Raw genomic sequence first — 144,179 nt, 5'->3', positions numbered from 1 at the left:
ATAATAATAATAATAACAGGACACCACTGGCTGCTCCCCCTGTATAATAATAATAACAGGACACCACAGGCTGCTCCCCCTGTATAATAATAACAACAGGACACCAAAGGCTGCTCCCCCTATATTATAACAGGACACCACTGGCTGCTCCCCCTGTATAATATTAATAACAGGACACCACAGACTTTTCCCCCTGTATAATAATAACAGGACACCACAGGCTGCTCCCCCTGTATAATAATAGTAATAACAGGACACCACAGGCTGCTCCCCCTGTATAATAATAACAGGACACCACAGGCTGCTCCCCCTGTATAATAATAGTAATAATAGGACACCACTGGCTGCTCCCCCTGTATAATATTAATAACAAGACACCACAGACTTCTCCCCCTGTATAATAATAACAGCACTCCACAGGCTGCTCCCCCTGTATAATAATAATAACAACGGGACACCAGAGTCTGCACCCTCTGTATAATAATGACAGGACACCACAGGCTGCTCCCCCTGTATAATAATAGGACACCACAGGCTGCCCCCCCTGTATAATAATAATAACAGGACACCACAGGCTGCTCCCCCTGTATAATAATAACAACAGGACACCACAGGCTGATCCCCCTATATAATAACAGGACACCACAGGCTGCTCCCTCTGTATAATAATAATAACAGAACACCACAGGCTGCTCCCCCTATATAATAACAGGACACCACAGGCTGCTCCCCTGTATAATAATAACAACAGGACACCACAGGCTGCTCCCCCTATATAATAACAGGACACCAGAGGCTGCTCCCCCTGTATAATAATAATAACAGGACACCACAGGCTGCTCCCCCTGTATAATAATAATAACAGGACACCACAGGCTGCTCCCCCTGTATAATAATAACAGGATGCCACAAGCTGCTCCCCCTGTATAATAATAAAAGGACACCACAAGCTGCTCCCCCTGTATAATAATAATAATAACAGGACACCACAAGCTGCTCCCCCTGTATAATAATAATAGGATGCCACAAGCTGCTCCCCCTGTATAATATTAATAACAGGACACCACAGGCTGCTCCCCCTGTATAATAATATTAGGACACCACAAGCTGCTCCCCCTGTATAATAATAACAAGATGCCACAAGCTGCTCCCCCTGTATAATAACAACAGAACACCACAAGCTGCTCCCCCTGTATAATAATAATAATAACAGGACACCACAGGCTGCTCCCCCTGTATAATAATAATAGGACACCACAGGCTGCTCCCCCTGTATAATAATAATAATAATAGGACACCACATGCTGCTCCCCTGTATAATAATAATAGGACACCACAGGCTGCTCCCCCTGTATAATAATAATAATAACAGGACACCACAGACTGCTCCCCTTGTATAATAATAGGACAACACAGGGTGCTCCCTCTGTATAATATAATAATAACACCACAAGTTGCTCCCCCTGTATAATAACAACAGAACACCACAAGCTGCTCCCCCTGTATAATAATAATAATAACAGGACACCACAGGCTGCTCCCCCTGTATAATAATAATAGGACACCACAGGCTGCTCCCCCTGTATAATAATAATAATAATAGGACACCACATGCTGCTCCCCTGTATAATAATAATAGGACACCACAGGCTGCTCCCCCTGTATAATAATAATAACAGGACACCACAGACTGCTCCCCTTGTATAATAATAGGACACCACAGGCTGCTCCCCCTGTATAATAATAATAACATGATACCACAGGCTGCTCTCCCTGTATAATAATAATAATAGGACACCACAGGCTGCTTCCCCTGAATAATAATAACAGGACAAAACAGGCTGCTCCCCATGTATAATAATAATAACAGGATGCCACAGGCTGCTCCCACTGTATAATAATAACAGGACATCACAGGCTGTTCCACCTGTATAATAACAGGACACCTCAGGCTGCTCCCCCAGTATAATTATAAAAGGACACCACAGGCTGCTCCCCCTGTATAATAATAATAACAGGACACCACAGGCTGCTCCCCTTGTATAATAATAATAACAGGACACCACAGGCTACTCCCCCAGTATAATAATAATAATAATAACAGGACACCACAGGCTGCTCCCCCAGTATAATAATAATAACAGGACACCACAGGCTGCTCCTCTTGTATAATAATAATAACAGGACACCACAGGCTGCTCCCCCTGTATAATAATAATAATAACAGGATGCCACAGGCTGCTCCCCCTGTATATTAACAATAATAGGACACCACAAGCTGCTCCCCTTGTATAAACATAATAACAGGATGCCACAGGCTGCTCCCCCTGTATAATAATAATAATAACAGGACACCACAGGCTGCTCCCCTGTATAATAATAATAATAACGACACCACAGGCTGCTCCCCCTGTATAATAATAATAACAGGACACCACAGGCTGCTCCCCCTGTATAATAATAATAATAATAACAATAATAACAGGACACCATAGGCTGCTCCCCCTGTATAATAATAATAATAATAACAGGACACCACAGGCTGCTCCCCCTGTATAATAATAATAACAGGACACCACAGGCTGCTCCTCCTGTATAATAATAATAACAGGACACCACAGGCTGCTCCTCCTGTATAATAATAACAGGATGCCACAGGCTGCTCCCCCTGTATAATAATAATAGGATACCACAGGCTGCTCCCCCTGTATAATAATAATAACAGGACACCACAGTCTGCTCTACCTGTATAATAATAATAACAACAGGATACCACAGGCTGCTCCCCCTGTATAATAATAATAGGACACCACAGGCTGCTCCCTCTGTATAATAATAATAACAGGACACCACTGGCTGCTCCCCCTGTGTAATATTTATTACAGGACACCACAGGCTGCTCCCCCTGTATAACAAAATTAAGAAGACACCTCAGGCTGCTCCCTCTGTATAATAATAACAGGACAACACAGGCTGCTCTCCCTGTATAAAAATAATAACAGGACACCACAGACTGCTCCCCTTGTATAATAATAATAACAGGATACCACAGGCTGCTCCCCCCTGTATGATAATAATAAAGACACCACAGGCTGCTCCCCCTTTGTAATAATAGTAATAACAGGACACCACAGACTGCTCTCCCTGTATAACAATAATAACAGGACACCACAGGCTGCTCCCCCTGTATAATAATAACGACACCACGGACACCACAGGCTGCTCCCTCTGTATAATAATTATAATAACAGGACACCACAGGCTGCTCCCTTGTATAATAATAATAATAACAGGACACCACAGGCTGCTCCCCCTGTATAATAATAACAACAGGACACCACAGGCTGCTCCCCCTATATAATAACAGGACACCACAGGCTGCTCCCCCTGTATAATAAATATAATAACAGGACACCACTGGCTGCTCCCCCTGTATAATAATAATAACAGGACACCACAGGCTGCTCCCCCTGTATAATAATAACAACAGGACACCACAGGCTGCTCCCCCTATATAATAACAGGACACCACTGGCTGCTCCCCATGTATAATAATAATAACAGGATGCCACAGGCTGCTCCCCCTGTATAATAATAACAGGACATCACAGGCTGCTCCACCTGTATAATAACAGGACACCTCAGGCTGCTCCCCCAGTATAATTATAAAAGGACACCACAGGCTGCTCCCCTTGTATAATAATAATAACAGGACACCACAGGCTACTCCCCCTGTATAATAATAATAATAACAGGACACCACAGGCTGCTCCCCCTGTATAATAATAAAAACTGGACACCACAGGCTGCTCCTCTTGTATAATAATAATAACAGGACACCACAGGCTGCTCCCCCTGTATAATAATAATAATAATAATAATAACAGGATGCCACAGGCTGCTCCCCCTGTATATTAACAATAATAGGACACCACAAGCTGCTCCCCCTGTATAATAATAATAACAGGATGCCACAGGCTGCTCCCCCTGTATAATAATAATAACAGGACACCACAGGCTGCTCCCATGTATAATAATAATAACAGGACACCACCGGCTGCTCCCCCTGTATAATAATAATAACAGGACACCACAGGCTGCTCCCCCTGTATAATAATAATAAAAACAGGACACCACAGGCTGCTCCCCCTGTATAATAATAATAACAGGACACCACAGGCTGCTCCTCCTGTATAATAATAATAACAGGACACCACAGGCTGCTCCTCCTGTATAATAATAACAGGATGCCACAGGCTGCTCCCCCTGTATAATAATAATAGGATACCACAGGCTGCTCCCCCTGTATAATAATAATAACAGGATACCACAGGCTGCTCTACCTGTATAATAATAATAATAACAGGATGCCACAGGCTGCTCCCCCTGCGTAATAATAATAACAGGAAACCACAGGTTGCTCCCCCTGTATAATAATAATAACAACAGGATACCACAGGCTGCTCCCACTGTATAATAATAAAAGGACACCACAGGCTGCTCCCCCTGTGTAATATTTATTACAGGACACCACAGGCTGCTCCCCCTGTATAACAAAATTAAGAAGACACCTCAGGCTGCTCCCTCTGTATAATAATAACAGGACAACACAGGCTGCTCTCCCTGTATAAAAATAATAACAGGACACCACAGACTGCTCCCCTTGTATAATAATAATAGGACACCACAGGCTGCTCCCTCTGTATAATATAATAATAACACCACAAGCTGCTCCCCCTGTATAATAATAATAACAGGACACCACAGGCTGCTCCCTGTATAATAATAATAACAGGATACCACAGGCTGCTCCCCCCTGTATGATAATAATAACGACACCACAGGCTGCTCCCCCTGTATGATAATAACGACACCACAGGCTGCTCCCCCTGTATAATAATAACAGGACACCACAGGCAGCTCCACCTATATAATAATAACACCACAGGCTGCTCCCCCTTTGTAATAATAGTAATAACAGGACACCACAGACTGCTCTCCCTGTATAACAATAATAACAGGACACCACAGGCTGCTCCCCCTGTATAATAATAACGACACCACGGACACCACAGGCTGCTCCCTCTTTATAATAATAATAATAACAGGACGCCACAGGCTGCTCCCCCTGTATAATAATAATAACAGGATACCACAGGCTGCTCCTCCTGTATAATAATAATAACAGGACACCACAGGCTGCTCCCCCTGTATAATAATAACAGGATGCCACAGGCTGCTCCCCCTGTATAATAATAATAGGATACCACAGGCTGCTCACCCTGTATAATAATAATAACAGGACACCACAGGCTGCTCTCCCTGTATAATAATAATAACAGGATGCCACAGGCTGCTCCCCCTCTGTAGTAATAATAACAGGACACTACAGGCTGCTCCCCCTGTATAATAATAATAAAACAGGATAGCACAGGCTGCTCCCCCTGTATAATAATAATAGGACACCACAGGCTGCTCCCCCTGTATAATAATAACAACAGGACACCACAGGCTGCTCCCCCTATATAATAACAGGACACCACAGGCTGCTCCCCCTGTATAATAATAATAACAGAACACCACAGGCTGCTCCCCTATATAATAACAGGACACCACAGGCTGCTCCCCTGTATTATAATAACAATAGGACACCACAGGCTGCTCCCCCTATATAATAACAAGACACCACAGGCTGCTCCCCCTGTATAATAATAATAACAGGACACCACAGGCTGCTCCCCCTGTATAATAATAATAATAGAACACCATAGGCTGCTCCCCCTGTATAATAATAACAGGACACCACAGGCTGCTCCCCTGTATAATAATAACAACAGGACACCACAGGCTGCTCCCCCTATATAATAACAGGACACCACAGGCTGCTCCCCCTGTATAATAATAATAACAGGACACCACAGGCAGCTCCCCCTGTATAATAATAATAATAACAGGACACCACAGGCTGCTGCCCCTGTATAATAATAACAGGATGCCACAAGCTGCTCCCCCTGTATAATAATAATAACAGGAAACCACAGGCTGCTCCCCCTGTATAATAATAATAGGACACCACAAGCTGCTCCCCCTGTATAATAATAACAGGATGCCACAGGCTGCTCCCCCTGTATAATAATAATAATAATAACAGGACACCACAGGCTGCTCCCCCTGTATAATAATAATAGGACACCACAGGCTGCTCCCCTGTATAATAATAATAGGACACCACAGGCTGCTCCCCCTGTATAATAATAATAACAGGACACCACAGACTGCTCCCCTTGTATAATAATAGGACAACACAGGCTGCTCCCTCTGTATAATATAATAATAACACCACAAGCTGCTCCCCCTGTATAATAATAATAACATGATACCACAGGCTGCTCTCCCTGTATAATAATAATAATAGGACACCACAGGCTGCTTCTCCTGAATAATAATAACAGGACATAACAGGCTGCTCCCCATGTATAATAATAATAACAGGATGCCACAGGCTGCTCCCCCTGTATAATAATAACAGGACATCACAGGCTGCTCCACCTGTATAATAACAGGACACCTCAGGCTGCTCCCCCAGTATAATTATAAAAGGACACCACAGGCTGCTCCCACTGTATAATAATAATAACAGGACACCACAGGCTGCTCCCCTTGTATAATAATAATAACAGGACACCACAGGCTACTCCCCCTGTATAATAATAATAATAATAACAGGACACCACAGGCTGCTCCCCCTGTATAATAATAATAACAGGACACCACAGGCTGCTCCTCTTGTATAATAATAATAACAGGACACCACAGGCTGCTCCCCCTGTATAATAATAATAATAACAGGATGCCACAGGTTGCTCCCCCTGTATATTAACAATAATAGAACACCACAAGCTGCTCCCCCTGTATAATAATAATAACAGGATGCCACAGGCTGCTCCCGCTGTATAATAATAATAACAGGACACCACAGGCTGCTCCCATGTATAATAATAATAACAGGACACCACAGGCTGCTCCCCCTGTATAAAAATAATAACAGGACACCACAGACTGCTCCCCTTGTATAATAATAATAACAGGATACCACAGGCTGCTCCCCCCTGTATGATAATAATAAAGACACCACAGGCTGCTCCCCCTTTGTAATAATAGTAATAACAGGACACCACAGACTGCTCTCCCTGTATAACAATAATAACAGGACACCACAGGCTGCTCCCCCTGTATAATAATAACGACACCACGGACACCACAGGCTGCTCCCTCTGTATAATAATTATAATAACAGGACACCACAGGCTGCTCCCTTGTATAATAATAATAATAATAACAGGACACCACAGGCTGCTCCCCCTGTATAATAATAACAACAGGACACCACAGGCTGCTCCCCCTATATAATAACAGGACACCACAGGCTGCTCCCCCTGTATAATAAATATAATAACAGGACACCACTGGCTGCTCCCCCTGTATAATAATAATAACAGGACACCACAGGCTGCTCCCCCTGTATAATAATAACAACAGGACACCACAGGCTGCTCCCCCTATATAATAACAGGACATCACTGGCTGCTCCCCCTGTATAATAATAATAACAGGATGCCACAGGCTGCTCCCCCTGTATAATAATAACAGGACATCACAGGCTGCTCCACCTGTATAATAACAGGACACCTCAGGCTGCTCCCCCAGTATAATTATAAAAGGACACCACAGGCTGCTCCCCTTGTATAATAATAATAACAGGACACCACAGGCTACTCCCCCTGTATAATAATAATAATAACAGGACACCACAGGCTGCTCCCCCTGTATAATAATAAAAACTGGACACCACAGGCTGCTCCTCTTGTATAATAATAATAACAGGACACCACAGGCTGCTCCCCCTGTATAATAATAATAATAATAATAACAGGATGCCACAGGCTGCTCCCCCTGTATATTAACAATAATAGGACACCACAAGCTGCTCCCCCTGTATAATAATAATAACAGGATGCCACAGGCTGCTCCCCCTGTATAATAATAATAACAGGACACCACAGGCTGCTCCCATGTATAATAATAATAACAGGACACCACCGGCTGCTCCCCCTGTATAATAATAATAACAGGACACCACAGGCTGCTCCCCCTGTATAATAATAATAATAATAACAATAATAACAGGACACCACAGGCTGCTCCCCCTGTATAATAATAATAAAAACAGGACACCACAGGCTGCTCCCCCTGTATAATAATAATAACAGGACACCACAGGCTGCTCCTCCTGTATAATAATAATAACAGGACACCACAGGCTGCTCCTCCTGTATAATAATAACAGGATGCCACAGGCTGCTCCCCCTGTATAATAATAATAGGATACTACAGGCTGCTCCCCCTGTATAATAATAATAACAGGATACCACAGGCTGCTCTACCTGTATAATAATAATAATAACAGGATGCCACAGGCTGCTCCCCCTGCGTAATAATAATAACAGGAAACCACAGGTTGCTCCCCCTGTATAATAATAATAACAACAGGATACCACAGGCTGCTCCCACTGTATAATAATAAAAGGACACCACAGGCTGCTCCCCCTGTGTAATATTTATTACAGGACACCACAGGCTGCTCCCCCTGTATAACAAAATTAAGAAGACACCTCAGGCTGCTCCCTCTGTATAATAATAACAGGACAACACAGGCTGCTCTCCCTGTATAAAAATAATAACAGGACACCACAGACTGCTCCCCTTGTATAATAATAATAGGACACCACAGGCTGCTCCCTCTGTATAATATAATAACACCACAAGCTGCTCCCCCTGTATAATAATAATAACAGGACACCACAGGCTGCTCCCTGTATAATAATAATAACAGGATACCACAGGCTGCTCCCCCCTGTATGATAATAATAACGACACCACAGGCTGCTCCCCCTGTATGATAATAACGACACCACAGGCTGCTCCCCCTGTATAATAATAACAGGACACCACAGGCAGCTCCACCTATATAATAATAACACCACAGGCTGCTCCCCCTTTGTAATAATAGTAATAACAGGACACCACAGACTGCTCTCCCTGTATAACAATAATAACAGGACACCACAGGCTGCTCCCCCTGTATAATAATAACGACACCACGGACACCACAGGCTGCTCCCTCTTTATAATAATAATAAAAACAGGACGCCACAGGCTGCTCCCCCTGTATAATAATAATAACAGGACACCACAGGCTGCTCCTCCTGTATAATAATAATAACAGGACACCACAGGCTGCTCCCCCTGTATAATAATAACAGGATGCCACAGGCTGCTCCCCCTGTATAATAATAATAGGATACCACAGGCTGCTCACCCTGTATAATAATAATAACAGGACACCACAGGCTGCTCTCCCTGTATAATAATAATAACAGGATGCCACAGGCTGCTCCCCCTCTGTACTAATAATAACAGGACACCACAGGCTGCTCCCCCTGTATAATAATAATAAAACAGGATAGCACAGGCTGCTCCCCCTGTATAATAATAATAGGACACCACAGGCTGCTCCCCCTGTATAATAATAACAACAGGACACCACAGGCTGCTCCCACTATATAATAACAGGACACCACAGGCTGCTCCCCCTGTATAATAATAATAACAGAACACCACAGGCTGCTCCCCTATATAATAACAGGACACCACAGGCTGCTCCCCTGTATAATAATAACAACAGGACACCACAGGCTGCTCCCCCTATATAATAACAAGACACCACAGGCTGCTCCCCCTGTATAATAATAATAATAACAGGACACCACAGGCTGCTCCCCCTGTATAATAATAATAGAACACCACAGGCTGCTCCCCCTGTATAATAATAACAGGACACCACAGGCTGCTCCCCTGTATAATAATAACAACAGGACACCACAGGCTGCTCCCCCTATATAATAACAGGACACCACAGGCTGCTCCCCCTGTATAATAATAATAACAGGACACCACAGGCAGCTCCCCCTGTATAATAATAATAACAGGACACCACAGGCTGCTGCCCCTGTATAATAATAACAGGATGCCACAAGCTGCTCCCCCTGTATAATAATAATAACAGGACACCACAGGCTGCTCCCCCTGTATAATAATAATAGGACACCACAAGCTGCTCCCCCTGTATAATAATAACAGGATGCCACAGGCTGCTCCCCCTGTATAATAATAATAATAACAGGACACCACAGGCTGCTCCCCCTGTATAATAATAATAGGACACCACAGGCTGCTCCCCTGTATAATAATAATAGGACACCACAGGCTGCTCCCCCTGTATAATAATAATAACAGGACACCACAGACTGCTCCCCTTGTATAATAATAGGACAACACAGGCTGCTCCCTCTGTATAATATAATAATAACACCACAAGCTGCTCCCCCTGTATAATAATAATAACATGATACCACAGGCTGCTCTCCCTGTATAATAATAATAATAGGACACCACAGGCTGCTTCTCCTGAATAATAATAACAGGACATAACAGGCTGCTCCCCATGTATAATAATAATAACAGGATGCCACAGGCTGCTCCCCCTGTATAATAATAACAGGACATCACAGGCTGCTCCACCTGTATAATAACAGGACACCTCAGGCTGCTCCCCCAGTATAATTATAAAAGGACACCACAGGCTGCTCCCCCTGTATAATAATAATAACAGGACACCACAGGCTGCTCCCCTTGTATAATAATAATAACAGGACACCACAGGCTACTCCCCCTGTATAATAATAATAATAATAACAGGACACCACAGGCTGCTCCCCCTGTATAATAATAATAACAGGACACCACAGGCTGCTCCTCTTGTATAATAATAATAACAGGACACCACAGGCTGCTCCCCCTGTATAATAATAATAATAATAATAATAACAGGATGCCACAGGTTGCTCCCCCTGTATATTAACAATAATAGAACACCACAAGCTGCTCCCCCTGTATAATAATAATAACAGGATGCCACAGGCTGCTCCCCCTGTATAATAATAATAACAGGACACCACAGGCTGCTCCCATGTATAATAATAATAACAGGACACCACAGGCTGCTCCCCCTGTATAATAATAATAACATGACACCACAGGCTGCTCCCCCTGTATAATAAAAATAATAATAACAATAATAACAGGACACCACAGGCTGCTCCCCCTGTATAATAATAATAATAACAGGACACCACAGGCTGCTCCCCCTGTATAATAATAATAACAGGACACCACAGGCTGCTCCTCCTGTATAATAATAATAACAGGACACCACAGGCTGCTCCTCCTGTATAATAATAACAGGATGCCACAGGCTGCTCCCCGTGTATAATAATAATAGGATACCACAGGCTGCTCCCCCTTTATAATAATAATAACAGGACACCACAGGCTGCTCTACCTGTATAATAATAATAATAACAGGATGCCACAGGCTGCTCCCCCTGCGTAATAATAATAACAGGAAACCACAGGTTGCTCCCCCTGTATAATAATAATAACAACAGGATACCACAGGCTGCTCCCCCTGTATAATAATAATAGGACACCACAGGCTGCTCCCTCTGTATAATAATAATAACAGGACACCACTGGCTGCTCCCCCTGTGTAATATTTATTACAGGACACCACAGGCTGCTCCCCCTGTATAACAAAATTAAGAAGACACCTCAGGCTGCTCCCTCTGTATAATAATAACAGGACAACACAGGCTGCTCTCCCTGTATAAAAATAATAACATGACACCACAGACTGCTCCCCTTGTATAATAATAATAGGACACCACAGGGTGCTCCCTCTGTATAATATAATAATAACACCACAAGCTGCTCCCCCTGTATAATAATAATAACAGGACACCACAGGCTGCTCCCTGTATAATAATAATAACAGGATACCACAGGCTGCTCCACCTTTATGATAATAATAACGACACCACAGGCTGCTCCCCCTGTATGATAATAACGACACCACAGGCTGCTCCCCCTGTATAATAATAACAGGACACCACAGGCTGCTCCACCTATATAATAATAAGACCACAGGCTGCTCCCCCTTTCTAATAATAGTAATAACAGGACACCACAGACTGCTCTCCCTGTATAACAATAATAACAGGACACCACAGGCTGCTCCCGCTGTATAATAATAACGACACCACGGACACCACAGGCTGCTCCCTCTTTATAATAATAATAACAGGACGCCACAGGCTGCTCCCCCTGTATAATAATAATAACAGGACACCACAGGCTGCTCCTCTTGTATAATAATAATAACAGGACACCACAGGCTGCTCCTCCTGTATAATAATAATAACAGGACACCACAGGCTGCTCTCCCTGTATAACAATAATAACAGGATGCCACAGGCTGCTCCCCCTCTGTAATAATAATAACAGGACACCACAGGCTGCTCCCCCTGTATAATAATAATAAAAACAGGATACCACAGGCTGCTCCCCCTGTATAATAATAATAGGACACCACAGGCTGCTCCCCCTGTATAATAATAACAACAGGACACCACAGGCTGCTCCCCCTATATAATAACAGGACACCACAGGCTGCTCCCCCTGTATAATAATAATAACAGAACACCACAGGCTGCTCCCCTATATAATAACAGGACACCACAGGCTGCTCCCCTGTATAATAATAACAACAGGACACCACAGGCTGCTCCCCCTATATAATAACAAGACACCACAGGCTGCTCCCCCTGTATAATAATAATAACAGGACACCACAGGCTGCTCCCCCTGTATAATAATAATAACAGGACACCACAGGCTGCTCATCCTGTATAATAATAACAGGATGCCACAAGCTGCTCCCCCTGTATAATAATAATAACAGCACACCACAAGCTGCTCCCCCTGTATAATAATAATAATAACAGGACACCACAAGCTGCTCCCCCTGTATAATAATAACAGGATGCCACAAGCTGCTCCCCCTGTATAATAATAATAACAGGACACCACAGGCTGCTCCCACTGTATTATAATAATAGGACACCACAAGCTGCTCCCCCTGTATAATAATAACAGGATGCCACAAGCTGCTCCCCCTGTATAATAATAATAATAACAGGACACCACAGGCTGCTCCCCCTGTATAATAATAATAGGACACCACAGGCTGCTCCCCTGTATAATAATAATAGGACACCACAGGCTGCTCCCCCTGTATAATAATAATAACAGGACACCACAGACTGCTCCCCTTGTATAATAATAGGACAACACAGGCTGCTCCCTCTGTATAATATAATAATAACACCACAAGCTGCTCCCCCTGTATAATAATAATAACATGATACCACAGGCTGCTCTCCCTGTATAATAATAATAATAGGACACCACAGGCTGCTTCCCCTGAATAATAATAACAGGACAAAACAGGCTGCTCCCCATGTATAATAATAATAACAGGATGCCACAGGCTGCTCCCCCTGTATAATAATAACAGGACATCACAGGCTGCTCCACCTGTATAATAACAGGACACCTCAGGCTGCTCCCCCAGTATAATTATAAAAGGACACCACAGGCTGCTCCCCCTGTATAATATTAATAACAGGACACCACAGGCTGCTCCCCTTGTATAATAATAATAACAGGACACCACAGGCTACTCCCCCTGTATAATAATAATAATAACAGGACACCACAGGCTGCTCCCCTGTATAATAATAATAACAGGACACCACAGGCTGCTCCTCTTGTATAATAATAATAACAGGACACCACAGGCTGCTCCCCCTGTATAATAATAATAATAACAGGATGCCACAGGTTGCTCCCCATGTATATTAACAATAATAGGACACCACAAGCTGCTCCCCTGTATAATAATAATAACAGGATGTCACAGGCTGCTCCCCCTGTATAATAATAATAACAGGACACCACAGGCTGCTCCCCTGTATAATAATAATAACAGGACACCACAGGCTGCTCCTTCTGTATAATAATAATAACAGGACACCACAGGCTGCTCCCCTTGTATAATAATAATAATAATAATAATAATAATAATAACAGGACACCACAGGCTGCTCCCCCTGTATAATAATAATAATAACAGGACACCACAGGCTGCTCCCCCTGTATAATAATAATAACAGGACACCACAGGCTGCTCCTCCTGTATAATAATAATAACAGGACACCACAGGCTGCTCCTCCTGTATAATAATAACAGGATGCCACAGGCTGCTCCCCCTGTATAATAATAATAGGATACCACAGGCTGCTCCCCCTGTATAATAATAATAACAGGACACCACAGGCTGCTCTACCTGTATAATAATAATAATAACAGGATGCCACAGGCTGCTCCCCCTGCGTAATAATAATAACAGGACACCACAGGTTGCTCCCCCTGTATAATAATAATAAAACAGGATACCACAGGCTGCTCCCCCTGTATAATAATAATAGGACACCACAGGCTGCTCCCTCTGTATAATAATAATAACAGGACACCACTGGCTGCTCCCCCTGTGTAATATTTATTATACGACACCACAGGCTGCTCCCCCTGTATAACAAAATTAAGAAGACACCTCAGGCTGCTCCCTCTGTATAATAATAACAGGACAACACAGGCTGCTCTCCCTGTATAAAAATAATAACAGGACACCACAGACTGCTCCCCTTGTATAATAATAATAGGACACCACAGGCTGCTCCCTCTGTATAATATAATAATAACACCACAAGCTGCTCCCCCTGTATATTAATAATAACAGGACACCACAGGCTGCTCCCTGTATAATAATAATAACAGGATACCACAGGCTGCTCCCCCCTGTATGATAATAATAATGACACCACAGGCTGCTCCCCCTGTATGATAATAACGACACCACAGGCTGCTCCCCCTGTATAATAATAACAGGACACCACAGGCTGCTCCACCTATATAATAATAACACCACAGGCTGCTCCCCCTTTGTAATAATAGTAATAACAGGACACCACAGACTGCTCTCCCTGTATAACAATAATAACAGGACACCACAGGCTGCTCCCCCTGTATAATAATAACGACACCACGGACACCACAGGCTGCTCCCTCTTTATAATAATAATAATAACAGGTCGCCACAGGCTGCTCCCCCTGTATAATAATAATAACAGGACACCACAGACTGCTCCTCCTGTATAATAATAATAACAGGACACCACAGGCTGCTCCCCCTGTATAATAATAACAGGATGCCACAGGCTGCTCCCCCTCTGTAAGAATAATAACAGGACACCACAGACTGCTCCCCTTGTATAATAATAATAGGACACCACAGGCTGCTCCCTCTGTATAATATAATAATAACACCACAAGCTGCTCCCCCTGTATATTAATAATAACAGGACACCACAGGCTGCTCCCTGTATAATAATAATAACAGGATACCACAGGCTGCTCCCACTGTATTATAATAATAGGACACCACAAGCTGCTCCCCCTGTATAATAATAACAGGATGCCACAAGCTGCTCCCCCTGTATAATAATAATAATAACAGGACACCACAGGCTGCTCCCCCTGTATAATAATAATAGGACACCACAGGCTGCTCCCCTGTATAATAATAATAGGACACCACAGGCTGCTCCCCCTGTATAATAATAATAACAGGACACCACAGACTGCTCCCCTTGTATAATAATAGGACAACACAGGCTGCTCCCTCTGTATAATATAATAATAACACCACAAGCTGCTCCCCCTGTATAATAATAATAACATGATACCACAGGCTGCTCTCCCTGTATAATAATAATAATAGGACACCACAGGCTGCTTCCCCTGAATAATAATAACAGGACAAAACAGGCTGCTCCCCATGTATAATAATAATAACAGGATGCCACAGGCTGCTCCCCCTGTATAATAATAACAGGACATCACAGGCTGCTCCACCTGTATAATAACAGGACACCTCAGGCTGCTCCCCCAGTATAATTATAAAAGGACACCACAGGCTGCTCCCCCTGTATAATATTAATAACAGGACACCACAGGCTGCTCCCCTTGTATAATAATAATAACAGGACACCACAGGCTACTCCCCCTGTATAATAATAATAATAACAGGACACCACAGGCTGCTCCCCTGTATAATAATAATAACAGGACACCACAGGCTGCTCCTCTTGTATAATAATAATAACAGGACACCACAGGCTGCTCCCCCTGTATAATAATAATAATAACAGGATGCCACAGGTTGCTCCCCATGTATATTAACAATAATAGGACACCACAAGCTGCTCCCCTGTATAATAATAATAACAGGATGTCACAGGCTGCTCCCCCTGTATAATAATAATAACAGGACACCACAGGCTGCTCCCCTGTATAATAATAATAACAGGACACCACAGGCTGCTCCTTCTGTATAATAATAATAACAGGACACCACAGGCTGCTCCCCTTGTATAATAATAATAATAATAATAATAATAATAATAACAGGACACCACAGGCTGCTCCCCCTGTATAATAATAATAATAACAGGACACCACAGGCTGCTCCCCCTGTATAATAATAATAACAGGACACCACAGGCTGCTCCTCCTGTATAATAATAATAACAGGACACCACAGGCTGCTCCTCCTGTATAATAATAACAGGATGCCACAGGCTGCTCCCCCTGTATAATAATAATAGGATACCACAGGCTGCTCCCCCTGTATAATAATAATAACAGGACACCACAGGCTGCTCTACCTGTATAATAATAATAATAACAGGATGCCACAGGCTGCTCCCCCTGCGTAATAATAATAACAGGACACCACAGGTTGCTCCCCCTGTATAATAATAATAAAACAGGATACCACAGGCTGCTCCCCCTGTATAATAATAATAGGACACCACAGGCTGCTCCCTCTGTATAATAATAATAACAGGACACCACTGGCTGCTCCCCCTGTGTAATATTTATTATACGACACCACAGGCTGCTCCCCCTGTATAACAAAATTAAGAAGACACCTCAGGCTGCTCCCTCTGTATAATAATAACAGGACAACACAGGCTGCTCTCCCTGTATAAAAATAATAACAGGACACCACAGACTGCTCCCCTTGTATAATAATAATAGGACACCACAGGCTGCTCCCTCTGTATAATATAATAATAACACCACAAGCTGCTCCCCCTGTATATTAATAATAACAGGACACCACAGGCTGCTCCCTGTATAATAATAATAACAGGATACCACAGGCTGCTCCCCCCTGTATGATAATAATAATGACACCACAGGCTGCTCCCCCTGTATGATAATAACGACACCACAGGCTGCTCCCCCTGTATAATAATAACAGGACACCACAGGCTGCTCCACCTATATAATAATAACACCACAGGCTGCTCCCCCTTTGTAATAATAGTAATAACAGGACACCACAGACTGCTCTCCCTGTATAACAATAATAACAGGACACCACAGGCTGCTCCCCCTGTATAATAATAACGACACCACGGACACCACAGGCTGCTCCCTCTTTATAATAATAATAATAACAGGTCGCCACAGGCTGCTCCCCCTGTATAATAATAATAACAGGACACCACAGACTGCTCCTCCTGTATAATAATAATAACAGGACACCACAGGCTGCTCCCCCTGTATAATAATAACAGGATGCCACAGGCTGCTCCCCCTCTGTAAGAATAATAACAGGAAACCACAGGCTGCTCTCCCTGTATAATAATAATAAAAACAGGATACCACAGGCTGCTCCCCCTGTATAATAATAATAGGACACCACAGGCTGCTCCCTCTGTATAATAATAATAACAGTACACCACTGGCTGCTCCCCCTGTGTAATATTTATTACACGACACCACAGGCTGCTGCCCCTGTATAACAAAATTAAGAAGACACCTCAGGCTGCTCCCTCTGTATAATAACAGGACAACACAGGCTGCTCTCCCTGTATAAAAATAATAACAGGACACCACAGACTGCTCCCCTTGTATAATAATAATAGGATACCACAGGCTGCTCCCTCTGTATAATATAATAATAACACCACAAGCTGCTCCCCCTGTATAATAATAATAACAGGACACCACAGGCTGCTCCCCCTGTATAATAATAATAACAGGATACCACAGGCTGCTCCCCCCTGTATGATAATAATAACGACACCACAGGCTGCTCCCCCTGTATGATAATAACAGGACACCACAGGCAGCTCCCCCTGTATAATAATAACAGGACACCACAGGCTGCTCCACCTATATAATAATAACACCACAGGCTGCTCCCCCTTTGTAATAATAGTAATAACAGGACACCACAGACTGCTCTCCCTGTATAACAATAATAATAGGACACCACAGGCTGCTCCCCCTGTATAATAATAACAGGACACCACGGACACCACAGGCTGCTCCCTCTGTATAATAATAATAATAACAGGACGCCACAGGCCGCTCCCCCTGTATAATAATAATAACAGGACACCAAAGGCTGCTCCCCCTGTATAATAATAACACCAGACCACAGGCTGCTCCCCCTGTATAATAATAATAGGACACCACAGGCTGCTCCCCCTGTATAATAGTATTAACAGGACACTACAAGCTGCTCCCACTGTATTATAATAATAACAGGACACCACAGGCTGCTCCCCCAGTATAATAATAATAACAGGACACCACAGGCTGCTTTCCCTGTATAATAATAGTAACAGGACACCACAGGCTGCTCCCGCTGTATAATAATAACAGAACACCACGGCTGCTCCCTCTGTATAATAATAACAGGACACCACAGGCTGCTCCAGCTGTATAATATTAACACCACAGGCTGCTCCCCCTGTATAATAATAACAACACCACAGGCTGCTCCCTCTGTATAATAATAATAACAGGACACCACAGGCTGCTCCCCCTGTATAATAATAATAATAACAGGACACCACAGGCTGCTCCCCCTGTATAATAATAATAACAGGACACCACAGACTGCTCCCCTTGTATAATAATAGGACAACACAGGCTGCTCCCTCTGTATAATATAATAACACCACAATCTGCTCCCCCTGTATAATAATAATAACATGATACCACAGGCTGCTCTCCCTGTATAATAATAATAATAGGACACCACAGGCTGCTTCCCCTGTATAATAATAACAGGACAAAACAGGCTGCTCCCCATGTATAATAATAATAACAGGATGCCACAGGCTGCTTCCCCTGTATAATAATAACAGGACATCACAGGCTGCTCCACCTGTATAATAACAGGACACCTCAGGCTGCTCCCCTTGTATAATTATAAAAGGACACCACGGGCTGCTCCCCCTGTATAACAAGAATAACAGGACACCACAGGCTGCTCCCCTTGTATAATAATAATAACAGGACACCACAGGCTACTCCCCCTGTATAATAATAATAATAATAACTGGACACCACAGGCTGCTACCCCTGTATAATAATAATAACAGGACACCACAGGCTGCTCCTCTTGTATAATAATAATAACAGGACACCACAGGCTGCTCCCCCTGTATAATAATAATCTTAATAACAGGATGCCACAGGTTGCTCCCCCTGTATATTAACAATAATAGGACACCACAAGCTGCTCCCCCTGTATAATAATAATAACAGGATGCCACAGGCTGCTCCCCCTGTATAATAATAATAACAGGACACCACAGGCTGCTCCCCTGTATAATAATAATAACAGGACACCACAGGCTGCTCCTTCTGTATAATAAAAATAACAGGACACCACAGGCTGCTCCCCCTGTATAATAATAATAATAATAATAATAATAATAACAGGACACCACAGGCTGCTCCCCCTGTATAATAATAATAATAACAGGACACCACAGGCTGCTCCCCCTGTATAATAATAATAACAGGACACCACAGGCTGCTCCTCCTGTATAATAATAATAACAGGACACCACAGGCTGCTCCTCCTGTATAATAATAACAGGATGCCACAGGCTGCTCCCCCTGTATAATAATAATAGGATACCACAGGCTGCTCCCCCTGTATAATAATAATAACAGGACACCACAGGCTGCTCTACCTGTATAATAATAATAATAACAGGATGCCACAGGCTGCTCCCCCTGCATAATAATAATAACAGGACACCACAGGTTGCTCCCCCTGTATAATAATAATAACAACAGGATACCACAGGCTGCTCCCCCTGTATAATAATAATAGGACACCACAGGCTGCTCCCTCTGTATAATAATAATAACAGGACACCACTGGCTGCTCCCCCTGTGTAATATTTATTACACGACACCACAGGCTGCTCCCCCTGTATAACAAAATTAAGAAGACACCTCAGGCTGCTCCCTCTGTATAATAATAACAGGACAACACAGGCTGCTCTCCCTGTATAAAAATAATAACAGGACACCACAGACTGCTCCCCTTGTATAATAATAATAGGACACCACAGGCTGCTCCCTCTGTATAATATAATAATAACACCACAAGCTGCTCCCCCTGTATATTAATAATAACAGGACACCACAGGCTGCTCCCTGTATAATAATAATAACAGGATACCACAGGCTGCTCCCCCCTGTATGATAATAATAACGACACCACAGGCTGCTCCCCCTGTATGATAATAACGACACCACAGGCTGCTCCCCCTGTATAATAATAACAGGACACCACAGGCTGCTCCACCTATATAATAATAACACCACAGGCTGCTCCCCCTTTGTAATAATAGTAATAACAGGACACCACAGACTGCTCTCCCTGTACAACAATAATAACAGGACACCACAGGCTGCTCCCCCTGTATAATAATAACGACACCACGGACACCACAGGCTGCTCCCTCTTTATAATAATAATAATAATAACAGGACGCCACAGGCTGCTCCCCCTGTATAATAATAATAACAGGACACCACAGGCTGCTCCTCCTGTATAATAATAATAACAGGACACCACAGGCTGCTCCCCCTGTATAATAATAACAGGATGCCACAGGCTGCTCCCCCTGTATAATAATAATAGTATACCACAGGCTGCTCCCCCTGTATAATAATAATAACAGGACACCACAGGCTGCTCTCCCTGTATAATAAAAATAACAGGATGCCACAGGCTGCTCCCCCTCTGTAATAATAATAACAGGAAACCACAGGCTGCTCCCCCTGTATAATAATAATAAAAACAGGATACCACAGGCTGCTCCCCCTGTATAATAATAATAGGACACCACAGGCTGCTCCCTCTGTATAATAATAATAATAACAGGACACCACTGGCTGCTCCCCCTGTGTAATATTTATTACACGACACCACAGGCTGCTCCCCCTGTATAACAAAATTAAGAAGACACCTCAGGCTGCTCCCTCTGTATAATAACAGGACAACACAGGCTGCTCTCCCTGTATAAAAATAATAACAGGACACCACAGTCTGCTCCCCTTGTATAATAATAATAGGATACCACAGGCTGCTCCCTCTGTATAATATAATAATAACACCACAAGCTGCTCCCCCTGTATAATAATAATAACAGGACACCACAGGCTGCTCCCCCTGTATAATAATAATAACAGGATACCACAGGCTGCTCCCCCCTGTATGATAATAATAACGACACCACAGGCTGCTCCCCCTGTATGATAATAACAGGACACCACAGGCAGCTCCCCCTGTATAATAATAACAGGACACCACAGGCTGCTCCACCTATATAATAATAACACCACAGGCTGCTCCCCCTTTGTAATAATAGTAATAACAGGACACCACAGACTGCTCTCCCTGTATAACAATAATAATAGGACACCACAGGCTGCTCCCCCTGTATAATAATAACAGGACACCACGGACACCACAGGCTGCTCCCTCTGTATAATAATAATAATAACAGGACGCCACAGGCCGCTCCCCCTGTATAATAATAATAACAGGACACCACAGGCTGCTCCCCCTGTATAATAATAACACCACACCACAGGCTGCTCCCCCTGTATAATAATAATAGGACACCACAGGCTGCTCCCCCTGTATAATAGTATTAACAGGACACTAAAAGCTGCTCCCACTGTATTATAATAATAACAGGACACCACAGGCTGCTCCCCCAGTATAATAATAATAACAGGACACCACAGGCTGCTTTCCCTGTATAATAATAGTAACAGGACACCACAGGCTGCTCCCGCTGTATAATAATAACAGAACACCACGGCTGCTCCCTCTGTATAATAATAACAGGACACCACAGGCTGCTCCAGCTGTATAATATTAACACCACAGGCTGCTCCCCCTGTATAATAATAACAACACCACAGGCTGCTCCCTCTGTATAATAATAATAACAGGACACCACAGGCTGCTCCCCCTGTATAATAATAATAATAACAGGACACCACAGGCTGCTCCCCCTGTATAATAATAATAACAGGACACCACAGACTGCTCCCCTTGTATAATAATAGGACAACACAGGCTGCTCCCTCTGTATAATATAATAACACCACAATCTGCTCCCCCTGTATAATAATAATAACATGATACCACAGGCTGCTCTCCCTGTATAATAATAATAATAGGACACCACAGGCTGCTTCCCCTGTATAATAATAACAGGACAAAACAGGCTGCTCCCCATGTATAATAATAATAACAGGATGCCACAGGCTGCTTCCCCTGTATAATAATAACAGGACATCACAGGCTGCTCCACCTGTATAATAACAGGACACCTCAGGCTGCTCCCCCTGTATAATTATAAAAGGACACCACGGGCTGCTCCCCCTGTATAACAAGAATAACAGGACACCACAGGCTGCTCCCCTTGTATAATAATAATAACAGGACACCACAGGCTACTCCCCCTGTATAATAATAATAATAATAACTGGACACCACAGGCTGCTACCCCTGTATAATAATAATAACAGGACACCACAGGCTGCTCCTCTTGTATAATAATAATAACAGGACACCACAGGCTGCTCCCCCTGTATAATAATAATAATAATAATAATAATAACAGGATGCCACAGGCTGCTCCCCCTGTATATTAACAATAATAGGACACCACAAGCTGCTCCCCCTGTATAATAATAATAACAGGATGCCACAGGCTGCTCCCCCTGTATAATAATAATAACAGGACACCACAGGCTGCTCTCCTGTATAATAATAATAATAATAACAGGACACCACAGGCTGCTCCCCCTGTATAATAATAATAACAGGACACCACAGGCTGCTCCCCCTGTATAAGAATAATAATAACAGGACACCACAGGCTGCTCCCCCTGTATAATAATAATAATAATAATAACAGGACACCACAGGCTGCTCCCCCTGTATAATAATAATAACAGGACACCACAGGCTGCTCCTCCTGTATAATAATAATAACAGGACACCACAGGCTGCTCCTCCTGTATAATAATAACAGGATGCCACAGGCTGCTCCCCCTGTATAATAATTATAGGATACCACAGGCTGATCCCCCTGTATAATAGTAATAACAGGACACCACAGGCTGCTCTCCCTGTATAATAATAATAATAACAGGATGCCACAGGCTGCTCCCCCTGCGTAATAATAATAACAGGACACCACAGGTTGCTCCCCCTGTATAATAATAATAACAACAGGATACCACAGGCTGCTCCCCCTGTATAATAATAATATTACACCACAGGCTGCTCCCTCTGTATAATAATAATAACAGGACACCACTGGCTGCTCCCCCTGTGTAATATTTATTACAGGACACCACAGGCTGCTCCCCCTGTATAACAAAATTAAGAAGACACCTCAGGCTGCTCCCTCTGTATAATAATAACAGGACAACACAGGCTGCTCTCCCTGTATAAAAATAATAACAGGACACGACAGACTGCTCCCCTTGTATAATAATAATAGGACACCACAGGCTGCTCCCTCTGTATAATATAATAGTAACACCACAAGCTGCTCCCCCTGTATAATAATAATAACAGGACACCACAGGCTGCTCCCTGTATAATAATAATAACAGGATACCACAGGCTGCTCCCCCCTGTATGATAATAATAACGACACCACAGGCTGCTCCCCCTGTATGATAATAATGACACCACAGGCTGCTCCCCCTGTATAATAATAACAGGACACCACAGGCTGCTCCACCTATATAATAATAACACCACAGGCTGCTCCCCCTTTGTAATAATAGTAATAACAGGACACCACAGACTGCTCTCCCTGTATAACAATAATAACAGGACACCACAGGCTGCTCCCCCTGTATAATAATAACAGGACACCACGGACACCACAGGCTGCTCCCTCTGTATAATAATAATAATAACAGGACGCCACAGGCTGCTCCCCCTGTATAATAATAATAACAGGACACCACAGGCTGCTCCTCCTGTATAATAATAATAACAGGACACCACAGGCTGCTCCCCCTGTATATTATAATAACAGGATGCCACAGGCTGCTCCCCACTGTATAATAATCATAGAATACCACAGGCTGCTCCCCCTGTATAATAATAATAACAGGACACCACAGGCTGCTCTCCCTGTATAATAATAATAACAGGATGCCACAGGCTACTCCACCTGTGTAATAATAATAACAGGACACCACAGGCTGCTCCCCCTGTATAATAATAATAATAGGACACCACAGGCTGCTTCCCCTGTATAATAATAACAGGACAAAACAGGCTGCTCCCCATGTATAATAATAATAACAGGATGCCACAGGCTGCTTCCCCTGTATAATAATAACAGGACATCACAGGCTGCTCCACCTGTATAATAACAGGACACCTCAGGCTGCTCCCCCTGTATAATTATAAAAGGACACCACGGGCTGCTCCCCCTGTATAACAAGAATAACAGGACACAACAGGCTGCTCCCCTTGTATAATAATAATAACAGGACACCACAGGCTACTCCCCCTGTATAATAATAATAATAATAACTGGACACCACAGGCTGCTACCCCTGTATAATAATAATAACAGGACACCACAGGCTGCTCCTCTTGTATAATAATAATAACAGGACACCACAGGCTGCTCCCCCTGTATAATAATAATAATAATAATAATAACAGGATGCCACAGGCTGCTCCCCCTGTATATTAACAATAATAGGACACCACAAGCTGCTCCCCCTGTATAATAATAATAACAGGATGCCACAGGCTGCTCCCCCTGTATAATAATAATAACAGGACACCACAGGCTGCTCTCCTGTATAATAATAATAATAACAGGACACCACAGGCTGCTCCCCCTGTATAATAATAATAACAGGACACCACAGGCTGCTCCCCCTGTATAAGAATAATAATAACAGGACACCACAGGCTGCTCCCCCTGTATAATAATAATAATAATAATAGGACACCACAGGCTGCTCCCCCTGTATAATAATAACAGGACACCACGGACACCACAGGCTGCTCCCTCTGTATAATAATAATAATAACAGGACGCCACAGGCTGCTCCCCCTGTATAATAATAACAGGATGCCACAGGCTGCTCCCCCTGTATAATAATAATAGTATACCACAGGCTGCTCCCCCTGTATAATAATAATAACAGGACACCACAGGCTGCTCTCCCTGTATAATAAAAATAACAGGATGCCACAGGCTGCTCCCCCTCTGTAATAATAATAACAGGAAACCACAGGCTGCTCCCCCTGTATAATAATAATAAAAACAGGATACCACAGGCTGCTCCCCCTGTATAATAATAATAGGACACCACAGGCTGCTCCCTCTGTATAATAATAATAATAACAGGACACCACTGGCTGCTCCCCCTGTGTAATATTTATTACACGACACCACAGGCTGCTCCCCCTGTATAACAAAATTAAGAAGACACCTCAGGCTGCTCCCTCTGTATAATAACAGGACAACACAGGCTGCTCTCCCTGTATAAAAATAATAACAGGACACCACAGTCTGCTCCCCTTGTATAATAATAATAGGATACCACAGGCTGCTCCCTCTGTATAATATAATAATAACACCACAAGCTGCTCCCCCTGTATAATAATAATAACAGGACACCACAGGCTGCTCCCCCTGTATAATAATAATAACAGGATACCACAGGCTGCTCCCCCCTGTATGATAATAATAACGACACCACAGGCTGCTCCCCCTGTATGATAATAACAGGACACCACAGGCAGCTCCCCCTGTATAATAATAACAGGACACCACAGGCTGCTCCACCTATATAATAATAACACCACAGGCTGCTCCCCCTTTGTAATAATAGTAATAACAGGACACCACAGACTGCTCTCCCTGTATAACAATAATAATAGGACACCACAGGCTGCTCCCCCTGTATAATAATAACAGGACACCACGGACACCACAGGCTGCTCCCTCTGTATAATAATAATAATAACAGGACGCCACAGGCCGCTCCCCCTGTATAATAATAATAACAGGACACCACAGGCTGCTCCCCCTGTATAATAATAACACCACACCACAGGCTGCTCCCCCTGTATAATAATAATAGGACACCACAGGCTGCTCCCCCTGTATAATAGTATTAACAGGACACTAAAAGCTGCTCCCACTGTATTATAATAATAACAGGACACCACAGGCTGCTCCCCCAGTATAATAATAATAACAGGACACCACAGGCTGCTTTCCCTGTATAATAATAGTAACAGGACACCACAGGCTGCTCCCGCTGTATAATAATAACAGAACACCACGGCTGCTCCCTCTGTATAATAATAACAGGACACCACAGGCTGCTCCAGCTGTATAATATTAACACCACAGGCTGCTCCCCCTGTATAATAATAACAACACCACAGGCTGCTCCCTCTGTATAATAATAATAACAGGACACCACAGGCTGCTCCCCCTGTATAATAATAATAATAACAGGACACCACAGGCTGCTCCCCCTGTATAATAATAATAACAGGACACCACAGACTGCTCCCCTTGTATAATAATAGGACAACACAGGCTGCTCCCTCTGTATAATATAATAACACCACAATCTGCTCCCCCTGTATAATAATAATAACATGATACCACAGGCTGCTCTCCCTGTATAATAATAATAATAGGACACCACAGGCTGCTTCCCCTGTATAATAATAACAGGACAAAACAGGCTGCTCCCCATGTATAATAATAATAACAGGATGCCACAAGCTGCTTCCCCTGTATAATAATAACAGGACATCACAGGCTGCTCCACCTGTATAATAACAGGACACCTCAGGCTGCTCCCCCTGTATAATTATAAAAGGACACCACGGGCTGCTCCCCCTGTATAACAAGAATAACAGGACACCACAGGCTGCTCCCCTTGTATAATAATAATAACAGGACACCACAGGCTACTCCCCCTGTATAATAATAATAATAATAACTGGACACCACAGGCTGCTACCCCTGTATAATAATAATAACAGGACACCACAGGCTGCTCCTCTTGTATAATAATAATAACAGGACACCACAGGCTGCTCCCCCTGTATAATAATAATAATAATAATAATAATAACAGGATGCCACAGGCTGCTCCCCCTGTATATTAACAATAATAGGACACCACAAGCTGCTCCCCCTGTATAATAATAATAACAGGATGCCACAGGCTGCTCCCCCTGTATAATAATAATAACAGGACACCACAGGCTGCTCTCCTGTATAATAATAATAATAATAACAGGACACCACAGGCTGCTCCCCCTGTATAATAATAATAACAGGACACCACAGGCTGCTCCCCCTGTATAAGAATAATAATAACAGGACACCACAGGCTGCTCCCCCTGTATAATAATAATAATAATAATAACAGGACACCACAGGCTGCTCCCCCTGTATAATAATAATAACAGGACACCACAGGCTGCTCCTCCTGTATAATAATAATAACAGGACACCACAGGCTGCTCCTCCTGTATAATAATAACAGGATGCCACAGGCTGCTCCCCCTGTATAATAATTATAGGATACCACAGGCTGATCCCCCTGTATAATAGTAATAACAGGACACCACAGGCTGCTCTCCCTGTATAATAATAATAATAACAGGATGCCACAGGCTGCTCCCCCTGCGTAATAATAATAACAGGACACCACAGGTTGCTCCCCCTGTATAATAATAATAACAACAGGATACCACAGGCTGCTCCCCCTGTATAATAATAATATTACACCACAGGCTGCTCCCTCTGTATAATAATAATAACAGGACACCACTGGCTGCTCCCCCTGTGTAATATTTATTACAGGACACCACAGGCTGCTCCCCCTGTATAACAAAATTAAGAAGACACCTCAGGCTGCTCCCTCTGTATAATAATAACAGGACAACACAGGCTGCTCTCCCTGTATAAAAATAATAACAGGACACGACAGACTGCTCCCCTTGTATAATAATAATAGGACACCACAGGCTGCTCCCTCTGTATAATATAATAGTAACACCACAAGCTGCTCCCCCTGTATAATAATAATAACAGGACACCACAGGCTGCTCCCTGTATAATAATAATAACAGGATACCACAGGCTGCTCCCCCCTGTATGATAATAATAACGACACCACAGGCTGCTCCCCCTGTATGATAATAATGACACCACAGGCTGCTCCCCCTGTATAATAATAACAGGACACCACAGGCTGCTCCACCTATATAATAATAACACCACAGGCTGCTCCCCCTTTGTAATAATAGTAATAACAGGACACCACAGACTGCTCTCCCTGTATAACAATAATAACAGGACACCACAGGCTGCTCCCCCTGTATAATAATAACAGGACACCACGGACACCACAGGCTGCTCCCTCTGTATAATAATAATAATAACAGGACGCCACAGGCTGCTCCCCCTGTATAATAATAATAACAGGACACCACAGGCTGCTCCTCCTGTATAATAATAATAACAGGACACCACAGGCTGCTCCCCCTGTATATTATAATAACAGGATGCCACAGGCTGCTCCCCACTGTATAATAATCATAGAATACCACAGGCTGCTCCCCCTGTATAATAATAATAACAGGACACCACAGGCTGCTCTCCCTGTATAATAATAATAACAGGATGCCACAGGCTACTCCACCTGTGTAATAATAATAACAGGACACCACAGGCTGCTCCCCCTGTATAATAATAATAATAGGACACCACAGGCTGCTTCCCCTGTATAATAATAACAGGACAAAACAGGCTGCTCCCCATGTATAATAATAATAACAGGATGCCACAGGCTGCTTCCCCTGTATAATAATAACAGGACATCACAGGCTGCTCCACCTGTATAATAACAGGACACCTCAGGCTGCTCCCCCTGTATAATTATAAAAGGACACCACGGGCTGCTCCCCCTGTATAACAAGAATAACAGGACACAACAGGCTGCTCCCCTTGTATAATAATAATAACAGGACACCACAGGCTACTCCCCCTGTATAATAATAATAATAATAACTGGACACCACAGGCTGCTACCCCTGTATAATAATAATAACAGGACACCACAGGCTGCTCCTCTTGTATAATAATAATAACAGGACACCACAGGCTGCTCCCCCTGTATAATAATAATAATAATAATAATAACAGGATGCCACAGGCTGCTCCCCCTGTATATTAACAATAATAGGACACCACAAGCTGCTCCCCCTGTATAATAATAATAACAGGATGCCACAGGCTGCTCCCCCTGTATAATAATAATAACAGGACACCACAGGCTGCTCTCCTGTATAATAATAATAATAACAGGACACCACAGGCTGCTCCCCCTGTATAATAATAATAACAGGACACCACAGGCTGCTCCCCCTGTATAAGAATAATAATAACAGGACACCACAGGCTGCTCCCCCTGTATAATAATAATAATAATAATAATAGGACACCACAGGCTGCTCCCCCTGTATAATAATAACAGGACACCACGGACACCACAGGCTGCTCCCTCTGTATAATAATAATAATAACAGGACGCCACAGGCTGCTCCCCGTGTATAATAATAATAACAGGACACCACAGGCTGCTCCCCTGTATAATAATAACACCACACCACAGGCTGCTCCCCCTGTATAATAGTATTAACAGGACACTATAAGCTGCTCCCACTGTATTATAATAATAATAACAGGACACCACAGGCTGCTCCCCCTGTACAATAATAATAACAGGACACCACAGGCTGCTTTCCCTGTATAATAATAGTAACAGGACACCACAGGCTGCTCCCCCTGTATAATAATAACAGAACACCACGGCTGCTCCCTCTGTATAATAATAATAACAGGACATCACAGGCTGCTCCACCTGTATAATATTAACACCACAGGCTGCTCCCCCTGTATAATAATAATAGGACACCACAGGCTGCTCCCTCTGTATAATAATAATAACAGAACACCACTGGCTGCTCCCCCTGTGTAATATTTATTACACGACACCACAGGCTGCTCCCCCTGTATAACAAAATTAAGAAGACACCTCAGGCTGCTCCCTCTGTATAATAACAGGACAACACAGGCTGCTCTCCCTGTATAAAAATAATAACAGGACACCACAGACTGCTCCCCTTGTATAATAATAATAGGATACCACAGGCTGCTCCCTCTGTATAATATAATAATAACACCACAAGCTGCTCCCCCTGTATAATAATAATAACAGGACACCACAGGCTGCTCCCCCTGTATAATAATAATAACAGGATACCACAGGCTGCTCCCCCCTGTATGATAATAATAACGACACCACAGGCTGCTCCCCCTGTATGATAATAACAGGACACCACAGGCAGCTCCCCCTGTATAATAATAACAGGACACCACAGGCTGCTCCACCTATATAATAATAACACCACAGGCTGCTCCCCCTTTGTAATAATAGTAATAACAGGACACCACAGGCTGCTCCTTCTGTATAATAATAATAACAGGACACCACAGGCTGCTCCCCCTGTATAATAATAATAATAATAATAATAATAATAATAATAATAATAACAGGACACCACAGGCTGCTCCCCCTGTATAATAATAATAATAACAGGACACCACAGGCTGCTCCCCCTGTATAATAATAATAACAGGACACCACAGGCTGCTCCTCCTGTATAATAATAATAACAGGACACCACAGGCTGCTCCTCCTGTATAATAATAACAGGATGCCACAGGCTGCTCCCCCTGTATAATAATAATAGGATACCACAGGCTGCTCCCCCTGTATAATATTTATTATACGACACCACAGGCTGCTCCCTCTGTATAATAATAATAACAGGACACCACTGGCTGCTCCCCCTGTGTAATATTTATTATACGACACCACAGGCTGCTCCCCCTGTATAACAAAATTAAGAAGACACCTCAGGCTGCTCCCTCTGTATAACAAAATTAAGAAGACACCTCAGGCTGCTCCCTCTGTATAATAATAACAGGACAACACAGGCTGCTCTCCCTGTATAAAAATAATAACAGTACACCACAGACTGCTCCCCTTGTATAATAATAATAGGACACCACAGGCTGCTCCCTCTGTATAATATAATAATAACACCACAAGCTGCTCCCCCTGTATATTAATAATAACAGGACACCACAGGCTGCTCCCTGTATAATAATAATAACAGGATACCACAGGCTGCTCCCCCCTGTATGATAATAATAACGACACCACAGGCTGCTCCCCCTTTATGATAATAACGACACCACAGGCTGCTCCCCCTGTATAATAATAACAGGACACCACAGGCTGCTCCACCTATATAATAATAACACCACAGGCTGCTCCCCCTTTGTAATAATAGTAATAACAGGACACCACAGACTGCTCTCCCTGTATAACAATAATAACAGGAAACCACAGGCTGCTCCCCCTGTATAATAATAACGACACCACGGACACCACAGGCTGCTCCCTCTTTATAATAATAATAATAACAGGTCGCCACAGGCTGCTCCCCTTGTATAATAATAATAACAGGACACCACAGACTGCTCCTCCTGTATAATAATAATAACAGGACACCACAGGCTGCTCCCCCTGTATAATAATAACAGGATGCCACAGGCTGCTCCCCCTGTATAATAATAATAGTATACCACAGGCTGCTCCCCCTGTATAATAATAATAACAGGACACCACAGGCTGCTCTCCCTGTATAATAATAATAACAGGATGCCACAGGCTGCTCCCCCTCTGTAAGAATAATAACAGGAAACCACAGGCTGCTCTCCCTGTATAATAATAATAAAAACAGGATACCACAGGCTGCTCCCCCTGTATAATAATAATAGGACACCACAGGCTGCTCCCTCTGTATAATAATAATAACAGGACACCACTGGCTGCTCCCCCTGTGTAATATTTATTACACGACACCACAGGCTGCTCCCCCTGTATAACAAAATTAAGAAGACACCTCAGGCTGCTCCCTCTGTATAATAACAGGACAACACAGGCTGCTCTCCCTGTATAAAAATAATAACAGGACACCACAGACTGCTCCCCTTGTATAATAATAATAGGATACCACAGGCTGCTCCCTCTGTATAATATAATAATAACACCACAAGCTGCTCCCCCTGTATAATAATAATAACAGGACACCACAGGCTGCTCCCCCTGTATAATAATAATAACAGGATACCACAGGCTGCTCCCCCCTGTATGATAATAATAACGACACCACAGGCTGCTCCCCCTGTATGATAATAACAGGACACCACAGGCAGCTCCCCCTGTATAATAATAACAGGACACCACAGGCTGCTCCACCTATATAATAATAACACCACAGGCTGCTCCCCCTTTGTAATAATAGTAATAACAGGACACCACAGACTGCTCTCCCTGTATAACAATAATAATAGGACACCACAGGCTGCTCCCCCTGTATAATAATAACAGGACACCACGGACACCACAGGCTGCTCCCTCTGTATAATAATAATAATAACAGGACGCCACAGGACGCTCCCCCTGTATAATAATAATAACAGGACACCACAGGCTGCTCCCCCTGTATAATAATAACACCAGACCACAGGCTGCTCCCCCTGTATAATAATAATAGGACACCACAGGCTGCTCCCCCTGTATAATAGTATTAACAGGACACTACAAGCTGCTCCCACTGTATTATAATAATAACAGGACACCACAGGCTGCTCCCCCAGTATAATAATAATAACAGGACAACACAGGCTGCTTTCCCTGTATAATAATAGTAACAGGACACCACAGGCTGCTCCCGCTGTATAATAATAACAGAACACCACGGCTGCTCCCTCTGTATAATAATAACAGGACACCACAGGCTGCTCCAGCTGTATAATATTAACACCACAGGCTGCTCCCCCTGTATAATAATAACAACACCACAGGCTGCTCCCTCTGTATAATAATAATAACAGGACACCACAGGCTGCTCCCCCTGTATAATAATAATAATAACAGGACACCACAGGCTGCTCCCCCTGTATAATAATAATAACAGGACACCACAGACTGCTCCCCTTGTATAATAATAGGACAACACAGGCTGCTCCCTCTGTATAATATAATAACACCACAATCTGCTCCCCCTGTATAATAATAATAACATGATACCACAGGCTGCTCTCCCTGTATAATAATAATAATAGGACACCACAGGCTGCTTCCCCTGTATAATAATAACAGGACAAAACAGGCTGCTCCCCATGTATAATAATAATAACAGGATGCCACAGGCTGCTTCCCCTGTATAATAATAACAGGACATCACAGGCTGCTCCACCTGTATAATAACAGGACACCTCAGGCTGCTCCCCTTGTATAATTATAAAAGGACACCACGGGCTGCTCCCCCTGTATAACAAGAATAACAGGACACCACAGGCTGCTCCCCTTGTATAATAATAATAACAGGACACCACAGGCTACTCCCCCTGTATAATAATAATAATAATAATAACTGGACACCACAGGCTGCTACCCCTGTATAATAATAATAACAGGACACCACAGGCTGCTCCTCTTGTATAATAATAATAACAGGACACCACAGGCTGCTCCCCCTGTATAATAATAATAATAATAATAATAATAACAGGATGCCACAGGTTGCTCCCCCTGTATATTAACAATAATAGGACACCACAAGCTGCTCCCCTGTATAATAATAATAACAGGATGCCACAGGCTGCTCCCCCTGTATAATAATAATAACAGGACACCACAGGCTGCTCCCCTGTATAATAATAATAACAGGACACCACAGGCTGCTCCTTCTGTATAATAATAATAACAGGACACCACAGGCTGCTCCCCCTGTAAAATAATAATAATAATAACAATAATAACAGGACACCACAGGCTGCTCCCCCTGTATAATAATAATAATAACAGGACACCACAGGCTGCTCCCCCTGTATAATAATAATAACAGGACACCACAGGCTGCTCCTCCTGTATAATAATAATAACAGGACACCACAGGCTGCTCCTCCTGTATAATAATAACAGGATGCCACAGGCTGCTCCCCCTGTATAATAATAATAGGATACCACAGGCTGCTCCCCCTGTATAATAATAATAACAGGACACCACAGGCTGCTCTACCTGTATAATAATAATAACAGGATGCCACAGGCTGCTCCCCCTGCGTAATAATAATAACAGGACACCACAGGTTGCTCCCCCTGTATAATAATAATAACAACAGGATACCACAGGCTGCTCCCCCTGTATAATAATAATAGGACACCACAGGCTGCTCCCTCTGTATAATAATAATAACAGGACACCACTGGCTGCTCCCCCTGTGTAATATTTATTACACGACACCACAGGCTGCTCCCCCTGTATAACAAAATTAAGAAGACACCTCAGGCTGCTCCCTCTGTATAATAATAACAGGACAACACAGGCTACTCTCCCTGTATAAAAATAATAACAGGACACCACAGACTGCTCCCCTTGTATAATAATAATAGGACACCACAGGCTGCTCCCTCTGTATAATATAATAATAACACCACAAGCTGCTCCCCCTGTATATTAATAATAACAGGACACCACAGGCTGCTCCCTGTATAATAATAATAACAGGATACCACAGGCTGCTCTCCCCTGTATGATAATAATAACGACACCACAGGCTGCTCCCCCTCTATGATAATAACGACACCACAGGCTGCTCCCCCTGTATAATAATAACAGGACACCACAGGCTGCTCCACCTATATAATAATAACACCACAGGCTGCTCCCCCTTTGTAATAATAGTAATAACAGGACACCACAGACTGCTCTCCCTGTACAACAATAATAACAGGACACCACAGGCTGCTCCCCCTGTATAATAATAACGACACCACGGACACCACAGGCTGCTCCCTCTTTATAATAATAATAATAATAACAGGACGCCACAGGCTGCTCCCCCTGTATAATAATAATAACAGGACACCACAGGCTGCTCCTCCTGTATAATAATAATAACAGGACACCACAGGCTGCTCCCCCTGTATAATAATAACAGGATGCCACAGGCTGCTCCCCCTGTATAATAATAATAGTATACCACAGGCTGCTCCCCCTGTATAATAATAATAACAGGACACCACAGGCTGCTCTCCCTGTATAATAAAAATAACAGGATGCCACAGGCTGCTCCCCCTCTGTAATAATAATAACAGGAAACCACAGGCTGCTCCCCCTGTATAATAATAATAAAAACAGTATACCACAGGCTGCTCCCCCTGTATAATAATAATAGGACACCACAGGCTGCTCCCTCTTTATAATAATAATAATAACAGGACACCACTGGCTGCTCTCCCTGTGTAATATTTATTACACGACACCACAGGCTGCTCCCCCTGTATAACAAAATTAAGAAGACACCTCAGGCTGCTCCCTCTGTATAATAACAGGACAACACAGGCTGCTCTCCCTGTATAAAAATAATAACAGGACACCACAGTCTGCTCCCCTTGTATAATAATAATAGGATACCACAGGCTGCTCCCTCTGTATAATATAATAATAACACCACAAGCTGCTCCCCCTGTATAATAATAATAACAGGACACTACAGGCTGCTCCCCCTGTATAATAATAATAACAGGATACCACAGGCTGCTCCCCCCTGTATGATAATAATAACGACACCACAGGCTGCTCCCCCTGTATGATAATAACAGGACACCACAGGCAGCTCCCCCTGTATAATAATAACAGGACACCACAGGCTGCTCCACCTATATAATAATAACACCACAGGCTGCTCCCCCTTTGTAATAATAGTAATAACAGGACACCACAGACTGCTCTCCCTGTATAACAATAATAATAGGACACCACAGGCTGCTCCCCCTGTATAATAATAACAGGACACCACGGACACCACAGGCTGCTCCCTCTGTATAATAATAATAATAACAGGACGCCACAGGCCGCTCCCCCTGTATAATAATAATAACAGGACACCACAGGCTGCTCCCCCTGTATAATAATAACACCACACCACAGGCTGCTCCCCCTGTATAATAATAATAGGACACCACAGGCTGCTCCCCCTGTATAATAGTATTAACAGGACACTACAAGCTGCTCCCACTGTATTATAATAATAACAGGACACCACAGGCTGCTCCCCCAGTATAATAATAATAACAGGACACCACAGGCTGCTTTCCCTGTATAATAATAGTAACAGGACACCACAGGCTGCTCCCGCTGTATAATAATAACAGAACACCACGGCTGCTCCCTCTGTATAATAATAACAGGACACCACAGGCTGCTCCAGCTGTATAATATTAACACCACAGGCTGCTCCCCCTGTATAATAATAACAACACCACAGGCTGCTCCCTCTGTATAATAATAATAACAGGACACCACAGGCTGCTCCCCCTGTATAATAATAATAATAACAGGACACCACAGGCTGCTCCCCCTGTATAATAATAATAACAGGACACCACAGACTGCTCCCTCTGTATAATATAATAACACCACAATCTGCTCCCCCTGTATAATAATAATAACATGATACCACAGGCTGCTCTCCCTGTATAATAATAATAATAGGACACCACAGGCTGCTTCCCCTGTATAATAATAACAGGACAAAACAGGCTGCTCCCCATGTATAATAATAATAACAGGATGCCACAGGCTGCTTCCCCTGTATAATAATAACAGGACATCACAGGCTGCTCCACCTGTATAATAACAGGACACCTCAGGCTGCTCCCCCTGTATAATTATAAAAGGACACCACGGGCTGCTCCCCCTGTATAACAAGAATAACAGGACACCACAGGCTGCTCCCCTTGTATAATAATAATAACAGGACACCACAGGCTACTCCCCCTGTATAATAATAATAATAATAATAATAACTGGACACCACAGGCTGCTACCCCTGTATAATAATAATAACAGGACACCACAGGCTGCTCCTCTTGTATAATAATAATAACAGGACACCACAGGCTGCTCCCCCTGTATAATAATAATAATAATAATAATAATAATAATAACAGGATGCCACAGGCTGCTCCCCCTGTATATTAACAATAATAGGACACCACAAGCTGCTCCCCCTGTATAATAATAATAACAGGATGCCACAGGCTGCTCCCCCTGTATAATAATAATAACAGGACACCACAGGCTGCTCTCCTGTATAATAATAATAATAACAGGACACCACAGGCTGCTCCCCCTGTATAATAATAATAACAGGACACCACAGGCTGCTCCCCCTGTATAAGAATAATAATAACAGGACACCACAGGCTGCTCCCCCTGTATAATAATAATAATAACAGGACACCACAGGCTGCTCCCCCTGTATAATAATAATAACAGGACACCACAGGCTGCTCCTCCTGTATAATAATAATAACAGGACACCACAGGCTGCTCCTCCTGTATAATAATAACAGGATGCCACAGGCTGCTCCCCCTGTATAATAATTATAGGATACCACAGGCAGATCCCCCTGTATAATAGTAATAACAGGACACCACAGGCTGCTCTCCCTGTATAATAATAATAATAACAGGATGCCACAGGCTGCTCCCCCTGCGTAATAATAATAACAGGACACCACAGGTTGCTCCCCCTGTATAATAATAATAACAACAGGATACCACAGGCTGCTCCCCCTGTATAATAATAATATTACACCACAGGCTGCTCCCTCTGTATAATAATAATAACAGGACACCACTGGCTGCTCCCCCTGTGTAATATTTATTACAGGACACCACAGGCTGCTCCCCCTGTATAACAAAATTAAGAAGACACCTCAGGCTGCTCACTCTGTATAATAATAACAGGACAACACAGGCTGCTCTCCCTGTATAAAAATAATAACAGGACACGACAGACTGCTCCCCTTGTATAATAATAATAGGACACCACAGGCTGCTCCCTCTGTATAATATAATAGTAACACCACAAGCTGCTCCCCCTGTATAATAATAATAACAGGACACCACAGGCTGCTCCCTGTATAATAATAATAACAGGATACCACAGGCTGCTCCCCCCTGTATGATAATAATAACGACACCACAGGCTGCTCCCCCTGTATAATAATAACAGGACACCACAGGCTGCTCCACCTATATAATAATAACACCACAGGCTGCTCCCCCTTTGTAATAATAGTAATAACAGGACACCACAGACTGCTCTCCCTGTATAACAATAATAACAGGACACCACAGGCTGCTCCCCCTGTATAATAATAACAGGACACCACGGACACCACAGGCTGCTCCCTCTGTATAATAATAATAATAACAGGACGCCACAGGCTGCTCCCCCTGTATAATAATAATAACAGGACACCACAGGCTGCTCCTCCTGTATAATAATAATAACAGGACACCACAGGCTGCTCCCCCTGTATATTATAATAACAGGATGCCACAGGCTGCTCCCCCTGTATAATAATAATAGAATACCACAGGCTGCTCCCCCTGTATAATAATAATAACAGGACACCACAGGCTGCTCTCCCTGTATAATAATAATAACAGGATGCCACAGGCTACTCCACCTGTGTAATAATAATAACAGGACACCACAGGCTGCTCCCCCTGTATAATAATAATAAAAACAGGACACCACAGGCTGCTCCCCCTGTATAATAATAATAGGACAACACAGGCTGCTTCCTCTGTATAATAATAATAACAGGACACCACTGGCTGCTCCCCCTGTGTAATATTTATTACAGGACACCACAGGCTGCTCCCCCTGTATAACAAAATTAAGAAGACACCTCAGGCTGCTCCCTCTGTATAATAACAGGACAACACAGGCTGCTCTCCCTGTATAAAAATAATAACAGGACACCACAGACTGCTCCCCTTGTATAATAATAATAGGACATCACAGGCTGCTCCCTCTGTATAATATAATAATAACACCACAAGCTGCTCCCCCTGTATAATAATAATAACAGGACACCACAGGCTGCTCCCCCTGTATAATAATAACAGGATACCACAGGCTGCTCCCCCCTGTATGATAATAATAACGACACCACAGGCTGCTCCCCCTGTATGATAATAACAGGACACCACAGGCTGCTCCCCCTGTATAATAATAACAGGACACCACAGGCTGCTCCACCTATATAATAATAACACCACAGGCTGCTCCCCCTTTGTAATAATAGTAATAACAGGACACGACAGACTGCTCTCCCTGTATAACAATAATAATAGGACACCACAGGCTGCTCCCCCTGTATAATAATAACAGGACACCACGGACACCACAGGCTGCTCCCTCTGTATAATAATAATAATAACAGGACGCCACAGGCTGCTCCCCGTGTATAATAATAATAACAGGACACCACAGGCTGCTCCCCTGTATAATAATAACACCACACCACAGGCTGCTCCCCCTGTATAATAGTATTAACAGGACACTATAAGCTGCTCCCACTGTATTATAATAATAATAACAGGACACCACAGGCTGCTCCCCCTGTACAATAATAATAACAGGACACCACAGGCTGCTTTCCCTGTATAATAATAGTAACAGGACACCACAGGCTGCTCCCCCTGTATAATAATAACAGAACACCACGGCTGCTCCCTCTGTATAATAATAATAACAGGACATCACAGGCTGCTCCACCTGTATAATATTAACACCACAGGCTGCTCCCCCTGTATAATAATAATAGGACACCACAGGCTGCTCCCTCTGTATAATAATAATAACAGGACACCACTGGCTGCTCCCCCTGTGTAATATTTATTACACGACACCACAGGCTGCTCCCCCTGTATAACAAAATTAAGAAGACACCTCAGGCTGCTCCCTCTGTATAATAATAACAGGACAACACAGGCTGCTCTCCCTGTATAAAAATAATAACAGGACACCACAGACTGCTCCCCTTGTATAATAATAATAGGACACCACAGGCTGCTCCCTCTGTATAATATAATAATAACACCACAAGCTGCTCCCCCTGTATATTAATAATAACAGGACACCACAGGCTTCTCCCTGTATAATAATAATAACAGGATACCACAGGCTGCTCCCCCCTGTATGATAATAATAACGACACCACAGGCTGCTCCCCCTGTATGATAATAACGACACCACAGGCTGCGCCCCCTGTATAATAATAACAGGACACCACAGGCTACTCCACCTATATAATAATAACACCACAGGCTGCTCCCCCTTTGTAATAATAGTAATAACAGGACACCACAGACTGCTCTCCCTGTACAACAATAATAACAGGACACCACAGGCTGCTCCCCCTGTATAATAATAACGACACCACGGACACCACAGGCTGCTCCCTCTTTATAATAATAATAATAACAGGACGCCACAGGCTGCTCCCCCTGTATAATAATAATAACAGGACACCACAGGCTGCTCCTCCTGTATAATAATAATAACAGGACACCACAGGCTGCTCCCCCTGTATAATAATAACAGGATGCCACAGGCTGCTCCCCCTGTATAATAATAATAGTATACCACAGGCTGCTCCCCCTGTATAATAATAATAACAGGACAGCACAGGCTGCTCTCCCTGTATAATAAAAATAACAGGATGCCACAGGCTGCTCCCCCTCTGTAATAATAATAACAGGAAACCACAGGCTGCTCCCCCTGTATAATAATAATAAAAACAGGATACCACAGGCTGCTCCCCCTGTATAATAATAATAGGACACCACAGGCTGCTCCCTCTGTATAATAATAATAATAACAGGACACCACTGGCTGCTCCCCCTGTGTAATATTTATTACACGACACCACAGGCTGCTCCCCCTGTATAACAAAATTAAGAAGACACCTCAGGCTGCTCCCTCTGTATAATAACAGGACAACACAGGCTGCTCTCCCTGTATAAAAATAATAACAGGACACCACAGACTGCTCCCCTTGTATAATAATAATAGGATACCACAGGCTGCTCCCTCTGTATAATATAATAATAACACCACAAGCTGCTCCCCCTGTATAATAATAATAACAGGACACCACAGGCTGCTCCCCCTGTATAATAATAATAACAGGATACCACAGGCTGCTCCCCCCTGTATGATAATAATAACGACACCACAGGCTGCTCCCCCTGTATGATAATAACAGGACACCACAGGCAGCTCCCCCTGTATAATAATAACAGGACACCACAGGCTGCTCCACCTATATAATAATAACACCACAGGCTGCTCCCCCTTTGTAATAATAGTAATAACAGGACACCACAGACTGCTCTCCCTGTATAACAATAATAATAGGACACCACAGGCTGCTCCCCCTGTATAATAATAACAGGACTCCACGGACACCACAGGCTGCTCCCTCTGTATAATAATAATAATAACAGGACGCCACAGGCCGCTCCCCCTGTATAATAATAATAACAGGACACCACAGGCTGCTCCCCCTGTATAATAATAACACCACACCACAGGCTGCTCCCCCTGTATAATAATAAAAGGACACCACAGGCTGCTCCCCCTGTATAATAGTATTAACAGGACACTACAAGCTGCTCCCACTGTATTATAATAATAACAGGACACCACAGGCTGCTCCCCCAGTATAATAATAATAACAGGACACCACAGGCTGCTTTCCCTGTATAATAATAGTAACAGGACACCACAGGCTGCTCCCGCTGTATAATAATAACAGAACACCACGGCTGCTCCCTCTGTATAATAATAACAGGACACCACAGGCTGCTCCAGCTGTATAATATTAACACCACAGGCTGCTCCCCCTGTATAATAATAACAACACCACAGGCTGCTCCCTCTGTATAATAATAATAACAGGACACCACAGGCTGCTGCCCCTGTATAATAATAATAATAACAGGACACCACAGGCTGCTCCCCCTGTATAATAATAATAACAGGACACCACAGACTGCTCCCCTTGTATAATAATAGGACAACACAGGCTGCTCCCTCTGTATAATATAATAACACCACAATCTGCTCCCCCTGTATAATAATAATAACATGATACCACAGGCTGCTCTCACTGTATAATAATAATAATAGGACACCACAGGCTGCTTCCCCTGTATAATAATAACAGGACAAAACAGGCTGCTCCCCATGTATAATAATAATAACAGGATGCCACAGGCTGCTTCCCCTGTATAATAATAACAGGACATCACAGGCTGCTCCACCTGTATAATAACAGGACACCTCAGGCTGCTCCCCCTGTATAATTATAAAAGGACACCACGGGCTGCTCCCCCTGTATAACAAGAATAACAGGACACCACAGGCTGCTCCCCTTGTATAATAATAATAACAGGACACCACAGGCTACTCCCCCTGTATAATAATAATAATAATAACTGGACACCACAGGCTGCTACCCCTGTATAATAATAATAACAGGACACCACAGGCTGCTCCTCTTGTATAATAATAATAACAGGACACCACAGGCTGCTCCCCCTGTATAATAATAATAATAATAATAATAATAATAATAACAGGATGCCACAGGCTGCTCCCCCTGTATATTAACAATAATAGGACACCACAAGCTGCTCCCCCTGTATAATAATAATAACAGGATGCCACAGGCTGCTCCCCCTGTATAATAATAATAACAGGACACCACAGGCTGCTCTCCTGTATAATAATAATAATAATAACAGGACACCACAGGCTGCTCCCCCTGTATAATAATAATAACAGGACACCACAGGCTGCTCCCCCTGTATAAGAATAATAATAACAGGACACCACAGGCTGCTCCCCCTGTATAATAATAATAATAATAACAGGACACCACAGGCTGCTCCCCCTGTATAATAATAATAACAGGACACCACAGGCTGCTCCTCCTGTATAATAATAATAACAGGACACCACAGGCTGCTCCTCCTGTATAATAATAACAGGATGCCACAGGCTGCTCCCCCTGTATAATAATAATAGGATACCACAGGCTGATCCCCCTGTATAATAGTAATAACAGGACACCACAGGCTGCTCTCCCTGTATAATAATAATAATAACAGGATGCCACAGGCTGCTCCCCCTGCATAATAATAATAACAGGACACCACAGGTTGCTCCCCCTGTATAATAATAATAACAACAGGATACCACAGGCTGCTCCCCCTGTATAATAATAATATTACACCACAGGCTGCTCCCTCTGTATAATAATAATAACAGGACACCACTGGCTGCTCCCCCTGTGTAATATTTATTACAGGACACCACAGGCTGCTCCCCCTGTATAACAAAATTAAGAAGACACCTCAGGCTGCTCCCTCTGTATAATAATAACAGGACAACACAGGCTGCTCTCCCTGTATAAAAATAATAACAGGACACGACAGACTGCTCCCCTTGTATAATAATAATAGGACACCACAGGCTGCTCCCTCTGTATAATATAATAGTAACACCACAAGCTGCTCCCCCTGTATAATAATAATAACAGGACACCACAGGCTGCTCCCTGTATAATAATAATAACAGGATACCACAGGCTGCTCCCCCCTGTATGATAATAACGACACCACAGGCTGCTCCCCCTGTATGATAATAACGACACCACAGGCTGCTCCCCCTGTATAATAATAACAGGACACCACAGGCTGCTCCACCTATATAATAATAACACCACAGGCTGCTCCCCCTTTGTAATAATAGTAATAACAGGACACCACAGACTGCTCTCCCTGTATAACAATAATAACAGGACACCACAGGCTGCTCCCCCTGTATAATAATAACAGGACACCACAGACACCACAGGCTGCTCCCTCTGTATAATAATAATAATAACAGGACGCCACAGGCTGCTCCCCCTGTATAATAATAATAACAGGACACCACAGGCTGCTCCTCCTGTATAATAATAATAACAGGACACCACAGGCTGCTCCCCCTGTATATTATAATAACAGGATGCCACAGGCTGCTCCCCCTGTATAATAATAATAGAATACCACAGGCTGCTCCCCCTGTATAATAATAATAACAGGACACCACAGGCTGCTCTCCCTGTATAATAATAATAACAGGATGCCACAGGCTACTCCACCTGTGTAATAATAATAACAGGACACCACAGGCTGCTCCCCCTGTATAATAATAATAAAAACAGGACACCACAGGCTGCTCCCCCTGTATAATAATAATAGGACAGCACAGGCTGCTTCCTCTGTATAATAATAATAACAGGACACCACTGGCTGCTCCCCCTGTGTAATATTTATTACAGGACACCACAGGCTGCTCCCCCTGTATAACAAAATTAAGAAGACACCTCAGGCTGCTCCCTCTGTATAATAACAGGACAACACAGGCTGCTCTCCCTGTATAAAAATAATAACAGGACACCACAGACTGCTCCCCTTGTATAATAATAATAGGACACCACAGGCTGCTCCCTCTGTATAATATAATAATAACACCACAAGCTGCTCCCCTTGTATAATAATAATAACAGGACACCACAGGCTGCTCCCCCTGTATAATAATAACAGGATACCACAGGCTGCTCCCCCCTGTATGATAATAATAATGACACCACAGGCTGCTCCCCCTGTATGATAATAACAGGACACCACAGGCTGCTCCCCCTGTATAATAATAACAGGACACCACAGGCTGCTCCACCTATATAATAATAACACCACAGGCTGCTCCCCCTTTGTAATAATAGTAATAACAGGACACGACAGACTGCTCTCCCTGTATAACAATAATAATAGGACACCACAGGCTGCTCCCCCTGTATAATAATAACAGGACACCACGGACACCACAGGCTGCTCCCTCTGTATAATAATAATAATAACAGGACGCCACAGGCTGCTCCCCGTGTATAATAATAATAACAGGACACCACAGGCTGCTCCCCTGTATAATAATAACACCACACCACAGGCTGCTCCCCCTGTATAATAGTATTAACAGGACACTATAAGCTGCTCCCACTGTATTATAATAATAATAACAGGACACCACAGGCTGCTCCCCCTGTACAATAATAATAACAGGACACCACAGGCTGCTTTCCCTGTATAATAATAGTAACAGGACACCACAGGCTGCTCCCCCTGTATAATAATAACAGAACACCACGGCTGCTCCCTCTGTATAATAATAATAACAGGACATCACAGGCTGCTCCACCTGTATAATATTAACACCACAGGCTGCTCCCCCTGTATAATAATAACAGAACACCACAGGCTGCTCCCTCTGTATAATAATAATAACAGGACACCACAGGCTGCTCCCCCAGTATAATAATAGTAATAACAGGACACCACAGGCTGCTCCCCCTGTATATTAATAACAGGACACCACAGGCTGCTCCCACTGTATAATAATAATAATAACAGGACACCACAGGCTGCTCCCCCTGTATAATAATAATAACAACAGGACCCCAGAGGCTGCTCACCCTGTATAATAATAACAGGACACCACAGGCTGCTCCCCCTGTATAATAATAATAATAACAGGACACCACAGGCTGCTCCCCCTGTATAATAATAATAATAACAGGACACCAGAGTCTGCTCCCCCTGTATAATAATAACAACAGGACACCAGAGTCTGCTCCCCCTGTATAATAGTAATAACAGGACACCACAGGCTGCTCCCCCTGTATAATAATAATAACAACAACGGGACACCAGAGTCTGCTCCCCCTGTATAATAATAATAACAGGAAACCACAGGTTGCTCCCCCTGTATAATAATAACAGGACACCACAGGCTGCTCCCCTGTATAATAATAATAATAACAGGACACCACAGGCTGCTCCCCCTGTATAATAATAACAACAGGACACCACAGGCTGCTCCCCCTATATAATAACAGGACACCACTGGCTGCTCCCCCTGTATAATAATAATAATAACAGGACACCACTGGCTGCTCCCCCTGTATAATAATAATAACAGGACACCACAGGCTGCTCCCCCTGTATAATAATAACAACAGGACACCACAGGCTGCTCCCCCTATATAATAACAGGACACCACTGGCTGCTCCCCCTGTATAATATTAATAACAGGACACCACAGACTTCTCCCCCTGTATAATAATAACAGGACACCACAGGCTGCTCCCCCTGTATAATAATAGTAATAACAGGACACCACAGGCTGCTCCCCCTGTATAATAATAACAGGACACCACTGGCTGCTCCCCCTGTATAATAATAGTAATAATAGGACACCACTGGCTGCTCCCCCTGTATAATATTAATAACAGGACACCACAGACTTCTCCCCCTGTATAATAGTAACAGCACACCACAGGCTGCTCCCCCTGTATAATAATAATAACAACGGGACACCAGAGTCTGCTCCCCCTGTATAATAATAACAGGACACCACAGGCTGCTCCCCCTGTATAATAATAGGACACCACAGGCTACCCCCCCTGTATAATAATAATAACAGGACACCACAGGCTGCTCCCCCTGTATAATAATAACAGGACACCACAGACTTCTCCCCCTGTACAATAATAGTAACAAAACACCACAGGCTGCTCCCTCTGTATAATAATAATAATGACACCACAGGCTGCTCCCTCTGTATAATAATAATAATAATGACACCACAGGCTGCTCCCCCTGTGTAATAATATTAATAATAATAACAACACCAATAACAACAATAACTTGGAATTCTCCCTCCTTCCCTATTGGTTGATAAAGATTTGAAAAATATGAGTGGAAATGAGATAGAATCTCTTTGGTGTACACATGTGTATTATTAGATAACTGGTCTTTGATTGCTGTAATAAAAGATTTTATTGTTCGTGATTTAGACCTAAGTGCTAATAATTTGCCGGGTTTGTTCCCCCATTTATAGTACATTTGTTTAGCGTACTCTAAAGTGGGTTCTAGCCTGAGCAGATAGAAAAGACTCCAACAGTTTTTTATTATTAAGATATTCTTCCAGGTAATGGGCAGATGGATTAGCCTGATATTGTCTAACTGCTAATGCCACTGCAGCATGTAAATCCAATTATTGTTTTTTCAATTCTCTTCTAAGTTTGCATACATATTGTAAAACATGACCTCGCATCACTGCCTTAGAAGGCTCCAAAACAAGACAATATCCTGCCAATGATCTATATTATCATCTTGGTAGTTAGACCAAGAAGTAGTTAAAAATTGTTTAAATTGTTCCAATTTAACTAAATAATCCGGAAATCGCCATAGGCGATCGGCAGGCGACTGTGATGCGTGCCATAAGTCCAACAACACTGGGGCGTGATCCGAAATTAAAATCTCATGAATCTCCGACTTACGTACCTGGGACATTAAAGAATTTGAAATAAAAAAAAATCAATCCTAGATAAAGATTGGTGAGCCCGAGACAGATGTGTGTACGTACGTTCCGAGCCGTGTATAGGTCTCCATGGATCAGACAGCTGGTGTACTGTCTTGAGAGATTGAATATAGTACCACGAGGGCGTGTTAGATCTATTTACTAAAGGGGACCTATCAATGCTGGGATCATCCACCGAATTGTAACCACACGCTATAATCAATTCATATACTGTTCTGTGTGCTAATATCTGAGAGATTTTAGCCAAAAATTGATGTGGGGATATATTTGGAGCGTAGAGATTAACTATAGTATAATGACGTCCTTCAATGGACTAATCCACCAACAAAAAGTGACCCTCTGGGTCTATTATCTGATCCAAAATAGAATAATTTAGATTTCTATTAAATAGGATCGCCACCCCTCTGGACTTAGATCTATAAGACGCAGTGATGCATTCTCCAATACATCTAGCTTTAAGTGTACATTGCTCTCCCCGTGCCCAGTGCGTTTCTTGTAGTAGTATAATATCTGGGTGCAGGCGAGTCACTACCTTCCTACGTTTTATAGGGGTATTGAGGCCGTCCACATTCCATGACACCAAATTAAAGTGTGGAGGGATAGTTAAGCCATCCCCTCTATTTAATTGATTAGACATGGATTATTGTAAAAAAAGAAGCGCTTCCTCACTGAAGCCTTTGTCCAAGAAGGGGGAAAAAAATAGGAGGTCCCCCTCAGCATCCCCCCCCCACGGCCGCGTTTCCCCCCGACAAGGTAAATTCTTTAAAAAAAGCTGTAGCCACAATGAGAAATAGAGATGTATGACATAAGGTACAAACATTGTTGCAATTACAGTCATAATCAATATCAAAAGTCAAAATAAATCTAAATCATGGTGTTCAATTATTTCTTTTTTTGAAATACAATATGGTGGGACAGAGCCACCAACTTCTTCTGAGGATCCCATCCTAAAGCAGGAGGGATGCTCCGTACAAACAAAAAACAGTTTCACAAATGAAAAAAGGGGCTAAGAGCCATATCAAAGTAAATATACGAAAATAGAATAAACTGACATAGCACAGGTCTAAGGCCCTCATTCAGAGTCGATCGCAAGAAGCGATCGCTCACTCTGAATGAGGGCGGGCACTTCTTGTTTGGAAGTGATGCCTCCAGGTCACAAGCTAAGCTGTGGGTTACCACCCACAGCTTAGCTTGCGATCAGGGTGATGGTCGCGATGGTCATCACCATCGCGACCATCAGGGCTTACGACCAGACCCTAAGGTTGGGTCTGGGCTCTCGTAAGCCCCAGGGAACTTCCTGCTCTGTTTGAGCAGGAAGTTCCCCACTGACATCAATAGGTTCAGATGGGAGCTTTGGGGTCAAAACAAAGCTAATAAGGATGTTTTAGATGAGAAATTGTAGTGACTCTTCCATAGGAGTTACTAAATACCCTATTAAGATTCAATAAGTGAATTCTAACAATTAAGTAGACATTTCATTCATCTGGATGCGGGGGGGAGTCAGGAGTATTCCTAGAAGCATGATTCTTAGCCAACTTAGGGTCAGTAAAGAATAGGGGTCGTCCATTTTCCATAATCCTCAACTTAGCTGGGTACATCAATGCAAATCTCCTGTTTTGTTCCACCAACATTTTACATACAAGAGAAAACTCCCGTTTTTTTTGAGACACCATTACTGAAAAATCTTGAAAAATCAAGATCTTAGTATTATCAACCATGAGGGATTGTGTGGTTCTATAGGCCATGAAAAATTTTTCCTTCACCCTGGAATCTAAAAATTTGGCAATAACAGGCCGGGGTCTGGGATCACGCCCCGAATGTTCCAGGCTTATTCTATGTGCCTGTTCGATCTGTAGAGGGGCTGCCTCGTCTGCAATCCCCAGTGCCTGAGGAATACGAGTGCAAAGGAAATCCATCAACTGAGGGTTTTTTACAGTTTCTGGGATTCCTATGAACCTTAAATTATTTCTTCTATCCCTATTTTCCACATCATCTAGTTTAGTAGTTAAAGACTGTATAGTTTGTGATTGACGGTCTATGGTTGCTTGTAGTGCATGCACCGAATCTTCGCAATCACTAGTACATTGTTCTACTGTCACAATTCTAGCTGTGTTTGCATCTATCTTAGTTAGGGATGCATCCAATCGTGTGTTGAGATCCTCAAATCTCTTGTCTAGCAGGGGCATAAGCATATTAATTGTAACCCTAGCATTGTCCTCCGAAGAGGGAACTGAGATGGGTTGTGAGGTACCCGCTGCTTGATTCCCTGAGGGGCCATCTGTAAAGAGTAACGGAGGTGAAGGGGGAGATGAAGATGCATTTGACTTCTGACGGGTTCTACCCATGTTTGTTTCTGAGGATGAGTTGGAGTTTTGTGATGGTGGTAACTTCTCTATGTATCTGTCCATGCCCTAAGTTGGGCCGGTCAAGAGATATCGCTTTACTGGACGGTCTACTATTTATTGCAAGTTACTTAGAAGAATAAATTGAGTGGACCTGTGTATGTCTAATTCAGCTCTTTAACCCTTTAAGTGTTTTAATTACATTTTATATATTCTTCGTATCCAAACACTTAATTCCTGAGGGTATATCCCCAGATTCCAATTAACAGAAGCACCATAATAGTATTGCAGAAATATCGATAACAAAATTCTATGGTACAATAATCGAGCAATATGTCATACAACTGTTACACCATAGATATCGTTTTTAGAAATACAGAATAGTAAAATATCACAATAATTATGCCTGTTTTGTAATAAAGATATTATCTTTACCCAAGGGTAATTTCTTGTAATAAAAATAAAAATAATAATAAAAAACACCTGTATTTTACAAAGAGCCTGTAATCAGAGAAAACCCCACTAGGTGGAGACAAAACATTAGAAATAGACCACTGGAAGGTCTTATCATATAATTTTAATATTTTCCTGGTCAAGATATTATTTCCAAAGGAACTGAGTTAAATTCAATCAAGGATATCACAGTCCTGCTATTGAAGACTCTTCACCTGTTTCCTTGTATTAGAGATTCACAGCCGTTCTTGCATATCCTTTTATAGCCAATACTGGCTCAGAATATGAACCTCCCCCAACGTAACTTCAGGTATGGAGGTAAATATGGAGGGATTATCAGAGGAGACCCTTAAATGGAGAAGAGCTAAGCAGAGAATATAGTAAAGGAAAGATGTGTATCGGGGATTTGGTAAGAGGGGTATCAAGGGAGGGCAGGGATCACACACAGGGAGGGCAGGAACCAAGTTTCAGGGAATATAAAGGGATAATTAGGAGATATTAGTAAGAGAGGAAAGACAAGACAATGTTAGTACCTGGAGGGTAAGATTTGGTTATGACCCTTCCGCCAAGCACCGCTTTCCTCCCAGAATCTCCAATCTTCTCAGGTGGATGGCATCTAGAGGTTGAGGACAAGCTGGACCCACAGAGCAAGGCTTCTCTCAGCACCGGAGCGATATTGTGTAACTCAGCCCCACACTTCTGACTGCAGGCTCCTCGCAGTAAACGATCTCCAGTGGCTGCGGTAATCTTCAGTGTCAGGCGCAGGTCCCAGCTCTCACTCCGTGCAGATAACAGCTCCTCTCAGATGGAAGGACCGCCTGATATACACAGGGTCTCAGTCAGCCGCGATCCCCTCTCCAGCCAGAGCAGCAGCTCCGCTTCAAAGACTCAGGTCCCGGCAGTTCTATCCCCTGCTGTGATCCACGCTTCCTCGGCAGATGGGCAGACAATCAGAGGATATGTTCCAGTCAGCACGGGCAACCCCCCGCAGCCAAAGCGGTGGCTTCAGACAGCAGTTCCCACACTACAAGCGGTGTCCACAAAGGGTTGAGGACTCGGCAGTCCAACCGCCGGATGCAGGTAAAGGAATCCTGTAGGGATCACAGTGGAGCTATCGCAGCGGTCAGCGGCCGCTCTCCAACAGCATGGCTATAGCTCCAAGCGCAGCACTCCCGGTCCCCCACGTTCAGGACTCCATGTAAATGGAGCACCAGTGTGTACTGCAGGGTATGATTAGCAGTTTGCAGGGTAAAAGCCCGACAACTAGCTCTCTCTCACCATGCTGAATTTTTGCACCAAATATATGGCGGTCATGCAGGCCAGCAATTTGCGTGGCCAGACTCCGGTGGATATAGATATCCTGCAGAATATAAGACTCAATCAGATCACCCACTGTCCAGCTAACAGATATATCAGGTGTGAGGATCCTACGAACCCTCAAAATCGTGGATTATCCCTGATAGTATATGTCCCCTGCAGGAGCAAGACTAAAAGGAGGCCATGCTTGATGCCCCGCCCACCGGAAGTCATTAATGAAGTATTTAATGATGAAAATCTGAGTAATACACTAGATGAGGATCTTAAAAGTACAATGCATAAATTAGAAAACGCTTTATTAAAGGAATGGAAAATATGATGGGAACTGACCACATTAGAAAAATACTGTGCTGAAAAATTTATACCTAGGGGTTTAAGAATAGATAAATGAAAATGAATCAGAGGAATTCATAAGGGACTGGTTCCAAATTTTGGATTCTTGTTCCTTCAGACTGATGGAACTTATTATTAACCATAAAAAGAATGCCCTGCAAAAACTTGAGGAAGATATAGAAATTTATAAAACCTTAGTTAATCCCTTTACTAAATCACAGGATTATAAAGATTTAGAGGATATTTGTATAAGTAAAATTGAAAGGAATGAAAAATAATTAAAATCTAAAAAGAAGAGTAAATACTTGAGGGACAAATATTACTATAAAATGGGAAAGCAGCATGTAATTACTAAAAAAAGAATAGTTGAGAGAACTGGCAGGAGGTGATAGAAAATATAGGAACACCAAAAATGAAGAGGTAGTCACCCCAAAATTAAGAGATACACCAAAATATAGGGAGGCTGAAAGTTTAAGACCCTGGAGATGGACCCAACCTCCTAGAAAGGAAATGACCTTTAGGGAGAGGGACCCTATGAGAAGACCCATATCTGAAAGAAGAGATACATATAGAGAAAGAGAAACCCGGAAACTTCCAAATAGGAACCCCTCGTGTAACAATAGAAAATCCTTTGAAAGACGAATCATTTATAATCAGGAAGGTACCAATTGGAGAGGAAAAAATAGGTATAATGTATTGGAAAAAGAAGAATATTTTTTAGGACGAGATCGACCGCCCCATTACCCTATATAAAAAGGAAATAGAGGGGGAAAAGGGGTGGGACTAAATCCAAAACAAATTATAGACAAAGGACCAGACAAAAAAAGACCCAAAAATATACAAATAGATCCAATCGTAGCAGAAGATAATGGACTGAGGGAATATCCCCAAAATACTAAAATGCATAATCTTAGTGGTTATGAATTAAACCAACACGAACAGAGTGTTTTAGAGAGAGGCCTCAAATTTGCGCCATCAAGTCATATGAATGACTGTACGGCATTTGTAGATTTGCAAAAATTTATCAGAAGACTGATCCTTAAGAGGTATTTCAGTGAGAACCAAAATTATGTTGCAATTAACAATAATGAGGCATATTCTGTTTTTAAGAAAAATTCCACTTTTTATCCTACCCATAAAAAGGGTTGTTTTATTGATACCTTTGAGCGACTTGTGAGAAATGATCTGGAAAAAATGAACTTTAAACCTATTAAGAATAATATGTCCAAAAAAAGAAAGGTTGGCTGTTAAAACTTTAAAAGAGAACAAACAAATTGTTATTAAGCTGGCCGATTAGGGTGGGAATGTGGTTATCTTACATGAGGATTACAATGCTGAAATCATTAGTCAATTATCAGATGGGATTGCTTATAAGAAATTAAGGGGAAATCCCACAGATTCAATTGCAAATAAATTAATTACCTTTCTGATGTTATACACTTCAAAAGTGATTATTACTGAGACCATCAAAGATTATATTCAGATAGAGCATTCCAATAATCTATGTATTACCAAAAATATATAAGAACAGAGACAAACCACCAGGGCGGCCTATAGTAGCAGGAACCAACTCTATATTATCTAATTTGTCCCATTATCTGGATTCATTGCTACAACCATTGGTCCAGGAAACTGCATCCTACCTTAAAGATACTATTGCTACAATTAAGATATTATCCGAAGTTGATTGGAAAGAGGGTTACCAATTGGTGACAGCGGACGTTACGTCCTTATATACAATAATTAACCACCAATTGGGACTAGAAGCTGTGAAATTCTTTTTAGATAAAAAGGATGTATCTGAGGGCTATAAAAAGTTTGTTTTGGAAGGTATGATGATTTTAAAAAATATTTTTTTCTGGTTTGACAATACATCTTATCTGCAGCTAACGAGTACTGCCATGGGCACCAGGCTAGCTCCGAGTTATGCCAATTTATTTATGGCATGGTGGGAAGAACATTTTGTCTGGAGTGGCCACCAATTTGGAGCTAGCCTGGTGCTCTGGCGCCGTTACATAGATGATATTGTTTTTATATGGAATGGAGATCAAAGATCCTTGAATTTTTTTTGTCAGCACCTTAATTGCAATTTGCACAATATTGTTCTAACTTTTAATAATAGTACTAAATCAGTGGATTTTTAGATCTAACTATATATATGGAGAGACATCAGATTAAAACGAAAAACTTTATTAAGCCCTCCGATTGTAATTCTTTTATTGAATATAATAGCAACCATCATTTTAATTGGCTTAAGAGCATCCCCAACAGTCAGTTCCAGAGAATCAGACACAATTGTACTCCTGAAAAACCATTTCCAACAAAAAGGGTATGATATGGAAGTAGTTGAGAAAGCAAGAGAGAGGGGAGCAATGATGGATAGATCGAGAGTGTTGTCCAAAACAAAAAAGGATGAAGATATTTTAAGTGAGAGAAAAATTCCCTTTGTGACTCAATTCAATAGCCAATTTCAACAATTTGAGGTTTTTAGAAAACATTGGGGCATACTCACTCATGATCCCCTACTACAGGGGCATATAGATGTTTGCCCCAATTTTGTTTATCACAAAGCACGAAACCTTAAAAATAGTATAGAAAGGAGTGCAATTAATACTCCAGAATTAGGAGGTAATGTACTATCTAAAGGTTTTTTTCGATGTGGTTGTTGCAGTTTATGTAAACTATGTAAAAGGAGAGTAAAATCACACAGTTTAAGTCCACACGAAGAGGCAACATTTTTGAAATTGATCAATTTATTACCTGTGCAGTAAATACTGCATATATCTATTGGAATGCTCTTGTGGCTACCAATAAGTTGGGAAAACCACCCAAATGCTTAAGGAGCGACTTGCAGAACATGTACGGAATATCAAAAAGGGACTGATGACACACAATGTTTCTGCACATTTGAAATGTGTACACCAAGGGGATATAAGTCATCTAGTCTCTTTTTGTGGGATTAAAATCATTAAACCTAATTGGAGGGTAAATGATAGATATTAGGTTGGCCAAAACAGATGGAGATGATATATTGCCTCAAATCGTTAGCACCTTCCGGATTGAATGTTGATTTTGAGACAAAGTGGTTTTTGTAGTTTTAATATTCTTATATAATTTTTATTTTATAATTCTATCATGCATTGCTGTATTTTTATTATTCATTTTTTTATATGGATTTATTAGTATGATGAACCTGATTATGATATATTTCTTATTTATACCACTCATGTATATTCGGTCATGATCGCACTTATTATGGAGAAATTACATCCCTAAGATTGGAGTTCAGACCTGGAATAAAAACAAAGTCACAATTCAGACCAACACAAAATGGCCGCTGGCTAAACAGTAGAGCCCTGTGATGCGGATGGGTGTTTCTACCCCCCAGACAACATCAGACAACCACTTCCAGCTAGCGGCCGCGTGGGGACAGCTGCTAATGCAGGAGAACTTTGGGTATAGCCGGACAAGAGACTCATCACGGGGATGACACCGGAAACATTCGGCCCCATGCGTGGAAGTATTTTCCTGCCGGAGGACACTACATTGACAGTTCATTCTGGCAGGTGGAAAAATGTGGACTGGAATCATATATGAACTTTTTGAGATGAATTTTAAGTATGATATTGAATGTTTGTGTAATACAAGGAATTATAGAAATTATTATTTAGGATATATTGTTTATTATGACCAATATATATGAGGTTTGTGAGGATAAGAATGATGTAGCCGATCCAGGTTTTCTAGACATTACTTGCTGGCTCCTCCTTATGTTTAATTGAATTAGGTATATGGTAGGTCTATATACCAGCACATGGATGATCCCTATACACCTTGAGGAAGGACCCTATTGGTCCGAATCGCGTTGGGGGTAAGGGATTCTCCATCTGTATGGACATCTGTTTTTTCAACTGACAGGGTCTTTCCAATTCCCACTCATTCTGCTTGAGGAGGGGTAGGAGAGACTCATATGACCATATTGTTTTGGAGGACCCAAATATTGTTTTTATTAAAATTTGAATGTGTTTTAATATTTTTATGGATTTATCTTTGTGGAATTAAATATCCTTTTATTTAAAAAAAGAAGTATCTTCTACCTGAATTTTTTTTTCTTGGACATTACCCATACCATATGTGATTATGTTTTTGTTTATTATTATTGGAAACTTTATATGATATCTGGGATGATCTATCTGGAATCTAAGAGCTTACTAAGGCGACCAAAGTGGGATACATAAAAGACACCTTTTGAGGAACACCTATACCTGTGCCCAGGTGAGTTGATTTCCCTGAGGGGGTTACTTATGTATAATACCCACACTGCTTACATTAAGGAGGAAAGTCAAAGATACCTTTTGATGAATGCACCTCACCTGTATTAGGTGAGTGGATTACAAATCATCTGGCCCTACTTGAATGTCATCTACAGTATATTGAATTAATCCAGAGACTTTGTTCTTCTTTTCTTCTCTTTTTGAGAGGGAGAAACCTGACCAAACACAAGGACAGCGCCCATTGGACCATTCATATTGTTTTATCTGTATATGTTAAGGGTTAGTGCTCCTGAGTGTGGACTAGGGCTGCAGTCCGGGAGCACAGGCTGTTGTGGTATTCTATATTGTAGTATTAATTGTCGTTTGCACTAATTACCAACTGCCAGCTGCTCTAAGATGTTCTAACATAGAGGACACAGGATGTCCTGTATTAATTAAGTATTTAATGATGAAAATCCGAGTAATATACTAGATGAGGATCTTGAGAGTACAATGCATAAATTTAGAAAAATCTTTATTAAAGGAAGGGAAAATATGGTGGGAACTGACCACATTAGAAAAATATTGTTTTTCCTTTATATGTTAAGGGTTAGTGCTCCTGAGTGTGGACTAGGGCTGCAGTCCGAGAGCGCAGGCTGTTGTGGTATTCTATATTGTAGTATTAATTGTCCAGCGACAGTGTGTTTACATCTTGCGTGCTATCCAGCGGTGCTAAAGGGTGTCAGCATGCCACTCCCTGTGTATTCCTCAAGTGCCACCCTGTGGTGCCAAAGCACATCCGCATGCCACTCCCTGTGTACCCCTTGAGTGCCACCCCATGGTGCCAAAGTGCGTCTGCACGCCACTCCCTGTGTATTCCTCGAGTGCCATCCCGCGGTGCAAAAGTACGTCAGCATGCCACTCCCTGTGTATTCCTCAAGTGCCACCCTGTGGTGCCAAAGCGCATCCGCATGCCACTCCGTGTACCCCTTGAGTGCCACCCCATGGTGCCAAAGTGCGTCTGCACGCCACTCCCTGTGTATTCGAGTGCCATCCCGTGGTGCAAAAGTACGTCAGCATGCCACTCCCTGTGTATTCCTCGAGTGCCATACCGCAGTGCAAAAGTGCGTCAGCCTATCACTTCCAGTGTACTTCTCAAGTGCCATTTCCACAGTACCTCTCAAGTTCCATACGTTTGCAAAAGTGCGTCAGTACACTATTCTTGGAGTACTCCAAGTACCATCCTCTAGTGTAACCCCTTGTGTAACAGTGCCTTTGTTAGGCACTTCCCCTGGGCCATTGATATCTTGACTCTCTATTCCTATGTATCTTGGATACCTAGTCAAAGGACCACGACCTGCCTGCAGACTGCAGCTAAACCCATATCCCGCTTGGATGGGACACTGGAGAACATCTCCCTGCAGGTTAGACTCCGCACCATTGACTAGGTCTCGCCAACGTCCAAGATCTGTCAATGAGGAGTTCTGATATCCAGGCCTCTCACACCGAATTCTTCCAAACCCAAGACAACAACCCCTCAGTAGGGGATTCCACAACAGAAAACCTGACAGGCCAGACCTGTTGTCTCATTGTCCCTGTCTTTACTTAGACCTGGGTCATCTGTCATTGACGGCATGGCTCTTGAGACATCCCTCCTGAGGTCTAAAAGGTTTTCTCGTACTGTGGTCCAGACTATGCTCAGAGTGTGTAAGCTGGCCTCTGCCAGGATTTACCATAGAGTGTGGCATGCCTACTTCAAATGGTGTGATGCCAGAAGCTATGACCCTCCTGTATTTCGTGTCTCATCCTGGCCTTTCTCCAACTGGATTGGATCTTGAACTCCACCTTACTTTGCTGAAGGTACACGTCTCTGCTCTGTCCATTTGGTTCCAGGGTAGAATTGCTTCACTGCCGGATGTCCACACCTTCTTTCAAGGTGTACTCCGCATAAAACCTCCCTTTATCCTTCCTGTGGCTCCGTGGGATTTGTCAGTGGTTCTTCAGACCTTACAGGGCACTCTGTTTGAACCTTTGGAATCTGTGGATCTCAAGTGGCTCACAGTGAGGACTCTTTTTCTTCTGGCTATGGCATCCGCCCGAAGGGTATCGGATTTAGGGGCACTCTCCTTTCGCACCCTTTTTCTAATCTTTCATCAGGAGAGAGCTGTTCTTCGGACTCATCCTGGTTTCCTTCCTAAAGTGGTTACTCGTTTCCATATTAATGAGACAATAGTAATCCCAGCCTTCCAATCACCAGACCTCTTGGTAGGTGAGGTCTCCTAGAATGTGGGCCATACCAGTTCTCTTAGAAAAACAGACTTCCTATTCGTGCTCTATGGATTTCACAAGGGTTGGCCAGCCAATAAACAGACATTGGCTAGATGGCTTCGCATGACTATCTCACAGGCTTACATGCAGGCAGGCCTTCCTGTACCGGCTACTGTCACTGTTCCTCCCACTTGCTGTGGGTCCTTCGTGGGCAGCTCGGTGTGGTGCCTCAGCTGAACAGCTTTGTAAGGCAGCCACATGGTCTTCTGTTCACACCTTTCTTAGGTCTATGCCTTCGATACATTTGCCTTTCAGGATGCTTCATTTGAACGGCAGCTTCTCTTCTCAGGAGAGTCCCCACCCTTGAATAACTACTTTGGGACATCCCCAAGGTCTCCCTGTAGACCCTGAAGAAAATGAGTTATGGTAAAATTTACCTTTGTTAACTCTTTCTTCAAAGTCAATATGGTCAACAGGGCACCCACTCTGATGCACCTGGCTTCTATGGGCTATGTTTCCTGGTCACCTTTTTCCCATCTGTGTGATTCTTGATTGTACCAGTCATCCTCCTCTCCTCCTGCCTTAGGCTTGTCAGGAACTGAGGTGCCTCTGGCTCAGGGTATAGGGGGAAGGACCAATGCATCCTGGGAACAAAGCTTTAACTGTTCGGTGCCCAGTCCTCGACCCCCACCTACACCCCAAGGTCTCCCTGTGGACTTTGAAGAAACAGAGTTAATGAAGGTAAGTTTTACCTTAACTCTCATTATTAAATAACACACAGATGAATCATTGGGATCCCTCTTCAACAAGAAAGACCTAAAAATGGTTAAGTATTTATTCGTTTGTTAAACACAAGATTTGAAACTAGCAGATGTAACAATACCTCTCATCAGGGGCAGATCTAGACTTTTCTTTTAGGTGGGGTGGTTTAGGAATTATTGTTGACTCCTCCCCTTTCTACTCATTACTCTTCCCACTTCCAGTCCTAACTCCTCCTATTGAATCCCAAACATCAAATATGCTATTTTTAGAGTTCTGACATCCTCCGCATCCCATCCCAGAAGTGGAAAGTTCCCCTTCAGTAGATGTAGGGTCATTCCGCATCCTGTCCCAGTAGTGGATAGTTCCTTCAGTAGATGTAGGGTCATTCCGCATCAAATCAACACAATTTCCCCAAAAATTCTACCTTTCATTCTCTATTTTCAATGAAATTTGGTATAAATCCTGCCATAGGTGTAAAGAAACCCCCCATATCTTAGGCTGATATGTACACTGGTTTTGAAGTTGTATGCCTTTAAAACTTAATTTTTTTATTAATGAAAAAGTTTTATTTTTAAATAAAAAAAACTCTCAAAAATTGTTCATACTGTTGTTAATAGAGCCCCAAAGTTATATTTTGAGGTCATGATGGGATCATTTGCTGTAAGAGCCTTCATTTTTGAGTGATTCATTAAAATTGTATTTCTTGAGGAACTACGCCATTCTGGAGTGAGGCACACAAGTTTTCCTGTGAGGTCACACCCCTTTTCCCACAGGGGGATTTACAGTGCGCATCAAGTGTCACCAGACCTGGTGACACTTCTGCAATTAGTGCTATCAAAGATGTCTTTGATCCGGGTGGTCACTTTCTTTTGACTCCAGAGTTGGTAGATAGACACGGTATAACTCGTTCAGACTTTTTTATGTATTTTCAAATTTATAATTTTAATCAATCCCTTCTGGAGCCTTATGACCCCTCGAATGAAGTGGACCCATAATCTCCCTTCTTTATATAGTTTCCATTGTTTCTTCTAGGATTAGGTTTTTGTACTGGGATTTAGCGGCCACTATTCCTCTTACTGAATTGACCCCAAATACTGCAAGTTAAATACTTATTAGGTATTAGGTAAATCCCCCCCTCATACAGGAATCTCTACATTCAGAACAATTGCAAGTAATTCACATAAAATGATGTCACAGGGCTTACATCTCCCAAGACCAGATAAAGCACATGGCCATTGCCCAAAATATAAGGACCCTAATGTATTGTTCTTTCACTATTCCTGGCAATGCCCTAAAATTAAAAAATGTTGGTATCAAACTCTCTGGTTTATCAATACTACATCTGGTTTACACTGATCCCTAGACCCCAGGGCAATGATAGTTGTGAATGTCTCTTTGGGTCTGCACTCTTTACATAAACACCTCACCTCATTTCTTTATGTCCTCACGCTGGCTAATAATGTGATTCTTTCTAAGTGGATGGAACGCTCTAACCCTAGGCCCGAACAAGTTCATGTTCTGCTTCTACATATGCTACACTTAGAACATCGGTCCACTCTTACTGATGTGCAGAGAAATGTAACCTGATGTTATAATATATGGGGTACTTATATTGTATCTTTAGGCCACTCCCAGCAAGAACATATCTTACACCTTCTTGAATCTACCAACTGGTATTTATACAAATAGTTTTTTTTCTCAACTTGACTCCATTTTTTACAGTCCATATTAATCTTAATTTTTCATGGCTCTTTGGAGATGGATAATATGTCCTTCTCTTCCTGTTTTTATGTATGACTTTTGGTCCTTTATGCACCGTCATGTACTCTATATGGTTCCTGTTTATGATGTTCATATTTCTAATTTGTCATGTTTTCTTTGTTGCCATCACGATGTTTGTTTTTCTTGAAAAACTCAAATATATTTTTTTTAAGTGTTTTTAATACATTATCTGCATTACATAGAAATACACCTAATGCTTATATATAGTGCACGTCCATCAGGTCTACGTACATACACTGGGGGGTTTCTGGTTTTGCATCACAAAGGTATCTGACTACATAGGGAAGTATACATTTTCTTGCTGGCATTTTTTATGTATTAGAAATAATGCTCATGTCCATCTGTAAATAAGCCCCTTAGTGTCTAAACAAAATATGGTAAAACAAAAGTAAAGACAATCAATTTTTAGTGGATCTCATTATAACAGCAATTTTATTTCATGCATATTGGTGTTCAACAAGCTTAAAATTAAAAAAAGATTCCACATTTAGAACATGGAAATTGTTTATCACCTGTGTAAGTTCTCTAATGTGAAGCAAAATTTGATTTATGTGTACAACATTAATTTATGTAGAGAACATTTCTCACTTTTGGAACATTTAGAATATTGTTACAACTTCATTTTAGGCTCAACAGTTCATGGACATTGCATTTCTCCTGTGCGATTTCTGATGTTTAGCAAGATTTGATTTGTTTCTAAAACATTTTCCACACACAGAACATGGAAATGGTTTCTCCCCTGTGTGAGCTCTCTGATGTATAACAAGATCTGATTTCTGTATAAAACATTTCCCACACTCAGAACATGGACATGGTTTCTCACCTGTGTGTTTTCTGATGTTTAACAAGAGCTGATTTCTGTCTAAAATATTTCCCACACTCTGAGCATGGAAATGGTTTCTCACCTGTGTGACTCCTCTCATGCATAATAAGATGTGATTTGTATATAAAACATCTCCCACACTCAGAACATGGAAATGGTTTCTCACCTGTATGAATTCTCTGATGTCTAACAAGAAATGATTTGTATGTAAAACATTTCCCACACTCAGAACATGGAAATGGTTTCTCACCTGTGTGAATTCTCTGATGTCTAACAAGAAATGATTTATATATAAAAAATTTCCCACACTCAGAGCATGGAAATTGCTTCTTTGCTGTGTGACATCTCTGATGTCTAATAAGATGTGACTTGTCTCTAAAACATTTCCCACACTCAGAACATGGAAATGGTTTCTCACCTGTGTGAATTCTCTGATGTGTAACAAGATGTGATTTGTATGTAAAACATTTCCCACACTCAGAACATGGAAATGGTTTCTCACCTGTGTGAATTCTCTGATGTCTAACAAGAAATGCTTTGTATATAAAACATTTCCCACACTCAGGACATGGAAATGGTTTCTCACCTGTGTGATTTTTCTGATGTCTAACAAGAAATGATTTGTATGTAAAACATTTCCCACACTCAGAGCATGGAAATAGCTTCTTTGCTGTGTGATATCTCTGATGTCTAATAAGATGTGACTTGTCTATAAAACATTTCCCACACTCAGAACATGGAAATGGTTTCTCACCTGTGTGACATCTCTGATGTGTAACAAGATATGATTTGTATGTAAAACATTTCCCACACTCAGAACATAGAAATGGTTTCTCACCTGTGTGAATTCTCTGATGTGTAACAAGATATGATTTGTATATAAAACATTTCCCACACTCAGGACATGGAAATGGTTTCTCACCTGTGTGACTTTTCTGATGTCTAACAAGAAATGATTTGTTTATAAAACATTTCCCACACTCAGGACATGGAAATGGTTTCTCACCTGTGTGAATTCTCTGATGTGTAACAAGATATGATTTGTTTGTAAAACATTTCCCACACTCAGAGCATGGAAATGACCTCTCTCCTGCTTTAAGTTTCCATGTGGAAGAGGGCCATATTTCATCTGTACTAGAAGTTCCAATATCAGAGTTATCAGAACATTCCCCACAAGTAGAGGGTTGAGATGACACATCTGCACGGTGATGTGCTGGGTGTATAATAGGACTTTCTCGTGGAGAATCTCGTGTGATGTTGTTGCCTTCTATCTCACAATCTGGAGAGAGCATGGGAAATTCCTCCGAGACATTCCTGCTGTTACATCCATGTGCTGGAAATAAAATAAATACATGGTAATATGAATGTTTCCCCTATGACAAGTTTACTTTGCCCAAAAAAGTCTATAGTTAAAAGTCCCAGAATCACCACCAAATAGATACATTGAAGAGGCTGCAAGGTACAATGTATAAATCATTACTGACTTTGTAAGCTGTGCTATGCATATAGCAGGGTTTACAAAGAAAACATTCAGACTGTGCTTAATTAAAAATAGGTGGGAACTGGGCAGGTAATTAGTCAATATTAATATTTTCTGACATTAGGATATTACAAATAAAATGAACCAACAAACACTTTTTGTGCCAGCCCTGATTTAGGAAATATGGGGAAAACCAAGCATGGGTGTCCCCCATATTGTAATGAACCAGCATTGGGCTCCTGTGCCAGTCCTGGAATTCACATCAACCAGCACCCGGCTCTCATTAGCAGGATGTTAATGCCACAGCAAAGGGGACACGATTCACAGGGTCCCCTGGCCAAAGCATTAACTCTTTCACTTAGTCAGCCAGGCCCCCCAAAAAGGGGTACCCCTTCTCAAGAGAAAAAGATTATAACCACAGGCACTGAAAAATAGGATATCTAATATACACAAATATAGACACAAAGAGTAATATACCACGCTGCTGTTAAAAGGTAGCCAACCAAAAGTGAAAAACAAAAGAAAAAAAGCGCTGTGGATTACCCAAATCAATGATTAAACATTAAAATAATGGTATTGATAACCATTTCCCCAAAACAATATATAAATATATATATAAGAGTTATGCCATATGATGATTAATGATAAATATACCAATTTAATGCATATAATGAATTTAAATAAAAACAAAAATGAGTACATATAAAAATGACACTGATGTGAAATTAATAAAGAGTGTTTGTTATGAAAACACCACAATTAATAATAAAATGGTTTTGACAATATGATAAGTCCGTATCCAATTGTGAAATGTGGGAGATGGAAAACAAAGAGACACTGAGGTTTATGTCCAGATCCAACTGTGCTTAGATGAACAGGTGATTCCTGAATAGATGGTTAGTGATGTGCGGCATTCAAATTTATCCAACAAGTGCAAAGATGTCCTCAGCTTACTGATGGAGCGATCAAGAAGAATTCCCTATGGGAAGAAATGCGTTAGATAATCTATCATTTGTCGTTTTGCACACTGATGTGGGATCCACTCTGCGCTCCTGCAGTACTATACGGTGAATGAGCTCATTGAATATCATTGGCCTTGAATGCAGCTATACTGGCATCTGCTTGATTGCTCCATCAGTAAGCTGAGGACGCTGCTACATTACATATGGCAGGCGTCTCACACCGGCTCTATACTTCTGAGGACGCAGTGGGAATAGACTGCCACATACGGGAGACCTGACTCCCCATGCACTGCTCCACCATTAGAGACTAGGTGAGAGCAGGTGGACATGTGTCATACCAGGAGATGGGATCCCCCACACATCACCGTTCCTACTGGGGACGAGGTAAGAACAAGTATTCTTGGGTGCAAAAGTTTTTGTTCACACTTACCACTATCCTACTGGCCCCCAGTGAGTGTGCGGGGAACAGTGATTGATACTTTTAAGCACATTAATACAAAACATCTTTGCACTTGTTGGATAAATTTGAATGCTGCACATCACTAACCATCTATTCAGTCAACACCTGTTCATCTAAACCCAGTTGGATCTGGACATAAACCTCAATGTCTCTTTGTTTTCCGTCTCCCACATTGCAGAATTGGATACGGACTTATCATATTGTCAAAACCATTTTATTATTAATTGTGGTGTTTTCATAACAAACACTCTTTATTAATTTCACATCAATGTCATTTTTATATGTACTCATTTTTGTTTTTATTTAAATTCATTATATGCATTAAATTGGTATATTTATCATTAATCATCATATGGCATAACTCTTTATTATATATTTTTTCATATATTGTTTTTGGGAAATGCGACAGAGCTAGAGCTGGCAGTGTTATTTCCTCAATAGTTGAAACAAATTTATGGCATGCTATTATAGTGGAGTGGACTGACTTAGGAAGCTTGTTACCTAAAGGTTGAACAGAGATAAGGAGCCACAGTAAGTCGGGAAGGGCAAAGGGTTTCACGGCAACCTTCTCACAAAGGATCCATGGTTTAAGCATGTCCCCCACAAACCAGTCCCTTGCTTGATTTAATAAACAAGCGTATTGATATTTCTCTAAATCAGGAAAAGCTACCGCGCCTTTTAATTTAGGTAAGGAAAGGGTACCTTTTTCCATCCTCGGCTTACCCCTCTTCCACACATAATTAACTATAACCTTATTAAATTTATTGCATAAGGATTTAGGGAGGATTCTGGGGATGGTACAAAATAAATACAGTATGAGTTTTGGGAGTAACATCATAAAGGCTGCTATTCTGCCCAACCAAGAAACTTCATGTTACATCCAATCTTTTGTGAAAATCTCAAACACTTTAAGAAGAGGGATACAGTTACTCTCGATGACATCTTTATCTTTGGCTAAATGAATACCCAAATATTTAAGAGAACATAATTGCCAAGCGATTTGAATTTATCATTAGGGATATTTCAAGGGAGGGGTTCGGTTTTGGTAGTGTCAAGTTTATAATAAGAAACCCTAGAATAGGCTTCTCAAATACAATGTAGATTGGGGAGGGAAACCTGGGGGTTAAGCACACAAAGCAATGGACCTGCATTTTGGACCTCAGTAGGGGGCTTGCCAGGTTTGGGAAGAGCAATAATCTGTGCCTCCAGCATCTCCTTAGGAAACATCTCCCTCTCAGTTGCTTCGTTGAACACACACGCCAAAACCGGTGCCAGTTCAGTCTTGAAAATTTTGTACAAATTGCATGGATATCCGTCTGGTCCAGGTGCCTTCTCAATAGGCACAGAATCTATAGCTTTCCCCACCTCCTCAGCGGACCATGGAGCCCCCCTCTAGAGAAGATAGATTAATATCCCTCAAAAAATCATTAATGCCCTCAACACTAGGCTGAGGGGTCTAAGAATCCTCATCTAGATTGTACAGTCTTAGATAGTAAGCCACAAAGGTGTTTGCTGTAACATAGGGATCTGTGGTTTAGTATTATACAGGGTGGGGCGTAATGATCTCCCACATTTTGAAAGGGCATAAAAAAAATGAACAAAGCTATCTAGAAAAAAATATATTTTATTTCTAAAAAGTATATAAAAAATATATATTTATAACAGGTTTTAAAAATTATAATCGGCTTGTTTACGGCTCCATTGGTATGGAAATGAGCCTCATCGGTACTCAGAAGAACTGCTGCAGCGGGAATCTGTTCAAGAATTTCCACACTTAAGGTTGGAATGATCTATCTCGATTAATTCTTGAGACATCATCATTTTGTAAGGATGCAGTTTTAAATCGGCATGTAAAATCCTCCTCAAACTCCGACTTGATATCCCTAAAGCTATGGCATGCTTACGTGCGGAACGCTTTGGCGATTGCAGAATGGACGCTCTTACTGCGGCCACATTTTCAGGAGTTCTAAGTCTGCCAGGTGAATTTCTTTTTAGTGTGGATCCACTTGCCAGAAGTTTAGAAATCCAAAAGCAAAATTGTTTTCCGGTACAGATGCATTTGGACTGAGCAGGAAGCGCGTACGGAACGCTCTCTGCATCGCTATCACAGAATGGTTATTTTCATAATACGCTTGAACAACAAAGCCACGATGTTCACTGGTCCGAATCATGATGGGTACTGAAAATGATAGAGCCTGAGCTACTGAATGAGACCTGCTCTGCCCCGCTGCCCCTACTACAACCAGCACAGTGCCACCGCTGAATGTGGGAGATCTTTATGCCCCACCCTGTATAAATTTTGAACCCCCTCCCTTGCTCTCTTCCCCCTCAGCTTTCGGGCCGGCAATCTGGAAGCACGATTCCCAAAAATGTAAAACTTTTGATTAAGGCCGGCTGGATTACGATATACTTCTAGCAGAGCGAATACATTCACCTTCTCCCGAGCTGAGAGTAGATCCTTAATTAAAGCCTTATTAGTTGGGTCAAGTTTATGAGCTGCCTCTAATGCGTTGGCAGGATTCTTTAATTCTGCCCACTGCAATCTATACACGCTGTCACGTCAGAAACTGGAGAAGAGGACGTGGCGGGCCTAAGTTGGGGAAAGAAGCGGAGACGAGGGGCCTGGATGTACGTTCTCCTCATCCACAGGTCTTGAGTGTTGGCGAGACCTGGGCAAAGGTGCGGAGTCTAACCCACAGGATGGTGTTCGCCAGTGACCCCCCCAATTGGTATATGGGCTTAGCTGCACCCCGTGAGCAGGTCGCGGTCCTTTGACCAGGTACCCAAGCCCTGCAGGGATAGAGACACTACACCCGTGGCCCAGCGAGGATATGCCTGCTTAGGCACAAACAGTCCCTTAAAATACTGTATAGAAAACACCTTGACACGAGGATCAAACGTCAACAAGGATTACAAGTGGGAAGCAACTCACGGTTACTTGAGACGTCACCAGAGATAGAAGGCACACGGGTAGAGGCGGTATACGTTGTAGCACGGATGTTCACTGGAGACGTAGGGCACACAGGTGGGGATGGTAACACTGCTGCACGGGTATTCACCCAAGATGTAAAGGCACACAGGTAAAGGTGGTCACACTGCTGCACGGGTATTCACTAGAGATGTTTAGGCACACAGGTAAAGGTGGTAACACTGCTGCACGGGTATTCACCAGAGATGTTTAGGCACACAGGTAAAGGTGGTAACACTGCTGCACGGGTATTCACCAGAGATGTTTAGGCACACAGGTAAAGGTGGTAACACTGCTGCTGTACGGGTGAATAGGAACCTGGACCGGGAACTCACTAAAGCACGCTAGGAGACAACCGTTGTTCAGGCAATTTCCCATAACCTGTGGAACAGTTTTATACCCAGGGGAACCCTTAGACAGGTGCACAGCATCAGCTGAGAACGGGCCTATCAGGGAGAAGGATCCAGTCACATGGGCCGACTGTCATGGCGGCGCCCATGTCCGGATTTGCGATGCCGGACACCAGCCCTCCAGGAAGCCACAGCAAGCGGGGAGAATACTCAGCTTCTCCCCCGCCGTCGCGCAGGCCGACCGACCACCCAGGATGAAAGGGGAAGTCGGCGGTGCGGTAAGCGGGCGCCGATCCCTGGCTGAGCCCTGACAGTACCCCCTCCTTTAAGGGTGGGCACTGAACACCCAACAGGCTTATCTGGAAATCGCCTATGAAAACTCTGGATTAGTCGCAGAGCGTGTACATCAGAGGCTCTGATCCAGGCCCTTTCCTTGGGGCCGTAGCCCTTCCAATCGATGAGATATTGAAGGGTGTTGAATCTGTGCCGGGAATCCAAGATCTTTTCCACCTCAAATTCAGTGCCTTGTAATGTCTTGACTTGAGGCAATTTAGGGGAACAATTCTGAAAACGATTGAGCACCAGGGGTCGTAAGAGAGAAACGTGAAAAGTATTTGAAATCTTCATTTGAGGAGGAAGTTCCAATTTATAAGTAACTGGACTGATTATCTTAATGATACGATATGGACCAATAAAACGCAGAGCGAGTTTCTTGGACGGGACTCTTAAGCAAATATTTTTTGGAAGATAACCAGACCCTGTCCCCGACTCTCAACAGAGGAACCGCCAAACGTCTCCTGTCCGCAAATTTCTTGTAATTCCTAGAAGATTGCTTTAGAGATAGGTGAATTTTATTCCATAAAACTGAAAAGGATTGAATCTCTTGATTCACGGCTGGAACATCTATAGCTGGAAGCTTCTGGAAATCTGGAACTCGTGGATGTCTACCAAAAACCGTAAAAAAAGGAGTGGATTTAGAGGAAGAATGGAATTTAAAATTATGAGAAAACTCTGCCCATGGCAGGAGGTCCACCCAATCATCCTGGGAAGATGACACAAAGAGCCTAATGAAGGTCTCTAGCTCTTGATTGACCCTTTCCGTTTGACCATTCGACTGTGGGTGGTAGGCTGAGGAAAAGTTCAGTTTGATTCCACAGGTACTACACAGGGCTCTCCAGAATTTGGCTGTAAACTCAACACCTCGATCAGAGACTATTTCCCTGGGGAGACCGTGTAATCTGAAGATGTCTCGAATAAAAAATGTTGCTAATTGAGGAGCAGAAGGGAGGCCAACGAGCGGGATAAAATGTGCCATTTTAGAAAAGCGATCCACGACCACCCATACCGTGTTATGTCCCTTGCACCGAGGTAATTCAGAAATAAAATCCATTGAGATGTGGGTCCATGGAGCAGTTGGGATAGACAAGGGATGAAGAGGACCAACCATCTGTCTACGCGGAGTCTTATGTTGGGCGCATTTGATACAGGAGCGGACAAACTCTGTGACATCCTTCTTCATGGTCGGCCACCAGTACGATCGAAGTAAGAACTGGTAGGTTTTGGTGATTCGGGAGAAAAATCCACAGGGATGCATCTTCCCATCTTCAGCAGACTGAGATAATACTGCGCCTACTCCAACGGAGGATGCGTCCACCTCCACAATGAATGGTTTGTCTATTTGAGGCTGACAGAGAATGGGAGCTCGAGAAAAGGCACCTTTTAGGTTTTGAAAGGCTTGTACTGCTGGAACAGACCATTTAGAAGGATTGGCTCCTTTCCTTGTGAGGGAGGTAATGGGTGCTACCAGTGTAGAAAAGTGTGGAATAAACCTCCTATAATAGTTTGCGAATCCTAGGAAACGCTGAGTACCTTTTAAAGAAGTAGGCAAGGGCCATTCAGAGATTGCTTTTAGTTTATCAGGATCCATCTGGAGACTCCCCCCAGAGATAATATGGCCTAAAAAAGGTACTGAAGTTTGGTGAAACATACATTTGGAAAGTTTCCCAAAGAGGTGATGAGTGCGAAGGCGGAACAATACCTCCCGTACATGAAGACGATGGCTCTGTAAATCTCTGGAAAAGATTAAAATGTCATCGAGATAAATCACAACAAATTTATGAAGAATATCCCGGAAGATCTCGTTGACGTAACCTTGAAAAATAGCTGGTGCATTACAAAGACCGAAGGGCATTACGAGGTACTCGAAGTGTCCGTCTCTGGTATTGAACGCGGTCTTCCACTCGTCCCCGGTTTTAATTCGAATCAGATTATACGCACCACGTAGATCCAGCTTCGTGAAAACCTGAGCCCCTTGAACCTTGTCAAACAGTTCTGAAATTAAAGGTAGAGTGTACCGATTCTTTATGGTGATTTGATTTAATCCTCGATAGTCTATACAGGGGCGGAGTCCACCATCCTTTTTCTCTACAAAAAAGAAACCTGCCCCTGCAGGAGAAGAAGAAGGCCAAATGAATCCTTTAGCAAGGTTTTCCTTAATGTATTCTTCCATGGCCGCAGTCTCAGGCACGGACAAAGGGTAAACACGGCCACGTGGAGGACTTTTCCCGGGAAGCAAATCGATGGCACAATCCCAAAGTCGATGCGGAGGAAGTTTATCTGCGGCTTGTTCACAAAATACATCAGCAAAGTCTTGATAAGCCTCGGGCAACCCCGGCTGGGGGGAATGTTTAGAAGACTCTGGTCGAAGGGACTTCTTAGCCGGGTTGGAAACCGTCGCTTGGTTACATACTGGAACGACCTTGGTCAAACAATCTTGGAAACACTGTGAATCCCAGGATAGGATTTGCATAGCATCCCAGTCGAAGACAGGATTGTGTTTTCTCAACCAGGGCAGCCCTAATACCAGCTCATAGGAGGATTCGGGTAACACAAAAAATTCCAGCATTTCATGATGTAGGCACCCAATTTGGACAGACACAGGATGAGAGAGCGAAGAAATGGGTAGCCCCACCAGAGTTTTACCATCTAGACCAGACAGTAACAATTTATTAGGTAGGGAAACGACTGGAACACCCAAGGAGAGAATCAATCTCTATGCAATAAAATTACCAGCGGCTCCAGAATCAATTAAGGCGTGAACCTTTCTTGTCCTGGACTTAAGGGAAAGCGACACTACTAAAAGACTCTCGGATAATTGGGATGGCTTGAGAATAACCCCCAACTGAATGCTCCCTACCTCAGTCAGGGTTTCGCATTTCCCGCAAGTAAAGGACAATTCTTCAGAATGTGGTTAGGTGCAGCGCAATAGATACACAATTTATTTTGGAAGCGTCTATTGCGCTCTGCCGGGGTGAGTTTGGCTCTGTTGACCTGCATCGGTTCCTCTTCACTAGCTAGGGTGGGTATAGGCGGACTAACAGCAGAAGAACGGACTGGTAGACGTTCACCTCTTCCCCTACTAGCCCATCTTTCCCGATGGCGAAGGTCAATTTTGATACAGAGAGAGATGACATCAGCGAAGGATTCTGGCAAATCTCTGGAGGCAAGCTCATCCTTCATCCTCTCAGAGAGTCCATGAAGGAAGGACGCTTTAGGAGCTTCCTCGTTCCATTTTAATTCTGATGCCAGGGTCTGAAATTGGACTACATACTGCCCCACGGACCGTGTGCCCTGACGCACTCGGAGGAGGTCAGAAGATGCAGATGCAGAACGGCCTGGCTCGTCAAAAATTCTTTTAAATGCGGAAACGAATTCCTCGTAGGTAGATACGATGGGGTCGGCCCGTTCCCATAAAGGGGAGACCCAGTCTAACGCTGCTCCTGTTAGTAATGAAATCACATATGCTACTTTTGCCCGAGACGTGGGAAAGTTCTGGGGAAGACATTTGAATTGGATTTCACATTGGTTGATGAACCCGCGGCACCGCCTGGGATCACCATCAAACCTTTCTGGAGTGGCAAGCTGTAGTCGGGGTTTGGGAGTAGGAACCACTGGTGGAGGGACTGATGGAGAAGGTACAGGAACCGCAGGCGGGGGAACCGGGAGAATAGAAGCCAACGTGGTTTGAATCTAAACCAGTTGCCTCGAGAGCTCCTGTAAATACTGAGCCACTTGTTGTTGTTGCGCCTCCTGGTTGTCCATCCGAGAGGTCAACTCTTGCAGTGACCCAGTACCTTGGGATCCTGCAGCCTCCATTTGGTCTGAACAAACTGTCACGTCAGAAACTGGAGAAGAGGATGTGGTGGGCCTAAGTTGGGGAAAGAAGCGGAGACGAGGGGCCTGGATGTACGTTCTCCTCATCCACAGGTCTTGAGTGTTGGCGAGACCTGGGCAAAGGTGCGGAGTCTAACCCACAGGATGGTGTTCGCCAATGACCCCCCCCATTGGAATATGGGCTTAGCTGCACCCCGTGAGCAGGTCGCAGTCCTTTGACCAGGTACCCAAGCCCTGCAGGGATAGAGACACTACACCCGTGGCCCAGCGAGGATATGCCTGCTTAGGCACAAACAGTCCCTTAAAATACTGTATAGAAAACACCTTGACACGAGGATCAAACGTCAACAAGGATTACAAGTGGGAAGCAACTCACGGTTACTTGAGACGTCACCAGAGATAGAAGGCACACGGGTATACGTTGTAGCACGGATGTTCACTGGAGACGTAGGGCACACAGGTGGGGATGGTAACACTGCTGCACGGGTATTCACCAGAGACGTATAGGCACACAGGTAAAGGTGGGTACACTGCTGCACGGGTATTCACCCAAGACGTAAAGGCACACAGGTAAAGGTGGTCACACTGCTGCACGGGTATTCACCAGAGATGTTTAGGCACACAGGTAAAGGTGGTAACACTGCTGCACGGGTATTCACCAGAGATGTTTAGGCACACAGGTAAAGGTGGTAACACTGCTGCACGGGTATTCACCAGAGATGTTTAGGCACACAGGTAAAGGTGGTAACACTGCTGCTGTACGGGTGAATAGGAACCTGGACAGGGAACTCACCAAAGCACGCTAGGAGACAACCGTTGTTCAGGCAATTTCCCATAACATGTGGAACAGTTTTATACCCAGGGGAACCCTTAGACAGGTGCACAGCATCAGCTGAGAACGGGCCTATCAGGGAGAAGGATCCAGTCACATGGGCCGACTGTCATGGCGGCGCCAATGTCCGGATTTGCGATGTCGGACACCAGCCCTCCAGGAAGCCACAGCAAGCGGGGAGAATACTCAGCTTCTCCCCCGCCGTCGCGCAGGCCAACCGACCACCCAGGATGAAAGGGGAAGTCGGCGGTGCGGTAAGCGGGCGCCGATCCCCGGCCGAGCCCTGACAGTACCCCCTCCTTTAAGGGTAGGCACTGAACACCCAACAGGCTTATCTGGAAATCGCCTATGAAAACTCTGGATTAGTCGCGGAGCGTGTACATCAGAGGCTCTGATCCAGGCCCTTTCCTCGGGGCCGTAGCCCTTCCAATCGATGAGATATTGAAGGGTGTTGAATCTGTGCCGGGAATCCAAGATCTTTTCCACCTCAAATTCAGTGCCTTGTAATGTCTTGACTTGAGGCAATTTAGGGGAACAATTCTGAAAATGATTGAGCACCAGGGGTCGTAAGAGAGAAACGTGAAAAGTATTTGAAATGTTCATTTGAGGAGGAAGTTCCAATTTATAAGTAACTGGACTGATTATCTTAATGATACGATATGGACCAATAAAACGCGGAGCGAGTTTCATGGACGGGACTCTTAAGCAAATATTTTTGGAAGATAACCAGACCCTGTCCCCGACTCTCAACAGAGGAACCGCCAAACGTCTCCTGTCCGCAAATTTCTTGTAATTCCTAGAAGATTGCTTTAGAGATAGGTGAATTTTATTCCATAAAACTGAAAAGGATTGAATCTCTTGATTCATGGTTGGAACATCTATAGATGGAAGCTTCTGGAAATCTGGAACTCGTGGATGTCTACCAAAAACCGTAAAAAAAGGAGTGGATTTAGAGGAAGAATGGAATTTAAAATTATGAGAAAACTCTGCCCATGGCAGGAGGTCCACCCAATCATCCTGGGAAGATGACACAAAGAGCCTAATGAAGGTCTCTAGCTCTTGATTGACCCTTTCCGTTTGACCATTCGACTGTGGGTGGTAGGCTGAGGAAAAGTTCAGTTTGATTCCACAGGTACTACACAGGGCTCTCCAGAATTTGGCTGTAAACTCAACACCTCGATCAGAGACTATTTCCCTGGGGAGACCGTGTGATCTGAAGATGTCTCGAATAAAAATTTTTGGTAATTGAGGAGCAGAAGGGAGGCCAACGAGCGGGATAAAATGTGCCATTTTAGAAAAGCGTTCCACGAACACCCATACCATGTTATGTCCCTTGCACCGAGGTAACTCAGAAATAAAATCCATTGAGATGTGGGTCCATGGAGCAGTTGGGATAGACAAGGGATGAAGAGGACCAACCATCTGTCTACGCGGAGTCTTATGTTGGGCGCATTTGATACAGGAGCGGACAAACTCTGTGACATCCTTCTTCATGGTCGGCCACCAGTACGATCGAAGTAAGAACTGGTAGGTTTTGGTGATTCCAGTGTGACCTGCGAACAAGGATGCATGAGCCCAAACCAGCAATTTTTTACGTAAATTAGGAGGTACAAAAATTTTCCCTGGTGGCAAGGACACTACTTGAGTAGGAGCAAATACAATTGGGTCAAAAATGGAACGAACTTGAGAACACTCCCCCTCCTCCAAGTTAGTCATGAAGGAGCGAGATAATGCATCGGCCTTCTTGTTCAACACACCAGGACGAAACTGGAGTTTTAAATCAAACCTAGAAAAAAAAAGTGACCATCGTGCCTGCCTGGCATTCAACCGGTGTGCAGTTTGCAGATAGATCAGATTCTTATGGTCTGTAATAATCGTGACAGGAAATTTGGCCCCTTCCAGAAGATACCGCCATTCCTCTAAGGCTAGGCGCATGGCCAGAAGTTCTTGGTCGCCTATAATATAATTCCTCTCAGCAGGGGAAAACTTACGGGAGAAAAATCCACAGGGATGCATCTTCCCATCTTCAGCAGACTGAGATAATACCGCGCCTACTCCAACGGAGGATGCGTCCACCTCCACAATGAATGGTTTGTCTATTTGAGGCTGACAGAGAATGGGAGCTCGAGAAAAGGCACCTTTTAGGTTTTGAAAGGCTTGTACTGCTGGAACAGACCATTTAGAAGGATTGGCTCCTTTCCTTGTGAGGGAGGTAATGGGTGCTACCAGTGTAGAAAAGTGTGGAATAAACCTCCTATATTAGTTTGCGAATCCTAGGAAACGCTGAGTACCTTTTAAAGAAGTAGGCAGGGGCCATTCAGAGATTGCTTTTAGTTTATCAGGATCCATCTGGAGACTCCCCCCAGAGATAATATGGCCTAAAAAAGGTACTGAAGTTTGGTGAAACATACATTTGGAAAGTTTCCCAAAGAGGTGATGAGTGCGAAGGCGGAACAATACCTCCCGTACATGAAGACGATGGCTCTGTAAATCTCTGGAAAAGATTAAAATGTCATCGAGATAAATCACAACAAATTTATGAAGAATATCCCGGAAGATCTCGTTGACGTAACCTTGAAAAATAGCTGGTGCATTACAAAGACCGAAGGGCATTACGAGGTACTCGAAGTGTCCGTCTCTGGTATTGAACGCGGTCTTCCACTCGTCCCCGGTTTTAATTCGAATCAGATTATACGCACCACGTAGATCCAGCTTCGTGAAAACCTGAGCCCCTTGAACCTTGTCAAACAGTTCTGAAATTAAAGGTAGAGGGTACCGATTCTTTATGGTGATTTGATTTAATCCTCGATAGTCTATACAGGGGCGGAGTCCACCATCCTTTTTCCCTACAAAAAAGAAACCTGCCCCTGCAGGAGAAGAAGAAGGCCGAATGAATCCTTTAGCAAGGTTTTCCTTAATGTATTCTTCCATGGCCGCGGTCTCAGGCACGGACAAAGGGTAAACACGGCCACGTGGAGGACTTTTCCCGGGAAGCAAATCGATGGCACAATCCCAAGATCGATGCGGAGGAAGTTTATCTGCGGCTTGTTCACAAAATACATCAGCAAAGTCTTGATAAGCCTCGGGCAACCCCGGCTGGGGGGAATGTTTAGAAGACTCTGGTCGAAGGGACTTCTTAGCCGGGTTGGAAACCGTCGCTTGGTTACATACTGGAACGACCTTGGTCAAACAATCTTGGAAACACTGTGAACCCCAGGATAGGATTTGCATAGCATCCCAGTCGAAGACAGGATTGTGTTTTCTCAACCAGGGCAGCCCTAATACCAGCTCATAGGAGGATTCGGGTAACACAAAAAATTCCAGCATTTCACGATGTAGGCACCCAATTTGGACAGACACAGGATGAGAGAGCGAAGAAATGGGTAGCCCCACCAGAGTTTTACCATCTAGACCAGACAGTAACAATTTATTAGGTAGGGAAACGACTGGAACACCCAAGGAGAGACTCAATCTCTATGCAATAAAATTACCAGCGGCTCCAGAATCAATTAAGGCGTGAACCTTTCTTGTCCTGGACTTATGGGAAAGCGACACTACTAAAAGACTCTCGGATAATTGGGATGGCTTGAGAATAACCCCCAACTGAATGCTCCCTACTTCAGTCAGGGTTTCGCATTTCCCGCAAGTAAAGGACAATTCTTCAGAATGTGGTTAGGTGCAGCGCAATAGATACACAATTTATTTTGGAAGCGTCTATTGCGCTCTGCCGGGGTGAGTTTGGCTCTGTTGACCTGCATCGGTTCCTCTTCACTAGCTAGGGTGGGTATAGGCGGACTAACAGCAGAAGAACGGACTGGTAGACGTTCACCTCTTCCCCTACTAGCCCATCTTTCCCGATGGCGAAGGTCAATTTTGATACAGAGAGAGATGACGTCAGCGAAGGATTCTGGCAAATCTCTGGAGGCAAGCTCATCCTTCATCCTCTCAGAGAGTCCATGAAGGAAGGACGCTTTAAGAGCTTCCTCGTTCCATTTTAATTCTGATGCCAGGGTCTGAAATTGGACTACATACTGCCCCACGGACCGTGTGCCCGGACGCACTCGGAGGAGGTCAGAAGATGCAGATGCAGAACGGTCTGGCTCGTCAAAAAGTCTTTTAAATGCGGAAACTAATTCCTCGTAGGTAGATACGATGGGGTCGGCCCGTTCCCATAAAGGGGAGACCCAGTCTAACGCTGCTCCTGTTAGTAATGAAATCACATATGCTACTTTTGCCCGAGACGTGGGAAAGTTCTGGGGAAGACATTCGAATTGGATTTCACATTGGTTGATGAACCCGCGGCACCGCCTGGGATCGCCATCAAACCTTTCTGGAGTGGCAAGCTGTAGTCGGGGTTTGGGAGTAGGAACCGCTGGTGGAGGGACTGATGGAGAAGGTACAGGAACCGCAGGCGGGGGAACCGGGAGAATAGAAGCCAACGTGGTTTGAATCGAAACCAGTTGCCTCGGGAGCTCCTGTAAATACTGAGCCACTTGTTGTTGTTGCGCCTCCTGGTTGTCCATCCGAGAGGTCAACTCTTGCAGTGACCCAGTACCTTGGGATCCTGCAGCCTCCATTTGGCCTGAACAAACTGTCACGTCAGAAACTGGAGAAGAGGACGTGGTGGGCCTAAGTTGGGGAAAGAAGCGGAGACGAGGGGCCTGGATGTACGTTCTCCTCATCCACAGGTCTTGAGTGTTGGCGAGACCTGGGCAAAGGTGCGGAGTCTAACCCACAGGATGGTGTTCGCCAGTGACCCCCCCAATTGGGATATGGGCTTAGCTGCACCCCGTGAGCAGGTCGCGGTCCTTTGACCAGGTACCCAAGCCCTGCAGGGATAGAGACACTACACCCGTGGCCCAGCGAGGATATGCCTGCTTAGGCACAAACAGTCCCTTAAAATACTGTATAGAAAACACCTTGACACGAGGATCAAATGTCAACAAGGATTACAAGTGGGAAGCAACTCACGGTTACTTGAGACGTCACCAGAGATAGAAGGCACACGGGTAGAGGCGGTATACGTTGTAGCACGGATGTTCACTGGAGACGTAGGGCACACAGGTGGGGGTGGTAACACTGCTGCACGGGTATTCACCAGAGACGTATAGGCACACAGGTAAAGATGGGTACACTGCTGCACGGGTATTCACCCAAGACGTAAAGGCACACAGGTAAAGGTTGTCACACTGCTGCACGGGTATTCACCAGAGATGTTTAGGCACACAGGTAAAGGTGGTAACACTGCTGCACGGGTATTCACCAGAGATGTTTAGGCACACAGGTAAAGGTGGTAACACTGCTGCTGTACGGGTGAATAGGAACCTGGACCGGGAACTCACTAAAGCACGCTAGGAGACAACCGTTGTTCAGGCAATTTTCCATAACCTGTGGAACAGTTTTATACCAAGGGGAACCCTTAGACAGGTGCACAGCATCAGCTGAGAACGGGCCTATCAGGGAGAAGGATCCAGTCACATGGGCCGACTGTCATGGCGGCGCCCATGTCCGGATTTGCGATGCCGGACACCAGCCCTCCAGGAAGCCACAGCAAGCGGGGAGAATACTCAGCTTCTCCCCCGCCGTCGCGCAGGCCGACCGACCACCCAGGATGAAAGGGGAAGCCGGCGGTGCGGTAAGCGGGCGCCGATCCCCGGCTGAACCCTGACACACGCGTTTGAGTCTACCGGCTACTTGTATGGCTGATCGCCTTTAGAGAGCACCAGAAATTGAACACTGAAGTCTCTTCTGGCCTATTGTTACTTGCGTACTCTGAAATGGACTGCTGAATTTGTTGCCGAGCCTCCAGCTGAGAAAACAAGTCTCCATGGACCCGGAGTGACCCGTCTATTTGCCATTTCCCATGATAAAAAAATAGGGGAGTGGTCTGAACAAGACATGGGCAGAATTTCAATTCTACCGATGGACGATAAGGTATGCTTATCAGGTAATACTAAATCGATTCTAGAATATGAATTATGCACGTGCGAGAAAAAGAGTAATGCCTTTCATTTGGATGTTTAATTCTCCAAACATCGTATAACTCATATTCCGCAAGGAGATGACGAAAACCTTTAGCAAATTCAGCTGCTTGATGTAGACGGGTAGGGTCTACTCGTGACCTATCCAATAATGGGTCAGGCACCATATTGAAGTCACCCAAATTCATTACGGCTCCCTTGCTATATATCTGCAGGGTAAAGCAAAATTTCTTACAGAAGGACAGCTGACGTGAGTTGGGGGCATATAGAGATACCAAAGTTACCTCCATCCCTTCCAAACGTCCCACCAATATTAAATATCTACCACTGGGGTCAGAATGTTGCTTTAAGAGTTCAAAAGGACACTCTTTAGAAATAAGAATAGCGACCCCAGATTTTTAAGAGGGGCCACTGGCCGTATAACAGTGAAGGAATCTATCATTATGAAATGCGGAGGGGGAAGCGAAAATTTGAAGGTGCGTTTCAATGTGGGCCTATGGGAGCAATTCACGGCAATTTTCATCTTGTGTGGGGAATAATGACCCTTAGCATTAATTGAAACAATGTTCACCATTTACAAAGAGGATGAAATCATGCTTAATCTCATCTGAACCATATAGTATCTCATTTGCAGACAATAGAAAATGATACCAAAAAATACTTTGACACCCAAACAAGAAAAGGGAAAATAGAAACAAAAAATAAATAAATAGGGTAAACCGAAATGACCTCACTTGAGGCCAGAAGGGGTTGCCTAACCATGGTAGCATAGGGGGTGCATGGGGAGGATAATTACTGTCTCCTACCGCCAAAACATATAATATTACACGATCAACTGTTAATGAAAACTATAACATAGATAGTGGAATCTAACGTGTATTTAAACTAAACTGTGGCCTAGAGAAGGGACTCATCTGTCCAACAGCCCAATAGATAATCAGAAAAGTACTTCTTGCATATTAGACACTCTTGACATAATACATAATATACAGAGCTATATTGAATTATGGTAGATTATCTATATAAATTCACACAAAAAAATCGGACTGAAAGACAGTGAAATATGAATGAATAGTACAAAACATTACGATCCAATAGTGGACCTCGGTGAAGTCCCCAAAACATTCAATTCAGAGAGGAATTCCTCGTCTTCCTCCAGGGTGGAGATGATGACCATTGTGTGAGATAAGTAACTTCGTAGGGAAGCCCCAGCGATAAAGGATGTTAGCTTTCCTCAGGGTAGCAGTAATAGGCTGGAGAGAACACCTTTTAGCCAAGGTAGCATGGGATAAGTTGCCAAATAATTGGCGCTGTCCCCCAAGATCTCTGTTGATTCCTCAGAAGGACGAGCAGCCTTCAACAGAGCCTCTTTTATATTCATCCTCATTAGTAGATCTCTAGAAGCGCCCTCTGGTGCCCTTTAGCTTTAGGAAGCCTGCGAATATGGTCAATTATAACATCCGTAGACTTTGTTGTGGGAAGGAGCTTCTGAAAAAGGGATACCGCAAAGTCATTGAGACTGCTGTTAGAGATATTTTCATGTACACCTTGTAGTTGAAGATTATTTTGCCGCAATCTGTCCTCCAAATCACAAATTTTATCCTTAAGCGCTGTCACTTCACTCAGCAAGGCGTTGCACATCAGGATGAGTTCGTTGTGTGAACCCACTACCTCGTCCATTTTAGTCTCGAGATGATCCGTTCTACCTCCGAGGTCTTCTATAGAGTGTTGACAGGCCCGTAGAGTAGCACGAAACTCTTCTGTGACATCCTCTTTAAATTGAGAGATAGAAGCGTTTTCATAGAGCCGACTGTAAGAGCTTCACCTTCCCCTGCGATTTGAGGAGAGGCGGCAGGAGATGATGGTAAAACTTCCGTAGTCGAATGAGAGACAGAGGTTTCTTTCTGAGAAACAGGCGCCTCTATCCCTTTGGCTTAGCAGATTACGGTGAAGGCTTAAAAAAGGTGACCTGAGATACAGAATTAGCCACCTTCGGCCATTTAGGCACCATCTTTCAAATAAAGACTACCGCGGGATAGCTTGGGAAGCAGCAGAATCACACAAAGGCTCCAATGGACAAATAAATACTTTAGGCCATTTTAGGTGGCTAGAGACAGATAGATAGTACTCAACTACATCTCACTGCTCAGGGAGCACTCCGAATATTAATGAAACTCTCCAGAATAATATAGTGTAGATACTTGGAAGGAAACGATTCCCAATATCCTCAATAATACTGATACACTGATAAGATGAATAAAGAAATATTTTTTTTTGTTTTCCCAGTCAAGGCTTGGTATACGAATTGATTAACAGGCCGCACCTCACAGAATAATGCACCTCCAATATGGCCGCTGCTGCACTATGGAGCCCAGCAGAGGATTGACTGAGATCACATTCTCTCTTCCTCCTCTCTCTGAACTGGAGCCTGTCAGCAGCTGGTACTGTATAGTGATGGCCCTCCAGGTGAGTAGAGCGATGCAGGGATCGATTTGCCGGATGGATCCTCCTCCAAAATTTAGGGCGCGGCTTCTGTGGCCGTACTAGACCCCGACCTCTAATCCCGCACCGGAGTCTCCAGCACACTCAAACCGGGACCTGGCATGAAGTACAGTGCGTCCCCGACTTGTTCGTCCTCCGGGCTACTACTTCCTGCGCCTGTTGCAGAACACGCTAACATGGGGATACGACGGAGCACACCCAGTGTGGGTCCATCTCCTCAGCCCTCCAAGCCATGCCCCCACAACTATTTATTTCTAATGTCTGTATTGGAAAACAAAATCAATGTGTGAGGAGATTCGGAGAATAGTCAGTCAGACACGATAGCTGGTGCTCGTCGTCCACGTCAGATTTTTGTGAAGAACGAGTGTAGGCGTTTTTAAAAATGTGTCCATCAACCAGAAATGACAAATAATGGAACAAGTAAATATGTAAGCAGGTCAAGAATAGGCAAGAGGTGCTTCACCAGTTTCCGTAAAAAATAAAAAAATTGGTTAAGACCACATATAGAAAATTTAGCGCCATCTTACCATGGGATACGTTATAGGGTTACCTCATTTTCAGGCAGACACACAGCTATTAATATGTAAACATATTACATAGATTAAAGGCAAAATAAGTTCCCAAGTCCTAAAGGTTAATGAAATAGAAAGTAGTAATAAACCAGTGTCAGCAATACAATATAGCTTATAAGACAAATAAATATCAATCGCAGTTGTAATACATCACATATAACAGGGAATCATATCAGGAGATCAGAAATTGACAGAATAGCAATGGCTACTTGATGGCAATGATAGCACACCAAAACTAATATCAGAAATAAAGTTCCCATCAGTCTCAATAATGGTTCTGTTGCCCTCTAAGGGATAAAATAGTCAGCTCCAGAGACCAAAATAAGGGCTAAACTAGTTCCAAAAAGGAAACAAAGGAAAAGTGGGATCAAGAGAGGAAAAAAGTGAATAGAGGGAAGAAGGGTTCACACAAAAGTAGTGATGGGATCAAGATAGGGAGAAGCAGAAGATAATAGACAGACAAGGGCATTAGGGGACAAAAAATTTTTCCTGCTCGGACTCCCAGAAATATCCATGGGCCACCCACACTTCCAGCGGAGAGGTAATCAGCAGCCCTCCCAGAGAAAGTCATCAGTGTGTGTCAGCTCATCAGGATCAATGAGGCTACTAGGTCAGCCTAGAGGGAGAATGGGACAAATCACGCCAGTGTGTGTGGCAGAACAGATGGCAGGACCAGGTCTTGGCACACAACGATCCCCGGGGGAGCCGCAGTGAGACTCTCCCACCAGGATTACCACAGGTGGAAGGGCCGCTCCAGCCAGGTCCCGCAGGTCGAATAGCACAGCAGGAACTTGATGGATCTTCAGGGAAAGCCGATGCAGAGTGTCCCTGCCGTCACTCTCCCTGGGCAGCCCCACTGGGGCTCCCTCCTCAGCGCAGTCCGGAACACCAACCGGGAGGAGTAGGAAAAGTCACCAGGTATTGCAGAACGACCGCGGGCAGAGCAGAGCACTGGAAGACACAGCGGACCCGGCAGCAGGATTACCACTTCACGTTCACCAACCAGGAGGCAACAGGACCAAGACAGGTAGGATCAAAGACTCCCTCACTGATCGTGTCCACACGTGGAGACCCATGCGGGGGCCAGACTCCGGAGAAAATAGCTCTAACGGCCACCAATGCCCGTGTTTCAGGTTTAGATAGCAACCTAAAGAGGCAGTTTAAGTAATCCAAGGATTATAATCTTCCAAAACCAAGGAAAATCAGGCTGATGGCAATAGATGGGACCAAGAGAGTAGAGCTCATCTAAAACGTGGCCATCTTGGATGCGCCACCCACCGAGAGTCCCAACATGGTTTTTTAAGTTAGGTTTTTTAGTACATGTTTGGCCAAAGATGTTTGCCCAACTATCACGTCATGGTGATCCTCATAAGGATGAGTCCCTAACATAACTAATACTTATATATTTAATACATTTATATAGGACTTACATTTAATAGAGACCATTTAAATGTGTGTACTGCAATGTAGAAGACCCATAGCAATTAAAATCACCTGGGGTAGATATTAGTAGTGCTAGCTCAAGAGAAGGGGTCTCACCTTCAAATGTACCTTAAATACACACAAACACAAAGGAGAAAAGGGGGGGGGGGGCTGGGCTGCACGTCCGAATATTAAAAATAATAAAAGGTGCTACAAGGTCAAAAGCATTTTATGGAGCAGCGAGTCGCTGAAAGTTTTGTAACATAACATTGTAAACCCAAGGCTTTTGCCAGAGGTAGAAGACTTCAGGGCATCCTCCAGCTCCCGTAATAGCGAATGGGTTATCTAGCCAAACCCTATTCACCTCCTAGATAGATGGATAGGCTATTTCCTTTATATACTTAAACGGGATACATTCAGGATCCTGACAGCAGGGATTCCGGCATTCACAATGCCGAAACTGGAATCCCGACACTTAGCAGAATACCAGCGCCGGCTTCCCGACCGCGGATATCCCGAAGTTAAGTACCGGGGATAGGCACTAGGGGAAGGGATAAGCACTTAGGGGGATGGTTAGGTTTAAGGTGCGGGGAGGGGAAGGTTAGGTTTAGGCACCGGGGAGGAAGGCTTAGGTTAGAATACCTTTTCACAGAGTGCGGGGTGGTAACATGGTCAGGATGCCGACGTCCGGATTTTTACCGCTGGAATCCCGTACCCAACCCTACTTATACACCCTATTGTGAGAGAATATATCAGATGGCTCCTTGGGATAGGTCGCATGATATAATTGGGTATAACTGGAGGGAGAGTCCTTGGCTATGTGGGAGGTCACTTTGCATTCCCGGCCAGTCTCATCTGTAACAGACTCAATAAACAGTGTCGCCCTCTAAGTGTACATGGACCTTGCCAGCAGTTTCCCATTCATGTTTCCCCATTGGTAGCGATTCCTGCAGAGATGAAAGTCTCATTTAACATTGCCCTTTAGCTTGTCAAGTTCTGTCCTCACTTCAGTTAGCGCTGCCAAGTCTGTCCCAGCCAGGAAGGGTCTTATGTGCCACCTCAAGAGATGTAGTCTTTTGTAGGAGAAGCTGCTCTTGGCCTTCGTACTGCTGCCCAATGTAAGAGCCCAGATAGATCACTATTCCACGAAGCACACACTTCCCAGACAGTGATACTGGACGTCTCAACAGATTCATTAAGTCCAAAGTAATCAGTAACTGCTTGGTCAAACTGATGACTACAATATGCATTAGTAAGGGGGTGCTCGCTAAGATGCCATGTGCACTGTTTAGATGAAGAATAAGCTGTCAGGAGAGTTAAAGAGATAGGAGCATGGTCAGACCACGATAGAGGTGTCTTGGAGCAGGTGGAGGTATCTACATTGGAGTAAGATGTCATTGACTCTAGCATATGCCCCATGGGGGTTTGGAGTAAAATATATAATTTCGAGCCCCTGGATCTTGAAGTCGCCATGTGTCTACCAGCTAATGTTCATGTAGGTTGTCTCTTACTCTGTGACACAGTTTTGTTATGTACCTATGTGATGAACGAGAAGTATCCAACCCAGGCTGGTTCATCCAAATTCAAGTCACCACCCACTATGAGGATCCCCTCCTTAAGAGTATCAATGTGGTCCAAAACCTTCCCCAAAGGCCTGCTGATTCTGACTGGGGACATAGAGGTTAACAAAACATATATATCAGACCATAATGCGTACATTTAACTAATAGAGCCCGACCTTCTACCAGGATGAATCGTTCTATATCCCGGAACGGCAGACGATGGGAAAGCAAAATCGCTACCCCCAGCGTCTTTGCAGCACTGGAGGGAGGGAGCAGCAGACTGGCCATTATTTGATGCCGACAGCTCTTATATCCCTCCTTGTATTCGGGACTTCTTTCCCTGACAGGAACCAATTCACTCCCACATGTATCACTCCACCCATTCTTCTATAGTGTATGTATATCCCATACACTCGGGCAGATTTTTATCTCAAGAGAGCATTAATACATATTATACACGTTATATAAATGTACATTCATATATACAGAAGTCAACCCATTAAACAATCACGATTTCAGCGTGACAGTCCTCCCTTGGGTGGGGGGGAAGTTGGGGAGGAGGCCCTCACACCATTGCTTTGCATAGCTGAGCAGCGGTGAATGGGTGACGCGCGCATGCTCGCGTAATCCATATACACAGTGATGGCTCTGGATGAGGCTGGGGGACTGTCCAGCAGCTCCCGGAGGGCTGGGCAAACCCCCAGCATGATGAAAACAGGGGTGTGGCTCGCAAGTACGACATTTCCTGTGAGGCCATGCCCCTTGTCGATAGGCCACATCCCCTATTTTTGGGCGTGCGCCTTCGGCACAGGCAAGTGTCCCTCATCACCAGGATGAAATGTTGGGATGGATACACAATAAAAAAAAACTAAAAAAAAATTATATATAGGCTGAATCTAAAAAAACTTAATTCTCCCATGGAGAACTCCCGATGTTGTCTAAGGGGCTACACCTCAAGAGCGATTGGAGGTACGGAGCTGAAATTTGGCATGGACGGGTAGAACTGTCGCTCGGTGCTGCATGCCAAATTTCAGGGCAAAAACAAAAAAAAATGCGGATTTGGGAGTAATCTAAAGCTCCAACTGTCACATTTTCTGACATTCTCAGATAGGAACCCTTTTCTGCTGTAGTCTATGGAGGTTTTTTGGGAAGGCAAAACTCAGGGTAGGGGGCGAATATAGACTTGGGGTTTGTTTTATTAGGTAGCTGTTGTTCCAGGGTAGGTACTTTTGAGGTTCAGGTAAATTAGAAAGTTACAGTTTTTAAACTATTACGTCGCAAATCCGCCATTATAAAGATGGGAAGTTTCAACTTGTTACGCAGCCTCAGTAGGAGCCTCCAGCAGGTGTACTCACTGTGGCTTCACTTGGGTGCACCAAGATGGCTGGTCAGTGTGGGCAGTAGCTGTAGTGGGCTCGGGGAAAGAATGTGGCCAGGACCCGGGGGAAAGGGGGTAGCGGGCGTTAGCTGTGGCCGGGACCCGGGGACGGTAGCGGGCGTTGGCGGCAGGACCCGGGGGAGGTAACAGCAGACAGATGCAGGCTCAGATCTGAAAGATCCGTTTACCTGCATCTGTGTATAAACAAACACAGAAGCAGGGATGGGATCAGTGAGACCCGTCTGTGCTTCTGTGTTTAAAAAGAAAAAAAGAAAACTTGTGTAAAAAAAATAAAAATATTGTATGCTCCCTCCACCCCCCCCCCCCAAAAATAAAAACACAACAACCAGTATTGGGCTTTGGAAACCCAGTACTGGTTGTACTAAATACAGGGGACACACGACGTAGGGGTCCCCCGTATTAAGCACAACCAGCACCAGGCTTTTTAGAACCAGTCTTGGTTGCCAAAATATGGGAGACAAATTACGTAGAGGTCCTGGTTCTGGAAATACAGGGGGGAAAAAATGTGTAGGGTCCCCCTGTATTTACCAGAACCAGCACCGGACCCTTTCTAGCACATGGGGGGGGGTTAATGCCACAGCCAGGAGCCCTTTCACTGGGACCCCCAGCCAAAGCATCACCCCTGACCGCTAGTCAGCCCAGGCCAGGGATCCCTGGGGACCCCCCCCTAATAAAGGGGTCCCCCTCTCCAGGGCACCCCAGGCCCAGGCTGATGGGTGCCGGGTTGATGGTGTATGGTGTGGTGCAAGTAAAGAGTTAAAATATTGTCTTTTGCTGCGGAACTACAGTTCCCAGCAAGCCTCCCCAACATGCTGGTACTTGGAGAACCACAAGCACCAGCATGCGGGGCATTACGGTGCCCTCTGGGACCTAGTTCCACAGCAAAAGCAATATTAAAAAACTACAGAACACACACACCATAGAAAGTAACATTTTATTAAAACATACATGCACACATACTATCTCACATACTCTCCTATGTATCCCTGTAGTCCATCGGTCCTCTTCTCCATGTAGATAATTTAATGGTGTACCTGTAATAAAAAATCCGTACCTCACCTCCTATGCGTGCATCAGGTCCTCTTCATTCCAAAGTAGGCAATCCAGGATGTTGGCAAAAAAGAAATAAATACCTGGACCCACGAACATTAGTACTGTACTACCCGAATGACAGCTCCACCGCGGGATTTCAGTGCTGAAATCCCAGTGTGGAACGCTCATTGGCTGAGAGAGGCAAACCTTCTGCCTTTCAGCCAATGAGCGGTTCTCACCATTGACTTCAATGGCGAGAACCGCGAGTACAGATTTTAAAAAATTGGCGCTTCAGCGCCATTTTTGAAATTCAAAGATGGCTGCCACGAGCTAATTACGACTCGCAATGTCATCGCCCCGCCCCCTTGGCGAGTCTTATATAAGCCAGTGCGAGGACACAGCACGGCAGTCCGTCGGCCGGGTGGCAGCAGAGAAGAGGTGCCGAAAAATGAAGACGCCAGGGAAGTCCTGGATGGGCGGTGGCCATGCAAAAGAGCTTAAAGGCCGCCGCCCTCCTGGTGAAGATGCCGTGGAAGTCCTGGAGGAAGCGGCAGCCTTGTAAAAGTTTTTTACAATCAGTGTCCTTGTTTTATTTTAATATTTATTTTACAGTAGTACTGTAGGTAACAACGAGCCCTCAATCACCCGCTTGCTGGTACTTGTGGTTCTCCAAGTACCAGCATGCGGGGGAGGTCTGCTGGGACATGTAGTCCTACTGACAAAAAACATATTTATACTTTCATATGCACTACACTATATTATCAACCTGGCACCCACTGGCCAGGGGTGCCAGGGATAGCCCCGGGCCATCAGCCCGGGCCTGGGGTGCCCTGGAGAGGGGGACCCCTTTATTGGGGGGTCCCCAACTCCCTAGGGATCCCCTGCCTGGGCTGACTAGCGGTCAGGGGTGATGCTTCGGCTGGGGGGTCTGGTGAAAGGGTTCCCCTGGCCGTGGCATTACGCCCCCCCCCACCGCTAGAAAGGGTCTGGTGCTGGTTCTGGTAAATACACATTTTTCCCCTGTATTTACAGAACCAGGACTGGCTCAGAGCCCAGTGCTGGTTGCATTGAATACGGGGGACTTCTACGTCGATTGTCCCCCGTATTTTGGCAACCAGGACTGGTTCTGAAAAGCCCGGTGCTGGTTGTGCATCATACGGGGGATCCCTACATCTTTTGTCCCCTGTATTTAGCACAACCAGGAAACCGAGGCCAGTGCGGACAGGGAAAGACAGATTGGTGTGGATGAGGGTGACACAGACTAGCATTGGGGAAGATATAGCACATGGAGGCTTATAGGGAAGAAAGCGTACATGCATAGGCAGAGTACGATAGTTTTAGAAATTAGGGAGCTGAATGTGCATTCTGAATGAGATGGATGTATGGAGTGAGAAGTATGTTGGAGCCCAGTGGGATTGTTGTCGTGAACGAATGGGAATATTGCGGGCACTCAGTGGGATGTGTGTGCCACATAACTGCATAGACTGCATGTGTGTATTCCAATGAGCACTTCTGTGAATTAGCTGCTCTACCATTTTGTGAGTGACGGCAATCTCACTCTGTGAGAGTGCTGAAACTGCGGTTAACCACAGGGTATGATGGCATACCATAGCTGTATTGCACAAGGAACACATCCATTAAGGCGTCAGCCTTAATGATCGGAATTTCATTGCTTTTTAAGTTTGATTGGCAGAAATTCTATAGGTTTTGTGAAATTTCAGTTCATTAGGTCTAAGAAGCCTTAATGGGACATAAAAAAACCTTACGGTTTCACGCCTATGGAATATACACATACATACTTTTTATCCCTTCTTTGTTCCCTTCTAATATTCCATGTTAACGTGTGCTAATGATCCGCACTCCATCAAAGCCCAGTCAGCTTCATGGTCAGATGTCAGCAGGACTAATTAACCAGGCCCTGCAATACAGTGTTCAGAGTGCATTGCGTAATAATGCCAAACATTGCTTCTATAGCTGGGTATACACTGGGCGATACATCGGCAGCTCAAACGAAAGGGCGGTATATATTGCGAGCTTGTACCCCCAAACAATGTCGTTCACAGACATATCGCATCAGCTGTGAAGCACAGGAGATGGACGATATATATCGGCACATCTGTCTGTGTGTGAACGTACACTTCCTGCGGGGACTGATGTCACAGCTGGGCACGCAAATAGAACTGGCCGCCCAGGTGTGACGTCAGGACGAAATGTCTAACGGTCTATGGGGAAGTGGGTGTCCAGCTTGTTTTATTGTGAATTAGAAACCACACGTGGATAAGTAAATTAGCAGGCTGACTTACCATTGGAAATACAGTATATAGATGGAAGTTATCTATTGTTATCCGATTACTATTTCAGCACAGGTTTTAAATGGCAACAGGGATGAGAATTGAGAACCAAATGCAATTATTATAGCCAGACCAATGTGTATTGTATTCTGGGATGTCGGGGGTGCTCTCAGATAGAGGGAAGCTGAACACACCCCGATTAGCGATAATTGACCAACATGTTGGAGAGACGAAAGACACAATTTGTCGGCAGCGGGAGTGTGCATCTGTCATCGTTCAGGGCCTATCCATGACAGATAAATTGAACGAATGAACGATATATCATTCATCGTTCACATTTATCTGCTAATGGATAGGCCCATTAAGACAGGGTACACGCTAGGTAACGGCCAGCCAACTGATCTATCCGATAATGGCTCCTGATGTATGAGATACACCAGAGAGTGTGGGAAGGAGACTGTAAGATCTCTGAGCTGGTAACACATAGTGACATGATGTGATGAGGAGAGCAGGAGTATAATAGTGGCTGATGGCTCCTGATGTATGAAATACCCCAGAGAGTGTGGGGAGGAGACTGGTCAGATCTCTGTGCTGGTAACACACAGTGACATGATGTGATGAGGAGAGCAGGAGTTTAATAGGGGCTGATGGCCACTGATGTATGAGATACACCAGAGAGTGTAGGGAGGAGACTGGTCAGATCTCTGGGCTGGTAACTCACAGTGACATGATGTGAGGGGGGAGAGCAGGAGTATAAAACGGGCTGATGGCTCCTGAAGTATGAGATACACCAGAGAGTGTGGGGAGGAGACTGGTCAGATCTCTGTGCTGGTAACACATAGTGACATGATGTGAGGGGGAGAGCAGGAGTATAATAGGGGCTGATGGCTCCTGATGTATGAGATACACCAGAGAGTGTGAGGAGGAGACTGGTCAGATCTCTGGGCTGGTAACACACAGTGACATGATGAGAGGGGGAGAGCAGGAGTATAATAGGGGCTGATGGCTCCAGATGTATGAGATACACCAGAGAGTGTGGAGAGGAGACTGGTCAGATCTCTGGGTTGGTAACACACAGTGACATGATGTGAGGGGGAGAACAGGAGTATAATAGGGGCTGATGGCTCCTGATGTATAAGATACACCAGAGAGTGTGGAGAGGAGACTGGTCAGATCTCTGGGCTGGTAACACACAGTGACATGATGTGAGGGGGAGAGCAGGAGTATAATAAGGGGCTGATGGCTCCTGATGTATGAGATACCCCAGAGAGTGTGGGGAGGAGACTGGTCAGATCTCTGGGCTGGTAACACACAGTGACATGATGTGATGAGGAGAGCAGGAGTATAATAGGGGCTGATGGCCCCTGATGTATGAGATACACCATAGAGTGTAGGGAGGAGACTGGTCAGATCTCTGGGCTGGTAACTCACAGTGACATGATGTGAGGGGGGAGAGCAGGAGTATAATACGGGCTGATGGCTCCTGAAGTATGAGATACACCAGAGAGTGTGGGGAGGAGACTGGTCAGATCTCTGGGCTGGTAACACACAGTGACATGATGTGAGCGGGAGAACAGGAGTATAACAGGGGCTGATGGCTCCTGATGTATGAGATACACCAGAGACTGTGGGGAGGAGACTGGTCAGATCTCTGTGCTGGTAACACACAGTGACATGATGTGAGGGGGAGAGCAGGAGTATAATAGGGGCTGATGGCTCCTGATGTATGAGATACACCAGAGAGTGTGGGGAGGAGACTGGTCAGATCTCTGGGCTGGTAACACACAGTGACATGATGTGAGGGGGAGAGCAGGAGTATAATAGTGGCTGACGGCTCCTGATGTATGAGATACACCAGAGAGTGTGGGGAGGAGACTGGTCAGATCTCTGGGCTGGTAACACACTGTGACATGATGTGAGGGGGGAGAGCAGGAGTATAATAGTGGCTGATGGCTCCTGATGTTTTAGATACAGCAGAGAGTATGGGGAGGAGACTGGTCAGATCTCTGTGCTGGTAACACACAGTGACATGATGTGATGAGGAGAGCAGGAGTTTAATAGGGGCTGATGGCCACTGATGTATGAGATACACCAGAGAGTGTAGGGAGGAGACTGGTCAGATCTCTGGGCTGGTAACTCACAGTGACATGATGTGAGGGGGGAGAGCAGGAGTATAAAACGGGCTGATGGCTCCTGAAGTATGAGATACACCAGAGAGTGTGGGGAGGAGACTGGTCAGATCTCTGTGCTGGTAACACATAGTGACATGATGTGAGGGGGAGAGCAGGAGTATAATAGGGGCTGATGGCTCCTGATGTATGAGATACACCAGAGAGTGTGAGGAGGAGACTGGTCAGATCTCTGGGCTGGTAACACACAGTGACATGATGAGAGGGGGAGAGCAGGAGTATAATAGGGGCTGATGGCTCCTGATGTATGAGATACACCAGAGAGTGTGAAGAGGAGACTGGTCAGATCTCTGGGTTGGTAACACACAGTGACATGATGTGAGGGGGAGAACAGGAGTATAATAGGGGCTGATGGCTCCTGATGTATAAGATACACCAGAGAGTGTGGAGAGGAGACTGGTCAGATCTCTGGGCTGGTAACACACAGTGACATGATGTGAGGGGGAGAGCAGGAGTATAATAAGGGGCTGATGGCTCCTGATGTATGAGATACCCCAGAGAGTGTGGGGAGGAGACTGGTCAGATCTCTGGGCTGGTAACACACAGTGACATGATGTGATGAGGAGAGCAGGAGTATAATAGGGGCTGATGGCTCCTGAAGTATGAGATACACCAGAGACTGTGGGGAGGAGACTGGTCAGATCTCTGTGCTGGTAACACACAGTGACATGATGTGAGGGGGAGAGCAGGAGTATAATAGGGGCTGATGGCTCCTGATGTATGAGATACACCAGAGAGTGTGGGGAGGAGACTGGTCAGATCTCTGGGCTGGTAACACACAGTGACATGATGTGAGGGGGAGAGCAGGAGTATAATAGTGGCTGATGGCTCCTGATGTATGAGATACACCAGAGAGTGTGGGGAGGAGACTGGTCAGATCTCTGGGCTGGTAACACACTGTGACATGATGTGAGGGGGGAGAGCAGGAGTATAATAGTGGCTGATGGCTCCTGATGTTTTAGATACAGCAGAGAGTATGGGGAGGAGACTGGTCAGATCTCTGGGCTGGTAACACACTGTGATATGAAGTGAGGAGGAGAGCAGGAGTATAATAGGGGCTGATGGCTCATGATGTATGAGATACACCAGAGAGTGTGGGGAGGAGACTGGTCAGATCTCTGGGCTGGTAACACACAGTGACATGATGTGAGGGGGAGAGCAGGAGTATAATAGGGGCTGATGGCTCATGATGTATGATATACACCAGAGAGTGTGGGGAGGAGACTGGTCAGATCTCTGTGCTGGTAACACATAGTGACATGATGTGAGGGAGAGAGCAGGAGTATAATAAGGGGCTGATGGGTCCTGATGTAGGAGATACACCAGAGAGTGTGGGGAGGAGACTGGTCAGATCTCTGGGCTGGTAACACACAGTGACATGATGTGAGGGGGAGAACAGGAGTATAATAGGGGCTGATGGCTCCTGATGTATGAGATACACCAGAGAGTGTGGAGAGGAGATTGGTCAGATCTCTGGGCTGGTAACACACAGTGACATGATGTGAGGAAGAGACAAGGAGTATAATAGTGGCTGATGGCTCCTGATGTATGAGATACACCAGAGAGTGTGGGGAGGAGACTGGTCTGATCTCTGGGCTGGTAACACACAGTGACATGATGTGAGGAGGAGAGCAGGAGTATAATAGGGACTGATGGCTCCTGATGTATGAGATACACCAGAGAGTGTGGGGAGGAGACTGGTCAGATCTCTGGGCTGGTAACACACAGTGACATGATGTGAGGAGGAGAGCAGGAGTATAATAGGAGCTGATGGCTCCTGATGTATGAGATACACCAGAGAGTGTGGGGAGGAGACTGGACAGATCTCTGTGTTGGTAACACACAGTGACATGATGTGAGGGGGAGAGCAGGAGTATAATAGGGGCTGATGGATCTCGACTCTCCCACTAGGCAAATACATATCCCTCATTATTTTGTACTGACAGAGGAGAGTGTAGAATAAAAGATTGCTGTAGTAACTGAGCAAGGAGAAAATGTGACCCTTTTCTGTAATAAGTGATTATTACTCACCTGTGTTGATATCTGTAGGGATTTCCTCCTCCTTACACTGCTGATCACCCCTCACATACGTCTCTTCTTCTCCCTCTATATCTTCTGACTTCATATCAGTCACATACGTCTCTTCTCCCTCTATATCTTCTGTCTTCATATCAGTCACATACGTCTCTTCTTCTCCCTCTATATCTTCTGCCTTCATATCAGTCACATACGTCTCTTCTTCTCCCTCTATATCTTCTGCCTTCATATCAGTCACATAAGTCTCTTCTTCTCCCTTTATATCTTCTGCCTTCATATCAGTCACATACGTCTCTTCTTCTCCCTCTATATCTTCTGCCTTCATATCAGTCACATACGTCTCTTCTTCTTCCTCTATATATTCTGCCTTTATATCAGTCACATACGTCTCTTCTTCTCCCTGTATATCTTCTGTCTTCATATCAGTCACATATGTCTTTTCTTCTACCTTAATATTAGCCAGTTCTTCACCCTAAATAGCCCACATAAAAATGAATGCCAGACATAATTTATTAAGAGGATTCAGTGACTATCAGAGCATTAGACACACACAGCTCCTGTACAGATCAGAGTAATCAGAGACTATCAGAGTGTTAGAGACACACAGCTTCTGTACAGATCAGAGTAATCAGAGACTATCAGAGTGTTAGAGACACACAGCTTCTGTACAGATCATACAATACAATGGTACTTAGTAATTTCCCACCTGGGTATCCCCATGAATTCTATATGCAGTCTTTGTACCCCCGACATTTGAAAGCAATGAGTTTGTAAAAAATATAACTGCACTTAGATAAAAAATAGGTATTGTTATATATAAAAGCAATAAGCAATAAAAATTACACAAGTTGTGTAAAATGCAAGATTGATATCAAAATTGTAATCAACACTTATACAGGGATAGACGTGTCTGTTATCAGGGTACAGATCCCTAGGATACTGATTTCCTGTGTGTCTAATTATTACCTGGCTATCATGCATCAGCCTTAATACAGATCAATTTTCAAGTACCTCAGGAGATCAGAGCAAGTTCCCCTGGGGGTACTAGTACCAGAGTGTTAGAACCGAAATTTTATTTTGGTATATTGGTGAGACCCTAAATCCCACCTACCTGATGCTCCTGTGGGGTCCTGTAATTCTCCTCTGTACAGTCCTGTGAATACAGAAGACGGGGACATCTCTCTGGGGTATTTCTGTTACTGGGTACATCTGTAGGAGACACACAGTGACTGAGTACATTGTATATATGTGATTAGCAGATGTGTATATAGGGGCCCCCATACCTCCTCTCCCCTGTACAATAAATGACAGTCTCCTCTTACCTGGTAATGTGACGGGCCGGTGATTCTCCATCATCACGTCCTTGTACAGACCCGTGTTCCTCTATATACTCCCCCTCCTGCATGGAGACATAGGCAGTGACATCCTGACACCTTATAGGACCCTGACACACACACTTAAACAGTCATCAGCCAGATACTTCCCCTGGTGTTACTGTTTAATGTCCCAATCCCAGCGGTCACCTCTCCAGTCATCATCCAGACACATCCTCTGGTGTAACTGTATAATGTCCTATTCCCAGCAGTCACCTCTCCAGTCATCACCCAGACACATCCCCTGGTGTTACTGTATAAAGTCCCATTCCAGCAGTCACCTCTCCAGTCATCAGCCAGACACATCACCTGGTGTTACTGTATAATGTCCCATTCCCAGCAGTCACCTCTCCAGTCATCACCCAGACACATCCCCTGGTGTTACTGTATAATGTCCCATTCCCAGCAGTCCCATTCCCAGCAGTCACCTCTCCAGTCATCAGCCAGACACATCACCTGGTGTTACTGTATAATGTCCCATTCCCAGCAGTCACCTCTCCAGTCATCACCCAGACACATCCCCTGGTGTTACTGTATAATGTCCCATTCCCAGCAGTCACCTCTCCAGTCATCAGCCAGACACATCACCTGGTGTTACTGTATAATGTCCCCTTCCCAGCAGTCACCTCTCCAGTCATCACCCAGACACATCCCCTGGTGTTACTGTATAATGTCCCATTCCCAGCAGTCACGTCTCCAGTCATCACCCAGACACTTCCCCTGGTGTTACTGTATAATGTCCCATTCCCAGCAGTCACCTCTCCAGTCATCATCCAGACACATCCTCTGGTGTAACTGTATAATGTCCTATTCCCAGCAGTCACCTCTCCAGTCATCAACCAGACACATCCCCTGGTGTTACTGTATAAAGTCCCATTCCCAGCAGTCACCTCTCCAGTCATCAACCAGACACATCCCATGGTGTTACTGTATAATGTCCCATTCCCAGCAGTCACCTCTCCAGTCATCAACAAGACACATCCCCTGGTGTTACTGTATAATGTCCCATTCCCAGCAGTCACCTGTCCAGTCAGCAGCTGATCTTGTTGGCGAGTTCCAGGATCTTCTGGTCATTGTCTGTCTCATATACCAGTGAATGAGGTTGAGGCACTGTGATGTGTCCTCCTGACACACGGGGATTGATGGTAGGTGTCTCAAAGTCACCGGATGTCTTCTTCACTACCGTGTAATCCTGTGTATTGGGGGAGACACCAAATATCACTACATAAGGAAAGTGATAGGTGGATGTGTACGCAATAAACAGCTGTAAGTAGGTGGTATCACAAGAAAGTGTCCTCACACCTTCACCAAAAGGGAAACTACAAACAAGATAGTGACACTTCCTTTCCAGCGCTAGTTATACATTACAATTGCAGACTTTTCATAAGGTTCTTCCCAGATATCCCTCCAAAATTATGAGAAGGAATGGTCTCCAGGTAAGTACCCAAAAATGAGGGGAAAATTGTATATGGTGAAGCACAGTTTTAATACATAGGCTTGAACATATATCAACATTAAAAGCAGTAAAAACCGTAAAATAATAATAAGACATCCACATAAAAAACTTTGAATAGCAGGATATCCCCAAATAGCTTCAAAAGCAACAATTACAGAGTGGATGACAATTAATGGTCAACAAGCTCATAGATGTTTATACACAGTGAAGGTCCCGTTTCCCACTGGTCTCAGCTCCACACTCCACTGCCAGGTGCCGCGCCTCCTGCAGTCCCGCAATCTCTCCGTACACTGAAGCATATCTACCCCAATAATATCCCTGTATTATTACTATAGATATAAGTGACGTCACTGTGACACTCCCAGATCCCCTCACCTCCCCAGTCATGTCCCTGTATTATTACTATAGATATAAGTGATGTCACAGTGACACTCCCAGATCCCCTCACCTCCCCAGTCATGTCCCTGTATTATTACTATAGATATATGTGATGTCACAGTGACACTCCCAGATCCCCTCACCTTCCCAGTCATGTTCCTGTATTATTACTACAGATATAAGTGATGTCACAGTGACACTCCCAGATCCCTCTCACCTCCCCAGTCATGTCCCTGTATTATTACTATAGATATAAGTGATGTCACAGTGACACTCCCAGACCCTCTCACCTCCCCAGTCATGTCACTGTATTATTACTATAGATATAAGTGATGTCACTGTGACAGTCCCAGATCATCTCACCTCCCCAGTCATGTCCCTGTATTATTACTATAGATATAAGTGATGTCACTGTGACACTCCCAGATCCCCTCACCTCCCCAGTCATGTCCCTGTATTATTACTATAGATATAAGTGATTTCATTGTGACACTCCGAGATCCCCTCACCTACCAGTCTTACTCTCACGTGACTTCTAGTAACAAGGATCTGACCTCAGTGAAAAGAAATCTAGGAATAAATATAAATATTAGAAGCTATTTCATACCAGTTATTTATGTAGTGTGCACATATTACTCAGTGCTTTACAGGGAATATTTAGTCACATCTGTCCCTGCTCCAGTGGAGCTTACAATCTACATTTCCTACCACATGGACAAAAAAACTATGGGTACCTTTGAAAGAAATCAAGTAACCTACCAGTGTGTCTTTGGAGAGTGGGAGGAAACCAGAGCACCTGGAAGAAACAAATACAACATGGGGAAAACATACAAAACCGACACTGAGAGGGTCTTGGTTGGGAATTGAATTCACGACCCCAGTGTTGAGTAGTAATGCTGTTCACTACACTATCGTGTTGTCCACATAAACATAAGAGTACACAAAATGACCATTAAGTCCCCTCATTCCCAGAGCCATAGCGTCTTTGTCAGTGTTTCTCAGAAGTTCCTCTGATCCAGCTTCATAGGGCTGCTCAGTGACCACCACACGGCATTGCTGGAGGTTACACCAATGGTCCTCTCATGGCCAAGAATCCTGGACCTCCAAGACACATACTTGATGCAATTTGCATGAGGAAGTGGACATGATCAGAGTATAGGGGGTTATACTGACACTCCCAGGTGCCCCCATCTATTAGTGATTGGGTAACCATGGTTGGCTTTGGCCTTTCTGAGTGAGAGGGTTAATAGTTCCCTCCCTAGTGTTGGGATGACTGGTTATTGTGGTCCCCTTGCATGTAGATGCTCTCCCCCTACTTGTGTTTTGCAGGGGAAGAGACTTCGCTCACTTCTGGAAGTTGTGGGAAAGCTGGTTTTGCACTGTGGTAAATCTTTTGCTGTTTCTATTTTATTTGCAAATAATAAAAGTTATTTTTTAATATTTATATAGCAATGTATTGTGCGCCCCAAACAAGACAACTCCCTCTTCTCTATTTTTTTAATATCATCTGAAAGGGTGACAGATGTAGTGGCAGAGTCAGAGATGTTCCCATTTTCTATTATGATTGGCGAACTAGAGAATGCGGAGCGTGATGGTGCCTCGCCAAGTGTTGTAGTGCCCGTTGATCGTCTGCCGGATTTAGAGGTCAGAAGAGAGGTCTTTGCTGTAGAGCAGTTAAATGACCCTACTCTGGTGAAAGCCAGGGAGAATGTCAAGGTGGTCAACGGTAATCCCGTAGATCCCTATAGTCCCTTGACGTATCCTCACATGGTAATATGTCAGGACCTGTTATATCAGATGACTAAGAAAGGGGAGGAGATTGTGGAACAATTAATAGTCCCCAAAGCTTACAGGAGAACGGTGTTAGATCTGGCCCATGGTCATATAACGGCAGGCCACCTAGGGGTAGAGAAAACCACTGAGCGGATCATGCAGAGGTTTTTTTTGTTCCGGTGTCCATAAAGACGTTTCTGACTTTTGCGCCTCATGCCCTGAATGCCAGTATCATGCTCCCAGACCACATTTCAAAAGTCCTTTAGTCCCACTAACAATTATAGAGGTACCGTTTGAAAGGATAGCTATGGACTTGGTGGGACCCTTGTTGAAGTCTGCCCGGGGACATCAAAATATTCTAGTAATTCTGGACTACACTACCAGATACCCGGAAGCTATACCGCTACGCAATACATCTACCAGGTCCATTGCTAGAGAGCTGGTCCATGTTTTTAGCAAGTTGGGAATACCTAAAGAGATACTAACCGATCAGGGTACCCTGTCCATGTCAAAAGTTATGAAGGAGTTGTGCCGTCTGTTTAAGATTAACCAGTTAAGGACCCCAGTTTATCACCCACAAACCGATGGACTGGTCGAGAGGTTTAACAAGACCTTAAAACATATGTTAAGGAAAGTAGTCGACAAAGATGGTAAAGATTGGGATTATTTGTTGCATTATCTGCTGTTGGCCATAAGAGAGGTTCCCCAATCCTCCACCGGGTTTTCACCTTTCGACTTGTTATATGGGAGGCATCCAAGAGGGTTACTAGACATTGCCAAGGAGACGTGGGAAAGGCAGTCCAGTCCTTATAAAACTGTGATTGAGCATGTTTCACAGATACAAGAGAGAATTGCGGCTGTAGTGCCAATAGTTAAGGAGCACTTGGAACAGGCCCAACTAGCACAGCAGAGGGTATATAACCGCAATGCACGGTTAAGAAACTTTGCTCCTGGGGACAGAGTGTTGGTGTTGGTTCCCACGGTAGAAAGTAAACTGTTGGCTAAGTGGCAAGGGCCTTTTGAGATCTTAGAAAAAGCGGGACAGGTCAACTATAAAGTTTACCAGCCGGGGAAAGAAATTATATATCATGTGAACCTGATAAAACCCTGGAAGGATAGAGCAGCACTGTCAGCCGTCCAAGCCCCTCCAGTAAAACCTGGTTCCCTGGTACCCGAAGTGACTGTGGCAAAAACCCTGTCAGTCAGTCAGTCAACAGCAGGAGGTCAAGGAATTCTTGATCAGAAATAGGGTACTGTTTTCTGACCTGCCAGGAAAAACCACGGTCATCAAACATGACATAGCCACTAACCCAGGGGTTAAGGTTAACCTAAAACCCTATAGGTTGCCCGAAGCCCAAAAATAATCTGTGTCAAAGGAAATTTAAAAAATGCTAGATATAGAGGTAATTGAAGAATCACATAGTGAGTGGTCCAGTCCCATTGTATTGATTCCAAAGCCCGATGGGAGTGTGCGTTTTTGTAATGACTTCCGAAAGCTGAAGAGTGTTGAATTGAAAGACTGGGGACAGCAAGGTATTTAACCACTCTGGACCTAACCAAAGGGTATTGGCAAGTGCCATTAAGCGAAAACGCCATAGAAAAAAACAGCCTTTTCTGCACTAGAAGGGTTATTTCATTACAAGATGTTACCCTTTGTGCTACATGGGGCACCTGCTACCTTCCAAAGAATGATGGATAGGATTCTAAGACCCCATAGACGATATGCTGCGGCTTATCTGGATGATGTGGTCATACATAGTCCTGATTGACAGTCTCACTTACCCAGAGTACAAGACTCCATCTTTAAGGCAGGTCTGACAGCCAACCCGAAAAAGAAAAAACCACAGCTCAATAAAATTGAGGCAATACAGAACTGGCCACGACCCCTCAATAAGAAGCAGGTGAGAGCCTTCTTAGGGATCACTGGATACTATAGGAGGTTCATACCCAGTTTTACCACCATTGCGGTCCCACTTACTGACCTTACCAAGGGCAAACAAAAAACCATGGTGGAATGGGGTCCGGAAGCGGAGAAAGCTTTCCAAGAATTAAAAATAGCCTTATGTACCCAACCTGTTCTGGTAACCCCTGATTTTGACAAAGAGCTTGTGGTACAAATCGATGTGTCCGGTGTAGGCATCGGGGACGTCCTGTCCCAAAGCAGAGAGGTTGGGGAACACCCTATTTTTTACCTGAGCAGGAAATTGAATATCCATGAGAGAAACTATGCCACAGTGGAGAAAGCAGCTTTGGCTATAAAATGGGCGTTAGAAACTCTTAGGTACTATTTGGTGGGAAGAAAGTTCAAACTGATTACTGACCATGCCCCTCTGAAATGGATGTCCGAAAACAAGGACAGTAACGCAAGAATAACGAGATGGTTCTTGGCGCTACAAACCTTATATGCGCCACCTGTATTGTAGTAACAACTGAGTCTGCGCCACCTGTATTATAGTAACAGGGTCTGAGACACCTGTATTATAGTAACAGAATCTGTGCCACCTGTATTATAGTAACAATGGCGTCTGCGCCACCTGTATTATAGTAACAACTGAGTCTGCGCCACCTGTATTATAGTAACAGAATCTGTGCCACCTGTATTATAGTAACAATGGCGTCTGCGCCACCTGTATTATAGTAACAACTGAGTCTGCGCCACCTGTATTATAGTAATAACTGAGTCTGCGCCACCTGTATTATAGTAACAATGGGGTCTGCGCCACCTGTATTATAGTAACAATGGGGTCTGCGCCACCTGTATTATAGTAACAACTGAGTCTGCGCCACCTGTATTATAATAACAACTGAGTCTGCGCCACCTGTATTATAGTAACAACGGAGTCTGCTCCACCTGTATTATAGTAACAACTGAGTCTGCACCACCTGTATTATAGTAACAACGGAGTCTGAGCCACCTGTATTATAGTAACAACTGAGTCTGCGCCACCTGTATTATAGTAACAACTGAGTCTGCGCCACCTGTATTATAGTAACAACGGGGTCTGCACCACCTGTATTATAGTAACAAATAAGTCTGCGCCACCTGTATTTTAGTAACAATGGAGTCTGCACCACCTGTATTATAGTAACAACGGAGTCTGCACCACCTGTATTATAGTAACAATGGGGTCTGCGCCACATGTATTATAGTAACAACAGAATCTGTGCCATCTGTATTATAGTAACAACTGAGTCTGCGCCACCTCTATTATAGTAACAACTGAGTCTGCGCCACCTGTATTATAGTAACAACGGGGTCTGCACCACCTGTATTATAGTAACAAATAAGTCTGCGCCACCTGTATTTTAGTAACAATGGAGTCTGCACCACCTGTATTATAGTAACAACGGAGTCTGCACCACCTGTATTATAGTAACAACGGAGTCTGCACCACCTGTATTATAGTAACAACGGAGTCTGCACCACCTGTATTATAGTAACATCTGAGTCTGCGCCATCTGTATTATAGTAACATCTGAGTCTGCGCCATCTGTATTATAGTAACATCTGAGTCTGCGCCATCTGTATTATAGTAACAACGGAGTCTGCACCACCTGTATTATATTAACAACGGAGTCTGCGCCACCTGTATAATAGTAACAACTAAGTCTGCTCCACCTGTATTATAGTAACAACGGGGTGTGCGCCACCTGTATTATAGTAACAACGGGGTCTGCACCACCTGTATTATAGTAACAGAGTCTGCTCCACCTGTATTATAGTAATAACGGGGTCTGCACCACCTGTATTATAGTAACCACGGGGTCTGCACCACCTGTATTATAGTAACATCTGAGTCTGTGCCATCTGTATTATATTAACAACGGGGTCTGCACCACCTGTAGTATAGTAAAAGCTGAGTCTGCACCACCTGTATTATAGTAACAACAGGGTCTGCACCATCTGTATTATAGTAACAACTAAGTCTGCACCACCTGTATTATAGTAACAAGTGAGTATGCGCCACCTGCATTATAGTAACAACGGGGTCTGCACCATCTGTATTATAGTAACAACGGGGTTTGTACCACCTGTATTATAGTAACAACGGAGTCTGCACCACCTGTATTATAGTAACAACGGAGTCTGCACCACCTGTATTATAGTAACATCTGAGTCTGCGCCATCTGTATTATATTAACAACGGGGTCTGCAGCTCCTGTATTATAGTAAAAGCTGAGTCTGCGCCACCTGTATTATAGCAACAAAGGGGTCTGCGCCACCTGTATTATAGTAACAACGGGGTCTGCGCCACCTGTATTATAGTAACAACGGAGTCTGCGCCACCTGTATTATAGTAATAACGGGTTCTGCGCCACCTGTATTATAGTAACAAAGGGGTCTGCGCCACCTGTATTATAGTAACAACAGAGTCTGCACCACCTGTATTATAGTAACAACGGAGTCTGCACCACATGTATTATAACAACGGGGTCTGCGCCACTTGTATTATAGTAACAAAGGGGTCTGCGCCACCTGTATTATAGTAACAACGGAGTCTGCACCACCTGTATTATAGTAACAACGGGGTCTGTGCCACCTGTATTATAGTAACAACGGGGTCTGCACCACCTGTATTATAGTAACAGAGTCTGCTCCACCTGTATTATAGTAATAACGGGGTCTGCACCACCTGTATTATAGTAACCACGGGTCTGCACCACCTGTATTATAGTAACATCTGAGTCTGCGCCACCTGTATTATAGTAACAACGGAGTCTGCACCACCTGTATTATAGTAACATCTGAGTCTGCGCCATCTGTATTATAGTAACAACTGAGTCTGCGCCACCTGTATTATAGTAAAAACGGAACCTGGTCTGCGCCACTTGTATTATAGTAACATCTGAGTCTGTGCCATCTGTATTATATTAACAACTGAGTCTGCACCACCTGTAGTATAGTAAAAGCTGAGTCTGCACCACCTGTATTATAGTAACAACGGGGTGTGCGCCACCTGTATTATAGTAACAACGGGGTCTGCACCACCTGTATTATAGTAACAGAGTCTGCTCCACCTGTATTATAGTAATAACGGGGTCTGCACCACCTGTATTATAGTAACCACGGGTCTGCACCACCTGTATTATAGTAACATCTGAGTCTGCGCCACCTGTATTATAGTAACAACTGAGTCTGCACCACCTGTATTAAAGTAACAACAGTCTGCACCACCTGTATTATAGTAACAATGGGGTCTGTGCCACCTGTATTATAGTAACAACGGGGTCTGTGCCACCTGTATTATAGTAACAACAGAGTCTGTGCCACCTGTATTATAGTAACAACTGAGTCTGCACCACCTGTATTATAGTAACAACTGAGTCTGCGCCACCTGTATTATAGTAACAACTGAGTCTGCACCACCTGTATTATAGTAACAACAGAGTCTGCACCACCTGTATTATAGTAACAACAGAGTCTGCACCACCTGTATTATAGTAACAACAGAGTCTGCACCACCTGTATTATAGTAACAACTGAGTCTGCACCACCTGTATTATAGTAACAACTGAGTCTGCACCACCTGTATTATAGTAACAACTGAGTCTGCACCACCTGTATTATAGTAACAACTGAGTCTGCACCACCTGTATTATAGTAACAACTGAGTCTGCACCACCTGTATTATAGTAACAACTGAGTCTGCACCACCTGTATTATAGTAACAATAGGGACTGCACCACCTGTATTATAGTAACAATAGGGACTGCACCACCTGTATTATAGTAACAATAGGGACTGCACCACCTGTATTATAGTAACAATAGGGACTGCACCACCTGTATTATAGTAACAACTGAGTCTGCGCCACCTGTATTATAGTAACAATAGGGACTGCACCACCTGTATTATAGTAACAATAGGGACTGCACCACCTGTATTATAGTAACAATACGGACTGCACCACCTGTATTATAGTAACAATAGGGACTGCACCACCTGTATTATAAAATAGGGACACTAGAGTGTAACCCTCCTCCACAGTGAGAATGCAGCACCAAAGTCAGCTCCACCAGTACTATAGCAGAAAATCAGTGCCTGCTCCCCCTGCAGTACAGCAAAGTGACACCAGAGACTGCTCAGCCTGTAGAATAGTAATAGTACTAATAATATAATTACCGGCTTCTCTTATTTCATGTAGAAATGATAACAGGAGGCTGCGGAGTTCAGACCATGAGAAAATGGCCGCCGCTGCCATAGTGACAGCACGGCCAGGGAATGTCCTGTGTGTCACTGCCGGACTGATAGACAAGAAAAAGGCCGCCGCCCTCCTGCACTGAGGACATATATGGTCACATCCATTACAGAGGGGATCACATCGCTCATCATCTGATGGGGGGGAAGCGGCAGCCAATCGTACGGCCAGGCTGTAATGACGCGGCTCCGCCCACCCGCCGTCTCTATGGCTGCAGCCGTCGCCTCCTCCCTGATAATAAGTAGACGGACGTAGCGAAGAGCCAATCAGATTGCACAAAATGTACAGCAGCGATAAAGGACTATTACACGTGACGGTGCGGAGAGGGCGGGGCTAATGCATAGCGAGAGATCCCAGATTACTCGCCCGCCATTTTAACCTTTCGGCAACACCTGGTGATGATGTCAGGTAACTTGTTATATGATATATGTGATATTACTATTACTATATAGGGGGAGAGGGGACCGTACAGTGATATATGAGGGGGAATAACACAGCCCCCAGCACACACTGATATGTGATATTATTATTATTATATAGGGGAGAGGGGACTGTACAGTGATATATGAGGGGGAATAACACAGCTCCCAGCACACACTGATATGTGATATTATTATTATTATATAGGGGAGAGGGGACTGTACAGTGATATATGAGGGGGAATAACACAGCTCCCAGCACACACTGATATGTGGTATTATTATTATATAGGGGAGAGGGGACCGTACAGTGAAATGAGGGGGAATAACACAGCTCCCAGCACACACTGATATGTGCTATTATTATTATTATGTAGGGGAATGTACAATGATATATGAGGGGGAATAACACAGCTCCCAGCATACACTGATATGTGGTATTATTATTATATATGGGAGAGGGGACTGTACAGTGATATATGAGGGGGAATAACACAGCTCCCAGCACACACTGATATGTGCTATTATTATTATTATGTAGGGGAATGTACAATGATATATGAGGGGGAATAACACAGCTCCCAGCATACACTGATATGTGGTATTATTATTATATATGGGAGAGGGGAATGTACAATGATATATGAGGGGGAATAACACAGCTCCCAGCACCCACTGGTATGTGGTATTATTATTATATAGGGGAGAGGGGACTGTACAGTGATATGAGGGGGAATAACACAGCTCCCAGCACACACTGGTATGTGGTATTATTATTATATAGGGGAGAGGGGACCATACAGTGATATATGGGGGGAATAACAGCTCCCAGCACACACTATGTGGTATTATTATATAGGGGAGAGGGGACCATACAGTGATATGAGGGGGAATAACACAGCTCCCAGAACACACTGATATGTGGTATTATTATTATTATATAGGTGAGAGGGGACTGTATAGTGATATACGAGGGTGAATCACACAGACACGGCTCCCAGCACACACTGATATGTGGTATTATTATTATATAGGTGAGAGGTGACCTATATAAACACAGACACGGCTCCCAACACACACTCATGTTAATATTATATAGAAGAGACTGTACAGTGATGTATTTTTGGGGAATAACAGTTTTCAGCACACACTATGTGGTATTATATAGGGGAGAGGGGACTGTACGGTGGAGGAATAACACAGCTCCCAGCACACACTGATATGTGGTATTATTTATCATTCATCTACTAGGGGACACTGGAGGCTTCATGACAGTAGGGTATAGATGTTTGCAAACTTGGAGCTGGCACTTTAAAAATCTAGAAAGTGTGACTAGCTCCTCCCCCTCTATACTCGCCGACAAGCCCAGTCTTAGTATTGTGCCCGAGGGAGCTGGTCACGTTTGGGACTTCTCCTTAGGTGGTAATATAATTTTTTCTACAGATGAAGAGGCAGTGAGGATATGACAGGCAGTGGCTGCCCCTGCCTGTCTGCAGCGATGGAGCTGCTGGGGGGACCCCACTGCAACTACTTGCAGTTAGCGCATGGGTCCTCGACTACAGAGATAAATGTCTCTAGGGAGTACCACATGCCGCTGCGTGCAGTGTGCTTCGCGGTCCCCCATTAGCTAGGCCACCACCGGTAGCAATGGCAGATCTGTAAGTATGATCCTGGCTCCCTGATTAGCAGGGTAGCCAGGCTATATAAACGGGCAGTCTGTAGGGGAAATCGGCAGCAGATACAGTAGCGCCGAAAGTTCTAAACGGGCGCCATAGCAGGGAGATGTGGAGCCTATCTCCGTGATTCTGCTCTGGCTCCCAGCAGCCCCATCGCTTGTGGCCATTACACAGATCCCTGCTGCGGAGATCCCTGCAGAGCTCTGCTGCTGACCGCGCTGATGGTACTGAGACAGCTTACCCTGGAACTGTGAGTGATCAGTGGAGTTAGGCTGGTCAGGAGAGCATTTAGGGCACATGGTAACTGTTTTAAATTTTTATATTGGTTACTATCCTATCTGTGCCTAGCGGTTCTAGCACTGCTAGGAGCACTAAATCGAGTGTGTTTCTCCTCCTCATCTGCCCTCCTCTCCTACCTCTCTGCATCTCAGTCTCTACCTTTTTCACTGCCCACTACGCTACTGTGTGCTGTGTGTTTTCAGTGTTTGTGTAACATGGCTGGAAGGGGCTCAAAGGCTTCACAGAAGTCCTTTACTTGCAAGAAATGTGCAGAAAAGTTTACACAGGAGCAATCTTCTAGCTCCCTGTTGTGCGAAAATTGTGATAACAGAGCATTATGCTGAAAAATCACCTCCGTTGAAGGAACGGCCAATATGGGCGGTGCAATTCACATCGGTTAGGTCGCACCTGTCTGCAGAACTGGAGTATTCTTGTAAGGATAGAGCGGTTTCCAGGTCTCAAGCGACTACTCTATAGGAATTGGCCTGGACGCAGTCCCTAGCAAAATCATTGAAAGGGTTCACTAAAGCCATGGCACCGTCCCGTGCTCCTTCCGCTGTACATTTTCCACAGATCTCCAACAAGAGACTGTTAACCTCAGTCCTCCAGTCGACTGACTTAGGGGATGAGGATATGCCCAGTCTAGAGGAGGGTGAATATACACAGGCTCTGGAGAAGAGCAGTTCGAGGAGGAGCCAGAACCTATGTCCCAGGGGATAGAGGCGTTAGTTTCAGCAATACGCCTGGTGTTAAAGGTAGAGGAGGACCAAGTTCCTGCATGGCCGTCCTTTTTAAAGAAGCAAAGGCAAGCTGCCTCTTTTCCGGCATCGGAGGAACTGGATTCTCTCCTGACCGCGGCTTGAGAACACTCGGATAAAAGATTCCAGATGTCCAGTCGTTTTTTGTCTGCCTACCCTTTCCCGGCAGACAGCAGGAAGCTATGCGGTAGATCCCTCAGTCTCTCGTCTGTCCAGAAAGTATTCTGCCATTTTTGGGGGCCACCTCATTAAAGGAAACATCGGACTGGAGGTTGGAGAACACTGTAAAGTCAATATATACAGCAGCAGGCGTGACTTTTCGTCCTGCAATAGTGAGCTGCTGGACCAACAAGGCGATTGAAACTTGGGATAAGCAGCTAGCGAACGGGCTGCGGGCTCATCTACCTGTTGAGGACCATAATCTTCTAGCAGAACATATAAGGGAATCTGTTTCCTATCTTGGATAGGCACCTAAGGACGTTTGTAATCTCTCCTAGAACTTCGGCCTTGGCGGCATCAGCGCCCAGAGTGTTTTTGCTTCGACAGTGGCAGGCAGATGCAGAATCAAAGAGCGGTGGAAAATCTTCCTTTCACAGGCAATGTCCTATTTGGCCCAGAACTGGATAAGTAGATTTCCCCTGGCTGCTGGGGGTAAGTCTACTTATCTTCCATCTGCTCCCCCGGCTCCTCAAAAGCCCTATTCTGGACCGTCCTTTCGTGCCCTGGGAAGATTCAGAGGCCGCTCCAAAGGAGGACCAACAATTTCTAGTGGTTCCAGAAGCCCTGGCAGATCTGCAGAGCCCTCTGCTCAACAGCACCATCACCAAACCCAGTGCATGACAGGTTTCCCTCTCACCTGGGGGACCCCAGGGTGGGAGCTCATCTCCAGGACTTCAGAGAAGTATGGGCAGAATCTTGTCCAGACGCCTGGGTTCGGGACCTAAACACCCAGGGATACAAACTCGATTTCTAGTTCCAACCTCCTCCTCTGTTTTTCACCACAGGTATGCCAGTTTTCAGCAACAGGAGTGTCGTATCACAGGAAGCGATAGGCAAGCTTCTGACTGCTCAGGTATTGGTCCAAGTTCCCACGCATCAAATCAAACAGGTAGCGTTCCCGCTAGGCTGTTTTAGCGGGGTGCGGCGCCCTGCCCTCCTTCTGGAGGGCAAAAAGCACCCTGCCCTCCAGGAGGAGGGCAAAAAGCGCCCTGCCCTAACAGCCTGCGGGAGCCGTTCTCACCCGCGGGACGCTGTGTCCCGCGGGTGGACAAACATGCGGTGATCTGGTCACCGCCGGAGAATAGACGGCGGGCGCATACGCCCGGCATCTATTCTCCCTTTCTGCAGCTCTTGGGGGCTGCTCGGCATGTCCGTAAGCGCCGGGCACGCCCCCAAGTATGACGAAAAGGGGACGTGTCTTATAGACACGCCCCCTTTTCATAACCACGCCCCCATTTCGGGCGCGCGCACAAGATTGCCCTCTCTAGCTCCGGCGCCCTGCCTGCCGCCGGAGCTAGAGGTAACACTAAACAGGGATTATACTCCAGTTTGTTTGTGGTTCCGAAGCCGGACGGATCGGTCAGACCTATTCTGAACTTGAACTCAAACCCTACTTGAGAATCTTCAGGTTCAAGATGGAGTCCCTTTAAGCTGCCATTGCGGATTCAAGGCGAATGATATCTCTTCTCTGGTGGCTGAGCTCGTCTCACCTGTTGGAGGGCTAGAGGTTCAGAGTGTGGAATTGGACTCTTCTCACCACAGACGCAAGTCTGACAGGGTGGGGGGCAGTGACTCTCTAGAACAGGGATGGGGAACCTCAGGCCCGGGGGCCGTATAAGGCCCTCAGAATTTATTTGGTCTGGCCCTCAGAGCTTTTTACTGCTAGCCTTGTCTGGCCAGTAGGGTTCCATGCACCTTGCAGCCAGAATCTGTACAGCAGCGCCGTCCTTAGGACGCTTCAGACAGTCACACCGCTGCCTTTACAGCATTGCTAAAATCATAGAGAATTGTGCCCCCGCCCCCGTGTGAGATCACAAGGAGGGGGTGTGGCCTGCATCGGTCCTCGAAAATTTTTTATATATATCATAATGGCCCTTGGCAGAAAAAAGGTTCCCCACCCCTGCTGTAGAACCACATCCAGGGCCGCTGGAAGCAATACTGCCGATAAACATCTTAAAATTACGTGCAGTGTTCTATGCTCTTCAGTTAGCACATTACCTGTTGCGGGGTCAAGCCGTCCGAGTCCAGTCGGACAACGCCACAGTGGTGGTGTACATAAACCGACAAGGTGGCACCAGAAGTCGGGCGACAATGAAGGAGGTAAGCCGCATCCTACTATGGGCAGAAAAGTACGCTGTGGCGATATCAGCAATATTCATTCCAGGCATGGAAAATTGGGAGGCCGACTACCTCAGCCGTCAGGGCGTGCACCCCGGGTAGTGGGCGCTCCATACTCAGGTGTTTCAACAACTTCTCCAAAGGTGGGGCCTGCCGCAAGTCGACCTCATGGTGTCCAGACAGTCCATCAACTGCCTCTGCACTGCTCTCGGATGAGAGACCCGGAGGCTGTGGCAGTGGACGCACACTCAACACCATGGCGGTCCCAATTTGTCTATCTGTTCCCGCCATTTCCTCTTCTGCCTCTGATTCTACAATGCGTCAAGAGGGAGAGATCCAAGGTTCTATTAGTGGCTCCGGATTGGCCTAGCAGACCTTGGTATTCCAACCTTCACCATCCGCTGATAGATGCTGGGTGTGTATTTAAATGTATGTACAGCGATATGCCTTGGTACTATTCATGTGAATAGAGGCGGCGGCTCGCTTACCAGTAAGCACTCTAGGCCGGGCTCTGGCAGTCCAATATTGTTGCGTTCCAAAACTACCCATGTCTTTATGGGGTGTGTCTGTTGCCATTGCACACAGTGCATAAGTGTCTCTGGATGGGGAACCTGTGGATAATGGGCCCAACAGTCCTCCGTCTGGTGTGTGAGGCTCTATCCTCTCCTCTGGTGTTGTTTCTCTATATGCTCCCGCCGGTCATGTAACGATCTCCACGGCCCCTTGGAGCACTACTGTTTATGATGGGGAGTTCGGTGTATGTGTGTGTCCCTGAAATGCCGCTCACTTGCTTGTCAGAAGGGAAACCCTGCGATCCCTTCAGTCACTGTTGGTAAAGTGGTTTCAGGATTTCTCAGCTTGTTTGCTGATGCTGCGTCTCTGACTGCCTGAGGTAGGGGTGGCCATCGACCATCAATGATTCATAATCATCAGTGGTTTATGGCAGATGTCGAATGATCTTGCCATCAATGGGGGAGAACCAGATGGTTTCTCTTCGGCGATGTCTAAGCATAACCAAGTTTTGGGGGTTTTTTTGTTTTATTTTTTTTACAAGGTGCTGGGACACAGCATAGCTCTGCCCCCAGGTTCTGATTAGCCCATGGGCCACTCAATCAAAAAACAGAGATGACAATCGGTTGGTGAAACAATCGATGATCATCCATAGAATAGTTTGTAACCATTGATGGCTACTTGCTCTTGTGCCATCGACGGTAACTCCACCTATGGCTATCCCTAACCTGACGTGTCTGATCATGTTCCAACGCGTTTCGGCCAATCATGGCCTTTGTCAAGGATGAGGGTGTGTCTAAGGGGATGTACTTTGTTGTCTTTAACCAATCGGGATCTTGTGGGCGTGTTATACCATCATCTGGTTTTCTTAAGTCTAATGTGTGAAGGATGGATCTTAACAGAATAAAATGATTAGATCAATCAGTATGTGCAAGGGAACTAAATGACATGTATGTCCTCATCTATCTGTTTTGATGCAGATCATTTGCATGTGTTTTCTTTTCTATCTCTGTACTGGCGCTGGTGTATTATATCTAGAAGTGCTGGGTTATGATTATTTCATCGTTCCTTCAGTTCTGTTTCTTATGGTGCCAATTATGATATCTTGTAATGAAATACACCTGACCAAAAGGATGTGTGTTAAACTATTCTTGCGTTTAGATTGTGTGCTAGACACTGAGTCAAATATGGTATCAGGTGCCTGTGACAAGAATGTCAATTTTGAGGTTTGATAAACTGGAACTGTCATTTATGTCGAAATAATCATATGTGGTGAAGCTTATGGTCCTATATTATCATTCAGTTAGTATTAAGTCCGGATTTGTGTGTGTTGCTTAGATTATTATTTGTGTGTGTTGCTTAGATTAATGCATTATCATTAAACTCAATGTTGAGTCGTCTGGGCGTCATGGTTTTCAACGTGAATCTTGTCTAATATTATTGTGTTTCCCTCCTCTCCAATTGATCGGTGGTTGTTCTAATTCCAGGAAATAAGGTTCAGGTGGATGTTTCTTCAAAGTGATTTAGTTTTTGAACTATCCAAACTTTTTTTCTGGAAATGAAATGGATATTCACATTGAAAACCATGATACCCAGCTCTGGAAGACATCCTGAGCAAACTTGCTAAAACAAAATAGTTCAATTCAGTCTCCTCGGCCTACTTGGTGGGCTCCATGGCCTAAACAAACTTCAAAAATAGCCAAAAACCTAATCCTGGTCAAACTACACCACCATTTGGTGGAGTTATGTACAAAGCTCTGACCGTTTATGAAGGATAGACAGACGCACACATAAGTATAGTATATAGATATGGTCTGTAGTGTATGTGTGTGTGTGGTAAGTCTTCCACACTGATATTCTTCTATATTTCTTATGTCTGATATCATTTAATTGTATTTATGTATTATTTAATAGTTTTGTCTGTTTTATAAGGTAAAAATATGACTGATCTAAAGGCAGAAGTTCTAGAGGAAGAAGATGAGACCTATATGACGGGTAATCAGCAGTTTAAAGAGGAGGAAATCACTACATATATCGGCATAGGTAAGTACAGAAGAGTCACACATTCTCCTTGTTCAGTCACTAAAGCAATCTCTTATCCTGCACCCTTCTCTGTCAGTACAAACTAATGAGGGAAATGTATCTGCCCAGGGGGTGAGTCAGAAGCCATCCGCCCCTATTATACTCCTGCTCTCCCCCTCACATCATGTCACTGTGTGTTACCAGCCCAGAGATCTGACCAGTCTCCTCCCCACACACCATCTGGTGTATCTCATACATCAGGAGCCATCAGCCCCTATTATACTCCTGCTCTCCCCCTCACATCATGTCATTGTGTGTTACCAGCCCAGAGATCTGACCAGTCTCCTCCCCACACTCTCTGGTGTATCTCATACATCAGGAGCCATCAGCCCCTATTATACTCCTGCTCTCCCCCTCACATCATGCCACTGTGTGTTACCATCCCAGAGATCTGACCAGTCTCCTCCCCACACTCTCTGGTGTATCTCGTATATCAGGAGCCATCCTGGTACCTCAGTGCTGAGCGGAGATTAAGTTAGGTGGCGATGCAGACAGAGTGTGCAGGGAGAGTTACTGTGTTCGGGAGTCTAGTCCCAGGCTGCAGGGCTACGAGCTCTCGAATGTTATGGACCCGGAAGCATAGCTCACAGTGCTCCACCATTGAAAGAGTTGAGCTCAGTGCTATCCCCTGGGGCTTGTGTTGGAAACAAACATACTACATAAAATATCTATGGCTGTGTGCAGTTCTTTGCTATGAAATCCAGATACAAGTGTAATATTTAAAAGTAACATTGTACTCACCTCTTCCCTGGCCTAGGGGCATTTGGATTCAGACAGGGGAGGTGATAAGGTCTCCTAGCAGAATTCTGGAAGTAAAGTTTTAGACGCCGCAATCCCCCTCCAGACTTGGTGGTACCTGGGCTGCGGATAACTGTACAGGTGGTCTCAGACACAGAGGAGTGACCACTCCCCACTGTACACTAGGGACAATGGTAAATGTGTACATACACAGCATATGCTCTTAGCTGGATTGATTAAGGGATCCAATGCTGGCTTCCCCCTGTGGTGTTCTGTATTGCACAGGTTCTCAAACTGTCCTCAGGACCCCAAACAGTGCATGTTTTCCAGGTCTCCTCACAGAATCACAAGTGAAATCATTAGCTCCACTGTGGATTTTTTAAAATGTGTCAGTGAGTAATGAATACACCTGTGCACCTGCTGGGTGACCTGAAAAACACCACCTGTGTGGGGTCCTGAGGGCCGAGTTTGAGAACCACTGCTGTATTAGAACTGAAAAAGGGGACCACGAACCCCGAGCATACAACCTTTGGAACATCAAGAAGGATTGTACTTCTGCAACATTTTGTATGCTGTGATTGCTCCCAGCACCTCCAGCAATGGGAATTGTCTTTTTCTACGCCAGGGTCCATAGGGTATCCACAGGATATCTTGGGATATAGGTGATGACGTCAGGCATCGGGCACCACAGAATTAAAGTTTTCAGCCTCCCAGGATGCACTGGGGTCCCTCTCCTACACCCCGTCCCCGAGCCTCAGGCACTCAGTTTCATCGGTGCCCGGGTCGGAGTCAGATGCACCTTTACATAGGGGGGTCTGGTAAGGCCCCTGAAGTTTTTGCAGCTGTGGCTGCACATCTGAGTATACAACATGGACAGTCAGTACTGACGTCCATGTTGTTACTCCTCCACCCCGCTGGTACCAGAACGCCGGAACTGATCCGGGGATCCTGGTAGGTAACGGGGGTCACAGCTAGTGGTGACCCCGGTTACCTTAGACCGTGTCCGGGTTTACGGGGGTCAAGGTAAGCGGCGGAGTCCCGCGGTGGGTCTCCGCCGGGATCACAGTCCTAAGTCCCCAGGCAGGGGGCTCCCTGGGGACTGGCTGCAGCGTGGAGCCAGGTACTAACCTGCGCTTTCCACTACCCCCTGGGACAGCAGGCCGCGGCGGTCGCGCAGTTTACGTCCGGCGTCCTGGGGATTAAATGCAGGCCAGGGGAGCGCGCTTTCCCTGCATAGAAGCCGGCGCCTCCCCAGCTGCACGCGGCCTCTCCACAGCGGTCTGAGCCAGTGTAGCTGCTTCTCTCCCGGACTCCGCCTCCTCTCTGCTCCTCGGCGGCCATCTTTTTTTTTTTTTTTCATGAAAGTGTGGCAAGCGCTGCTGGATGCTGAAAGAACGCTGGCATCGTGGTCCGGGTACCCCCTGCATACCTCTCCGGTGCAAGGTCAGAGTATACAGCACTGTTTCCTACCAGACCCTGTGTCTGGGTAGTTGAGCTCAGCGCGGTAGTGCAGGGTTTATTCTGCATTGTATGTGACTTCATGCTAGCGCTGCTGCCTGTACTTTCTTTCTGTCAGCCATTTTACCTATCCCTGTTCTTCTCTGCTAAAGCCCTTGTGGTGCGGTGTTGTAGGGTGCTTATTGCCTCACTGCACAAGTATTGTCTGTGAGGTGTGTCACATACAGCTCTGTGTCATTCATCATGTCTGACAGTGAACGTAAATTTCCCCTACACCCACAATGTGTTTTCTACATTCACGCCCTGTTACTGTCTCTGCACCTGTGCAGGAACCTCCCTGGGCTTGTTTTGCTAAAGCACTTACAACCCTGGTGGGCCAACTAGCGACGCCCCCTGCGTTTCCCCAGATGGGGTTTTCACAGCAGTCATTGGTGTCGTCTCCCATTCAGGGGTTCCCCAGACAGTTGGTGGTGCCTCAGAGTCTTTCTCTGTCGCCCCCGCAGGTCGCACAAGAGCCTGCGTGGGTGAGTTCCCTGTCCACTACGGTGCAGCACCTGTCGGACGTGTTACAGGGGGAGTCATCCTTGCGGACGCAGAAGCGACCTTTGCAGCCTCAGACTGATCAGTATGATCAGGACGATGTGTCGTCAGATGATGGTGAAATGTTTGACCTTTCTGACCATGAGCCTTTGCGTTCAAAAGAGATGGAGTCTAAGGTATATATACCGGGACTTTTACGTGCAGTCCGGACGGTTTTGGTTATTGAGGATGACGATCCCTCCGTAGCCAAATCAAAATATGCTTTCTTCAAGGATATTAAGGGTGATGCTACGGTATTTCCCCTATCTTGTCAGCTAGTGGATCATCTAGAGGAGGCGTGGAAGAATCCGGGTAGACGTTACCTGCCTCAAAAGCATTTGGCTGTGGCATACCCTTTTGCGGATAATTATTTCTCTAAATGGGAAACTCCTCCACAAGTGGATTCTCATGTCACACGTCTAGTGAAGAGTGCTACAGTGCCCATGCCATCTATGTCTTCTTTAAAACATCCTACAGATCGCAAGGTTGAAATTTGTCTGAAATACATTTATTCTCTTGCTGGGGGGGGCATCCAGACTGGCTATGGTCGTGTGCTGGATGGCTAGGGCCATGGAGCGCTGGGCTGATACTTTGGAGACTTCTCCAGACCTTGACTCGTCACCTGACCAGGTGGAGTTAGTAGGATAACTCAGAGACTCAGCCACATACATTAATGAGGCAGCCTTGGATATAGGTCTCCTTGCTTCCAGGATCTCCTCGGCAGCAGTGGCAGCTCGCCGCTCTTTGTGGCTGCGTTCTTGGAAAGCTGATGCGGATTCCAAGAAGGGTTTGGAAGGTATGCCTTTTAATGGACAAGTCCTCTTTGGCCCTGATCTGGACAAAATTGTGGCTACACTGGCGGCAGCTAAGTCTGCGTGTCTGCCATCAGCTACGGTCCCATCAGGGTCGGGCTCTTTGTCCTTTCGGCCCTACAGAAACCAGGGTAAGTCAAGGGTACAGTCCTTTCTGAGGCGGGCCGGTGTCAAGAAACCTACAAAGCCAAAGAAGCAGGCCTGGAGTACCAGACGTCCTGCTCCCAAGTCTGACGATGAGCCTTCAGCCTGACGGGACGGGCCTCTCTTTGAGGGACCCCAAAGTGGGAGGCCGACTTCTTCAATTTGCCCAGTATTGGTGTCTGACCACCTTAGACACTTGGGTAACAGAAGTAGTGTCTCAGGGGTATGCCCTCTCCTTCCAGCGGAGGCCTCCCAGTCGTTTTTTCACAACGGGTCTTCAGTCCAATCGGGACAGGGCCCGGGAATTCAAAAAGGTATTGCATTCTATGCTCCAGGCTGGGGTCATAGTGCCGGTACCTTTTGTTTCAAAGGGGATTGGGGTTTTACTCCAATCTTTTTCTGGTACAGAAACCCAATGGGTCCTACCGGCCAATACTCAATCTCAAATCCCTCAACAAATTTTTGAGGGTTCCTCGTTTCAGGATGGAGACCCTGTGTTCCATCATTTTAGCTATGGAGCCTGGGGCTTTCATGGTGTCACTGGATATTCAGGATGCTTACCTGCATATCCCTATTTTTCCGGCGCACCAGCGTTTCCTCAGGTTTGCAGTGGTCAACGACCACTTCCAATTTCAGGCACTGCCCTTTGATCTGGCCACAGCGCCTCGAGTGTTTACCAAAGTTATGGCAGAGCATCTGCGGATGCAGGGGGTTCGCTTGTTACCCTATCTGGATGACCTCCTGTTGTTGGCGGAGTCTCCAGCGCCATCTGCAACTGACAGGCTCTGTGTTACTGAATCACGGTTGGCTGATAAATTGGAAGAAGTCCTCCCTGGTTCCATCACAGTGGATGATCCATCTAGGAGCTCTGTTGGACTCCCAACATCAGAGGATCTTTGTGACAGAGGAAAAGATCTCTGCGTTACAGAACAAGGTTCGCATTTGCCTGCAGAGTCGTCGGGTGTCGATTCACTCGGCAATGAGGTTACTGGGTTCCATGGTGTCGATGTTCGACATGGTGGAGTTCGCCCAGTTCCACTCCAGACCTCTGCAGTTGATGCTCTCCAGATGGAATGGGTTGCCCCAGCGGATGAAGACACAGACTATGGTGCTCTCCCCGGAGGTGCGTCAGTCTTTGGCCTGGTGGCTACAGTCTGCTCACCTGAACAAGGGGCGCCCGTTTTGGATTGCAGACTGGGTCCTTCTGACGACGGACGCCAGTCTCCGAGGCTGGGGAGCAGTGACTGGTCCACATTTCTTTCAGGGAAGGTGGACGCTGGCAGAATCTGCTCTTCCAATAAACATCTTGGAACTTCGTGCAGTTTTCAAAGCTCTCCAGCAAGCAAGACATGTCCTGCAGGGAGGACCCGTGCAGGTACAGTCAGACATCACCACCACAGTGGCTTACATAAACCGCCAAGGAGGGACACGCAGTCAGGCAGCTCTGACAGAGATGTCTCGCATTCTAGCTTGGGCGGAAGGCAATCTCACCGCCATATCAGCAGTGTTCATACCAGGAGTCCTCAACTGAGAAGCAGACTTTCTCAGCCGTCAAGACATGCATCCAGGAGAGTGGTCTCTTCACCAGGAGGTGTTTCAGCTACTGGTGAACAAGTCAGGCCTTCCAGAGATAGACCTCATGGCCTCCCGACACAACAACAAGCTGCCTGTGTACGGGTCAAGAACAATAGACGCAAAGGCACTTCTAGTAGATGCCCTGTCGGTCAGGTGGACCTTCCAGTTTGCGTATCTCTTCCCTCTGTTCTCCCTTCTTCCTTGAGTGATTTGCAAATTCAAGCAAGAAGGTGGCAAGCTCCTGCTGATAGCTCCAGTCTGGCCCAGACGACACTGGTACTCAGATCTCAGGAGCCTATACATAGACGCTCCGATGCTGTTGCCTCTACGTCAGGACCTCAAGGTCCTTGCCATCACCCGGACCTGGGTTGTCTGTCTTTGACGGTGTGGCTGTTGAGACTGCTCTCTTGAGGTCCAGGGGTTTTTCCAGCCCTGTTGTTAACACCATGCTCAGAGCTCGGAAACCATCTTCTGCAAGAATTTACCACCGAGTGTGGCATACTTTCTTTGAATGGTGTTGATCTAGAGGATATGATCCTCAGGTTTTTAGGATATCCAGGATTTTGGCTTTCCTACAGGCGGGCTTAGATCACAGTCTTCGCCTTGCTTCACTGAAGATGCAGGTTTCTGCTCTTTCAGTGTGGTTTCAGCGTAGGATTGCTACACTTCCTGATGTCCACACCTTCATGCAAGGTGTACTTCGCATACAGCCTCCCTTTGTTCCACCTGTGGCTCCTTGGGACTTGGCTGTGGTCCTTAGGGCTCTCCAAGGACCGCCATTTGAACCACTGGGCTCAGTGGATCCAAAATGGCTCACAGCTAAGACTGTGTTTCTTCTGGCCATTGCTTCGGCCAGAAGAGTATCAGATTTGGGGGCTCTCTCGTGTCGCCCCCCCATGTCTAATTTTTCATAGGGACAGGGCAGTGCTGCGCACTCGTCCTGGGTTCCTACCTAAGGTGGTATCTAGTTTCCACATCAATGAGGAAATTATAGTACTGGCCTTCAATTCCCCAGACTTATCTGTTGGTGAGGCCTCCTTGGATGTGGTACGGGCCTTTAAGGATTTATGTTGACCGTACCAGTTCCTTTAGGAAATCGGACTCTGTTTGTCCTCTATGGTTTCCATAAGAAGGGTTGTCCTGCCACTAAGCAAACTTTGGCAGGATGGATTCGCATGGCGATTTCTGAGGCTTACATTCATGAGGGCCTGTCTGTACCATTCTCTCTTAAAGTTCACTCTACTTGGTCTGTGGGTCCTTCATGGGCAGCTCGCCGTGGTGCCTCTGCAGTTCAGCTGTGCAAGGCAGCCATGTGGTCTTCTGTCCATACCTTTTGTGAGGTATTATGCATTTGATACCTTCGCCTCTCAGGATGCTTCCTTCGGTTGGCGGATTCTCCTTGCAGCACAGGAGCGTCCCCACCCTTAAAGGATACTGCTTTGGGACATCTCCAAGGTATCCTGTGGATACCCTATGGACCCTGAAGTAGAAAATAAGAGATATGGTAAGAACTTACCTTTGTTATCTCTATTTCTACGAAGTCCATAGGGTTCCACAGGACTCCCGCCCTGTTGCACCTGTACTGTAGATGGGTTTTGTTTTGCTCTGGTCATCGTTTTTTCCATCTCCTTCTGGTGAGAATGTGATTTCTTGTGTGTTCCAGACTTTCTTCTCTCTCTTTTCTCCTCCTCCGGCCTATGGATTGTGACGTAACTGAGTGCCTGAGGCTCGGGGGCGGGGTATAGGAGAGGGACCCCAGTGCTTCCTGGGAGGCTGAAAACTTTAACTCTGTGGTGCCCGATGCCTGACGTCATCACCTATACCCCAAGGTATCCTGTGGAACCCTACGGACTTCGTAGAAATAGAGAAAACAAGGGTAAGTTCTTACCATATCTCTTATTTTCAAGACATTTGAGCAATAAACATCTTGTCTTAAGATGCCTGTATATGCTAGTATCCTGTGACCACCAGAATAGCGCAAAATGCTATTCTGTTTTCCAGCTGTTCTGGATTGAGCCCGTGTCTCATAGCAGAAACCCTCTGTCAGCTCCCCCGTGTAGACTAGTCCATACTAAGAGACTATTGGGTATTAGCCAACTGTGCCCAGGAAGTGTTGCAGCATTATGTCCACACGTACCCAGAAGTAGTCAGTTCCATGTGCTGGTAATAGGAGCATGGGAGTAGTTGTTCCAGGTACCGGTGTTGGAGCCTGGTGATGGCAGTGAGTTTTCCGCCCACTAAGCAGTGGGAGGAGTCAGTAATAGCGCAGTCACTGCCGGTGAGAGGGAATCCCTAGGAGTGGTGGAGTAAGGTGACTCTGGTTACTCAGGGATCGGTAATCACCCTCTATTCTATCATGTTATACATCTGTGATCGCCTGGCGGAGTAAGGTCATCCGGTCACAGACGGTCTTACTGATAACGGGCCCATTTATGGACTGTCTCTACATGCCGCCCAGTATATTGTATCCTGCACAGGGGACTCTAATCACCGCTGACCAGACTGTCTGTAACTTGTTATTCTGTGCTGGTAGTAACAATGGTCACACATCGCCAGCTCCACAGGTGGTTGTTCCCGCTTGGAATCTGTGCCGATCCTTCCTGCTGGTTATATTACTGTACCCTCAGCATCTAATGATCACATATACAGAATGTACTCAGTCACTGTATGTCTCCTACAGATGGATCCAGTAACACAAATACCCCAAAGAGATGTCCCCGTCGTCTGTATTCACAGGATTGTAGAAAGAAGAATCGCAGGATCCCACAGGAGGATCAGGTAACTATTATTATCTTTTATTTATATGGCGCCACAAGTGTTCCGCGGCGCCTTACAAAGTACACAAACAAATAGGTGGGCAGTGACTTCCAATACAATGCAGGACAAGGACATGGATAATATACATTGCTACTTTAGTGACCATAACACCCACATAAGCAGTAGAGCATAACTGTTAGGTGCCCTAGTGGGGAGTGTAAAGTAGAGAGAAACACAAGAGGGTAAAGGGCCCGGATTGTAAGAGCTTACATTCTAAAAGGGAGGGGCAGACAAACAGGTGTGACACAGATGGGGCAGACCGGGAGGAAGGACATGTAGCAGCAAGTTAAGATGAGGGCTGGAAAGCTTTGATGAAGTAGTGGGTCTTGGGAGCCCGTTTGAATGATTGTAGAGAGGTGGAGAGCAACACAGGCAAAATATTGGAGGCGGGAGTGGGAGGAGGTAATCGGTTGGCATGAGAGGCGACGTGCATTAGTTGAGCGAAAAGGGTGGACAGTAGAGTAAAGGGAGATGAGATCAGAGATGTAAATGGGAGAATATTTGGTGAAAGCTTTCAAAGTGAGAGTGAGACCGTTAAATTGGGTTTTGAAAGGGAAGGGGAGCCAATGGAGAGCTTGTAGGAGAGGGGAGGCATATGTAGAACGTTTGGCGAGGAAGATGAGCTGAGCAGCAGCTTTGAGGACAGACTGGAGAGAGTAGAGAGAGCGGATTTGGGGAGGCCAGATTGGACTACTGTAACCTCCTCCTATCTGGAGATGACCAGTGAATGTATGAGGGTTTTGGTGGCATCCTGAGTGAGAAAGGGTCTGATATTAGAAATATTTTTGAGATGGAAACGACAGGACTGCGAGAGGTTCTGGATATGTGGCTTCAAGGAGAGGGATGAGTCCAGGATAACTCCAAAACAGTGCACTATGGTGCTAGATGAAATAGTTGTGCCATCAATTGATAAAGATTTAGTGGGAAATTAGGTTATGTGGGAGGGTGGGAAGACGATCAGCTCAGTCTTAGACATGTCAAGTTTAAGAAATCGCTGGGACATCCAGGAAGAGATGGCAGAGAGACAGTTGGAGATACAAGTCAGTTGAGAGGGGGAGAGATCAGGTGAGGAAAGGTAGATCTGAGTATCATCAGCATAGAGATGATAATGGAGCTCACCTAGAGAGGACGTATAGAGGGAGAATAGGAGAGGTCCAAGAACAGAACCTTGGGGAACACCTACTGTGAGAGGTAGGAGGATAGCCAGGAGAGGGCAGTATCACGTAGACCAAGGGAGTGAAGGATTTGCAGCAGGAGAGGGTGGTCCACAGTGTCGAAAGCAGCAGAGAGGTCAAGGAGAAGGAACAGAGAGTAGTGGCCCTTGGATTTGCCAGCAAGGGGATCGTTGCTGACTTTTGTGAGGGCAGTTTCAGTGGAGTGGAGAGAACGGAAGCTAGATTGAAATGAGTCAAGGAGGGAGTGGGAGGAAAGAAAGGTGGTAAAGCAGTTGTAAACAATGCGCTCAAGGAGTTTGGAGGCAAAAGGGAGGAGAGAGATAGGTCAATAGTTAGAGAATGTTAGGATCAAGGGTAGGTTTTTTAAGAATGGGAGATACAAGGGCATGTATGAATGCAGAAGGGCCAGTGCCAGGTGAGAGGGAGAGATTGAGGAGGTGAGCAAGATGGGAGCAGGCAAGAGGAGAGAGATAGCAGAGAAGACGGGAGGGGATAGGGTCAAGGGGGGTGGGGGGGAACTGGATAAGGGCAATGACTTCCTCTCCAGATACAGGGGAGAAGGGTGTCAGAGTCGGTAAAATGGATGTGATGGGTGATCCGGGAAAGGAGAAGGTGGAGAGCTAAGGGACTGGTTAGATATGATGTCTGGGATCAATTTTAGATGTAATGTAGGTAGCAAAGTCAAGGGTAGAGAGCGAGGAGTGGGTGGACAGAGGAGGGAGTTGAAGGTGGTGAAGAGACGCCGGTGGTTTGAGGACTGGGAGGAGATGAGGTTCTTGAAATATGAATGCTTAGAGAGGGAAAGGGCAGCACTGTACGATGACAGCATAAATTTGAAATGTATAAAAGCGTGATCTTCTCCACTGTCACTCGGCGGTTCGTGAAAGCTTTTGCAGGTATCTGGTGTATTTGGAATGCCAGGGTTGAGGTGTGGATCTGCGAGGGTGAATAGTGATTGCTGGAGAAACAGAGCCAAGAGCAGAAGTAAGGGAAGCATTGTATATGGAAGCAGCTTGTTCAGGGCAGGAGAGAGAGTGGATAGGGGAGAGAAGGGGGAGTCAAGCAGGGAAGAAAACAAAAAGGTGTCGATAGCCTCAATGTTACGCTTCGTGATTGGCTTTAGGAGGTAGAGTAGGGGAAGGCGAGAGGAATAGTTTAAAAGCGAGAAGGTGATGGTCAGAGATTAGGAATGGGGAATTGGAGCAATCAGAAATATCACACCAGTGAGTGAAGTCCAGATCAAGCGAATGCCCACTCACATGGGAGGGTGAGGAGGTTCATTGGGAGAGGCCAAATGAAGTGAGGTTGAGGAGTTTGGAAGCAGAGGATTCTGTGGGGATATCAATTGGAATATTGAAGTCACCTAGGATAATAGAGGGAAGGTCTGAGGAGAGAAAGTGACGGAGCCAAGAAGCAAAGTTGTCAAGGAACTTGGATGGGCGGGCCAGGGGGACGGTAATTGACAGCTACACGCAGGTGTACTGGTTGGAAGAGGCGTATGGCATGAATTTCAAATGTAGAAAATGTAAGGCAGGGGTTCCCAACCATGGTCCTCAAGGCACACCAATAGTCCAGATTTTAAGGATAGCCATACTTGAGCACAAGTGTGTTAATTAGTACTGCAGTTATTTTGATTTAACCACCCGTGCTCAGGCATGGATATCATTAAAATCTGGACTGCTAGTGTGCCTTGAGGACCGAGGTTGGGAAACACTGATGGTAAGGGATGGTTCTGAGGGTATGAGTAACCGGGGGATAGAAGGACCCCAATACCACCACCATGGCAACCCCCGGGCCAGGGGGTGTTGGAGAAGGTGAGGCCCCCATAGGAGAGAGCTGCAAGTCAAATGGTGTCAGAGGCTGAAATCCAGGTTTCAGTAATGGCTAGGAGATTCAGGGAGTTGGAGATGAAAAGGTCATGGCTTGGGACCAGTTTATTACAGACTGATCTGGCACAGGATAGAGGGACAGAGGCCCTGATTCAGAGCCGGACGCTCTGACGGAGCGCTCGCTCTGAATCAGGGCCGTCCCTCTTAGTTTTTAGAGCGGCCTCCTGGCCGCCCGCATAGCTGTGGGTGACCACCCACAGCTATAGCGAGCAGCCAAGAAGATGGTCGCGATGGTCACGACCATCGGGCTTGCGGTAGGGTCTCGTTGCCGCAAGCCCTGGAGTGCTTTTGGTTCTTTCAGAGCCAAAAGCACTCCCACTGACATCACTTGTGATGTCAGTGGGGCCGGCCCCAGACGGTAGGCGTTCCCATGGGAACGCATCCGTCTGGGCAGCCACGCCCACCAAAGGGAGCGTGCTGTCACGCACCATTTCGTGCGAGACCCATAGCGACGGCTTGGCCGTCGTTATTCGGGTCTCGCGCATGCGCATGACGGAGCTGCCTCCGTCGTACACATGCGCACTTGGCCAACATCGACCCGCTTGCGAGCGGGTCTGAATTAGGCCCAGAGTTTGTGGTAGAGATGTGAATGAGATTATCAGGGTTGCTATAGCGTGGAGGTGAGATTAATTTGTGGGACCAAGATGATTAGTGTAGTGATTGTGCAGGCTCCAGTGCTAGGAGGGAAAACCTGTAGGAGTTGGGCAGGGAGCGAGAGTAATGAGATGTGGATGGAGGTGGGGTGAAATGACAGGGAGAGGAGGGTTGGAGGAGAGATTAGCAGTGGGGTAGTAGGACCCCAGTGGGGTGTAAGAGAGTGAAAGTGGAATAATGGGAGGAAGGCAGACAAAGGAGGGGAGATAATGGGAGGAGACCAGGGGGAAGGATAAGTTGGAAACTGGGTAGAACAAAAGATTAGGTAGACATTGAGTGAAGGGGGTAGTTGAAGAAAACATGGTCATGGTAAGGATGAGGTAAATATGGGAAGGAAAGCTTGACAGTAGGCATGAAGAATGAATGTGAGAGTGAAGAGTTCCCGAAATGGAAGCAAAAGTACAGTCTGGGGAAAAGTGTCTGCTGCGAAACGCGTCAGTGGTTTACCCTGGTTATCTGGCACTAATACACTATATACTCTGGGGCACGGTCTGGACTCAGGACACACCAGCAGGGTTACTGGTAAACATTGGACTGCAAAGAACTATACATCTGGGACATTATTCTCGTCATCAAGACCCATTTCAGGATACCGCTAGGCCATTGCTTATGCCGGTGATCTCTTACAGCTGGACAATTGCTATCAAGTGAACTGTGTCCCATGCTTACCATTATTGAATCTATATCAGTGCCTACAGGGTTTTTTATGAAATTGAGACTTTATGCATGCTAATTTTTATGAATATCACTATGTGCCTTTTAATCCATTGGATTGAATTTTATATTTTATTGTTTTTATTCTGTTAATAAACTGTAGTTATTTAGCTTTCATTTAGCGCTGCTTTTTGGTTTTAAGTGTGGGAAAAAGTTTGTATAACAAAAGTTTATTATTGAGTATAATAGAAGTGGAGATTTCATGGGAGCAGAAATTTTATTTTAAAGTAGACAGTGGTAGTAGCTAGATGTGATACTAGCAAAAGAACCAAGTTAAAGAGACCTTATTAGAGAGGTAAACGGACAGATACAGAATGCATTAAGATTATATATAAAGTACAGAGCCAGCACAAATAGTAGCAATTGAGTCACAAGGTTTTTGTAGCGACCAGACAGTGTGTCCAGAGATGACTACACATACCCTGGACTTTCAGCAGGATCTTGTAGTAAGGAGATTGTGAACTCGCATGTGTTGATCCAACTTTGTCCAAAAATAGTTTAGGTTGTTGATTGAGTGTAGATAGGTTGTTTTCCTTCTGTTTCACTTCGGTTTGACGCCGGTATAACGCCAAAATTATATTTAAAATGTAGAGTGCACTTTTGAATTTGGCACTTATGATATTCAGCACTCCAGCCAGGCCTGCAGGCTACAAATGGGTCTTCCCAAGGATCGAAATACCAAATTGACTTTTTATTAATTTGATTAATCTGTGTCTAATTGTCTTACATGCTGATATTCTATTTATTGTCAAATAATATACTCGGACAATATTAAAGTGTTATTTGTTTTGTGGGTAATTTAGGATGAAAACCTGACTTATATGAAGGCAGAAGATACAGAGGGAGAAGAAGAGACATATGTGACTGATATGAAGGCAGAAGATACAGAGGGAGAAGAAGAGACGTATGTGACTGATATGAAGGCAGAAGATACAGAGGGAGAAGAAGAGACGTATGTGACTGATATAAAGGCAGAAGATACAGAGGGAGAAGAAGAGACGTATCTAAATATTATAAAGGTGGAAGATACAGACGGAGAAGAAGAGACATATGTGACTGATAATAAGGCAGAAGATATAGAGGGAGAAGAGACGTATATGATGGGTGATCAGCAGTGTAATGAGGAGGAAATCCCTACAGACATCACCACAGGTGAGTAAACACTTATTACAGAAAAGGTCAAACATTGTCCTTACTCAGTCACTACAACAATCTCATATTCCTCACCCTCTCAGTGAACAGTTTATAGATTAGTAAAGCTAATTAGAGGTGGTTATTGCAGAATCATCCACAATTTTATATGAGACATCTAAGCCTTTGAGGAATGTAATTATTACTCCTACAAGACAATTGGACACTGTTTCAACCACCTTTAATGATCTCCATATCTGGAATACAGGCCAGCAGTAATCAAACAGAGAAGACTCATGGTGTAATAATTAACACCTGGTTCTCTGTCCAGACCTTCCTGATCTGTTACCGTTTCTGGCTTTCACATCAAAGGACGCTGGTTTTGGACAGAAGGTTTTACGTTCAGGTTTTTGTAAGCGTACCCTGCCCTAAGGGCAGCTTTTGAACTTTCCATGGTCCAGTGTCCCCTAGATTGGATGATAGAGAAAACGGGAGTTTTGTAATAACTTTTACATCCTTTTCTCTGATTCCATCTGAGGGACACTGTGTTCCCACCGTTACGCTCCATAGTTTTGTCCGTTGGTTATTGCTGGTTTGTAATTTACACTGTGTTGCTTCCGCTTTGTTTATTGCTGCTTTTGAAGTTGTACTGGTGACCAAGAGGTTGCAGAGGGGAGGATCTACCGTCTTAAAGGTATACTAGTCTAATAAGTGCTAGCTCTTACGGTCCCCTCTGCCACCTATAGACCAGAGTCCCCTAAATGGAATCAGGGAAAAGGGAGTTGTGTTTGGAGCCACATGGCTTGCAGATAGCCAGTGCGTTGTCCGTGCCCATTGTTTGCTTGACAGCGTGCAGGACGTCACATGCACATAACGTCCTAGCACTTTGTAAAGAAACCGGAATTGTGTAGGGGACTAAAGTTACAACGCCTTATCCATACCTTACCGAGACTTTACTTTTTAGCACAGTGTTCTTTAATTACTTCATCTGCCGGGCCTGTACTTATTATATGATGATGTATTTACCATTTATGGTTATGTGTTGCGTGTGACATTAGGTGGTAGATGTTTCCATACAGTATGTGTATCCCAATGCCCTTAGGAATTGATCCTACCAGAAGTACCTGTGAGGGAAATGTGACATCTTCCTGTAAAAAGTACTTCACGTGTTACATTCTCCCTCCACAGGGGACACTCAAGGGTTGAGTGAGGGTACCCTGCTCCTTCTGTTTACTCCCTATTGTCTAACAGTGAGCTATGCCAGACAGTCAGGAGTCGAACCCAGCAGGATGTCACCTGAGAGATTACACTTGGGGCAGGTAGTAGGGGCTGGATATTGCAAAGTCCCCACCAACCTGAAACTTTGGTAACTCCCCTGAGCAGGTCTTTCCCAAGGGGGAGGGGGGGGGGGTGTATTAGGAGGGTTACTCTGAGGGCTGATGAGATAAGTCACTGACCCTATACTCTGCTATTGAATCATTGTGGGAACTCTTGTGTGGAATTGTATTACTGAAGTGTGTTGTGCTGTTTATCACCCATTTCAATAAACCACAATTGGTTTGGTCTACCACCACGCCTAAGTGATCTGGAACCCCCTATCTCACATTTGGTGGCAGCAGTGGGATCACTCAAGTTACAAGCACAAAAACAAGAATCACAGCAGAATGGAGTCAGCAGCACAAATAGAACAACCACAGAACGGGTTCTAAAAAGGCACAAGAGAGCTGCCATGGTACTGGCTGGCATAGAGGTCGCCTGCACACTCAGCAGTACCAGGAGAAGTCTGAGAGCAACTTAGCCAGGGGCCAGGCTATGAAACAAACAGATTGCTGGTGGGTATTAGTCCCACAGTAAAGATGGCACCACTTAAGCAGAAAGGGCACCACAAAGGCCATACAAAAGTGGAGATAGGGGATGTAGGAGCCCCATTATGCCTACATCATCCCGAATGGATCCTGGTGTATGAGGTGGAATGGATCCCATACCCTTAGGAGTCATTTGAAGCTGCTTGGGAAGACATCCAAATAGAATGGTGGTCAGATAAGTGGGAGCAGATGGTGAAGCTAATGAATGCCTACGGCAGGCTAGAGCTCATGGTGTTGTGGCTCAATGATCAGCCTGGAAGTCGGTAGAAATGGTACATAGCGAGACATTGTGATTGGCCCAAGAGGTCAAGGAACAGGTGGCCGCAGGTGAAGCAGCAAGGGCAGAGATCATTCGTTCAGGCTGAGGACTTGGAAAGTGAATTCCAGGTCACGGAGGATTTATGAAACCACCATTGGTTTTCATCTACCACCTTGTCTGAGTGATCTGCAACACTTTATTAGTGTTCACTCTAGCTCGGGCGCGAGGCAGGGCGCCGGAGCTAGAGAGGGCACGTTTGCGCGCACGACCGAGAAGGGGGCGTGGTCACCAAAAAGGGGGCATGTCTATAAGACGCATCCCCTTTTCGTCACTCTTGGGGGCGTGCCCGGCACTTACGGACACGCTGGGCAGCCCCCAAGCCCTGCAGACAGGGAGAATAGATGCTGGGCGCATGCGCCCGGCATCTATTCTCCGGCGGTGACCGGGTCACCGCACATTTCTTCACCCGCGGGACACTGCGACCCGCGGGTGAAGACTGCTACCGCAGGCTGTTAGGGCAGGGCGCTTTTTGCCCTCCTTCTGGAGGGCAGGGCGCTTTTTGCCTTCCAGAAAGAGGGCAGGGCGCCGTGCCCCGCTAAAACAGCCTAGCGGGAACGCTATTTATCTTCACATACTGTTTCACTGGTTTTATCTTCCAAGGAGACGGCAATGGCTAGACCTCTCATATAGGTTCATGCCTCAGGCAACCAGTCCACTGTGAAGCCGAAGTAGCCCAGAAGATGGTGTTTGTCGCCATGTGACTGTGTAAGGATACTAGCTGCATTATATGTGGGTAGATATCATTACCAATAATGTGGAAGGCTCCACGGCAGGGCCTCAGTGATGTCCTTTGGTTGTGTCACCTATTCTGGTCGTGTACAGGAGACTAGCGTTTGTAGTGGAGAAGCAATAGCTGAGTAGTATATTATCCAATGTGTGCAATAAGAAGCCATGCTTAGGAAGGTCTTACTAGCTTTCCTGGGATGTGGAAGTTCGCTGATGCACTTCACTCTCGCCAGGTCTAAGGATCTATGGCCCTTAGTCAGACAATGCCTTAAGGTGCAATTTATATTTTGTTACTCTGACCCTACTGGGCAAGGAAATGGAGCAGGTCTTTGGTATCTGATAGAGAACGTTCAAATGAGTCAGAGCAAAGAAAAAGAACAACATACTGGATTAAGGCCCTATCTGTGCCATGGCAGGAAGGTCATTTGCCAGAGCTGGAGGAAAGTAACTCTGAGTAACCGTTGGAGATCTTTCCTGTGTATGGTGTAGACGTTCCTAATTTGTGTAATAAATTGTGTAATTTCTCATTCTCATGGACAGTGTTTTCACATTTCTCCTGGAACAAAGGCGGACCAGGGACTGTACATTATGCACAGTGTGCGCCATATTCGAGGATGACCAATCTCGTTATTATCGTCAACGTTCCTCCGACATTTTAATGGTCCCAATTTTTGAGAGCGATCTAGGCCAGATGTTCTTAAATCGGTCATCAAGGCACCCCCTAACAATCTAGGTTTTAAGGATATCCATTCTTGACCACAGATGACTTAATTAGTACCTCAGTCAATTTAATTTAATCACCTGTGCTCAGTCATGGATATCTCTAAAATCTGAGCTGTTGATCGCATTTGGGAACCTCTGGTCTAAGGGGTCAATCCTATTAGGTGCGAATTGCGAGTTGCGAATTTCAATTTGAGAATACGCATAGCGAATTCATTTTGCAATCCAATTAGCAACTCTCACTGATCAGTCAGACTGAATTCGCAACTTTCCACTCGCACCTCCCTGAAGGTGAGAGATGGAAAGGAAAATCTTTATTTTAAGGTTAAAATGTGGGGACACTGTGCTTGAACCCCCTTGGACTCTCCCCCCTAATGACTAATTAGGCAATTGGAAGTGTCTAATTAGCTTATTTAGTCCAATAATTACATGTCATTTTTTGTTAGGTTAATAAAATTTCCTCAAATTGCCCCAAAATCAACTTTTTCGTTAGTTTAGGCACCCCAAATTTAATTCCAATAATTTTTTAGTTGAAAAATAATTTTTTCCCATTTTTCAAGGTGCCCTCAAAGTACCCCAAAATCAGCCTTTTTCCTATTTTTTTTTTTTGTTTGTTTTGGATTTTTTTTGTTTTGCATTATTTTTGAGGTGAAACGAAAAAAGTTTTTTGGTTTTTTTTGTCATTTTCTTGCATTTGAAAAAAAAAAAAGCACAAATCGGCCATTTGACACCATTTCAAAACCTACAGTAACTTCCTAATGGCCACAAACAGCCGTCTATACAGTCCTGCTAACAAAATTATCCATTTTGGGGGGCGTCCAGGATGGTCTCCCCACATTTTCATGCATTTCTCGCAAATCTCATTTGGCAGTTAATTCACACTCCTCCGCTGCGAGTAGGTGCGAATAGGCATTTTTAATTGGATTGGAGAATTCTCAGGAGCGCGCTTCGCGGCGAAGTGTGTGAGTTTAAAGAAACAAACTCCCTACTTGCAAACCTAATTGGATCGACCCCTATGACTTTGTTTTGTCAATTTATGCCATTTAACATCTATCTGACTGTTTTCTCTTCAATAAACTAATCATAATACCAATATCCATTATAGAATAATCCAACAAAGAAGGACCTGACCTCATTGAGATATAGCTAATCACAACTAATAGCTAATACAACTTCATAATGATACGTTTCCTTAATTATAACTTCACCGGCAGACCTAGAGTTGGCTATATCTTGCGCCTGCAAGTTTCTAGATGTTCCAATAAAATACACGATGCTGCTATAAATTCTAAGCGCGTTACTGGAGGATGAAAAACATCGAGCGAGCTTGGGCGCATTGCTGGTTTCAGAGGAAGAAGTAGACTTCTCATAGCTTGTCTTTTGGTCAATGCGGTGTCATAACAGGGTATCGGGCGGTCCGTAAACCAGGGTGGAAGTAACTCTGGAAATTGGAGCTGCTGTCGCTGTGCCTGGAGGTGGGTATCTGTCTTTGGCCGTGGACTGGGAGGTGGAGGAATGTGCAGAGTCCAGTGGGTCTGCGCAGGACAGGCACTATGGTGTTGGAGCCAGGTGCCCTTGGAGGGAGGAGGAAGCCACAGCCACAGTGGTAGCATCTAGAGGATGAGGGATGGAGTCTGGCCTGACAAGCATATGCGGTTAGAAGCAGCTCCCACAGAGAGAGGCGGTAGAAGTAGGGGAAGGGAGATAGTGCTAGGCTGAAGTTATGTCCTCGAGGCCCCCACTGCCTAGCTTATTCCTTGCAAATGTACAGTCTCTCCTAAGTACACTGGGTGAAATGTAGGTGGATGTGTGTAACAAGTTTAATCTATTATACTGTTCTATTTTTATATTCACAGGGACCTGGCTGAATAGCTTTGTTCCTGACCCTGCTGTATGGTACATGAATAGGACATCATTTAGATCATACAGAAACCAAAAATCGGGTAAGCTTGTAGGCAGCAGCCTCTGTATTTACGTGAATGATATGTGGTGCTCCAATGCTGCCTTTATTGAGATTTTTTCTTCCGTGGATGTGGAATGTCTATTGATAAATGCAGGCCCTTTTATTTGCCTAGAGAAATCTGATCGGTGATAGTGGTGGCTGCTTATATTCCCCACAGGCAAATGAGAGTTGTGTTCTGGTCATTGTATGTAACGCCCGAGCTAAGCCACAATCTGCCTATGTGGAAAGAGCATTTATTGTGGCAGGTGACTGTAATCCACCAGACTTGCTATTGGTCCTACCAAAGTTTTAGAAGAATTTTATGGTCTCATCTCATGGAGGGAATGTCCTGGAGCCAGTTTACATGAATTTTTAAATGGCCTACGAGACCGTTGTATGGCCTAATATTGGGAAATCGGACCATTTTTGGTTGTTCTAGTTTGGCCTGGAGTACTATGGGGAGTTTACAGGATAGCTTAGAATTTAGACATTGGGACATGCTATTGGTGAAATCTATGACAGAAGGGACCATAGATGTAGATACTCTTGTCTCTATGGTTCTAGGCTATGTTGGTTGCTGTGTAGAGTGTGTAATGGTGTTTATGGGTATTTCCTAACAAGAAACCCTGGTTAAACGGGGAGGTTTATTCTCTACTTAAGACTCGTGATAGGGATTTTACATCTAGGGATAAAGACCCTTACGAAATCAGCAGGTCTGAATTGAGGAGAGAGATTAGGAAGACTAAAGTAGGTTATTCTCCAAGGACGGAGGATACATTTGATCAGAACAAGGATCCGAGGAGGATCCAAGATCTTACTGATTATACACCTAAAAGGGCTGAGATAGGAGAGGTAATAGTTCCTTAGTGGAGTATTTGTTTTATTCTTGGTTTGCTAATGATAAGTTGGTCGGTAAGGCCCAGAAGACTCAGCCTCAGGAATCACCTCTGGTGTTAGGAGAGGCTGGAGTCCTGGAGCGTCTGCACACAGTAAGTCCTAGCAAAGCTGCCCGTCTCGGTAACGTGAGTCCTGGAGTGTATGCACAGACTAAGTCCTAGTAAAGCTGCAGGCCCGGTAACGTAATCCTGGTTTCTTGGTATCCAATATTGACGTAGGTCTAGTGGGGATACGTGTAATTGACTTCCTGATAGATCGGCCCCCAAGTGGTTAAGTTGGGAAATTCACTGCAGGGGAAGCGCTGGTAAAAACATGTGCCCCGCAGTGTTGTGTTCTCAGTCACCTGTCATACTCTATTACACACTGTTATTATGTACGTTACATTGTCACAATGTACTGATCTGAGTATTGTGTAAGAAGGTATAGTTGCTTTAATGTTGACTGAGTCTATTTACTTGATATTTCTTTGTATTGTTTAAACAATAAAGGTGTAGTGTAAATATTACATATACATAACACCTCTACATTGCCGCAGTTACAGTTCTCCTGGATATTGTGCATCTTACCTACAAGCCTGCTTTAATTTTATGGAACACCGGGTCTGATACCTTACAGCATATGTTATAGCTGTATTATCACACCACACATTGCTTCATGTTGCAGAGTAAATTCCAAAGCCAATTATTACACTAATGCTCTATGCATAATGAAGTGTAAAATAAGGACCTTTGACAGTATTTAGTGGAAAATTTCATTTATATAGTGTCATTCATATATTTATTTCATTCCCAGCAGATGGACGTAAAAGCAGGAATATCTCGAAGGAAAATCCAATTTTATCTCCAGATTGTGAAATAGAAGATAATGACATCAAACAAGATTCTCCGGGTGATAACCCCATTACCCCAATTACACATCCAGTACCTCACAGTTCATATTCTTATAATGAGGAATGTTCTCCTGGTACGTCTAATACAGCTCTTAGAGTAGATAAAATATCTCCCTATTCTATATATGCCAAATGTCTTACACAGAGCAAAAAGCCTATTATCCGTCAGCCAGCTCAGGGGCCATTTCCATGTTCTGAGTGTGGGAAATGTTTTACACACAAATCACATCTTGTTATACATCAGAGAAGTCACACAGGGGAGAGGCCATTTTCATGCCCTGAGTGTGGGAAATGTTTTACACAGAAATTAAAGCTTGTTGTACATCAGAGAAGTCACACAGGGGAGAAACCATTTACATGCCCTGAGTGTGGGAAATGTTTTCCACACAAATCACATCTTGTTACACATCAAAGATGTCACACAGAGGGGAAGCCATTTCAATGTCCTGAGTGTGGGAAATGTTTTACACACCAATCCCATCTGGCTACACATCAGAGTCATCATACAGATGAGAGACCATTTCCATGTACTGAGTGTGGGAAAAGTTTTAAACACAAATCACATCTTGTTACACATGGGAGATGTCACTCAGGTGAGAGGCCATTTCTATGTCCTGAGTGTGGGAAATGTTTTTCATTAAAATCACATCTTTTTGCACATCATAAAAGTCACTCAGGTGAAAAACTATTTCTATGCTCTGATTGTGGTAAAGGTTTTACACGGAAATCACATCTTGCTAGACATCAGAGAAGTCACACAGGTGAGAAGCCATTTCCATGTTCTGAGTGTGGTAAATGTTTTACACAGAAATCAAATCTTGTAACACATCAGAGAAGTCACGCAGGTGAGAAATCATTTCCATGTCCTCAGTCTGACAAATGTTTAACACTGAAATAATATCTTGTTACACATCATAGACTTCACACAGATGAGAAACAATTTTCTTGATTTGAATGTGGGAAATGTAGATCAATATCAAATCTTGTTACACAATAAAGAATGTCAGACAGCTGAAAAACTATTTTCCTGCTCTGAGTATGGGAAATATTTTACACTGAATTCAGTTTTTGGTACACGTCACATCTCACATGTGTAAAGCTTATTTAATGTAGTGTGGGAAATGTTTTACACCGATATTAGATCTTGTTTCACATAAAAGACTGTACATAAGTTAGCTACTCGCGTGTTCTGCGTGTCGGAAATTACCAGAATTCAAATCTAATTACACTATCCTTTATTACAGAAAATAAATTTTGCATGTTTACAAGTGAAAATTTATAAAAAAAAAAGAAAGCCATCTCATTACACACAGTATTTCTCCTGATGTGGGTACATCACTGACCTTTCATGCTTCTGTTTTGTGATCCAGAACGTCAGAGCTTGTATTACTGTCCCTATTGTATTCTTGTGTCATTTTCTTGCTTTTATCTATTTTGTATGGGACGTTACTCTGCTGTGTGTGTATAGCATTTTATGGAATTGGACCACCCGAATGGTATAAAAGAGTGTAGAAAGACACGAGGAACAGTGGGCAATGTGGTAATCAAGTGCTATCATCTAATAGACCATAAGGTCTTAAACTTGAGGGATAAGACCTTAAACCTGCCACCAACCTCCTCCCCTCTATGAAATTCCTACACTGAAGTGCCAAAAGTCATAGATTAGTATGTTATGGTAGGTAGCATCACCGTACTGAGGTCTTGGAAATGCTCAGACTTGCATCAGCTGTAATTTGACATCTTGTGTGTCAGTTTGGTCCCTGGATCAGCTGCTCATGGCAAGGTGACGTGAATTATCAGAGTTCGAACAGGGCATGATAGTGGGTGCCCGATGGATGGGACATTCCATTTCTGAAGTTGTACAGACATTCAAAAGTCCTCAATCTACGATATCGTGTGTACAGGAAATAACTCATTACCACCCACCGTGGACAGCACAGTGGCAAACCATGGGTTCTTAAAGATCTATTCAGCAGGTCAGTGCACTATTCTTTAGTTTCCATGGGCTGTGGGAGCAGAAGACCCACTAGAGGGCCCCTGTTAACACTACGATGACGGCCTTCTCACCTCACCAGGGTGTTTGATGTCACTAATTGGACTCTGGAGAACTAACAACCTGTGGTGTGGTCTGAGTCACGGTTCTAGCTTTTTGGTATAATGGAAAAATGTGGTTGTGGCTGAGACTCTATAAGGCTATGGACTCCATTTGTCAATAAGGCTTTTGGTGGTTCCATAATGTGGCATGGGTTGGGTCTGCTGAACACATCATTAACCGGTAAATACTAATTTACATTGCTTGATGACCATTTGCAGCCCTGCATGGACTTTATGTACCTCCACAATGATGGAGTATTCTAGCAGGATAATGCACTGGGTCATCAGTCCCAAATTGTCCAGAATTGGTTTGAGGAAGATTTCTGGAGAGTTCCAACGAATGGTGCGGCCACCATGTTCACCTGACACGAACCCAATCGAGCATTTATGGGATGTGGTGGAAAAGTACTTTTGCACCCAAGATCCTGTGAAAAAAATGTGGGAAGCTATCCAGATGGCATGGGTCATCATCTCCAAAGGTATTTTGTCCACTTCTGGAATCGATGTCATGTCGAGTTGCTTCACTTCACTGGGCTAGAGGGTGTCCTACACGATGCTAGGCATGCTATGTCATGACTTTTGCCACTTCAGTGTATTAGGCTGCAAGGAGGCTAGATGCCCAGAGAGCTGAGATGTTATAAACACTAAGCTATAATAAATAATTATTTGCTAGAGAAAAAAAAGTGCTGTCACACCATCAGGACAACGACCACAGTGAGGACTGTACTATATGTCAGTGTTTCTGGTGCTCTGGGTGGTGTCCATGTATGAGTATATTTCTGCGTATGTAAATAAATGATTCTGTCTACTTCTGTTTCCAGGATATTATCAAAGTGCAATAACTTGTGACCTCTCCAGCTGCAACTTAAATTGTTCTTTATAATTATATTATCATCAGGGGATTACATCAGCGTATAGATACCAGGCAGCCACCACGGCTGTCTTTCAAACCTCCATCAGAAGCTTTAACACACAACTTCAATAATGCTTTTTACCCTAAACTTACGGCTATCCATTACATATTCAAATTAGTTCTATTTATAATGTATGATTAAAAGTGACAGGTTTTCGTTATAAGTGGTTGGCAGGGGTCCTGACCTCTTCCCATCAGTCATCAAATCGGTAGATGGACCACTGCAGTGGTCTGGATATCCGTTCATCAGTAAACTGCTCCAAGAGGGATGGTTCTTCATGAAAGTTCCATCCATAAAATCAGCTCAACTGTTGGACACAGATGGTCTGCAGGTATCTTGAACGCGGTATCTTGTATGGCAATGTGTTCAGTGGTTTCCTTTGCATAGTCAACCTTAGTCATCAGTGCGACCTTCCATCTTCGTTCTTATCTGTGAGCTCTGAGGCTGTCAGCAAGCTTATGTAAGCCTCAAAACAACACATTTATGTAATCATTTGAATTTTTGGCATCTTGCCCTCTGAAGTTTAATAGACAAATCTCTATAATGATGGATTTTCTATGCAAGATTATTCTAATCACATTTCTAATTTAGATAGGTATATTCTTATCACCTATTAATATCACTTAAATATCAGGGCAGGATTATTTAATAGCATTAATTTACTTCACACGAATGTCTTTGCTCAAAATATTAGGACGATGATATTCCAGATTTATCAATCCACCCTTTTGAGGCTTTAGAATCTTGCTTCAAAAAGTCCTCACACTTAGGCTATGGTTTTTCAGGTGGGTTAAAAGAGAGAGAAAATATATTTTAGGGCTGTTCCGTGTCAAATCAACACACTTTTTGTTAAACTTTTACCTTACCAGCTCAGATGTTGTTCAAATTTGGTTTATGGAGAGTATGTAGTCTAAGAAAAATACAACATTTTAATTAAATGTCTCATCCAGTTTCCAAAATATGGTAAAGTTTTCAAAATTCTCTCAAAATCAGACAACCAGAATATTTTAAAATCGCTAAAGCACCTCTCCTAATTTATGCGGGAGTGGTGTCATTTGACTGTTTTTTATGCCCTTATGATATACAACACAATAGGTAAATGTTTCCACATTGAGCGCTAATTGAAAGTGTTAGTGTTTGACATAGGGTGGATGTATTTGCATAAATAAATAAAACAAAAAGACCAATATAAAAACAATTGCTAAAACATGTTTGAAGAAATAGAGGAGGGAAGATGGGTAAGGGATAGGGAAGTGAGGTGGGGTTTGGGTATGCAAAGCAGTAAAAAACAAAGAGCCAATATTTAGCGCTTTTGTGCAAATTTGGAGCGTAGAAAAACTTGTCCAGTGCTTAATGCGTAAGGTAATGGCAATTCTTAATGTTGACTCCCTGTCCCTATTAATACCCTAGCTTTGCGGCTCCTGCCCCACTGTGCCTTCTCCGTATTTGTGAGGACTGCAGCGTTAGTGACTTGCTGCAGCTCCTGATAACATCCGAGGTCGGTGGTCTCTTCTGCTTCTTGTCCCGTCTGTAGTGGAGATGTGGACTTTTGTTGCTCCGTGTAAACAAATTTTGCGCCACTGTGGATGCTTTTTCAAGGTGGTTTCATGGATCGAACTGTGTCTTTTAAATAGCAAAACTTTATTCAGGAAGTCATGGCTGGAAACCGGGAAGTTCCTTAAAAACTGAGGCAACCATGTGTGTTCTCTTTGTGCCATATATAAAATACAGTATAATTTAAAAATATAAAAACAGCTATGCTTACCAAGAGATGAAAAAAAAGGGAGAGGGTATGTAAAGAAGGGAATATTGTGAATAAGTAAAAAATTAAAATAAATATACATATAAAAATAGAAGTAAAAATAATTGAAAATAATAAGTAAAATGAGAATAAGAAATAAAAAAATAACAATACTAAACAAAAATAAATGGATGATGAATGTGTCAACGTATAAGTAAAATATTCTTTAAAAATAGTTTTTATAGGAAGGCCTTGAGTTCTATATATTCAAGCATTTAAGTTCAAGTGTTCTTAATTGATATATCCATCTTGTCTTGTTCTTTTTTAGGGTTGTTAAGTCCTCTCCAATGTGATGAAAGTTTTTGGATTCCAATAAATTTAAGTCCCGTTAGATCTTTGTTGTGTTTATCAAGAAAATGGGCTGATACACTATGGGCTTTGCGTCCTCTTTTAATATTGTAAAGGTGCTCCGCTATCCTGGCTTTTATTTTGGTTTGACTCATATTGGATTCCACATGGGCATTCCAATAGATAGATAGCTCCTATAATATTGCAAGACATGTTGCTCTCAATCCGGGATTCCTGTTGAGTGATTTTAGACTGGAAGTTTATAACCAATGTATTTTATTTTTGCTTTATGTGGTACCAATGTGCGTGTTTTTATCCGTGGGGGACTGATGAGGTACCTTGGCAATTTTAAAATATTGTTCGGTGTGCTGCAAGTTGAAACATTTTTCAAAATCACTGGTCTACATGGACAGCTAATGGCATAAAGGACGTATTTGCTCTCCCAAGTAAGACAATGTTTGATTTCAAAGAAACAATCAGATGATGTACGAGGGTTGTTCAAAAAGTAATGCCTAAATGCTCACAACTCCGAAATAATATGCAACATTTATTTGAAACTTTGTAGTTTAATATGTCTGCTAGCTATATATGTATTTTTGTTTAGGTAGGCCAAGAAATACCATGGAATCCAAGATGAAACAAAGAGCCGTCATTGAATTTCTGGAAAAAGAAGGCTGCAGTGCTACAGAAATCCACAGAAGACTGAAAAAAGTGTATGGTGAGCGTACAAGTGACTATAGCAATGTCAGAAGGTGGATAAAGCATTTTCAGTTGGGAGAATAGTCCGTGTGCAACAAACCTCGTGGTGGCAGAGTACTGACACAAAGTCGATGCCATGATTCAGAAAGACCATTGTGTGACCATCAGAGATATCAGTGATGAACTTGAATGTAGCCATGGCACTGTAAAAACACTAATCAATGATTTGGGATATCATAAAGTGTGTGCTACATAGGTTCCAAAGCAATTAACCAGGGATCATAAGGCCCAGAGGGTGGAAGTGTGCAATGGCCTTTTGACCAACTTTGAAGCCAACCCTGAGACATTTTTGGAAAATGTCATTACAGGAGATGAGACCTTTATGACTCAGAAACAAAGGCCCAATCAAAGCAATGGAAACACCTAAGTTCACCTAGGCCAAAAAAAAGTTTAAATCACAGCGATCCGTAAACAAAGTCATGGCCACATTCTTCCGGGATTGCCGAGGTGTTATTCTCATCGATTACTTGGAACAAAACCAATCAACAGTGATTGATACATTATTACACTTAAAAAGCTGAAAGAATCCATCTGCAAAAAAAGGTCAACAATTCGACTGTCAAATGTCATCTTATACCACGACAATGCCAGACCTCACACTTCGATGGCAAAATCTGTGGCCATTGCCAAAATGGGGTGGGCAATAATGCCACATCCACCATACAGTCCTGATTTGGCCCCATCTGACTTTCATCTGTTTGACCCTCTCAAAAACTTACCGTGGTCAACATTTTGAAGACATAGAGGTTATTAAAATGCCATACGTTCCTGGGTCAAACACCAACCACTAATTTTTCCAAAGTGGATTCACAGCTTGGGTTGAGAGGTGGAGAAAATGTTTGAGGGCAGATGGTGATTTTTTTGAGTAGAGTCATTCTGTTACTAAGACTTCAAAGTATTTTACTGCAAATTTTCAAATCTGTAATACAATTTGAGTTGTGAGCATTTAGGCATTACTTTTTGAACAACCCTCGTATCATAAAACTTTTCACCCGTCAGCATGAAACGGCAATTCGTGCATCCAGAGCACCGAAATGAGCCAGTTTTTAAAGACAAATCATTAAATGTGCATTTTATCAGCATTGGCACATTATTCAAGCAGATCCTATTTTAGGTACATTGAGCCAGGAACCTCCACCTTTTTGCTTGAAACGTAGTAGCAACATGAAATAATGTCCTCGGATATTGATACAAGAGTGCAAAAGAACAGGCTGTCTTTAAGAACTGGCTCATTTTATAGCATCCCATACAGATTGCAAACACTCAATACATTTCTGTGTTCAAAACACCTCAGAGACGTTTCCCTGTAATTACCTGATGCACCTGTGCGCTCACCTGGTCAGCCAGGCCAATGAAATTCCACCACTCCCTATTTAATCCAGCCCCTGGATTCCACCCATTGCCTGCTATTTGCTTCATGGTGAGCTACTCGCTGTTTACCATCCTCAGCTATCCAGTGCCGTTCTCTGAGCCATTACCTGCCTTCCATCTGCCGATTTGTATTGCCATCATCTGCCAGCGCTGCGGCTTCCACGGACTTTCCCTCTTGCTGCTCTGTTACTGAGCTGGCACATGCATATGCGGCTCATCCCACATGCTACTGTGTATCACCCCTTGTACCATCTCTGGATCCTGCTCTACATCGGGGATGCTGCCATTGGAACAGTGCATGCAAGTTACCTGTACTCTGATTACTCCGGGCTCTGTGGTTCACTTTAGGTAAAACGGTTATACTACTGTGCTGACCGTGTATTGGTTTCCCTGTGCTGTGTGCTATTGTCTTGGGCTGGTTCTGAGTAGGGTGCGGGTTCCAGGGCTAGGGTTCAGTGTGCAGTATACGGTCTGTACAATGAGGTGTCCAGTAGCTGTATTACTTATCCTGACTCTCAATACCTGGGTTCCAGGTCTTACGTTAGAGCAGTATCAGGGTTGTAACTTCCTTAAGCTCTACCCTGATTACATAAGACTCCGATTCCTGGAGTTCTGCTCTGCCGGTAATATATTGTTCCGAGTTCCGGAGGTCACCCTTGTCTCTGGAGTGTGTGTCTGTTCTTTTCTGGTCTTCGCAGATCAATAGGCTAAAGGCTGCCCAGAGAATCTGGACTGTTCACTCTGGTTCCAGTTCCGTATCCATGCACATCACCAGTCCGTCACTAGTGTGCCTATTCTCCAGAGAAGACTCATGAGTCAGAGTATCGTCAAGCCTTTAAGCTTCCTGTGAACTTCAGTCCTACCTAAGGGTCCGGATCTATAGAATATTAAAACCGTTACACACCTTGATTTTCATGTTGTCCTTTCCACCCTTTTCAAAAATAAAAATGGTACAAATAAATGAGGCTGACATGCACATTGCTTATGTACAGCAGCCCCCAAAAAATTTTAGTCTCAGTTCTTGTCTGTTCCTTGTCCTAATGGGCGACCAAATATGTGCTGCTTGATCGTGGCCTTCTGGGAAGAGAGTAGGTTTAAGTCTTTCAATGTCTTTAGATGAATCCTGGTCTGTTTGGCAAACTTCTTGCAGTGTGAAGCTTGGATCCAGTAGCTTTTCCCTGTGACTTTGTGTGAGAGGTGATAGTTGTCAGCAACACCTGATATTGTCCTCCCCTTCGATCTATGGGGCATTCGACACATAACAAGTTCCTTATGATTACATCGTTTCTAGGTTGGACAGTGTAGCATGGTCTATCTGGTCATTATTTGATTAGTTTTCCTTGTTTTGTTTGTAAGCCCTATTAATGTTGCGAATTTTTTTATAACATAGTCCATTGTCAAATCATGAAACTTCTGTAGATGGGCTTACAATCACGTGGGCCAGTTTAAAAATAAATCTAAAGAAAAAACTAAAAAGAGTTCGGAGGTGACCCAAACTATATAAGACCAGTTCCTTCACTGGCTACTGGTTTTCTACCATATTCAATATATTATTATATTTACTTACACATAAGGCTATTAACCAAACCACACCAACATACATCACTTATCTCAAAATATCTCCCAACCCAACCTCTCCCCTCTGCACAAGATCTGCATCTCTCATCCACACACATTACTTGCTCCCATTCACAGTTCCAGGTATTTTTTTGGGCCGCACCCACGATGCAGAATAAGACTTTCCTCTAGTCTCCAAACCTTCAAGCGTTCCCTATCTAATTACATCCCTTCTTACAGTCCACTCACAACCTCATATGTGTTCTATTTCTTCACATCCTACCCCAGGCCAACATTCCTATGTGACTGGATAATACAGCCCACCAATAGTCTCTGCAATCTGGCTGGACCAATGCCTAGTTCCCTATCGAGTGTAAGCTTGTGAGCAGGGCCCTCCTACCTTTAAGTCTGTTTTCTACTCCAGGTTCCTTAGGGATCCATAGGGATACCTTGGGGTATAAGCTTCATCCATGGGCACCACAGTTAAATCTGTCATCCCAGGATGCACCGGGCCCCCTCCTAGAACCCGCCCCCAGGCCAAGGCACCTC

General features: G+C 44.4%; 2 protein-coding genes across 4 annotated transcripts; one reads left to right on the top strand and one right to left on the bottom strand.

The window, feature by feature from the left end:
* Positions 1 to 61,983: 61,983 nt before the first annotated feature.
* Positions 61,984 to 105,772, bottom strand: LOC148501736 (uncharacterized). 2 transcript variants are annotated; one of them, XM_088450039.1, is made up of 7 exons: positions 105,666 to 105,772; positions 98,282 to 98,338; positions 96,957 to 97,126; positions 95,884 to 95,960; positions 95,673 to 95,770; positions 94,556 to 95,033; positions 61,984 to 63,682 (listed from the first exon to the last, which is right to left on the bottom strand). In XM_088450039.1, exons 4-7 carry the CDS (start codon positions 95,915 to 95,917, stop codon positions 62,346 to 62,348), a joined length of 1,947 nt encoding a protein of 648 aa, XP_088306165.1. In that variant the 5' UTR covers positions 95,918 to 95,960; positions 96,957 to 97,126; positions 98,282 to 98,338; positions 105,666 to 105,772; the 3' UTR covers positions 61,984 to 62,345. The 2 variants fall into 2 exon arrangements, with proteins under 2 accessions (XP_088306165.1, XP_088306164.1); XM_088450038.1 differs by lacking the exon at positions 98,282 to 98,338.
* Positions 105,773 to 106,023: 251 nt separating this feature from the next.
* On the top strand, positions 106,024 to 137,755 carry LOC148501735 (uncharacterized). 2 transcript variants are annotated; one of them, XM_088450051.1, is made up of 6 exons: positions 106,024 to 106,149; positions 113,653 to 113,763; positions 121,789 to 121,886; positions 127,161 to 127,509; positions 132,975 to 133,061; positions 134,753 to 137,755. In XM_088450051.1, the coding sequence occupies exons 1-6, from the start codon at positions 106,140 to 106,142 to the stop codon at positions 135,742 to 135,744; spliced, it is 1,647 nt and encodes a 548-aa protein (XP_088306177.1). In that variant the 5' UTR covers positions 106,024 to 106,139; the 3' UTR covers positions 135,745 to 137,755. The 2 variants fall into 2 exon arrangements, with proteins under 2 accessions (XP_088306177.1, XP_088306176.1); XM_088450050.1 differs by having other exon boundaries at positions 134,750 to 137,755.
* Positions 137,756 to 144,179: the final 6,424 nt, after the last annotated feature.

The sequence above is a fragment of the Taudactylus pleione genome, unplaced genomic scaffold (assembly GCF_031769625.1).
Source record: "Taudactylus pleione unplaced genomic scaffold, aTauple2 ptg000504l, whole genome shotgun sequence".
Taxonomy (NCBI): Eukaryota; Metazoa; Chordata; class Amphibia; order Anura; family Myobatrachidae; genus Taudactylus; species Taudactylus pleione.
The sequence above is the reverse complement of the archived record's forward strand: the minus strand, read 5'-3'. Positions and strand labels throughout refer to the sequence as shown.

Bases quoted from the DNA above. Each gene is read 5' to 3' on its own strand.
- LOC148501736 (XM_088450039.1), bottom strand. From the start codon at position 95,917: ATGATGGAGAATCACCGGCCCGTCACATTACCAG. The intron at 95,771-95,883 runs GTAAGAGGAGAC...TGTCTCCTACAG, and splicing joins CCGGCCCGTCACATTACCAG to ATGTACCCAGTAACAGAAAT. The intron at 63,683-94,555 runs GTGAGTAATAAT...TTTTATTTCCAG, and splicing joins CCCTACAGATATCAACACAG to CACATGGATGTAACAGCAGG.
- LOC148501735 (XM_088450050.1), top strand. The intron at 113,764-121,788 runs GTAAGTACAGAA...TGTCTCCTACAG, and splicing joins CACTACATATATCGGCATAG to ATGGATCCAGTAACACAAAT. The intron at 127,510-132,974 runs GTGAGTAAACAC...TTATATTCACAG, and splicing joins CCCTACAGACATCACCACAG to GGACCTGGCTGAATAGCTTT.